The 131,901-nt window shown below is 32.0% G+C and overlaps 1 protein-coding gene and 1 long non-coding RNA gene across 5 annotated transcripts; one reads left to right on the top strand and one right to left on the bottom strand.

The window, feature by feature from the left end:
• Positions 1-14,220: 14,220 nt before the first annotated feature.
• LOC143079114 (uncharacterized) lies at positions 14,221-28,295 on the bottom strand. Of its 3 annotated transcripts, none has more exons than XR_012979337.1 (4): positions 28,167-28,295; positions 19,784-20,071; positions 17,158-17,184; positions 14,221-14,803 (listed from the first exon to the last, which is right to left on the bottom strand). It is a non-coding gene; the product is annotated as an uncharacterized LOC143079114 (long non-coding RNA). The 3 variants fall into 3 exon arrangements; XR_012979336.1 differs by lacking the exon at positions 28,167-28,295 and adding an exon at positions 23,502-23,596; XR_012979338.1 differs by lacking the exon at positions 28,167-28,295 and adding an exon at positions 21,309-21,464.
• A 9,871-nt stretch (positions 28,296-38,166) lies between these two features.
• On the top strand, positions 38,167-120,595 carry LOC143079113 (uncharacterized). Of its 2 annotated transcripts, XM_076254299.1 has the most exons (12): positions 38,167-38,282; positions 43,696-44,158; positions 46,426-46,482; positions 60,210-60,265; positions 73,165-74,370; positions 90,223-90,271; positions 92,637-92,681; positions 112,048-112,192; positions 112,629-112,770; positions 114,325-114,393; positions 116,548-116,642; positions 117,684-120,595. In XM_076254299.1, the coding sequence occupies exons 5-12, from the start codon at positions 73,241-73,243 to the stop codon at positions 117,722-117,724; spliced, it is 1,716 nt and encodes a 571-aa protein (XP_076110414.1). In that variant the 5' UTR covers positions 38,167-38,282; positions 43,696-44,158; positions 46,426-46,482; positions 60,210-60,265; positions 73,165-73,240; the 3' UTR covers positions 117,725-120,595. The 2 variants fall into 2 exon arrangements, with proteins under 2 accessions (XP_076110414.1, XP_076110415.1); XM_076254300.1 differs by lacking the exons at positions 38,167-38,282; positions 43,696-44,158; positions 46,426-46,482; positions 60,210-60,265 and adding an exon at positions 72,206-72,297.
• The last annotated feature ends 11,306 nt before the right edge of the window (positions 120,596-131,901 follow it).

Raw genomic sequence — 131,901 nt, 5'->3', positions numbered from 1 at the left:
ACGTTTCGGTGTTATGTCGTTGTTCTCCTCTTATATTTAATGCGTTTCCCTCGGTTTTAGTTTGTTACCCCGATTTTGTTTTTTGTCCCTGGATTTATGAGTTTTGAACAGCGGTATACTACTGTTGCCTTTATTGTGCACCAGTTTCGTAAGAGTATAACGTAGACATCAGGAAGTAATCTAATGATCATAAGAGAAACTCATTCTTGCATAGTTAATATATTTAATAATAGTACGGAAGGACATGTATTTGTTTTGGTGAAACACGTGTGTTGGTTTACATCTTCACGTGTTTTTATAATACCTGTAATGTTTACAATGTATTCCATTGGACGATATTTGTCGCATTACTGTGATCGAGCCAGCATGACTGGTCTTTGTGTCTCAGTAATGAATGAGAATAAGCCGTAGTGTGCTTAAAATGAACTTTGAAACGAACTGTTTGATTTAAATTTATTATACATTGGTTAATAAAAAAAGTATGCTACCCTCACAAGGAGAGCTCATTTCTGATACATGTGTTGAGTTTAATTGTATAAATAGTTTAAGTTCGTTTATTTCTGGCGAATTAGAACATAACTAGAAAATTAGAAAAATCGGATATGGTTGAGAATATAGCAAAGTGGTCTCGACCAATGAAATTGTAGAATTTGGTGTCTCTTAATTGTAAAGAATGAATGTAAATCATGTTCTTAGTAAGGGATTATCCTAATATGAAGACCCACTTGCAATTCAAAACGAAGAGTTTTATATAAACGAGTTACAACAGCCCTGAAGCACATTTACCAGATTGAAGGGATATATCACAGTGATTGGATTTGACTAAAAAAAAAAAAGTTTACTGATGCAGTAAAATTTGTGCCCATAATGTTATGAAAATAAATAGTTCAAGTAGTGTACCTAAAAAATTAACAATAGAGAATAATTATTTCCGATATTCCGATTAAAAAAAGCAGAAATTAGATTTAAGTTTAAGACTTTTAAAGGCATTTTATTAGAAAATTAAAAAAAGTATTGGCTGAGTAGTAAAATTTGTTGTAACTGAAATTAATTCGTTGATTGAAACTGTAATTAAAAAAGGATAATTCCTCGTTCAAATATTATAAGATTTACATTCATACTCACGGTCAAGAAATATATACTTTGTACTGCTGTGTCACCCTACATCTTGTCTAAAACACATTATTTTTAATATCCCCCCCCCCCCAAAAAAAAAAATTCCTAACATCACTTAAACTAGCCCATAAATGAAATACTACAGGATGAAGTCATGCATCAATTATAAACAATTAATTTACACCGACAATAATACAAATTATTGAATACAATCAGTCGGCCACAGACCACAATTAATTCCTCTATCAGTTCTTTATAACGTTTTGCATCATTTAAAAAAATTGCACCATGCACTTTTGTCAAATTTTGTGTGTGTGTAATGTATAGTCCTTATGCTGAGCCGGACTCAACTAGTTTAACCAGGTGACTGTATCGCAATCTCGGCAAATATATAAAGAACACAACTTGTTTTGAAATCGTAATTATAGTATTCCACCAGAAAGGTTTACATAGTAGTCAGTAGATTGGTAAACTGAAAGAAATAAAAATACAATATTTTACAATGTGTACGAATTAAATATGAACTTTAAATATAAGATTATTAATCAAGTCAAACGAAAGTAGAATGTACAGTTCTTTTCTCGGAAATAAATAACTTACAGTTCGTATGTATTTATAAATCACTTATCTAAAAATAACGGAGTTAAACAGAGTAATTTATCACAGTTAATGACATTGAATTAGGAACAGAATACTCCCCGTCTGATGTCTAACTGACTAATATATCACACACTTGAATATCTGATTATATAAATCCAAAGTATCACTACAATAATAATTATACACAGTCATTTTCGATGAGAAGAATCATGTCCACGATCGGTCGTCTGTAGACGGAATTTTTTCCATTTACGACTATTCGTACTTCTGCTTTCCGGACATGTTTGTCGGAACCTTTGAACGATTTTATAATAACTTCTATGGGCCATTGAGTGCGGCAAAGGTTTTTGTCCTTTAGGAGAATGACGTCTCCGTTGATAAGATCACGGCGATCTTCGGTCCATTTTCGTCGTGGTTGTAGTAACGGCAGGTACTCTTTCCTCCAACGGGACCAGAAAACACTGGCCAGAGCCTGTACACGTCTTCATTCGGCTAGACATAGATCCCGTTTGTCGAATTCTCCAAGCTGATCTGAAGTGAAGATGTAATCGGTCTTTTGTGTCAATAACATAGCTGGTGTTAAGATAAGCGGGTTCTCAGGATCTGTTGATAATGGTACCAGAGGTCTTGAATTAATTATTGCTGAAACTTTGTATTTAACATGTCATGCGTTAGACTCCTTCAAGCGGCGTTGATAAGCATAGAATCAAGTATTCTCCTTGCGATACCTATCATTCTTTCCCAGGCTCTACCCATGTGGGACGAATGTGGCGGATTGAAGATCCAAGTTGTACCAGAATTATAAAGAAAGTTCTTGAAGGGTCCATCTTCGACGTTGATTGAGTCAATCTTAAAAGATCATCGATTGCGCCAATAAAGTTTGTTCCACGGTCGGATCGGAAAATCTTAACTTGACCTGTTATAGCGGCGAATCTTCTGACGGCGTTTATGAAGGCTGAAGAGCTCATTTCCTCGATTAGTTCGATGTGAACAGCTCTAGTCACTAAGCATGTGAAAAGAATAACTTCCGCACAATTAGAGGCAAACTTGTGAAGGCGTAAGTTTCCATATTTTGCTAATCCTTGCTGTGTGTCCTTCATGAGCTAAACAGCTTCCTCTTTAGTAGGACATGACGTAAGACCGTCGTCGACGTAGACGTCTCTTGTAACAAAGCTAGTCACGTGACTACCGAACTCTTGTTCTGATACCTGAGCTGCTTTTCTGAGTCCAAGCGTAGCAACGGCAGGGGACGGACTATTTCCAAAAACATGAACTCTCATGCGGAATTCGACAAGGTTCTCTTGTAGGTCGTTGTTTTTATGCCATAAAAATCTCAGATAATTTCGGTGGTCTTTTCTCACTACAAAGCAGTGAAACATGTGTTGAACGTCTGCAGTTACTGCGACCATTTCTTTCCGGAAACGCAGCAGTACTCCCAAGAGATCATTGGTCAAGTCTGGACCTGTTAGCAGGACGCTGTTGAGTGAAACTCCATTACGGAAGAATCAAACACACCTCTTATCTGATCGGGTTTCTTCGGATGATAAACACCAAACAATGGCAAATACCAGCACTCCTCATGTTCGTGCAATGGTGGAGCGAGCTCTGCATGATTATTGTCTAGGATCTTACTCATAAATGTAAGAAAGTGTTCCCGTTTAACTGGGTTTCTATTCAGACTGGTGTCTAACATATTAGCACGATGAAGAGCTTGTTGTCTGTTGCTTGGCAATGACTGTCTTGGTACTCGGAACGGCAACGGTGCTACCTAACTTCCTTCCGAGTCTCTCACAAATTCGTTGTCCATCTGCTAAATAAACATTTTGTCCTCATATGACTGTCCAGGCTTATCATCGTCCCTTGTTTTTTCAAAGAGTGGCGATTATAAATCTTTCTTAATGGGGTCTGTGTAGTGTTCCCGAATGTCAAATTTGCTTGTACATGGTTGAAACGTTGAAGGTTGTCCTGTAGGTAAAATGTTAGTTATTTTGACATTTAACTCAAGAGGCACATGCTGCTTGTTAATGCAAGTTTTTCCTATCACTACCCAACCCAGTTTCAATTGTTGTGCATATGGAGTTCTGGTTGGTCCTATGGGTTGGTCAAGGACATGGTGTGCCTCTATAAGGTCTCTGCCAATTAAGAGAATAATTTGGCAATTTTCCTCTATTGGTGGAATGCTACCCCTAAGTTCTTTTAAATGAGGGTAATGCATTGTTACTTCAGGAGTAGGTATTTCGTCCCTATTATTGGGAACATGATCACATTCAATCAGTACAGGAAGGTCAAACTTGTCATTACCATTGATTGATTCGATGACGAAACCTCTTCCTCTTTTCCCGGAATTGACTACTTTGCCGGAGCATGTTGATAGAGTATAGTTCTGTGGCTTATCTTTGACGTCGAAAAGATTAAAGAATTCGGGCGATGCTAGTGACCGGTTGCTTTGGTCATCAATGATGGCGTACATGCGAATAACTTTGTACTGGTTATCTTTGTGATAAACATTCACAGGAAGTATATTAGCACACGATTTCCCGCTATATGTATCTTTGCAGATCTCAGTACAGATAGAGTTAACTGGGGTTAACTTAGTTTCAGCCGATTCTGTAGGCTCCCCGCCGTAGGCTTGCTTAGGTGAGCTAGACTGAGAACTTGCAGGTTGCTGTGGTCTAGTGATGTGAAGTGCGGTAGTATGTTGTTACTCCCACATTATTTACAACTTATGCGTGCATTGCATTCCCTGCTCCTGTGTGTGGTAGAATCGCAACACTTGTAACAGACATTGTTTTCTTTCAAAAGACCTTTATGTTCCTCTATTGAGTTGGTTCGAAACGCTCGACATTTATTTAAGGAGTGCTTTGTATTGTGCAGAATACAAAGACCTTGTTTGCTGGCGTCTCCAGATTGCTGCTCAACCGCTGTTTTATGAGCACCAACTTTAGTCTTGGGGTAAGACGTAGCCCTTGGCGCAGCACCTTTTGTATTTGGTGTGGCTTTTGACCCAAAGACGAACCCAGGATCATTCTTCGTTTTGCTTATTTCCCTGATGAATGCAGAGAATTCTGTGAAAGGTGGAAAGGCAACTTCATATTTTGACTTGTATCTTGTAGCCCTCGTTATCCACATTTCTTGGAGTCCGTACGGTAATTTTTCAACAATAGGATTTATCCAGGACGAAGAGTCAAAATATGCTAGCAAACATCCCAGCTTGGGATTTTCCTTGTGATATTCTATTTCTGATAGAATGACTGATAGTTAATAGAGACGTGCGTTGTCCCTATTCGTCAAGGTTGGGAATTTGGCAAGTTCACTCATGAGAGATGCTTCCAACATTTCTGGAGCACCATACCGCTCGTCAAGCCTCTCCCATAATCTTTGTATACCTAGGGTAGGATTGTTGGCGTTCGACACTCTTATGCTAATGGCATGTTTAGCAGACTCTGGACCGAGCCACTTGATCAGTAAATCGATCTGTTCTCAGTCAGAGACTTCATCAGTTACGTTTTTAAAGCTTGCTTTCCAAGTATGGAAGGATTCTGCCCGATCGTTAAATCTTGTTAATCGGGAGAAAAGCAGGTCCTTACGCAAGAGGAATCTAGTTATCTCCGATGTAAGGTTGATTTGATGCTGGGATCTCTTCTATTACGCCTTGTTTTTGGTGTGAAACAGAGATCTCTTCTATAACGTCTTGTTTTGTGTGTAAGACAGGGATCACTTCTTTAACACCCTGTTTTTGGTGTTCAGCAGGGATCTCATCTGAAAGGCCTAGTTTTTGTGTGCCGGTTACTAATCCCAGATCTGTGATTAAGGTAACTTCCGGTGACTTAGTATCGGAAGGCAAGACAGCAGATGTCTGTGACAGTAAGTTCAGTGCCACGGATGGCACGAACGCTGGTGCTTCATGACTCAGCTCAATCTTAACAGGAATTTGTTTTTTCTTTTGAGGTCCTGTTACTTCCTTTACAGCAGTTGATACAGGAAGTTTATTGACGAAATCTTGCACACGCTGGAGCGGGTCTTCCTTTTCGTCAGGGAGATCGCTAAACGCTTGGCTGTCATCGTATTCCAGGATACGAGCCTCGGTTTCTGCGGCTGCAGCCTCTTTGCGTGCTTCTAGAAGGTTTAACTTGACCTTCAGCTCGGATTTTTCTCGGCTTACACGTGCAGACTTGATTTGTGATTTTCTGCGTATGGCCTCTTGTTCTGCCTCATGTTCCATTTTAGCCTTTGAACGTGCGGCTTCTTGTTCCATTTCAGATTGTCTGAACAGGGCTGGTTCCTCTAACATTTCTTCTTGTTGTAGGATAAGTGAATGTTGTTTAACAAAGCCTATTTTTGATTTAGCGGCCTCTGCTTTGGCACGCTTCCTCCGTGCTAGGCTTGACATATCCGATACGTTAGAGCTACCACTGTGTGAGGTTTTCTTACCCTTTGAGCCTGAGGTCTTTGTTTTAGTTGATTTAGCCTTACTGAGGGCAAGGCGATGCTCGTGAAGAGATTCCATGGCCAGTTCCACTTTGGACAGACGAAGATCCAATGTGAGGTTACATGCGTCTATCTCTTTTTGACTGTCCAACGTTCTGGTCCTTTTTAGGAAGTCCAGATATTCGTCTGCGTGCCTACGATAATTTGTACAGGCTTTTACAAGATTGTCCTGAAAGACTTGCTGAAGTTCATTGGGAGGTGTGGTGATTTCCAATAACTGGGTTGTTATATCTGACCAAAGGGCCTCTAGTTCCTCACAAAACTTGTTACGTTTTTCTGTGTAAACTCCTTTACCTTTTTCTGTGAGGTCACGCACTCGCCTAGTCTCGACATTTTCATCTGAAAGTGTTGTATTAGACGGATTTTGTAGTAGTTCTAGATCTGGGACATTTCCCTCTGGGGGCTGAACCTCTTCTTGCTGTTCCGCGTGACTGGGATCCATGATGGGAATCGGCAATGTTTGTTCAACGTTGTTGGTTTGCTGCCTAGGACGCACAAGCTGTGTTGCGTAGTGTCGATGCAACAGCTACGAACGATGCTCCGTTGTATTTCCTGACCAGGAGATGTGTAGACAAGTTGTTGTCAATTTACTATGCTGAGCCGGATTCAACTAGTTTAACCAGGTGACTGTATCGCAATCTCGGCAAATATATAAAGAACACAACTTTTTTTGAAATTGTAATTATAGTATTCCACCAGAAAGGTTTACATAGTAGTCAGTAGATTGGTAAACTGAAAGAAATAAAAATACAATATTTTACAATGTGTACGAATTAAATATGAACTTTAAATATAAGATTATTAATCAAGTCAAACGAAAGTAGAATTTACAGTTCTTTTCTCGGAAATAAATAACTTACAGTTCGTATGTATTTATAAATCACTTATCCAAAAATAACGGAGTTAAACAGATTAATTTATCACAGTTTATGATAGAATCAAACGTACTTGACAGTGGTATGTCTCGATTTCCTCAGAAAGTTAAAATGTCGTCCATTTTCCATGTGTTGAAATATTGAAGCGGACGGTGTCACAGAAATTAAAGGTAGTCGATAAAAACGGTGATTTAAGAAATCGGTCCAGTTCAATTTGTTCCGGATAAATATGAAAACAAATAATAAACATTGAATGTGGAACAGAATAGTCCTAGTCCAAATATATATCCCAAATTCAAAAAGATTGAACCCAACACTTTTACGAATTTAGCCAATACACATCCATACCCCTATTGACAAGTCAAGAGATGTTCCGAAAACTGTAAATATTACCTTTTTGCACTTGGCCTAATCACTCATTCCATATCAAATACAACATCCAAAAATTTCTATCACTTCTCTTCTTTCATTTGCACCCCAAAAAATCTAAGAAATAAGTGAGGAAGGGAAAGACAAAAAATAAGGAAAAATACACTCTTATTAAAAGGAACTATATTCGTGGACAACGAAAAGCGGGGTCATTAATTGTGGTCTTGGGTCAGTCAAGAGATCATTTGCGCCTTGAGCACTTTGCAATATTCTAATTTTGTAAGAGAATGATAATCCCTTACTTCATGATTAGAAATCGCTATCGCTCGTTCTTAACCATGAAGAAAAGGGATTATCATTCTCTTACATATACTTAGACTTTTTAATTTTGATAATTTAAATACCATGGTTAAATAAATCTAATAATCCACTGGTATCAAGGTAAATGAATTCCTCATTGTTACCAGGATTACAATCTATATTTATATTTTAAAACCTATTTCTAAGACATGTCTCGAGTACAAAGGCACGATAACAACAGAGTAGTGAATGCGATTAGTTATTTATATTATTATAAAAGATGCTTAAATTAACTGCGTCAATATTTGTAAGTTCAATAGGAAGTTTCGAGATTTGAACATCGGTAAACATTAACCTTAATTTCACAAGTAAAAACGTGTTTCTTGGCAACATCCAAGAGTTTAACAATATTTCTTAGATCACAAATTTCCAAACACGATACAAAAAAGTAGTTAAAATCCTTTATTATGATAGTCGACTGCAATTTAGTTAGGTACACTCAGTTCTATTTCAGACTTTTTCAGTATCGTTGTAAATGCTATTGGATAAAATGTGCGAATGTTTTATCTAATTTTCTTCATGTGTTTAATATTTTGAAACATTACCAATCATTTCCTATGCTTGGTGTAGTGTTTAAGCTGACCATTATATATGTGTACTTACCTTTAGATAAGAACGTATCACAATAGTATCATTTCACAAAGACAAATCGACAGATCTTCATTTATGCCGATAACTAGAAAAAGGAAAACCCTGAAGTGCAACCAAAACAAACGTCAACATACATAGAAACCAGCTATTTGATTAAAAATGGTAAATTAATCCTGATAGTTTTTATGTTTCACGTATACTAGTAGTAGAAAATTCAGTTTACTTACATTTTAAATTATCAAGTGCGTTATTAAAAAGATATTTAGTCTATTTGAAGAATACACAGATCATAATTTTACTACAGATGCGTAAATGATAAGACATGCATGTAAAATTGAGAATGGAAATGGGGAATGTGTCAAAGAGACAACAACCCGCCCAAATAAAAAACAACAGCAGAGGGTCACCAACAGGTCTTCAATGTAGCGAGAAATTCCCGCACCCGGAGGCGTCCTTCAGCTGGCCCCTAAACAAATATATACTAGTCCAGTGATAATGAACGCCATACTAATTTCCAAATTGTACACAAGAAACTAAAATTAAAATAATACAAGACTAACAAAGGCCAGAGGCTCCTGACTTGGGACAGGCGCAAAAATGCGGCGGGGTTAAACATGTTTGTGAGATCTCAACCCTCCCCCTATACCTCTAACCAATGTAGTAAAGTAAACGTTAGGGGTTTAGTATCATACCATCATAACATATATGAGAAGAACATAACCCGTGTCATGCCAACAACTGTTTTTTGGATTAAATGTGTTTAGTTCCGATGCAAAGACCTTATCAATGACTCAATGTTAACGCCAAAATATGCAATCTTTAATGACTTGACAACAGTATCGTAATTATATCCCTTCTTAATAAGTCTATTCAAAGGTTTTGTAAGTTTCTGAGGTGAATACTGACACCTTTGTGCTTTATAAAGAATATTACCATAAAAAATTGGATGTGAAATACCTGAACGTATTAAAAGTCTGCATGTTGAGCTATATTTACGAATAATGTCTTTATACCGATGATAAAATTTAGTAAATGTTTTGACTAGTTTGTGATATCGAAAACCCTGGTGTAATAATTTTTCAGTAATACATAAATTTCTCTCGTTAAAATCTAAAACATTGTTACATACACGAGCGAATCGTACAAGTTGAGATATATAAACACCGTGTAAATTATGTGCCAATTTTGTTCAATAGGAAATGGTATACACATCGATGAAGCACATGCAGATAGACAAACAAAATCAAGTACAAGTAATTTACCTCACTAGTTAATTGACAAGCAGATGTGAGACACGGTTGTCTAAGATAACAACAATAATATAATAATGGTAAATTTTATCAGCTTGGTAACCCCAAGCCTATCACCCCTTTGTACATGATATATGACATAATAAAAAATGTAACTCCATACAATAAAACAATAAGTATTACAACTAGATTTGTAATTGCTAGCAATAACGGATGGCACCCTTCCCCTCATTGCCAGGTGAGCGGCAGCCATTTTGAAAATTCTAAAGTCAAAAGAGTGCATCTACAGTTGTGTAGTAACATTTTCGCAAAGTTTCATTAAGTTTGAAGCATTTTGAAATTTTTGATATTTTTGCTGTTTCCATGGTTACGGTGGCCATTTTGAAAATTCCAACTTCAAAATGCCATTCTGCACATGTCAGTTACCATCCCTGTGAAGTTTCATCCAGTTTGAAGCACTTTGATTTTTTTTGAAATTTTGAACATTTTTGCTGCAACCATGGTTACAGTAGATAATTCCAAAATTCTAAAAGCAGACATCTCATTGCCACATGTCATGTTATATATCAATACAGTTTCATTTACCTTGGTGCAATACTCTCTGAGGAAATGCAGATTGTATGCATTTTTCCATAGGCTCAATGCAAAACTTGCCCCCAGTTTCCATGACAACGGCGGCCATTTTTAATTATCCAAATATTGTCTTGGCATCTTGGCATACTGAATAACATTTTTATAAAGTTTCATCCAGTTGGATGATATAATGAAAGAGTTAGAATTTTTTTATATTTTAGCTGTTTCCATGGTAACGGCAGCCATTTTGAAAATTCCAAAGTCAAACTGCAAATCAGCACATGCCAGTGAACATTCCTGTGGAGTTTCTTCCAGTTTGGAACACCTTGATTTTTTTCGCATTTTTGCTGTTTCCATGGAAACGGCGGCCATTTTTTACCATTCCATAGCAAGGTGCACAACTTCACATGGGGGTCTTCATTATAGTAGAGTTCCATCAGCATTGGTCCATTGGATTCCAAGAACTCGCGCGGACAAAATTTGTGCAAGAAAAATAATAAGAAAAAAAAGAAACGTAGAATAACAGTATGTCACCCCAACTCCGTTGAGGGTGCCATAAATACTCAACTACAAAAAATATTCAAAAATAAGCAAAGCAAAATTGCAAAAAAGTTTAAGAAAAAAACGTGCTTGCGTGTTTACGAAGCTGATCACAACGCCATGTGGTCACTATCTCTTCGAGATTGTGCATAAGTGAGCGTCTCAAGGCTAGCTGACCATAGCATATTAATACACATGGCTAAAATTACGATTCTCCTAAATTACACGATAAACACATAATAAAAAAATTAAAATCTTAAAACATGTCATTTGATTTTATTGGTTTAATACGAATTCAAAACAAGATAGGATTTTTTTTTCTTTTAGTCAATGCTAAAACTATTACAGTATCAATGTCGCTATGATGGCACTATACAAACTTTTGATTGTCTAAATAATGGTTTACAAAGTCTGTATAGTTATTGCTGAAAGCAAATTGTATGAGTGAGACAGAAAATAAAAAGACGAAATACTTTTTGAATGTGGTTTGTCCGATTAAAAAAAAACTCAAAGCTAAGGATTTATAAATATTAGTCCTGACAAGCTATTATAACCAATTTAAATCACTGATAGGTGATTATATGTAAGATAATATTTCAAATCATCCAGACATTTTAGACACTGTTGAAAGGATTAAAGTTAATGTACTCCTGCATCTGTACAGCACGACGTTTCATTACAAATAAATATGCATAAAAAGCCAATGACATATATTTAATCAAGAATATAACAGGTCTTATCCGTTTAATGTGTTCTAGCTACTAATTTTGCCATTTGCTAGGGCCTTTTCGTTTAGAACTTTCCTCGAAAGTACGTAGTTTTTGTTATTTTACTTTTTAGCAATATTACTTTGAATTGACCTAATCTTGTCTGGTCATATTATAATTACTATATGCTGTGACCAAACATTATTTTAATCACTCTATAACTTGAATGCCAACACTTTAACACTCATGTATTTTGTTTTAGTTTAAACAATATTTATTCAGATAAATCAACATTAATCATATTATACAATGAAATAATATTAAGGATTCAGAAACAAGCAATTTGCTTTTACAAATATGTCTCCCTTTACAGACATAATACACTTATTGAACAATACATAAATATAAATACTGGCATGCTCTGTAATAAATATATGAAAATGAAAAAGGTGAAAAAGGAAGAAAAAAAAATTCATGAGTAAAATAAAATAAAAATAATAATAAATAAACGTGAATAATTGTAATTTATACAGTGTGAAATGCTTGGGTTCCTATTGAGTGATGAGGCATTAACATCAAGGGTTAAAACGTTTACTTTTAATAATATATTTTTGCACCAAACTGAATAAAATACTATTTTGCTCATCTGAGAGTACCGTTGATCCAAAAAGCAAAGTTTTTGTGTTTACTTGGACAGGAAGAACTGAAATAGAATCTAATAGTTCATGCCTTAAATTAATGTATATAAGACAAGATAACAGAAAGTGAGTATTTGTTTCTACATCACCACAACGACAATTTGGAGAGTATTTTGTTTTGATGTGTCTTTTGTAAGTCTGGTTCGATATTATGTAATGTTTTATAGTTTGTGGTTTGAATTCTATTATCAGTTTCAATATGTATGTAAAAGTTAACATAATTAATCAGCAAGTTAATGTATATGAATTTTAGTAGGAATGGCATCGAGTACTCGAGTACTTGCTCGGAAGTCTGAGTACTCGAATACCAATTGAGTACTCGTATACTCGTTTGGCTTTTATAAATCTTGAGATATATCTCCTTACATTTACCCACACTCTAGTTCTCCTTAAAGTAGTCTACGTAATACTAATAAAAATAGTATCTAGTATACGTTGATCCTGAAACGTCTATGTGTTATAACTTAGTTTCTGACTCAGGTTTATTGATAAAAGTAAAACGTGTTTAGCAGTACTAGCATAGTCCGTTCCTTCCGGTTTTTTTTTTGTGTCAGGGCATATTGTAACAAACTTGCAGAAACCTTATAATTATTTAATTTTTAATACAATCTCGTTTCGTATAAGTGATTTTAAGTCCAATATTGTGTTGACAAATTATGAGACAAGTCATTAAATAAAAAATACTAACTCCACACGAACAGATAATATAGATTGTCTGTCATGTCGGACTTTAATAATCAAAATACCACATCCCAAAAAATGAAATTAAAACATTTCACTGATCGTTTAAGATTTATCCGAGTACTTCAGTACTCGAGTATTAAATTTCCGATCTTTCAACATCCCTAAATTTTAGTTTGAATCAAATATTCGAACAGGATCTATTTGTTTTTGAATAGTTTCATCTAGAAGAAAAAACCGACATGAATAGTAAATACAAATATTTACACCATTACTTATATAATTCCATATTTTTATTCTTGAAATGGTTAGTGTTGCTTAGTCTTTGGTTTTCTATGTTGTGTTTTGTGTGCTATTATTTGTCTGTTTGTCTTTTTCATTTTTAGTCATGCCGTTGTCAGTTTATCTTCGATTTCTGATTTTGAATGTCACTTTGGTTTCTTTCGCCCTTCTTTTAGAAAATACATAAAGCAACATCATTACAAACCTAAACATATTTTTATAGTCTATTTTTAGAAATTTATCTGTGCCGTCACGTTTTGTGACGTTGATACATAAGTATTACGCCATTTTTTAGACCTGTATCTGAAAGTCGAATAGGAAATTGTTTATAGGGTAAAATATAGTTTCTTTGGTAACTTTTGAGTGTTATGGATATTTTATTTATTATCATAGTAACGTACATACTAATAGAAAATACTCGTCTTAGACTTAATTACAAAAGAATAGTTAGATTGAGAAATTGAAATAATTATGTGTGAAATCACACGTCACTCAATATTAGTTTTGTTGGCCGGAGTGATGCGTTTTGAATTATAAGGTGTCTTCGTCGAGGACCGCGTTCAGCTGTCTGTTTGGTTGTACATATAATTGAATAAAATGTTTTTGTTTTTATATGGTGTTACCTACAGTTTTGTCTTTTGGCAAGCTGACGAATCAAGAAGTTAGATGACATTGCACGATAATTTGATCAACCTTAAAGGACAGGATTTGTTTTCTCGATCAGAATCGGCTGAGTACAAGTTTAAGTAATGATTTGATTTCAGAAAATATCATAAAAAAAATTGATGTAAATATGGATATAACACTAAATTATGTGTGTCTGTAATAAGGAGAAAGTCAGGTACTTAAATTTAAAAAATGAACCTATTCAAAAGTAATTCTAACCAATCTATCACTCATTAGTACCATAAATCTGAATAGGTTTCATATTTAGATTTTGACATTGGTATTGCATGTATGTATTCTGGGCTGATGAGCACGAGACAACATTAGAAAAACACAAGAATTACCATGTGATCAAATGTTGACGGAACACATGCGTCTGATGAGGCGAATTGCCAGGGAAAGTCAATGAAGGCAAGTGAATTTGTATATATATATATATTTATGTATGTGCTCGCTATTTCAAAACAATGGTAAAAATACGATAACAGATCTCAGATGACATTATTTTCTCCAGAATAGTTATGTTGTAAACAACTTAGCTCTACATCCAGTGTGCTCTTATGCATTACATTGTGTATAGTAGTCCCTCATTTTGGTTTCTGAAACGGATAGATATTATCCTGTATTCGGTTATCTCCTCTAGAGTTTTCTATGCCCATAACTTAACATGATCTGGATGTAAGATGATAACAATCGCTGAGGATATGGGTAAAATGTATATCAATCAATATGTTAAAACAATAATGAAATAGCTAGTTATCATTATAGGGACACACAACGCAAGAACTGCATATACACTCCGTTCTCATGAGGAAAAGATGGTGGTTTCTTCAATTCTTTTCGTTTATATGCTGACGTATCATCATCTGTACCTGTGTTTTAAGCCATATATTAAGCAGGTTATTTTGAAATGCTTCGCTTAAATTATTACCCTCCTACAATTAGTGCTCCTATAACTAATACAGTTGCCGTTACACTGATGCCAGCAATTTCTCCTGTTTTTAAACCTGTTAAATATAAAATATCATACAATGTTATTAGCTATTTACACTATGAAGTTACTTGATCTTTGTAATTCTTGCATTAAGGGATACGATATACATGTAAGATTTGCTCTTGGATTTCTTTTGAATGTCATTCAAAGATATATTTCCCCAAACTAAATAGAGACAAAGAACTTAAGGACTAATAAATTCGACAAAGCACTACAAAATTACGCAATGAACTAATAATGCAAATAAGGCAATTTATAACTGTATTCCAGTACTTTTGAACTTGACTAGAAAACTAGGTAAAAAAACAAAATTAACATCCCTGTAAATATTGTGAAAAACTTAAAACGTATACATGTATTTAGGTGTACATTTTTTTTATGTCACACATTCACGATTTTTACTGCCGTCCTTGACAGGACCATTCCCGATTAAAATTTGTCAAAAGTCTGTTCAAGATCCTTTGAATCGTGGATGGAAATCCAAGCTTTAATTAAAATTTGTAAAACAAATAATTTAATCACGACAACAATCAAATATTGTTCAGGAAGCGTCGATATTCAACCGTTTCCAAGCGAATTTATCCCGATAATCCCATTCTCAATCCGCTTCTTATCCAATTTGTATCTTTCGCCAGGTAAAATTCGACCGAGTCTGTCACGACTGCGTCCCGATTCTACCGAATGTAAGCCGACAGAGATCAGACAGTGACCAGACATTGAACCGACGCTGACGGAAGTTATCCGTTCGAAAACTGTCTGCATAATCGGGATGATCGTGTAGTGTCGGAACGTAATCATATCACGATCCGCTCTGTCGCATTGCAAACGGCGTTGTCTGGTCTCAGTCGTATTGTATTCTGTAATTGTCAGGATTCTGACGTGGGTATCATTGACGAATTTCGTATAAATAACGGGATTGTTCCGGAACGGTTTCGGCAAAAACGGTTCGCAATCGACAAGATCTGGATGCAATCTGGACTCAATCGGCATAAAAGCAGCAATGAAAAATTTCTCCAGATCATTCCCGTTCCACAGGACACCGTCCAGAATACACAGAACACTGTTAGGATTTTGATCCGATACAGCAGAATCTGTCACGACATAGGCACGATTGTAATCCGACTAGACAAAATCGGCTGAGTTTCCCCGAATGTTACGGGACGCACCTAACTGTCGGGGTGCTACGCCGAATTATTCGGACCCTTCCCGACCCGTAGGAATCTGTTACGAACTTAAACGACTGCGTTCAGACAATGATAGGACATTCCAGATAATTGAGGATAGTAATCCGACTTTTTCACTTTTCGTGTCGTATCGCTGTCTGGTCTCAAACGGGAGCAATAATCGGCAATGTGTGAACCCCGCATTACGCATTTATTTGTGCAGTGACATATATGTGAATGTCGTCAGTCTCATTCAAACGTCATAATGAGTACGATGAAACATTTAATAAAGTGAAAGGAATGAAATAAATGATCGGATTACAAATTAAATACTTGAACTATAAATATTAGTACAACGATGACATTAGTATCTGCATTTGAGAGGTTGAACAGATGAAGGGCTATATCATTAAATAGGGCCAAATAGAAATAACTAAATTTTAAAAGGGAATAAAATTTTGTGCGGAAATACCAGATAAATAGTTGATAGTTTTCATGCAATATGATGCATCCTCAGAGAGGACAAGACTGATGGATAAAGCTGGATGTCTCAGAAGCTTGCATTATAATCGGTTAGGCCTTACATATGATTTAGATATTTGTCTTCGTTTCAACAACACGTTTTTGTTTTTGATGCTTAGCAAATTTTAATGCATAAAAAGTATTCACAAAAATACCGAACGAGGTAAATTGAAAAAGGTGGAAGTCCATAAAACTAGACAAAATCAAACGCTCGGTTTTTACCAAATGATTTAAGAGAACAAAGAAATTACAACTTTCTTATTCTGGAATATGGCAGCAGTTATCAAATAGTGTATTTCTATCTGTATTTGCGTTTGTTGTTGTTGCACTTCAGTGTTTGTGTTGTTTTGTCGTTTACAAATCATACATCGTTGTATATATTCTTGAAATGGATTTGCAGTTGTCTAGGTAATTTTTTTCTCCGTGTAAAACTCAAGTCTTTTTCTGATAAATAACACCTGTTCATATAAAAACAGAAGATGTGGTATGATTGCAATAAGTCCACTCTTCACAAGAGACCAACTGACATAGAAATTAACAATTATAGGTCAGAGTACGGCATCCAACAATGAGAAAAGAACATACCGCATAGTCAGCTTTCAAAGGCCTCGAAATGACAATGTAAACCAATTCAAAAGAGGCTTCAGTCTATTACACTCGTTTGATTTTTAACTTTTCTTACCTGACTGGCAAGATGAAACTGATGAATCTGAAGCAGAAAGTACAAATATATTAACATTATGTTTAAATACAAAAAGGGGACTAATTCAATGAAAGCCCAATCATAAATTAATATGAATAAAGTTATTTTAATAGATGAACGAATGTCACTTATATTTGCTTTCTTAGTACTTATACCACGGGAATATAATATATGTTCGTCTAGTATCTTGATTTCCATTTTTTCCGACGCTGTACTGTTTCTTTGGAGTACAATCAATTTGCAGTACAATCAATATAATAATGTAAAATATAAAATGTGAAAATGACATTGCAGATTTTTCCGATGGTCTAATTTCTATTGAACATACAATTCAGAAGTTGTGCATATCATGTTGTGGATTTTTGCATTTTGCAAGAACGAAAACACTTCAAATAACAACAGTCACGGATTAAGTTACCACAAATTAATTAAAACCGTATCCTTATTTTTACGATGATGTTGTTCACCGATTGTTTATCCCTAATGGGCCTCTAATTGAGGAATAAAAAATTAAGCGTAAACCGAAAAATCCCTGTGTAGTGGTATTGGACATGTTTCTTTTTTAACAAGTGACTGAGCGTAACAATTTGTGTAGATTAAGCAAGTTAAGGACTTTGGAATAAACGTGTAAAAACTGAATTCTAAGTATTAGAATTTCAAAAAACTTAGAAAAAAGGAGGGCTTTTTTTTACCACAAGGAGCCGTATCAAGCAGGGATGCGGACGATTACTGGCAAATGTAATCGATTAATTTTAATCGATTACATGCAGGATTTTTGTGCAATCAATTAATAATCGATTACTTAGATATTTCTATGTAATCGATTGCAATCGATTTTTTTATCAAAAGTAATTACATTACTTTTCGATTACTGTCAATTACATGCTTCAAATTTTCAACCAATAAATAAAGTAAGTTAAACACAATTGTGTTGCTCAATGTTTGTATAGTGGAAAGGAGTAGGTCCGGTAAGGCCCCTTTTTGGCCCAAAAATATAACAGTTTTACAAAATTTAAACTTTTAGTTATTTATTGGACAGATGAATGCTTCTGCTACATAAATATGGGCTGTTTTTGACAATACAATGCACTTATATCGGGTTGTGGCACCATTAAGTCATGCTAAATTACTGAAATCTTCAAAATTCTATCATTTTAGTTAAATTTTAGACGGTTTCCGTGTAAAACGAAAGTGGCCGCATTCGTGTTCATCCTTAATATTGAAATGTAACTGAAATTTGAGGCCAAAATGAGTCCTTACCGGACCTACTCCTTTAGAACTTTACCAAAAACAGTATTTAAAAAAAACATTGTTGCAAATTATAAGTTGACATTTGTTCCTTTATGGAATCTCTTACTGAGAATCAAAGATATTAAAAAAACCATCTTGAATCAACATGCATGAGAGATGACATCGCATTGCATCAATCACTTGTTTATATTTAAGTTTGTTATTTTTTAATTTGCTTTGGTGCTGACTAAAGTTAAATTATTTGTTTTTAATCATCAAATATAGGTATATTTTAGCATTGTTAAGTACAATGTTGGAAGTTTTTTTCTGAAAAAAATATAAAAAAGTAGAATAATTAATTTGTTCATCTAATTTTAAAGATCAACATTTATAATTATATGCATAATTTAATCCTTTTGTTTGGACAGCAATTCTTATTACAGGTTATAAAACTGTCAATGGAGTACAATTTTAACCTGGGGTAAAATAATGTAAATCTGCCTCTTAATTAGACATACAGTAATGGAAATAAAAACAAAGTCTGTTTCTATTTGATTAGAAGACCTTGATCATCTGATTAGTAAAGACAAGAAGTTTGTTAAGATTTTGTTCAGTCTGTAATCAAATTATAAACAATATATATTTATAGTGTCAAAGAGGGATACATGTATCTATTTCTGAAAAGAATTTCAATGCATAGCCATTGGTTCATTGCTAATAGGATTTTATGTACTTTCTCAATATTTATATACATGTATATCTGATATACTATATCATAACATTATAAGAAATCAACTGTTTATCTTTTCATAGCTTTAATTTCAATTCTTATTGAACATAATGCTTTAAAGAATTTTAATAAAAATAAGCTTACTACTTTAATGTTGTCAGAACTTAACGTAAGACAATTTAAAAAAAAATCTATTTACTTATTTCAAATCTATCTTCATTTTTTAATATAAAAGGACTTGAATTGTTGAAAAGCACATAAATCCATTTGTTTAAAAAGTTAGAGTAAATTGTGGTAGAGGATCTGGTTGATCATAATGCTGCTTGAGACAATAGATAAAAATAAGGCAGTTGATAAAGCCATATCAATACATTCTATTTAATCTGTACAACAAAGTAATGAATATATACATATTTCAATTCAAAATAGGTTATATTTTACTAAAAAGTAATCGAAATGTAATCGAACAGTAATCAATGATTACATCATAATTTTTGCTGTAATCGAAAATGTCTTCGATTACAGATTACAGTCGATAACTGTAAAAAAAAAATGTAATCAATTACAATCGATTACGATTACAGATTACGATTACCCCATCCCTGGTATCAAGAAAGGGTTTTCGGGGTATGATAATTTACTTACGTATTTTAACTGTATAAGAAATGTTCGTAGAATCATAAAAACACGTCCACGTCATGTGATCGTCTTTCTTTAGCGAAGGGTCTATTATCACAAAGATACCAGAAGTATTTCCAGAAAACTTGAAATTGTTTTAAGTCTTTAGATCACAAAAACCGCCTTTGTGACAGGAGATACGTTCCATATTCGAATTACTCCATGTTGCTGGGCCTTCAAAGGAGCTGATTTGACATGCCAATAAAAAATGCGAATTTAAATTGAGCGAGCCAGATCCTTTGATAGAAATTGCACCTGAAAATAAAGTCTTAAAAATATTTTGACAATGTTTATATACAGATATAAAAATATCCTTTTCGCTTATCTTAAAACATAAATAAACAGTGTATTACTAAAGTTCAAAAGAAAACTATGCACTCAAACAAAATTAACTAGAAGACATTTCTAAAGTACGTTTCAGTCAAAATGCATGCTCCATATTTTATCGCTAAAACACGATTTGAAGAATATTCAGTGCAAACATTTGAAAAAATCCAAGTCCGTTTATATGTATGTTGGCGTTTATTTTTGTTGCACTTAAGTGTCACTGCTGATTTCCTCTAACAGCTGATGAGTTTCCCTCGGTTTTATTTATAAGTAACACGGATTTGTTATCGTTTACTCAATTTAGGAGTATTGAACAGCGATACACAACTGTTGCCTTTATTTAGGAATTAAATACTTCTTTTTGTACATTAATTAGGATGTTAAAGCGTTGACCGAAGAACTTTTTGTATGAAGCGCTTCATTCAGAAAATGCGCATGGTTAACGGTATGACAACCCTGTAAAATAACTAAATGGAAACATTTAATACTTATAGTTACATTTATTTGCCAGGATCATGAAAACACGATTTCTTTCAATTTTTTTTTTACTTTACCTGTGCACTTTATTGTAGAAGCTCGTATCGTCATTAATGCTATACTTTTTTTTAAATGGAAGGCTAATTTCAGAATGACGCGAGAATGCTGTAAGCCAATAAAAAAACGTGTTATGCTGAAACGTTTATGTAATGTAATTATCTAGCTAAACGTATACTTATTGATCTGTTCTTTTCTAATGTAAAAAAATGATTGATTAGACATTGTGTTATAGCTAGTTAAACTTCCGTCTTATATGATAGTCGCAGTCAATTCCATTATTATTACTATTGCATTTTCATCCAAAAATACCTGTACCAAGTTAGGAATATGACAGTTATTTTCCTTTTGTTCTATTGATGATTGATTCCAACATATGTCATGTTTTATTGGCTTCCCTCTTTTAGAATTTACCTTGAAGTTCGGTGTATTTGTTAATATTTGTTGGATTTATTGTTAATTGTAAGCAAATAACAATCACTCAACAAAGCAACATAAGTATTATATTCGTTTGATTTGGTTGAGATTTTGATATTGCCATTTGCTTAGTGACTTTCGTTTTTGAATTTTCCTTGGAGTTCACATTTTTTGTGATTTTACTCTTTATGCGTACATTTAAAAGAAAACACACCGTTGATCGATTTCTGTGTTAAAAAAATAAATACGCAAAATCTAAAATAATCCATGGCCATTGTTATGTCTTATTATCTCTTTTATGCAAAGCCCATTTGACTACTAAAATGTCAAAATATTAAACACTGTGGAATGCGTCTAAGAGTTATCTTCTATGTGTTAAAGCCTGAAAAATATGCATATCGTTATCAAAGGTACCAGGATTATAATTTAATACGCCAGACGCGCGTTTCGTCTACATAAGACTCATCAGTGACGCTCAGATCAAAAACAGTTAAAATGCCAAACAAATACAAAGTTGAAGAGCATTGAGGACCCAAAAATTCCTAAAAGTTGTGCCAAATACGGCTAAGGTAATCTACCCCTGGGCGTAAGAAAATCCTTAGTTTTTCGAAAAATTAAAAGTTTTGTAAACAGAAAATTTATAGAAATGACCATATAATTGATATTCATGTCAACACCGTAGTGCTGACTACTGGGCTGGTGATACCCTCGGGGACGAAACGTCCACCAGCAGTGGCATCGACCCAGTGGTGTAAATCGTTATCAAAGGTACCAGGATTATAATTTAATACGCCAGACGCGCGTTTCGTCTACATAAGACTCATCAGTGACATATAATATCATTTAACAGAAATGAATTTAATATACGTATTAACAGTAACTGAGCTCAGCATTGTAAGTTATGTTAAGAAAGATATTTTATACTTTGTCTACAGAAAAAAAGAAAAAGACAGAGTTTCAATCTCTCTGTCATTTCATGCTGAAAGAACTCAGCATAGTTCGTAGAAAAGAATGTTTCAAGAAAGTTCCAATCACGTTTCACAAATTCAATTTCTTTATCGGAAAATTGATAAAACAAAGAGGTAAAGTATTCAAAATTATCTGAACTTTGTAAGATTTGTAAATGAGATAAAGTCCACCAATAATTAAATATGCTATTAAGCGCTTTACATTGCTTTTTTATTTGCAATTGTTACACACTTCATCATCCCCAGTTTTTGGTGTGGTTCGTGTTGCTTAGTCATTACTTTTCTATATTGTGTCTTGTGTACTATTATTTGTCTCTTTGTATTTTTATTTTTAGCCATGGCGTTGTCAGTTTATTTTTGATCTATGAGTTTGACTGTCCCTCTGGTATCTTTCGTCCCTCTTTCAGTATTGTAAAATTAATAGTTTAAGTATATTTCCCAATTTTATGATAAACGGGACACAAAGGTCCTCAAAGAGGGAAGAAAGATACCAGAGGGACAGTCAAACTCATAAATAGAAAATAAACAAAGCCATAGCTAAAAATGAAAAGGACAAACAGACAAACAATAGTACACATGACATAACATAGAAAACTAAAGAACAAACAACACGAACCCCACCAAAAACTAGGGGTGATCTCATGTGCTCCGGAAGGGTAAGCAGATCCTGCTCCTCATGTGGCACCCGTCGTGTTGCTTATGAGATAACAAATCCGGTAAATAGTCTAATTAGGTAGGTCACATTTATGAAAGGGAAGGGGATTGTAGTTACGACGTAAGGTACATATCCGATATCATTTGTGAAACGGTCATTCCATAACGGTCAACCAACTCGTGATGGCGTCCGTAAAATTTACGAAGAGATGATTTCAACTTCACCATTTGGAACTCTTGATTTAATAGCTTCCTTGTGAGCAACAACCCTCTATCAAGAAAATCATGATAAGAAATGCAAGTACGGGAATATCGTATCAATTGGGAGATATTTACACCGTATGCAGGTGCTGCTGGAATGTTGCTACTTAGAAATGGAAAGTTCACAATTGGAAAGCTGAAATCTTCTCTTTTGTCGTAAAGTTTGTTTTCAATCGACCCTCATTGTCCTCAACTGTATCTACAATGAACAGGCACATCTCTATTTTCCAAAAGAACTTTGGTTTGGTAAATTCTATCACAAAACGTGTCATCGGGCAAAAGCAATATCTTACCTTCAAAATAAAAGATCTGTAAGACTGTGCGAATACTAAATTATGAAGATCCAAAGGAAAAAAGTATGCCCAACATAATGAAGATTTTTACAAATGAAAAACTAATTTGAAAATAGAAAACAATGATTCAATTGTTACGTGTTGAGTGTTGGTTCATATATTTTACGAACTGCCTGTTAAAAATCAACTTGAAATTTCGTGAATCTATCTTATGGTAATTTGTTAACTTACAAGTATTTCCCTTGGACGTCAGATGGGTTGAAATAAAATTTCTAATCAAGTTTTCAAATCTTAAAGTGGAATGAAGAAACGAAAGCTGATTCTCTAGAACAGGAAGTAATATATTATTTAAGTTTAGTATACGATATTACCTAATCAATAAATAATTAAACTCATTCCTTGTTACCTGTACAATTCATATCAGCATGGTTAAATGCATATGTGTGACATTCAATTCTAATTTGACATATTTAAATCTTTAATCAAATAATTATCTTCGTATACCATCATCGTATAAAATACAATTGACAATGGAAATTGGGAATGTGACAAAGAGACAACAACCCGACCAAAGAGCAATTAACAGCCGAATAAAATTAAAAATCATACATGAATAACAAAAGCCAGAGGCTCCTGATTTGGGACAGGCGCAAAAATGTGGCTGGGAAAAACATGTTTCAATACACAAAGGTGAAAAGTAAACAAAAGTTAATTCCATTGCCATAAAAAAAAAACACTTAAAGGAATAACATGCAAAAAATATAGGAAGATTATATTGAAGAATCCTTTTTTCCAATCTGTTTTACAATATTTAAAGTTTACAGGAATAAGGATTTCTACTATACCGTATTTATGTATTGGATGAAATCATTTGCGGATCCGTACCGACAGCATTCAAATCTAGTTTCGACTACTACTACTATTTACTATCATTAGGTATAACACCAAAAAAGGAAATCTGCAACATTTTTACGTTACAATGAATATTGAACTCAAACATAAGGAGTACGATTTACAGAAATTTTGTTACCTTTCGTCAAGAAACAATTCGTTTGCCAAAAAGTTACATCTTTACAATCGTATTGTGTAAACTATCTTAAATTCATGGAACAGGTCAATACGGTGCAATCCTGATAACTCAAAGCATCGAATTCAGTTACATACAAATCATTGTCAATACACATCACTCTGAATACTAAGGTGTTGATAATGCAAAGCAAACATCGAGTCAACGCTTTACTTTTTCATCTTTAAGATTAACTAGATTAACACATTTTGTTCAAATGGTGCAATGAAAATGTATCGAAAAAATACTGCAATAAAACGTGATGAAGGTTCAATACCAGTAAAACAAAGGTTCTTATATTTAACAGAGAAGAAATATTGATAACCAAAAAGGATTTCATGCTAACTGATGTGTTAAAAAAAATGATATTTGGGTATAGACGTATATTTTTATGAACCCGGCTGCATTACGTATAAAAGCAATGCTTTTTTTTTTAAAGTTGTCAAAAGATTTTGTATCCTTACATCTTTTGAGCTTAACAAATTAGCATTTGTTTTTACCATACCATAAAAACTACCAATGCGTTTTAACATGATAATTGCAATGATTATAAATACTATGATGTAATTCGAAAAATATGATACTATCTGCTAACTGTCCCTTATTTTATGAGGCTTTTCTGGAATCTAAGAAACTATTGAGTCAAAGAAACTGTCGTGGTATGTGTCGTCACAGGAATTTATATCATTGACCAACAATTTCCTAATTTTGGCAGGGGTAAACAAACAGATAACTAATAATTGTTACTTTGGAAGATTGAGAATAACTAGCTCGCGAAACCATTTAGAAGGTAAATTATGCAGATATATCACTTTTATTAACTGTATTGATTTAGTTGCGAAATATATATTGGTATTATTAAAATGCTTTAAGAAAAACAGGGCCCAGATTAGGAGGAGGGTTGGGATCCCGCTTACATGTTTAACCTTGTCACATACTGTATGTATGTGTCTGTCCCAAGTCAGGAGCCTGTAATTCAGTGGTTGTCTTTTGTTTATGTGTTACATATTTGTTTTTCGTTCATTTTTTGTACATAAATTAGTCCGTTAGATTTCTCGTTTGATTTTTGTTTTACATTTTCATTTCGGGGCCTTTTATAGCTGACTATGCGGTATGGGTTTTGCTCATTGGTGAAGGCCGTACGGTGTCTAAAGTTATTCATGTCTGTATTATTTGGTCTCTTGTGGAGAATTGTCTCATTGGCAATCATAACATATCTTCTTCTTCTTCTTTTTTTTCTTTTTTCTTTTTTTATATCTAACAGCATTTTCCGTATCTGATCACCAATTTGTTTTCGAAAGTGGAATATATTATTACATTTCTCGACACAATGTAGCATGTCATCGATGTTGCAGTAATGAAGTCGAGGATGAAACAAATTAACTTTTCGATTGTGATAGTCTATCAAAAACAACGAATATATATAACAACTGAATTGTATAATAGCATTTAAAAATTTAAAACCGAACGAAAACACGATATGATTCATGAATAATGACAATGAGATATTATCAAAATCATACATACTCATTAAGAAATAAGAATAGTTTAAGTTGGATTGGAACAAACATATTTCTCGAAAACTTCCTTTTTATGATCCGTGACTAGACCATAGATGATTTAAAATTATCCTCATGTTTTTATTACTTGATTTACGACAATCATTTTCGTATTTGTCCTGTATGGACTGGTATCCCGACAAGACACATGCAGATACATATACAATGTACATATACTTTGTTTATCCTGAAAATTACTTTCTAGAAATCGGCAGAGTTCAAAAGCGGACAGCGAAGAGAACCCCAAAATGAACTGGTTATGAAACAGAAATACTCATATTACCGCTTGCTCAACGTGGAAGTGGGGTAACAGGAGACTTTATTTGTACAAGTACAAATAAAGCAAAAATTTATTTGTATGTCTGTTATTTGTACCATAGTTGGCTAATTGCAGGATAAATATGATATATGTTCTCCCGACGTTTTGCATTTACGTCGATCTGCATTTCTTTGCGTCGATTTTTTTCTTTCATTTGCGCTGATTGTGTACAGGGAGATTACAGGTGACTGTTATTTATTATTTATCCTTTGTGTACATGTAATGAATTGTAAATTAAAAGCTTATGTCCCCAGCTCACCATGGCATTTTATGAGATGTAATTTTGACATAAGTAACGCCTGAATTTTCTTAATGACACCTATAAATTATATATTACGGTGGTGCGAATATATAACTGTTTAATGTAATGAGAATGAAACAATTATGTACCGTAATTTGTCCTCTTACAATTTTCAACCGGTATACCTGCTCAGAAATAAGGTGAAAACGTGATGGTGAGCATTTATAAGTACTTTAAGAATGCATCAGAAGGACCGTCAGACCTATTGTCAAACGAGAAGCAGTCCTCGATTTCATCTTAAGGGCATACGATACAGTTTTGATCCCGTATTTACATTTTGATAAAAATTTCCATATAGACTATTTTTTACCTGATTAAATCAAATATGTTATAAAAAATATACCTTCATGCTCAATTTTTTTTTTTAGATAAATGAGGTCCAAATTTCATATAGTTGCTCAAAATTAGGATTTGAGGACGTATCTTTCCTTTCGACAGAGATACATAACTTTTTTGTTTTTTTAAGATAAACACAAGCTGTTTTTGGTTAAATTATTTGTCAATTATGTTTTATATAAATGTCCTTTAAATTTGTGCAATTTATTTTTCAAAATAACTCATATTTATCAAATGTTCACGAATGTAGAAAAAAAAATGTCATTTTTTTATGTATATTTATCAAATTTAAAAAAATTGCACTAATTACGTTTTCATGAAAATTGGGGCACATAACCTTCTAATCTTTTCCCGATAAGTCATAGTTTATAGACGTCGCGAAATTAACAATTTACGTTAGCACGTCATTACCTCCCCTGTAACTGTATCGTATGCCCTGAAGGAAGGAATGGTAGCCCGACAAATTGAGATAGCCATTTACCAGTTTCACTTGATTTGTCTCTTTATACTCAGCCAAACGATTTTGCTTTACCAGTTCTGTGACAGACGAAACTGACAATAATCTATTTGCAGGGGACAACAGTTATAATGTGATAACTGACAACTTATAACATATGTACAAAGGAAAAGGTTTATATTGATAAATAAAAGATAACTTTCACCTGTAATTTACCTGTGCACAATCGGCGCAAACGAAAGAATCACATCGGCGCAAATGAAAGATCGAACAATTGGCTCAAAAGTCATACGCCCATGATTTACAATAGCTTAAACCAATTGCAATTATACAAGTCTTCTAAAGAAAAGAAACAAGGCATTTTTTTTGTGTTGATTAACTATCATCTACGCATATTTCTTTGCACACAACTGTTTCCTTTTGGTTTGTCGTGCAGAAAATTCATTTTCGGCCTTTTTAATGCAAGGTTTTTCACTGATTTTAATCCAGTTTAAAAGGCCAGGATACTTATTTTAACCCTGTTTTCCTGGGAAATCAAATGGTTTGCCCTTATGTAACGGAATGCAAAACTTTACTTCAGAAAACTCAAAACTATACCAGCTCAGTTCATGCTCCTATGATAATAGTACTATAATAATCGCATTTTTTATGGATTTATGACTTTTGAAAAGCGGTATAAGTAAGATAACAAAAATACCGAACTCCTAGGAAAATTCATAACGGAAAGTCTGTTATCAAATGGCAAAATCAACAGCTGAAACACATCAAACGATACAACTGTTGCCTTTGTCTATTCATTTTATTTTAAAATTTGTAGATTTAGAGCCTTATTAGTGACATTTTAACAATAGTACTTACGCATATTGGTATTAACTTGTAATATCTTGTAAATCATTAAATTTATAGAATTCCTGTGCGTTGAAATATATATTTACTACTACCAATGTCTGGAAATCATTAAATATACACGAAAAAACACAATATTTGTTATACTAAGATGCATCTGATACGATACAACTTTAATATGGGTTCACGATATCAAAAACATATACATTTGAAATAATATATTCTTTGGCCAATTTATGTTCCAATAAATATTTATGATATATCATATACCGGTGTCTTAAATCTATGCCTTCAAAGTACAATGGGTGTTGTTATGACACTTAACCATTATAAACAGGTACATACTAGTATACAATCAGAATATTTAATCATTAAAAAATACTCTTCAGAGTAAGACATAACAGTACTGTAACAATACTTGCAAATTTATGTGAATATATTGAATACGAAATTTAAAGAAATAGAAATGTTAACACTTGCAAACTTTAATTGTTCCAAATATGAAAAATATGAAAAACTTGTATCTAATTTGACAATATCAAAAAAATTGTACAAACAAATATGTGCTTTAAAAAGTGTTACATATAAAAGTAACACAACAATTATTCAAAAAGGGGGACTTCATAAAAAACTGACAAAATCAAGTGAAAAACAACTGTTATATTCCTTATTTGGTGCATTTTTTTCAGAAGAAAATGAGTGTATGAATCTAGTTTTATCCCCCACATACATAATTAAGTCATTGTAAGATATAGATACTTACAATTTGTTGAGGATGTTTAATTCGTGGCATAATGATATCAATATTTATAACATGTATCATATGTCCCCGGTTGTATGATGTCTATGCAGATAAGATAGAATGACACAATAGCTGGTATATATTTCTATATGAATGATAAGTTATTTATTAAATAACAAGTATCCTTAATGTTTATTGCGTCATCTTTTTCATCTTACAGTTGATGTTTTTTCCTCGGTTTTAGTTTGTAACCCGGATTTGTTTCTCTCAAAGCGACAAACTAATGTTGCCTTTATTTATTATTATTTTATAAAGTTAATTCCTAAGGCAAAAAGTAAAGTCACAAAAATATAGAGGAAAATTTAAAACGTAAAGTCTTTTTTTTTTAAACGACAAAATAAAAATATCAAATACATCAAACGAATGGTAAGGTACAGGCATCTCCTTGAAAATTGTTTGAACCTGGTTTTATGTCAGCTATTTCTCTCACGTGTATGACAGTTGCACATAATTCCATTATATTGACAATAGTGTGTGTACAAAACAAACAGACACAATAAGTAAATATGTCAAAAATTGGGGTACAGTAATGATAAGAAAAAAGAAAAAAAAACTCAAGGAAAATGGTTGATTACACCTGGTTTTATAGCTAGTCACCATTGTGTTCTTCATATTATATTTATTATTTTATAATGTCAATTACTATTGCAAAGAGATCTGCAACATATAGAAGTACCTTTATTTTCTATGCATGTAACAAAATAGTTTTAGTACACTTAAACGCTAATTACAGGTTTCAACTGTTTTAATGAGTATCTGATTATTTAATGTTTTATAACATTTAATCTGTAATATCTTATTCAACCTATGCAAACATATTTCCTAGAATTTTAGACCTCAACTTCAAACTGATGACATAGCTCGAATAAACCCATATATATTTGTTCATCTGCTTCTCTCACGGAGAGGATTGCTGTTATTGCCTATCGCAATCAATAGTATATCCTAGAGCACCGTGTCTTGGTTTCTCCAGCAGATGAACAAATTTTCCACCTTTATAGATAATAATTTAAGTTTGTTCAAACTTGCATGAAATTATTGTGTTGTCTTCTATTTTTTTATTTGTTATCATCAATTTTATTTTAGGAATTATTTGTGCACTGCTAGGCATAGAAATAATAATGGAAATAAGGAATGAAGGGAGAAAAATAAATACTCAAGAGTACTTTTAATGAATTTTTGTTATTAATGCTATTTTCATTTGTTTATCATAATATATGTCACTTTCTATACTTTATACATGTTATAATGTCTCATGTTTGTTGCTTTTAACTATCATAATTGTAATTGTAAATTCCCCCTGTGGGACCCTGATTTGAAAAATGAAATATTTAATTTGATTTGATTTGATTTGATTTGATTTGTATATTTAGTCAAAATAAGTATAACAAAAAACTTAGAAAGTCAAACGTTAGACTTTATTAACAAACGAAACGAATGAAAAACAACTGTCATTTTTAGTGCACCTGGCCAAAGGGCCAAGTGAGCTTTTCTCATCACTTGACGTTCGGCGTCCGTCGTTCGTGGCTAAATATTTTTGAAACCAAAGCATTTAGAGCAAATCTGATAGGGTTAAAATTGTTTATCAAGCCAAGATCTATCTGCTCTGAAATTTTCAGTAGAATCATTCAATCAGAAAACCCGTTGTTGGGAAAGCAATAATGTAAGATCTACTAATTAGTCAAACTTGAACAAAACGGACAATTGATCCCTTAAGGAGTTCTTGCCATTTCTAGTCACTTTTTAACAATTTTTCATAAATTGTAATCTTTTAAAAAAAATTTCTTCTCTGAAACTACTGGAACCAAATTTGTCTTCAAGCATCATTAGGGTATCTAGTTTTAAAAATGTGTCCGATGACCGCGACCGCGAACCAAGATGGATGACATGGCTAAAAATAGTATAAGGCTAAAATGCAGTTTTTGGCTCATATATCTGAAACCAAAAGCATTAAGAGCTTATCTGACATGGGATAAAATTCTTCATTAGGTCAATATGTATCTGCCCTGAAATTTTTAGACCAATCAAGCAACCCGTTGTTGGGTTGCAACCCCTGAATTGGTAATTTTAAGAAAATTTTGCAGCTTTTGGTTATGATCTTCAATGTTATTATATATAGAGATGAACTGTTAACAGCAATAATGTACAGCAAAGTAAGACCTACAAATAAGTCAACATGACCAAAATGGTCAATTGACCCCTTAATGAGTTATTGCCCTTTATAGTAAATTTTTAACAATTTTCATAAATTTTGTAAGTTTTTGTCAATTTTTACATTTTTATTTCCTCTGTAACTACTGGTCGAAGTTCATTGTAGATAGAGATAATTGTAGCAGCAAGAATGTTCAGTAAAGTAAGATCTAAATACACATCACCTTCACCAAAACAAAATTTTGTCATCCATCTGTGTCCTTAGTTTAATATGCACATAAACCAAGGTAAGCGACACAGGCTCTTCAGAGCCTCTAGTTTTGACTTAGTAAAACATGTTCGTAATAAATGGGAGTTAACCTGGTTTGTAGGTAGCTAGTTTAAAATATCCCACTTGTATGACAATTGTTATAATTGACAAAATTGGGTCAGCAAAAAAAACACCTCATACAGTATACATGTCATTGAAAGGTAGACATTTTTCGAAAAGGGTTGACCGTACAGTGACACAATACCAAGATTTCTGTTAAGTTTTTGGGATAATTTATATTTTTCAATGAGCAATACGTAACTATATTTCGATGGTCATAATAATAGTATTGCTAAGTGCAAATGTCTGTATGATAGGGTTCATTTGTTCTTGACCTCGTTTTTAGAGTGTTTGTCTCAGATCGATAAAGATGCAAGACGAAATTAAGAAGTAATGTGTCCGGTAGTCGTCTGTAAAATAGTTATTTTATAATGGTCAACCAATTTGTAATTTACGAGGAATTATTTCAACTTCACCACTTGGTACCTTTTGTTTAATAGTTTCCATGTGAGCAGCAACCCTCTATTAAGGAAATCATGTAATGATATACAAGCCGTGGAATATCGTATCAGCCGGGAGATACGGCATATATCCCATATGCAGGCGTAGCTTGATGGTTGCTTCATAGAAATTGAAAGTTTTATTTGTATGCTGTAATCTTCTCTTTTGTCATAAGGTTTAATTTTCAACCAAAAGCATTAAGAGCTTATCTGACATGGGATAAAATTCTTCATTAGGTCAATATGTATCTGCCCTGAAATTTTTAGACCAATCAAGCAACCCGTTGTTGGGTTGCAACCCCTGAATTGGTAATTTTAAGAAAATTTTGCAGCTTTTGGTTATGATCTTCAATGTTATTATATATAGAGATGAACTGTTAACAGCAATAATGTACAGCAAAGTAAGACTTACAAATAAGTCAACATGACCAAAATGGTCAATTGACCCCTTAATGAGTTATTGCCCTTTATAGTAAATTTTTAACAATTTTCATAAATTTTGTAAGTTTTTGTCAATTTTTACATTTTTATTTCCTCTGTAACTACTGGTCGAAGTTCATTGTAGATAGAGATAATTGTAGTAGCAAGAATGTTCAGTAAAGTAAGATCTAAATACACATCACCTTCACAAAAACAAAATTTTGTCATGAATCCATCTGTGTCCTTAGTTTAATATGCACATAAACCAAGGTAAGCGACACAGGCTCTTCAGAGCCTCTAGTTTTGACTTAGTAAAACATGTTCGTAATAAATGGGAGTTAACCTGGTTTGTAGGTAGCTAGTTTAAAATATCCCACTTGTATGACAATTGTTATAATTGACAAAATTGGGTCAGCAAAAAAACACCTCATACAGTATACAGGTCATTGAAAGGTAGACATTTTTCGAAAAGGGTTGACCGTACAGTGACACAATACCAAGATTTCTGTTAAGTTTTTGGGATAATTTATATTTTTAAATGAGCAATACGTAACTATATTTTGATGGTCATAATAATAGTATTGCTATTAGTGCAAATGTCTGTATGATAGGGTTCATTTGTTCTTGACCTCGTTTTTAGAGTGTTTGTCTCAGATCGATAAAGATGCAAGACGAAATTAAGAAGTAATGTGTCCGGTAGTCGTCTGTAAAATAGTTATTTTATAATGGTCAACCAATTTGTAATTTACGAGGAATTATTTCAACTTCACCACTTGGTACCTTTTGTTTAATAGTTTCCATGTGAGCAGCAACCCTCTATTAAGGAAATCATGTAATGATATACCAGCCGTGGAATATCGTATCAACCGGGAGATACGGCATATATCCCATATGCAGGCGTAGCTTGATGGTTGCTTCATAGAAATGGAAAGTTTTATTTTTATGCTGTAATCTTCTCTTTTGTCATAAGGTTTAATTTTCAACCAGCACTCATTGTAAACTTCTTGATTTAAGTCAAGATATGAGACAGACTTAAATGTATCTGTTGTGTCGTTCATCTCAAGTTCCGTAGGAGAGTCACCAAACTGAAAATCATTAAGTGAGAGAACATCACCTATATAGCAGAAAGTGAAGATAAAGGATAATTTGCTAATTATTTTCTTTCATCCTAAGAAGCTCATGTATGAAGTCAGTCTCATATCACGGAATAAAGGAACAAGTCCGCAAGATGTTGAGCGCAGATGGTTTCCATGGGAATGCTGGATGTATATTGAAAATCACGTCCTTCAATAAACTCATCATAGATATCAGGATTAAATTTTGTATTTTCGCTAGACGTGGGTTTCGTCTTTTAAAAAAAACTCGTAAGTGACGCTCGAATCCAGAAAAGTTTAAAAGGCCAAATAAAGTACAAAATTGACGAGCATTGGAACCAGAATTCGTTAAAGTTTTGCCAAATACAGCTAAGGTAATCTAATCCTGAGGTAGAAAAGCATTATTATTTCAAACTTTCAATAATTTTGTAAACAGATAATTCACAAATATGACCATATCAATGATAATTCATGTCAGCACAGAAGTGCTGACTAATGGGCTGGTGATACCCACCAGCAGTGGCATCGACCCAGTGGTTGTAAATAAGAAATTATCATAGATACCAGGATTTAATTTTGAATTAACGCCAGACGCGCGTTTCGTCTACAAAAGACTCGTCAGTGACGCTCAAATCCATAAAGTTAAAACAGCCACATGAAGTACAAAGTTTAAGAGCATTGAGGACGAACATTCCTAAAAGTTTTGCCAAATACAGCTAAGGTTATCTTTTCCTGGGGTAGAAAAGCCAACGTAACAAATATATTATCAATCAAGAAATCAGACATCTTAATAAAATTAGTTTCAGAGATTTTTTAATTAAAACAGAGTGATTTATGACAAAGTACGATTTGCCCAACCCTACAACAAGATATGTTTATCCATTTTACTGATCCTTGTTTATGAAACAATGCAGAACCAACTATAATAGATCTTTGAATTTTTTAGTATCCAAAGTTGACTCATGCCACCTCTAGTATAGTTAGTATAGTTAGTACATAGATATAGGAAGATGTGGTGCGAGTGCCAATGAGACAACTCTCCATCCAAATAACAATTTATAAAAGTAAACCATTATAGGTCAATGTACGGCCTTCAACACGAAGCCTTGGCTCACACCGAACAAAAAGCTAGTGTTAAGCCATTCACACGGGGAAACCTACGGTCTAATCTATAAAAAAAAACGAGAAACGAGAAACACGTATAAATTACATAAACAAACGACAACTACTGTACATCAGATTCCTGACTTAGGACAGGTGCAAACATTTGGTCAAACACGGTCTACGCGGTCTTCAACACGGAGCCTAGGCTCACACCGAACAGCAAGCTATAAAGGGCCCCAAAAATTATTAGTTTAAAACCATTAAAAAAAGCCAAGTATTAAAGCTAATAAGATAAGATATATTTTATTTCCAATTAAGGGCCCACAAGGGGCATATAGAGATTACAAGTATAAGGGAAAAGAACATTGATTAGCATATATACATAGAATATACATAAACAATCACGATACAATTAGACTGTAAATAATAAAACCCTTGGTTTATAATATATAATATATTTATATGAGTAATTAATACATCTAACTCGACATCTAACTCATATTGACTTGAATAAATTTTCCAACAGCATTAAGCACCTGATTGTCTTCACAGCTTAATGAATAAATAAATTTTTGCTGAATGTTAAGTAAAGTATTGTTAGGTATTTTATGGCAAACAAAGTCAAAATGATCATCTCTATCAGACTTAAATTTTTCACATGAAGTAAAAAAAAATGGATTTCATCTTCAACACAGCCAGAGGAGCATTTTTTGCAAATTCCTTCATTTCGTGGACTATTAGAAAAACGACCAAATTCAATTTGCAGCTTATTAGCAGATATACGTAATTTACAAATAGCTTTTCTAAAATCAAAGTTCTTAACCAAAGAGAGATAATTCTCATAGCCAAAATTTTGTTTAAATTATAAATAATTGAACAATTTTCCATCAGCAGCATTTGTTTGGCTAACGTATATACCAATTGTCAATATATTGAGTGTGAATTAATTTGTTAGATATATTAAAAAAAAAAATATTTTCCATAATTTTTTACGTCTTGTTTAATATCAATATAATCTAACAATTTCTTAACAAATGAAGACAGTTTTGTCAGATTTGTGAAACTCTTGGCTGCATATATAAGCATCTTTCAGCAGACTGAATTCAGACTGAAGATTTTCAAATCTATACCAGTATTTAACAATTGCCTTTACAATACCATAATGTATTAATGGGGAAACGGCCCGGTTCTGATAATACAGCAAAATTTACACTTCTTTTGTGTACACCCAGTATAAACTTTGAGGACTTGAGATGAAGCTTCTCACACTGAAGATTTTTATAAATATTTTCAAGATTAAATAAGGAGGATTGTAATTTATTATATGAAAAATTATAACCTCCCCATACCTCTGAATTATATAACAGAATGGGTTTAAGGGTATGATCAAAAATATGTACACAGGATTTTATTCCCGGAGACAAATTTATAAAATTCTTTCTAAGTTTATAATAGGCCTTAAGAGCCTTATTATATGGTTCAGTTTTAGCTAGATGAAAACTTCCAGATGCAGTAAAGTGAACACCTATAAGTATTTTTAATGTGACACACAATCAATCAAGTTATTCTGAAGCAGGAAATCAGCCTGAATTTTTCTTCCAGCCTTATCAAAAATAATCACTTTAGTTTTTCTATTATTAACTTTAAGGCACCAGTTAGCACAATATTTTTCTAGCTGACATATCTGAAATTAGAGAAATTAGATAAAACAAATGCGTGGAAAATGGTAAATTTATTTAATGTAGTTAAGTAGCAGTCAATGCACTTAAAAACATTCAGATTTTTACGACATGTCTTTGTCTCTGTTTTGGAAAATTACAGTGGTCTTAACAAAAAAAAAGTCGGTATATAGTCTCCCGCCAAAATAAAAAGAAGAGTTATCTTCCTTGTACTACAGATTCTCTGACTGCAGCCTGCAGGTAGAAATTACAGATTAACTAGGTAACATACATGTACTGCATTGTCCGCGGACTTAAATTAATGACTTTGAATTTTTATGAGTTCGAATCTAGGTGAGTTATTCTCGTGACAGCAGTTGCAATAGGCTTCACCTTGGATCCTTTATACTGAAAAGTGTATAATTTGCAATATAGAGTTATCTCCCATGGCGCTGTTAACTTTAAGTAAACCATAGATGTAATCTAGGAGTAAACTAAGCCTGTAAAGCAGGAACATTATATATATATATATATATATATATATATATATATATTGACATGTTCGATAAACTGTTCCCATGGCTAAGTGACTGCATTCATTTGAGTGTAATTCAAACCAATTTGATTTTTTTTTAGGTTAAATATAAATTGTTGATTTTTTTAGGGGTAAATTAAAAATTTTAAATATCCAACTACATATAAAAATTCTGTGGCTCATTTCACAAAAAAAACTTGTAAGTCGTACACTCATCTCAGTATAATTTACGATCAATTTTACACAACATATTTTGTGAAAAGAGTTGCAGATCCACAGTGACATAATGAAGGAGATATGTCTAACAGTATTTTATGGTCCATTTTCTTTGAAATAAAAATGACAAATTCCTCTCTGATATTATTTCTAACCATTACTGTCAATTTTTTTTAAGCATATTGACTTGTCTATCATGTGTTTGTATGTGTCATATATATATATGTCTCGATCTTTTAGACTTGTAAGTAGTCTTTCAAATTCTTCAAACGTTAAAATTTGAAATTTGATTGAAGTTTTGGCAAAATACATAGAGACATTGAAAAATTCAGCAGCCGAAGGCATAAGGAAATGCAACAAGTTTGATTATCCAAACATCTGTGTCATTCTAAAATTGTTTGCAAAACAGCACTCAGATGCCAAAATGAGCAAATCTAAGATTATATTTAGTTAGCTCATGTTCCCAAAAATCTTTTAACATGCAAGAACCTGGTAGACAAAAAATGACTAAATTGCATATCACTGATGCAGGTGCAATATGTTTACACTCATACCTTGATATGATGTTTTACACTTTTGCTTGCAGATATCAAAGAAAACTGATGATGATAGATGACAGTTCAAAGTCCAGTGGCAAATTTGATACGTTTTCAGAATGAAAATATGGTAATGTGATATGAACAGAAAAACCTGCTGTTTACAAGACTGACATTATGAGTTATATGTTTAAAGAGCTAGGTCATATTAAGCTAAATTTCTCCAGGAAGACATGTAGAACTACCAGGACACATTATTGACTGACTCTAATTATATGTAAACTGCTGTTTTTGCTCTTAGTCCCTTAGCATATGTATGCTGAATGGAGAAGCAGAAATTACCATTTTTCAAGTCTTTGGTTTAACACTGAGGACTTAGAACTGTAGACCTCCAGCACTTTAGGCAATCATTCTACCACAAAACCATCAAAGCATTTCAAGATAATGAAATTGGAACTACTTTTGTATACCATGTGTTAATTTACCATGTGTTTTGTTGCAACCTTAAATGACCTTAATATATAACTAAATAATAATGAAATGTTTTGAAAGTTTGTTTTGGTAAGACCCCCACCCCCAGTGAAAGTTTTCTTGATCTGCCTCTATATATGATTCTAAATAATATATCAAGTTGATGACAATTACATCATTGATTGACAGAAATGTGTTAAATTTTTATGACAGTTTCACACATAAGTGTTTATTAAAAATCAATTTCTTGTTTTAGGTAATATGAATGTGGCTACAAAGGTGCTGTTCAGGAAAAAAGATAAACTCGGGCTAAATAATGGTAGCCAAGATGGTAATATGACTGTACTGTTAATTCAGAAATCATTGGGTGCATTTATTATAATTACGATTTATGAAGAAGTGACAAAAATACAAAATAAATTATTGTGATGTTGAGAAAATCTACTTACAGAAATATGTATCAGGGGCGGATCCAGCCATTTGAAAAAGGGGGGGGTGTCCCAACCCAGGATAAAGGGGGGTTACAACTATATGTACCCATTCAAATGCATTGATCGGCCAAAAAAAAAGGGGGGGGGGGTTCCAACCCCCGGAACCCCCCCTCTGGATCTGCCACTGTGTATAAGATACCAGAATGCGAGTTCTTATTATTGCAATACTCACCTAGTCACATTATTCCCATTAATAAAAACCTCACAATAATTTCTGAATTTACAGTATATAATTATATAACATTTTTTGTGTTGCCTTTGATTCGGTATTTAGAATTTCGTTTTAAAGTCATCTATTTCATATTTTTCTTTAATGACCAATGAGTTTTACACAATATTAAGAGATGAAGTACAGGAAAAAGAATTTTAACCAAAAGCATATGACAATTATGAAAATACTTCTCAAGTACAAGTCATTATACTTCATTTGTATAAATTACATAATATATATGAATAGCTGCACACTTTAAACTGTTATACCATTTTTTTTTATTAACTGTCAAAATTTAAGGATTATGTTTGTTTTTGTTGTTGTGGAAATTTTATAAAAAAAAAATCCACAGCCTTTCCCTGTGTACTGTTAAATTTGACAATTATGTACTTAAAAGAACAGGGATTACTGCATGCAGACTGAGTGTTAGCAATGAATTCGCTAAAAGAAGTCTTCAAATTGAGATAAACAAGTTAAAATATGGACCTGTTTTAAGGTGCCCTTGCCTTGAATGAGTCAGTAGGAGATTTTTGATTCAGCCATCCAACTTGTTATCACTTTTGGTAAGGGGCACTGTTGAATTTAGACATCAGTGGTGAAATTTTGACAGTGGTCAGATTTTGATATCAGTGGTCAGATTTTGACATCAGTGGTCAGATTTTGACATCAGTGTAGATTTTGACATCAGTGGTAAGATTTTTATACGACCGCAAAAATTTTAATTTTTCGTCGTACATTGCTATCACGTTGGCGTCGTCGTCGTCGTCCGAATACTTTTAGTTTTCGCACTCTAACTTTAGTAAAAGTGAATAGAAATCTATGAAATTTTGACACAAGGTTTATGACCACAAAAGGAAGGTTGGGATTGATTTTGGGAGTTTTGGTCCCAACATGTTAGGAATTAGGGGCCAAAAAGGGCCCAAATAAGCATTTTCTTGGTTTTCGCACTATAACTTTAGTTTAAGTGAATAGAAATCTATGAAATTTTGACACAAGGTTTATGACCACAAAAGGAAGGTTGGGATTGATTTTGGGAGTTTTGGTTCCAACAGTTTAGGAATTAGGGGCCAAAAAAGGGCCCAAATAAGCATTATTCTTGGTTTTCACACAATAACTTTAGTATAAGTAAATAGAAATCAGTGAAATTTAAACACAAGGTTTATGACCACAAAAGGAAGGTTGGGATTGATTTTGGGAGTTGAGGTCCCAATAGTTTAGGAATTAGGGGCCAAAAAGGGGCCCAAATAAGCATTATTCTTGGTTTTCGCACCATAACTTAAGTATAAGTAAATAGAAATCTATGAAATTTAAACACAAGGTTTATGACCATAAAAGGAAGGTTGGGTTTGATTTTGGGAGTTTTGGTCCCAACAGTTTAGGAATAAGGGGCCCAAAGGGTCCAAAATTGAACTTTGTTTGATTTCATCAAAAATTGAATCCTTGGGGTTCTTTTTATATGTTGAATCTAAAAATGTACTTAGATTTTTGATTATTGGCCCAGTTTTCAAGTTGGTCCAAATCGGGGTCCAAAATTTAACTTTGTTTGATTTCATCAAAAATTAAATAATTGGGGTTCTTTGATATGCCTTATCTAACTGTGTATGTAGATTCTTAATTTTTGGTCCCGTTTTCAAATTGGTCTACATTAAAGTCCAAAGGGTCCAAAATTAAACTAAATTTGATTTTTTGATATGCTGAATCTAAACATGTACTTAGAGTTTTGTTTATGGGCCCAGTTTTCAAGTTGGTTCAAATCAGGATTCAAAATTATTATATTAAGTATTGTGCAATAGCAAGAAATATTCAATTGCACAGTATTCAGCAATAGCAAGAAATCTTCAATTCCACAGTATTGTGCAATAGCAAGAAATTTTCAATTGCTCAGTATTGCGCAATAGCAAGAAATCTTCAATTGCACAGTATTGTGCAATAGCAAATATTTTCAATTGCACAGTATTGCGCAATAGCCAGAAATATCTAATTGCACAATATTGTGCATTAGCAAGAAATTTTCAAATGATTGGAGTTATCTTTCTTTGTCCAGAATAGTAGTTGAGTCAACTTAAATCATTGTTTTATACATACAATGTATATTCACTTTTACTACCAACTGATAAATTAAAACAATCTTTACCATTCAGTGATAACAAGCATAAATAAAAAGATAATTTCTTGAAACATATTTTTAAGAGGATTAATATTCAACAGCATTGTGAAAGGCAAAACAAAAATGTTAAGTGCATTAGACCACATTCATTCTGTGTCAGAAACCTATGCTGTGTCAACTTTTTAATCACAATCCAAATTTAGAGCTGAATCCAGCTTGAATGTTGTGTCCATACTTGCCCCAACCGTTCAGGGTTCAACCTCTGCGGTCTTATAAAGCTGCGCCCTGCGGAGCATCTGGTTACACTAGTGGTAAGATTTTACACCAGTGGTCAGATTTTGACTTCAGTGGTCAGATTTTTGCATCTGTGGTCAGAATTTTGACATCAGTGGTAAGATTTTGACAGTGGTCAGATTTTGACATCAGTGGTCCGATTTTGACACCAGTGGTCTGATTTTTACACCAATGGTCAGATTTTGATATCAGTGGTCAGATTTTGACATCAGTGGTCAGATTTTGACATCAGTGTAGATTTTGACATCAGTGGTCAGATTTTTACACTAGTGGTAAGATTTTACACTAGTGGTAAGATTTTACACCAGTGGTCAGATTTTGACATCAGTGGTCAAATTTTTGCATCTGTGGTCAGAATTTTGACATCAGAGGTCTGATTTTGACATTATGACCATCTTTGATAGAGTTTATCTGTGCAGTATAGCTAACTCATGTAAATACAGCTAAAAGACAACATCAATACATTGATTAATCATGGCATGATACCTTATGCTTTGATTTGATTTCTAGGACAGAGACATTAATTACACTTCTTGATTGGTTATTTGGCTCATAACTTACTCCAGTCTAACTGATAAAGGCTTTTCCACTAGCATTTGTTCTGACATCAAAACGCTTAAATTGTATAAATTGCATTACTCCAAACTTGACTACTTTATGAAGTAAATGGCGGATATCAATATTTGTAGAAATGTTGAAGTCCCAGTATGCCTAATTTTTGCAAATTAAAAAAAAATATCATACTTTCTCCTATATCTGATGTCAATTTGCCATATTGATGATTACCTGATCAAATAACATTTAGAAACCAGAGAAGATATAGACATTTTATTGAAAGCCTTTGATCTAATGGTTATTACAGAATTTATACTATAATTGAAGTATCTTTCTTGAATATACAACATACACATATATATATGAGTACATAGATATAAGAAGATGTCGAAATGAGTGCCAATGAGACAACTCTCCATCTAAGTCACAATTTGTTAAAGTATACCATTATAGTTCAAAGTACGGTCTTCAACATAGAGCCTAGTCTCACACTGAACAGCAAGCTATAAACGGCCCCAAAAATGAAAAGTGTAAAATCATTCAAACGACAACCCCTGAACTTCAGGTTCCTCACTTAGGACAGGTGCAAACAACTGTAGCAGGTTTAATTGTTTTAATAGGTGCCAACCTTCACCCTTACCTGAAGCATTAGTATAGAATCACAACAAAGAAAGACATGTATATAAACTATAAATCTGACAAACATCAGACCATGGAAGTATTATATTAATATAATACTTCCATGATCAGACACAGCATACAATGTTATATATATAGTTTTATCCAAGTCTGGAACGTTATCAGTGGTTAATGTCTTTTGCTAAATCTTAATGTTATTGTCAATTAGGGAATTGTTATTGATGGCATGTAATTGTTCTAGACCCAGGAACATTTAGAACTTGACAAATTCAGTATAGAATTTGTTTATTGTAGAAAGCTAAATTTATCGATAGTAGTATTTTGTTGTTTTTGTGTCATTACGGTTACTGCCTCAGTAGCATATATACACCTACATTCTTACTTATTAATATCCAGAATAAAATTTAGAATAAAAATTGGGAATGTGCCAAATATAAAACAACCTGATTAAAAAGCAGAAAACAACCAAATCCTGCAGCGGGAGGTGTGCCTAATAGATGCCCCAAAACAAAAATATGTACTAGTTTAGGGATAATTGATGTCATACTAAACTCCAAAATAACAGAAGAAACTCAAATAAAAAGACCATGAAAGGCCAGAGGCTCCTGACTCAGGACAGACACAAAAAATGCAGCGGGGTTAACGTGTTTCTTGAGATTTCAACCCTCCCCCTGAGGTATGAATTTAATATCCCTCCAATAAAACTTAATTTTCTGTGCACCTATTGATGTGAATGTTTTGTGAATCTTTAAGCATAAGGACATGCATTATGACAAACGATATCTAAAAAAAGTGTTTAATCTCATAGAAGACCTGTAAGAAGTCTGGTTTTCATTGTTCATTGTGTGCAAACATGATACAATAGGTGCAACATGAGAACTGTGATGTTGAAGGTCATATACAAAAACATCTTTGAATATTTGGAAAATCGATCAATTATATTTGAAAATAATGAGCAACACTTTATAAAATTTATACAATAAAATCAACCAATTTTGAAACTGATTAAAAATGTGAAATTAAAGAGTTGGTCAGTACAAAATGATTGTCAAGTTCTATAAAGCTGATGATGTGAAAGTTTGTCAATACAAAATTATTTTAAAGTTTGATAAAGCTGATGTGAAATTAGTTTCTAACTTATTAAGTGCACCTACAGAGTTTAGTCAATCACATATAAACGTTTAATTTGTTATCCCACTAAAGAGGAATAATTGTTATCGGAATAATTGTCATTGGAAAATCAGTAATGCAGAAATCAATGAACTACCCTGAAAAAATGTTTTTTTACTGTTCAAATTGCATGAATTCATTAATGTACTCGTCATTTATAATCAGATACATTAATAATTCATCTATCAGACACCAAGCAGAAATTGATTAATTGAAAAAAATACTGTGATAAACTGAATTCTTTGAATGGAGCCAGTTATGTTTTGTATCTTTGTAGGATTATTGATTCGGTACAAGCTCAACGGTATATTGGACAAACTATAACAAACTGACGAAGCAGATAGCCTTTATTTCGTGCCATTGGCCTATGAAAGAGAGGAGTTCTAAAGCACAAAGATAGTTTTGATTATTTGGCATGGGCTGGTCAATATAGTATTGATCTTTTGTCTAACATTACAGGTTTGGACTTGCCGGCAATACTTCTAATGATTTTTGGAATATCTATTTGAACTTATCTATTTCGGAAGGAATATGATAGCTATATGAGCTCTTTTAGGAAATTGGACAGTAACTGGATCTAATATGCGGGGGAGAGTGTAGCCTGACGATTTAATTGTTCGTCATTGTTATTTGATATTATTATGTGGAAAGTTTGAAGAAGCAATTGAGAGAAGATTGCTGGGATTACAAAGACCAAGCTTGTGTATTAGAATTGAAGGATCTAGTAGTTTTACTTACTGGTAAGCATTATTACACTTTATTCTCATTGATTTGAAGTTTTTATAGATGATGTTGTAACTTTCAAAACAATCAAAATTATTGTAAATGTGTTTAATTCTTATATACTAGACTTTTTCTATATCTTTGAATTTATTACTGCGTTACTAATTACCAGTAATTTCTTAGATATATGATATACTAAAAGGAAAAAAAATTGAATATTATACTAAATTGTTGCTAAAAAAATCCATGAACAACATAAAACAAGTCCATGGGAAAATCCTACAACTTTTGGAGGAGGCTTTAGGGGTGTTAAACCCATTGAAAAAGGGGGTGCTTAATCAGTCTTTTTTTCCTCATCTCCCCTTCATTGGTTGGGGTTAACATTCAAGGCAATTTTCTATGGCTTATTTTACCAGAAAAGGGAAGAAATTCTCAAAAAATCCAAAGAAAATATCATCATTCGCAGGAATTTGTTTATGCTTCATTAGATTTTTGTCAAAAATTATAAGGGTTTAATTTAAAGGCTAGAAAATTGTGTTCATTAATGTATGAGTTATCTCCCCTAATAGGTTGAATTTACAATGCATTCTGTATAAAAATGGAATAAAAATAAGTTTTGAAATATCCTGATTGATAAGCATCCTTGATTCAGTTTAAGAATTTATTTCTACTACAAATTTTGAAAAAGTTTCAATAGAATTTTCTAATACTTGTTTATCAAGTTGTGGTCATTTTTTTTTTTATCATATTTAAATATTAATCTGGTATTATAAATGACAATGAAGTTTCAAGAATGATTTCAATAATGTTTTCAGACAGACAAATTAATTGTGCAAGCAATATTTATTGTACCATTACCACGGGATGTATTCCAATGTTAGCATAGGGAGAAATATTACCGTTAAAACTATATATATAATCAACTTTCAACCTCACTCAATTAATTAGAAATATTCCATAGAAGTCGAGGGACTTTTCATGACATTAAAAATAAATATTCAGATAAATTATGATTTATTTGGCCTGAGCACATTTTCACATTTAATGAAATTAAGTGTCTCTGTATAGTAGAAAATGGTATATATAATTGTAAACAGTTTATGGTTTTCTTTTCATAAATTTTTGTATTGTACCATTACTGTGAGAGGTATTATTTCTGTTCATCATTTAATCATTTTGTTCAGAGAGAGCTAACAAGTTTTTGTATTCCATTATTATTTTTTCTTACTGAACTTATTTCTTGCTTAAAAAAAAGATTTTTTTTAAATGATAATCTCAAGAATTTCAGGATTTTCTTATTGAAATTATAGATATTTTTTGTGAAAATTTTGCTTCTAAAGGAAATCTTTGTTGACTCAATTGCTTAGTATAGTTGCAGCTTGGAATGGTGAAATATAAATACTGTATACTCCTGGCAGATGGTTATTTTACCTGAATGTAAAATCGTGTCTATAATTATCTTTATTTAATTTGTGAAATTAAAAAAATCTTTAGATTTAATTCTTGCAAGGTGGTACAGATTTCCAGTGTGAACAAATCAATATTTCAACAATCATTAAAGTTAAACCGACTTTAAGTAACTGACATAGCTGTTTTCAGATAGAATAAGTCAACAATTTTCTTTGTCCCGTTGAAGAATTTGTGTTGACAGCAGATCTTTGATAGACTTTAATGTATAACTTGTTTATATTTGGGACTAATTTATAATTATAGCTTAATATACTATAATTGTTGTATGAACTTAACTGTGTTGATTTCTTTACAATATCAGAAATTGTACTCACTACAAAACAGGGGGAATGGTTTTTATTAACCTTAATAAAATTTAATCATTTAGCCCATGAAACTATCTATTACACCATTAACTCTAAAGACCATTATTTTGGGCCTAATATTAGAAAAATTTGCTGAAAATATGAAGCTTTGAAATGTTTTATATGAATACTGTGACAGTGACCTACTACATGTATGTTTAAAAGATATGAAAATAAATTGTTGCAAAAAGGACTATAAATTCTGCAACAAAAAGTGTCCACACTTTGCAAAGAAAAATATAAAATTCAGATGACTGATACCCTATACCAGTAGTTAACTGTTTTTTCATGATTGTGTTGTTGTATTGCTGTTTCATTGATTTACAAAAGCATATGATATCTGTCAAATCAACTTATTAAACTTTATTGATTTATTGTGTTTTCTGGAATACAAATATTATCTTTTCCCCTTGTTTTGATGTTTCCTGAATATTTTTAAACATTCAGTTTTCTTATATTATACATTCCAGATATTCCAATAAAGGAAAAAACATCAGATACATCCTGTTTTAGAATCAGTGTGAAAGGTTAGTCATTTGTACTTTTAGGAAAATAAAAAAAAAGTTCAATTGAAATTCTTAGAAGCTAGTTTTGCTTTTACAAAAAAATCTTAAACACAATACAAGATTTAAGATTGTACCCACATAATAAGACATTGCTATGCTTCATATTAATCCAGCTGACCATGACCTTTTGACTGGTCTCCCTTTTTAGCTCACCTGGCCGATAGGGCCAAGTGACCTTTTCTCATAACTTGGCGTCTGTCGTCGTTAACTTTTACAAAAATCTTCTCCTCTGAAACTACTTGGCCAAATTTAACCATACTTGGCCACAATCATCATTGGGGTATCTAGTTTAAAAAAAAATGTGTCTGGTGACCCGGTTAACCAATCAAGATGGTCGCCATGGCTAAAAATAGAACATAGATTTTGGCTTATAACTCTGAAACTAAAGCATTTAGAGCAAATCTGACACTCACTCAGTAAAATTGTTTATCAGGTCCAGATCTATCTTTCCTGAAATTTTCAGTTGAATCCGACAACCGGTTGCTTGGTTGCTGCCCCTGAATTGGTAATTTTAGGGAAATTTTGTCGTTTTTGGTTATTATCTTGAATATTATTATAAATAGAGATAAACTGTTATCAGCAATAATGTTCAGCAAAGTAAGATCTACAAAAAAGTCAACATGATCAAAATGGTCAATTGACCCTTTAACAAGTTATTGCCCTTTATAGTCAATTTTTGTCAATTTTTCGTAAATTTTTGTAATCTTTTACAAAAATCTCTCTGAAACTACTGAGACAAATTTAACCAAACTTGTCCACAATCATCATTAGGGTATTAAATTTAAAAAATGTGTCTGATGACCTGGCTTGCTCACCAAGATGGCAAACATGGCTAAAAATACTAGCTTAAATCTAAAACAACAAAGCATTTAGAGCAAATCTGACAGGAAAAATTTGTTTGTTTGGTCAAGGTTTATCTGCCCTGAAATTTTCAGACCAATCAGGGATCCTTTTGTTGGGTTGCTGCCACTGAATTGGTAATTTTAAGAAAAAATTTGCAGCTTTTGGTTATTATCTTGAATATTATTATAGATAGAGGTAAACTGTAAACAGCAATAATGTACAGCAAAGTAAAACCTACAAATAAGTCAACATAATCAAAATGGTCAATTGACCTCTTAAGGAGTTATTGCCCTTTATAGTCAATTTTTAATAATTTTCATAAATTTTGTAAATTTTGTAAATTTTTACAAAAGATTTTAACTACTGGCATGACTGGGATATATTCAAAGGTTCATTAGATAGAAATAATTGTAAGCAGCAAGAATGTTCAGTAAGGTAAGATCTACAAATGCATGACCATCATCAAAACACAATTTTGTCATGAATCCATCTGTGTCCTTTGTTTATAATATGGGCATAGACCAAGGTGAGCGCCACAGGCTCTTTAGAGCCTCTAAGATGCAAGTTTAAAGTACACTGTCATTAAATGAACTGCTCTGATTGTATAAAAAAAGAAGAAATTATATAATTCAACTTTTCTGTGCTAAGTAACTGTTTTAAATGTCAGAAGTCATTATCATGTAAGAAAATGACAAAATAACTATTAACCGTGGAAGCCATTGATTTTTACAGCAATCTTAAAGAACTTTTGATTTAATGTCAAAGTATAAAAGAATTAAAATGTACGTTATATAAGAAGGTCAAATAATTTTGTTATATATATAAGCATTGAGGTGAGAAGTAGATTTTTATCAACAATAATATTTGATGTGAGTACCCGTAGATTCAAAAGATATTAAGAAATTTTTTTAAATTTAATCATGGTCAGTTTTTGATAATATTTGAAATAAATTGTAAGAACAGACTGATGAGCTTAAAGTCATTCAAATGTCAATTTAAAATAGTCAATATTTAAGAAGGAATCTAGTGATCTATTCAAAAAAAATCTGGGCTTATTGCTTGGTAAGAAAAAATATTTGTTGTTTTCAAGCAATAACATAAAAAAAATGATCTCTTAAAATGTGTTAGAGCTTCTGAGAAAAATTGATATTTCAAAATAATAGACTTTTTAAATAGAGATTAGGTATCTTATTTCATTATCTTAATTCAACCAGAAACCAGTTCCAGAAACTTTCCATAATGATGATTTTTTTATGCCTTTAATGTAATTTCAAAAGGAGTCCTTTGTTTATATAAAAACTGCATTTTTGCTTTCATGTATAGGTTTCATTTTATGGTGAATTTAAAGATAAATCAATAAAAGAGATTGAAATGAAAATAAATAGTCACTATAATGATAGAACTAAATGTTTTTGGAAATAAAATGTTTTGTTTGTGTTTGTTAGGTTTCTAAAAAGAGATTTACCCTGACTGTACTATTGAGTGAATCTGATTTGTTAGCCATCGTAATACTTGACAAAAGATGAGGTTTTACACATGGGTAGTTAATTACTATGATTGTAGTCTCTGATTTCAATTTACCAAGACTACTGAAGTTTGTTATCAATACAGCAAGAATATGAAATATGAAATAGATTTCTTATTGATTTAATAACTTCTAATACAAATGTATGCAGAAAATCAAAACACTGCTCCCAATGGTATATTGCTATCTATATAACTCATTTCAATTGGAGCTTTTAATCAACTATTGGTAAAAATATAATCGGCCTACACATTGGATGTTTTATTGCCAATATTTTGAGTTTGTTTGTCTATTTTGGGTATTTATATATTTCTGTACATGGCTATTTTTGCTTCTGTATTTATGCCTAGAGGAGGAAATTGCTATTTTTGCTTCTGTATTTATGCCTAGAGGAGGAAATTGCTATTTTTGCTTCTGTATTTATGCCTAGAGGAGGAAATTGGAATTAAATAGCTTGTATTTTTGTTGTGTTTTCTGTATTAGTTAGGTCTTAAACCAAATGTAGTTAAAATATCTAGATTTCCATCCAGAATGTCAAGAATATATGAGTGTACTTGATGAACACTAGTGTACAGTTTTTGCTTAAACAATTTCCTTTCCATGATATGGGCTTTACTGTCATGATTTAACATTTATTAGAAGTATATTTATGGTAAAATATTCATAATGCTTAAAAATGAGTTATACAATAATTAGAAAAATATTATAGAGTTTATTTCTTGTTCAGAAACATATATATGCATTCAGGAATTATATTTTATTGGTCGATTTGCAGTGTTTGCTAGAAATGTGACAAATTCTGTCATAGTCACATTATGTCACTTCGCCAAATTAAAGCTAAAACTAAAAATTTCTGAAAGCATTTATTCTGCAATTTTGAAAAATGTGAGTTTCTACAAATGATAAAGGAGTATGTTCGATAAGGTCCTAAAATGGCCCCCTTTTTTAACGTAAATTTCAAATTCGGATTTATTGACCAATATCACGATAAATTATAGCTAATACATTGACTAGATAAGATATAAGCCATTTTGTTGAAAATTTTACGTTTCTGCGTTTCATTATGACGTCACAAGTTGTACTCATATTGATTTTTCACAAAAAAATCAATGAAAATGGATAAATTTCTATAGATTATTTGACAGGAAACATAGAGCGCATACGTCGACAACAAAGATCTTTTAGAATAATGTTTGTGAAGACATTTCACATGTCTCATTTGAATATTAAGCTTGTCGACGCCTGCGCTCTATGTTTCCTGGTCCTTTATTTGGTTGAAATCCAGCTGATTTTGTCAAATTTCACCAAAATCCCTTATGTTGACCTTTTTGGGATGTAAAAATCAATGTGTTAGAATAAAACTTTGACAAAAACAGTTCTGTTCAACTTTCGCTCATGTCTTTACGGCAACTTAAAACATTTATTGTCTTGTAACTATGGACTTTATAATTGGGGCCAAATATGGCCCTTACCGAACTTACTCCTTTGGCCAAAGTTTGATTTGATGACAATATTATTTGAACAATATGTCCATCCTCCTTATACCTACCATTGCTAAGATCTTATTGCTAAATAATAATTCAATCTTGATAATTTTGTTTAAGTCTCACCTTATGCTTACATTAGTACACAATACAATTATATAAGATATGGTTTTATACTACCATTTATAGGACCTATTATTGTATACCAATATTGTCTGTCAGTCCATCATCAACATTTGAGTCATGAAGTCTAAAAAAAAACATACAAATTTGCATGAACATGATGAAACTTTAGTGAATTCTTTATATCTTTTGACATTAGTTTTCTTTGGATTTTTGAAATTTTAGATTTATCTTTTCAGATCGAGTTATTGGATTTTATTCCTAAAAAAAGTAGGATTTTCCAGTTTTCAGACAATAACTCAAATATGCTTTGTGGAGTTCTCATGAAACTTTATTTAGTAGTCAATCTGTTGAGATTTAGGAGAACTGATAACAACTAAAACATCTTGTATTTAAAATAATATATATTAAAATAAAAATGGTTAAATAAACAGCATAATTATTTATCTATTATTCACAATATAAAACTTCTCCATTTCACAATAAAATTACAGGTTGTGGCACATTATAATCTAATAATATCTTGATACAAAAATAAAAAATAAAAATTCCGACAGTAATTCTATTAAAATTTTCATCAATTTTTATCAGAGATTCAGTAAACAGAATTTTTATAAGATCTTAATAAACCTGACAATGTAAAATAACATGAAATTCATCTTCAACAGTATTAAATTAAACAATTAAAACAACTTCTCTTTTCCGGGAGAGATCCGTTTGCGCCAAAAAAGCGTCCTTTTGCGCCACAACTTTTTTCCCCATTTCTACGTTTGAGCCACCTGTTTTAAAATTACATGGTATCATTTGCGCCAAAATTAAAACATACTATTACGCCAATTAGAAGAAAATGACTTCCCTCCTCCTTTATTTGGACTTGGAACCGGCAGTTACATGGCAAATGTTTTACTTTTCTGAAACATACTTTCTTCCTACTGCTGCTGCATAGGTACTGCCCAATGTTATGTATGTAGTAGTTTGTAACTTCACTTTATTGTCCAAAAAGACAAACATTGAAGAATGAAATGCATAAAACAGTTCATTATAATTCCTGTCGAATGCTTCTGCTCCATTACTGGTACGTCTTGCGTTAGATAGAGTTTCAGCCCATATGGATGGTGGAAACAAAGCACTATGTCATCAACATATCTGGCAAAAACATTATCAGCAAAAGCTTCTATTTTCTTCTCTTTTTGGCATATCTTGTATTAAATATTCAGCAAAGTAATAAGTTTTCTTCACTCTCTATACATGGACTGTCTAATGCATTTCAAGTCATTTCTATCCAGTTGCTCATCCTCATAGTGAAATATCAACAAACATATGATACTTTTTAAGCCAAGAATAAGAGTAAATATTATTCATTAATATTTATGATAGATATGTGTACAGGTAAATTGGCGCAAATGAGTTCCGAATATTGGGACAATTGATACATTTGGAAAACAAAATTTGGCGCAAATTTTGCCCTTGAAAAACAGTAGTTGGCGCAAAAGGACTGCTGCCTCTTTTCCAAGACAAATTTTCATACTTCCCAATTAACTGTGATAAAGGATTAATACAATTTTATTTCAATTAATAATTACTTGATTGTTATTATAACAGTTAATTTGGTTATTTTAAGTTAATTTAAGCTAGATTTCCCATGAATATATAAACAAATTTAGCACCTTTTAGTCAATGCTGTGAAATGTTTTTGGGGATTAAGTAAAACTTATTTATTAATGTAATTTGGTTAGTTTAAAATCAATGAATATTTGATTATATTTCAATGATAGGCAGGTCCTGCAGGATGTACAAGACAATCCAGTGCATCTCTTATATACATGAATGTTTTAAATGTAAGACATAATGAATTTGAAAATACATGTATATTTAAAAAGAGATTGTGTCTTAGATTCTCTATTCCCTAAATCTTTATGAACGGAAAATATTTGTGGGCAGCCCGCAAAATAAAAAAAAATTCCATGGAAATTTTAAAATGCAAGAGGATTGTCCTGGTGAGTGGCAATTATTTTATGCATAATCAGGACAAGTAAAAATTGGAAATTGATATGACAGGCACTCACTCTGGTCCTGCAGGATGTACAATACAATTCAGTGTATCTCTTATAACATGTATAAAGAGTGTTTTGTAATAGATGTGCCTTGATATGCCTAGGTTAATTCCCCTTAATTTGGACAGATTAATTATTTAGTATTTAAATGTTTATTTTAAGTTAAATTTGATTTAAATATATGAAGATAAAAGTAAAGAATGTTAATTTAACTGTTTTAGTATTTAACTTTTGATGTTTTTATAATGTTTTAAGAATATTCATTTATTCAACTTTTCTTCAGTACCTTTCATGTTAAAGTTCTCTTGATTAATGACAAGTTTAGGATATCATTTGATATTCAGTCGGAGTCGGCCTTGCACAGGCCTCCAAATTGCCGGAACTAATATTAGTACTAATCGAGTCTAGAGTTAGCCACCACTTCGGTGCAGTTCGCCAGAGTTAGTCACCCCTTTTTGGTGCAATTTTACTACTTTAAAACACAACGCGAAGCAAATTTACTTTATTTTACTTAAAAGACTAACTCTGGGAACACTCTATTTTTCATTTTACATTTGAAATTACTTTATTTTTGAACTCCATTTAAGAAAGTTTTCTGACTACTGTTTATTTCCGACTTTGTTTAAATTCATGCAATTATTGTACATTTGTAAATAAAATATAGTTTTCATTTGATTTATTGTCTGTTGTTCAGCCATAATCTGATATCAGGTATGCCGATGGTCGAATAGGGGCGAAGTACTGGCCACTACACGTCCCGGGAGGTGTCGTCACCGACCCCCTCCGTTACAAATGGTGCCGTGACCAGGATACCTGATCCCTCAGTCTTGGTTTGAATATTTTTATTACATTTATTTTTGATTTTGTTCAATTTTTGATTTTAAAAATGATAAAGTTCGAACAGAAACCTTGTACTTTTGACGGTGTTAGTGCCGATGTACAAGATTATTTTATTCAATTTGAAGCAGTTAGTCTGTGGAATAACTGGAATTTTTCTGAAATGGCTCTTCAGTTAGTAATAAACTTAAGAGAAGAAGCACAAACTATTTTACGTCTTCTTACTCCAACTCAGTTGCAAAGCTATGATTTTTTGAAAAGTTTACTTTTGCAACGCTTTAATCCTAAAGAAAGGATAGCATTTTATAAATTTCAACTGAATAGTTGTTTAATTTTGTCAGATGAATCTGTGTTCGATTTTGGACATAGACTCAAACTTTTATGTCATCGTGCATATCCAGATAATTTTCAAAGTATGCAAACTTATTTTATGGATCTTTTTATTGGAAAGTTAGAGAAGGAAATGGGAAAGTTTGTCCATTTTAAGCATCCTGAAACTTTTGATGATGCTATATTTTTGGCTACAGAGTTTGAATGTTTTAATTTGACAATTGGACCTGTTGAATGTGAAATTGAGGAAAGTGAAGAAAGTTTAGATTTTAGTTGTTTGAAGTCTGGTTTTGATCAAATTGTCAAAGTTCTTAAAAAGCTGGTTTATAAGAAGATTAAACTTAGAAAATGTTTTAATTGTTCGGTAGTTGGACATATCAGAGCTAATTGTCCCAATAAGGTTTGTAAAAGTGTCAATTCTGTTCATGTTGTTGAACCAGAAAAACCAGTTTCTACTGCAGTTCATAAGAAAGTGAAAAAATCATGCAAAGTTGTCAAAAGAGTTCAAAGTTTATTTTCATCTGATTTGCAAAGCTGTTTACCTGATTATTTGATTTCTAGCACGGATGAGTTTTCTTGTTTGAAGGATAAGCCAGTTAAAGTTTTCATATAGTATGTTTTATGAGTTTTAGTTTATATATTTAGTATTTTACTTATTTTGTCAGTTTATATTGTTTAAGTAGGTATTTTTTCAAAGTTTTCATTGGATTTGTTGTTTTTCTTGGTCACGTTAATGAGCCAGTTTTGCTATCTAAACCAACCTCAAAAAACGTTGTTTGATTTGATTGTGTTTTTCTTTTGATGTTGGTTTGTTTAGATTGTGGCTAAGTTTCTTGTTCGAATAGATTTATTTATGAGTTTGCTCATTTATTTGGATTTTTAACCTTTCTGAACAAGTTTTATTGTTTTAAATTTGTTTAGTTTGGTTATGGTGTTCCTTTTGTGACTTTTATAAGTCATGGCAGAAATCTATTGAGTGGCAGAAAGTTTATGTGTGAAGACAACCACCTGATAAAGTAAGCAGTTCTTGTTATCAAGAACACCTTTCTTACTTTTTGTACAACGTTTGAACTTTGATCATCTTGAACCCGGAATCACATGTTATACGTGATTCCGTGAGATCTACAATGGTGGACTAAACCTGGTACAACGATGGACTTTTTAGAACCCGAAAACACACGTTTAAAGTGTTTTCGTGAGAACAACAATTGGTGGACTATACCTGGTACAACTTGGACCATGCAGATTATCCGTATTTAACATTCCGTTTCCGTTTGAAGAACTTTGTTTTATTGAATGCTGTATAACTGTGTCCGTTTACATTTATATTCTATGGACCATACTTTATAATTTGTGTTTACCGACTATTCCTGGACGATTATGCTGTGTGGAACTTTTCCTATGGTTGGACCATGTGTAATATGACATTTTTGTGACATTTATTGACATTTTATTTGCATTGATTTATGTTATTGTTTATTGTTTTCAACACATCTATTTTAAATAATTATTTTCCCAAATATTAATGTCTTTAATATTTGTCCTAAGGGGGGAGGATTGTAATAGATGTGCCTTGATATGCCTAGGTTAATTCCCCTTAATTTGGACAGATTAATTATTTAGTATTTAAATGTTTATTTTAAGTTAAATTTGATTTAAATATATGAAGATAAAAGTAAAGAATGTTAATTTAACTGTTTTAGTATTTAACTTTTGATGTTTTTATAATGTTTTAAGAATATTCATTTATTCAACTTTTCTTCAGTACCTTTCATGTTAAAGTTCTCTTGATTAATGACAAGTTTAGGATATCATTTGATATTCAGTCGGAGTCGGCCTTGCACAGGCCTCCAAATACTCGCCGGAACTAATATTAGTACTAATCGAGTCTAGAGTTAGCCACCACTTCGGTGCAGTTCGCCAGAGTTAGTCACCCCTTTTTGGTGCAATTTTACTACTTTAAAACACAACGCGAAGCAAATTTACTTTATTTTACTTAAAAGACTAACTCTGGGAACACTCTATTTTTCATTTTACATTTGAAATTACTTTATTTTTGAACTCCATTTAAGAAAGTTTTCTGACTACTGTTTATTTCCGACTTTGTTTAAATTCATGCAATTATTGTACATTTGTAAATAAAATATAGTTTTCATTTGATTTATTGTCTGTTGTTCAGCCATAATCTGATATCAGGTATGCCGATGGTCGAATAGGGGCGAAGTACTGGCCACTACACGTCCCGGGAGGTGTCGTCACCGACCCCCTCCGTTACAAATGGTGCCGTGACCAGGATACCTGATCCCTCAGTCTTGGTTTGAATATTTTTATTACATTTATTTTTGATTTTGTTCAATTTTTGATTTTAAAAATGATAAAGTTCGAACAGAAACCTTGTACTTTTGACGGTGTTAGTGCCGATGTACAAGATTATTTTATTCAATTTGAAGCAGTTAGTCTGTGGAATAACTGGAATTTTTCTGAAATGGCTCTTCAGTTAGTAATAAACTTAAGAGAAGAAGCACAAACTATTTTACGTCTTCTTACTCCAACTCAGTTGCAAAGCTATGATTTTTTGAAAAGTTTACTTTTGCAACGCTTTAATCCTAAAGAAAGGATAGCATTTTATAAATTTCAACTGAATAGTTGTTTAATTTTGTCAGATGAATCTGTGTTCGATTTTGGACATAGACTCAAACTTTTATGTCATCGTGCATATCCAGATAATTTTCAAAGTATGCAAACTTATTTTATGGATCTTTTTATTGGAAAGTTAGAGAAGGAAATGGGAAAGTTTGTCCATTTTAAGCATCCTGAAACTTTTGATGATGCTATATTTTTGGCTACAGAGTTTGAATGTTTTAATTTGACAATTGGACCTGTTGAATGTGAAATTGAGGAAAGTGAAGAAAGTTTAGATTTTAGTTGTTTGAAGTCTGGTTTTGATCAAATTGTCAAAGTTCTTAAAAAGCTGGTTTATAAGAAGATTAAACTTAGAAAATGTTTTAATTGTTCGGTAGTTGGACATATCAGAGCTAATTGTCCCAATAAGGTTTGTAAAAGTGTCAATTCTGTTCATGTTGTTGAACCAGAAAAACCAGTTTCTACTGCAGTTCATAAGAAAGTGAAAAAATCATGCAAAGTTGTCAAAAGAGTTCAAAGTTTATTTTCATCTGATTTGCAAAGCTGTTTACCTGATTATTTTATTTCTAGCACGGATGAGTTTTCTTGTTTGAAGGATAAGCCAGTTAAAGTTTTCATATAGTATGTTTTATGAGTTTTAGTTTATATATTTAGTATTTTACTTATTTTGTCAGTTTATATTGTTTAAGTAGGTATTTTTTCAAAGTTTTCATTGGATTTGTTGTTTTTCTTGGTCACGTTAATGAGCCAGTTTTGCTATCTAAACCAACCTCAAAAAACGTTGTTTGATTTGATTGTGTTTTTCTTTTGATGTTGGTTTGTTTAGATTGTGGCTAAGTTTCTTGTTCGAATAGATTTATTTATGAGTTTGCTCATTTATTTGGATTTTTAACCTTTCTGAACAAGTTTTATTGTTTTAAATTTGTTTAGTTTGGTTATGGTGTTCCTTTTGTGACTTTTATAAGTCATGGCAGAAATCTATTGAGTGGCAGAAAGTTTATGTGTGAAGACAACCACCTGATAAAGTAAGCAGTTCTTGTTATCAAGAACACCTTTCTTACTTTTTGTACAACGTTTGAACTTTGATCATCTTGAACCCGGAATCACATGTTATACGTGATTCCGTGAGATCTACAATGGTGGACTAAACCTGGTACAACGATGGACTTTTTAGAACCCGAAAACACACGTTTAAAGTGTTTTCGTGAGAACAACAATTGGTGGACTATACCTGGTACAACTTGGACCATGCAGATTATCCGTATTTAACATTCCGTTTCCGTTTGAAGAACTTTGTTTTATTGAATGCTGTATAACTGTGTCCGTTTACATTTATATTCTATGGACCATACTTTATAATTTGTGTTTACCGACTATTCCTGGACGATTATGCTGTGTGGAACTTTTCCTATGGTTGGACCATGTGTAATATGACATTTTTGTGACATTTATTGACATTTTATTTGCATTGATTTATGTTATTGTTTATTGTTTTCAACACATCTATTTTAAATAATTATTTTCCCAAATATTAATGTCTTTAATATTTGTCCTAAGGGGGGAGGATTGTAATAGATGTGCCTTGATATGCCTAGGTTAATTCCCCTTAATTTGGACAGATTAATTATTTAGTATTTAAATGTTTATTTTAAGTTAAATTTGATTTAAATATATGAAGATAAAAGTAAAGAATGTTAATTTAACTGTTTTAGTATTTAACTTTTGATGTTTTTATAATGTTTTAAGAATATTCATTTATTCAACTTTTCTTCAGTACCTTTCATGTTAAAGTTCTCTTGATTAATGACAAGTTTAGGATATCATTTGATATTCAGTCGGAGTCAGCCTTGCACAGGCCTCCAAATACTCGCCGGAACTAATATTAGTACTAATCGAGTCTAGAGTTAGCCACCACTTCGGTGCAGTTCGCCAGAGTTAGTCACCCCTTTTTGGTGCAATTTTACTACTTTAAAACACAACGCGAAGCAAATTTACTTTATTTTACTTAAAAGACTAACTCTGGGAACACACTATTTTTCATTTTACATTTGAAATTACTTTATTTTTGAACTCCATTTAAGAAAGTTTTCTGACTACTGTTTATTTCCGACTTTGTTTAAATTCATGCAATTATTGTACATTTGTAAATAAAATATAGTTTTCATTTGATTTATTGTCTGTTGTTCAGCCATAATCTGATATCAGGTATGCCGATGGTCGAATAGGGGCGAAGTACTGGCCACTACACGTCCCGGGAGGTGTCGTCACCGACCCCCTCCGTTACAGTTTTTAATGAAAGACTTGTAATATATATATGTGTGCTTCAATTTCATTTTAACTCTTTCTAGAGCCAGATCAATATCTGCCATGGGGGAAATTTCCCAGCTTAAATGGAAGAGTTGGCAGTCATTATGTTTATACACAAAAAAATCCATTTCTTTCAGAAGATTCTTGTTGACCTTGAATTTCAGTTTGTGTGATATGTTTTTTATTATTAAATTGACTCCAACATAATTTATATGAAATAAAGGTGCAGACGTACACATCAATTAAACCTTGAACATTAAATATCTATAATACTAAAATTACGAGGTCCAATTTGTTAGCCGTCATCACGTAAAAACGACGAATCACAGAATTCAACTTTATATATAACTAATATAGTACAAAGGTGTAGATTAAAAATTACACCACTCCAGGCCCTTTTGTTTTCCACGTAATTAATATTGCCAATAATTAAGAAGTTCCGGGTCGAGTCCGCTACCGATACCAATAGTATATTCACCTGTTACCTATTACCTTATCTGTACGTTCCGCATCTGACAGGCGCACCACCAAACGTTGTTTTCAGGATTAATATGCTATATACACGGGTCATAACCACAGGGTTGTCACTTGACACTACTAAATTGTCAAATTGTTACCTATTGTAGTATTTTAATTAGTAAGACTTTCTAAGATAACAAATACGAATACTAAAAATCTGGACTAAAAATAAGGCGTATAGGTACAGTTTTCAATTTGTTAGTGGGCATGACGTAAAACAGCGAAGCAAAGAATTCAACTGTATTTGTAACTTATATAGGACAATGCTGTTGATTAAAAAATACTCCATTCCAGGACCTTTTGTTTTCCAAATAATTAATATTATTGTTTCAGTTCGACGGGTTCAAACAGAAAGACTTGAAAGCAGAGAAAAACTGTGTATCTTATAATCGGCATGACTTTATCAGATGACAATACTAATACTAAAATAAGGCTTGCGCATAGTTATATACTTTAATTCAGTCACGTACCCGTGATATCACGGGTGTGTTCTAGTAGGTACTATAATGTTAACTTGAAAAATTAAATCTCCAATTTAGCTGACAGCACAGATATATTAAACTATATAGGCCTTGAACTTTGTCCTTAAAATGAGTTTAAAAGTTGAAATAAACATAAATATGATTTATTATAATAACTGAAAAATCTATAATCCACATATTGTTTATAAAATGAAAGAGCTAATTGAAAACCTATCCCTATACAATTGTGTTAACGAGATGTCCATTAATGCATTGACCACTACCTACAGGCTAGTAATAGAGATTACAATGTAAATTTTTCAATAAAAACAGTTTTTATGGTAGTATATATTTTGTCATGGTTGAGTGATTTTTTATGATACCTGTATTTGACTATAAGGCATATTATTTGTTAACTGCATAGTAAGCTTAATACTTTATATGTACTATTGATTTTTAACGGTATTTATTTGTAAACAACTGTGTCAGTGTAAGGATATACTAGCATGAGTCTTATCAGTATTCTCACCGAATTATGCATATTTGTCGTCTTATCTTTCAGCAGATATAACCTCAGATTGTCAAAGAAGACTTGACAGTGCTTATTGATTCCTTAAGGTATGTAATAATTTAACTTTGGTTTAGTTTGTTGTACATAATTCTCACGATATGAAAAGGCTAAATTAGTTCAGTTCTTATGTAAATATTTTTGTTAAAACTTGTTCCATATATAGAATTACTGGGTCCATAAATGGAATATGAAAGTAGAAAATATTAAGTACTGATTTAATAGTTATATTTATAGTCCATGTGGGTTAAGATTGATCTGTTATTTAATGATTTTGGTCATGTCAAGAATTAAGGCCAGGTAAGCAGTAAAGTATAATTAAAAAGTTCTTATTTTTCTAATCTTTTTTATTAATTTACTTTTTTAGTAAAGGAAAATCATATTTTAAAAGTGCTTAAATCAAAGTTTTGGAACTAACCCTCTAATGAGGTATTAATATAAAGCCCCTCAAAAGAAGAACAGGGCCTATTTTATTAGGGGTCAAAATCAAGGTTTTTAAAAAACCCAAAAGAACTACTACAGGGAGATAATATGGGTTAATAAAAATATGTCTATGAGACAGCATTCAAAGTTCCAATGAAAAAAAAACCAAAAGCATCTGACTTTACATGAACTATGTAGGAAAATTATCCAAGTATTGAAGACACACATGCCTTTCCATAATAGTGTATGAACAGAAGTGATATTTGTAGGGGTAAATTCAGTAAAAAATCTCCCATTGACTTTAATGCTAATCTATGTATGGAATTAAATTTATACCTGATTTACCTTTAGAAATTGGAAACTTTCATATAACATTCATGAAAGTACAAATGTAGCCCTATCTTTTGCACTAATAAAAACATAGGGTCATGCGGCATTTTTGGGCATCCACATGGCCTTGTTTACAAACAATGAAGATTCGCACTGAATTCCTATACTGACCCCCATTACTTTTCAACCCTGTAGTAAAAAAAATTAGTACATTCAGCATTTATTTTTTAGCTCACCTGGCCTGAAGGGCCAAGTGAGCTTTTCCCATCACTTGGCGTCCGGCGTCCGGCGTCGTCGTCCGGCGTCCGTCGTCGTCGTCCGTCGTCGTTAGCTTTTACAGAAATCTTCTCCTCTGAAACTATTGGGCCAAATTTAACCAAACTTGGCCACAATCATAATTAGGGTATCTAGTTTTAAAAATGTGTGGCGTGACCCGGTCAACCAACCAAGATGGCTGCCACGGCTAAAAATAGAACATAGGGGTAAAATGCAGTTTTTGGCTTATAACTCAAAAACCAAAGCATATAGAGCAAATCTGACGTGTGGTATAATTGTTGATCAGGTTAAGATCTATCTGCCCTGAAATTTTCAGACGAATCGGACAACCCTTTGTTGGGTTGCTGCCCCTGAATTGGTAATTTTAAGGAAATTTTGCTTTTTTTTGTTATTATCTTGAATATAATTATAGATAGAGATAAACTGTAAACAGCAATTATGTTCAGCAAAGTAAGATTAACAAATAAGTCAACACGACCGGAATGGTCAGTTGACCCCTTTAGGAGTTATTGCCCTTTATAGTCAATTTTTAACCATTTTTCGTAAATCTTAGTTATCTTTTACAAAAATCTTCTCCTCTGAAACTACTGGGCCAAATTTAACCAAACTTGGCCACAATCATAATTAGGGTATCTAGTTTAAAAAATGTGTGGCATGACCCGGTCAACCAACCAAGATGGCCGCCACGGCTTAAAATAGAACATAGGGGTAAAATGCAGTTTTGGCTTATAACTCAAAAACCAAAGCATTTAGAGCAAATCTGACATGAGGTATAATTGTTGATCAGGTCAAGATCTATCGGCCCTGAAATTTTCAGACGAATCGGACAACCCTTTGTTGGGTTGCTGCCCCTAAATTGGTAATTTTAAGGAAATTTTGCTGTTTTTGGTTATTATCTTGAATATTATTATAGATAGAGATAAACTGTAAACAGCAATTATGTTCAGCAAAGTAAGATTAACAAATAAGTCAACATTACCGGAATAATCAGTTGATCCCTTTAGGAGTTATTGTCCTTTATAGTCAATTTTTAACAATTTTCATAAAATTTGTAAATTTTTATTAACATTTTCCACTGAAACTACTGGGCCAAGTTCATTATAGATAGAGATAAATTTAAGCAGCAAGACTGTTTAGTAAGATAAGATTTACAAACACATTACCATCACCAAAACACAATTTTGTCATGAATCCATCTGCTTCCTTTGTTTAATATTCACATAGACCAAGGTGAGCGACACAGGCTCTTTAGAGCCTCTAGTTATTTTTTGTCAACTCTAGTTTTGATCCATCTGCCAAAAAATATTTATTAAAAACATTATCTACCAATCAGAAGAGCATATGACTTCAGTGTTATACAGAAAGCTCTCCCCTAAATGGGCGGTCCCTGATGACGTATATTTATTTACTGAATTTACCCCTATAAGGGACTTTTTTACTTCTTTTCCCACTTTTTTTGTAATAAACATGTAAGGTATCCAATTTTCAAGTTCCAGTTTCAATACAACATTCATAAATGCTGAGTTTGTAAAGATAGAGCAAAATTTATACTACAGCCCATACTGCGGCAAATGTATATTTGGTATATAAAGTTGCACATTGACTGTTTTTAAAAGAATGGTGTAAAATACTATGTTTAATAAATATGAATTGTTTTCTGTGTTTGCTTTGACCAGTATTGCAAGTACACCTATAAACTAAAGACTTGGTGTACTCTTAGTTAAATTTTTCCTTATATGGAAGTTTTTGATTAAATACCCTGAAAAGAGCACAAAAGGACTTTTTAAAGGCTTTTTTAAGCAGTTTGATACCAAATAAAACAACAATTATGTTTCATTATACTAAATCTGTGTTTTAATTACTTGTAAAGTTCACAAAATGTCATTGACAATCACTCTGCAGAAATTCCTGTTACCCCAACATCAGGATGGATTCTTCGCCAAAACTAGACAGCCAAAACTGAAGTAGAAAAAAGTGCCAAATATGAATAAATAAGTCTAAATATAACCAAACTTTGCATTTGGAAGATTAAAGTTACAATTAAGAATATTTAAAAGCAATTATTTAACAAAAAAATCCAATCACAAACATTTCAACACTAGTTTCCTAGATGAAGGACATGTAATCATGAAAAGTTGTCTAGTATAGTTTTTAAATAAAGAATCGCAATGCGTTATGTGAAAATAAATAAATATCTTCATGCGGTCAGATTATTTGAGTGTTAAAATACTAGAAAAGTGCTTATTTACCACTTGTTCTACAACTTAACATGGGGAACACAGCTAAAAAAAATCACTATGTCAAAGGGAGGTAATCCATTTTTTCATATGATTTTATATATAATATGAGGAGAAATATGTGCAAAATGTGATGTAAATGGGGAGGATATTTGTGCCTTTCATTGATATCATAACTCTAAAGTGTCATTTCTATTGTTTCTTTCAATCTGCACACAAAAACTGATTTTTAACATATACCCCATGCTTCCTCTCACAGTACACTCAGTGCATCCTGAATAGCCGCAGCTAAGATAGAAATTTGTGTAAAAAACAACTTCAAATGGTTCCAAAATCCTTCCATTACATTAAAATTTACAGGAAATGAGTTTGTGGATTATTGTGTGGCCTTGAACAAGTACAGTGAAAGAGTGCATATTTTCCCATAGGGGTAAATTCAGTAAAAAATCTCCAATTGACTTTAATGCTAATCTATGTATGGAATTAAATTTATACCTGATTTACCTTTAGAAATTGGAAACTTTCATATAACATTCATGAAAGTACAAATGTAGCCCTATCTTTTGCACTAATAAAAACATAGGGTCATGCGGCATTTTTGGGCATCCACATGGCCTTGTTTACAAACAATGAAGATTCGCACTGAATTCCTATACTGACCCCCATTACTTTTCAACCCTGTAGTAAAAAAAATTAGTACATTCAGCATTTATTTTTTATTTTTTGTCAACTCTAGTTTTGATCCATCTGCCAAAAAATATTTATTAAAAACATTATCTACCAATCAGAAGAGCATATGACTTCAGTGTTATACAGAAAGCTCTCCCCTAAATGGGCGGTCCCTGATGACGTATATTTATTTACTGAATTTACCCCTGTATGTACATGCCATGCTATTGTTTGAGGATTAGGGAGAATTTAAGCCTAAACTAGTGCCCTTTCTAATCCCCAATTATAATGTTACAAAATTAAGAGAAAGCCAATTATACAAATATGATATTATTATTTTATATAATCTTAACTTAGTACTATTATATAAGATAATGTCTAAAGATTAGAAAGTTGCATTTACTAAGCACCAGCTGGTATTACATTAGATAAATACAATAACACTTAGGTATGATGAATGTTAAAAATAAAAATTGAAAGTTAAATAATTCAACTTTAAATATCCTGCAGTCTCTTTGTTTGGTCCCTACAGTTGCTTTTCTTCTCCCCCCTCCAAGTGGCCCTGAAAATTTAAATGTGATCGAAAAGAATAATAGTATCCTGTAATTGAAAGGCTGCCTTATCTGGTAAGACCTGAACATCCATTTAGCATACCGATAAAAACTGGATACTTATAGATGTCAGCCTTATTTCTATTTTATATAATTATTGATACAAATGTATCGGAAGTAAGGTCAGAAGTTGAGAGTGATAAAAACCAGTAATACATACTTTCTAGCAAGACCGCAAATTGTTTTATTGTGACAGTGTCACCTTACATTACCATGGTGGTATCAAATTAACGCTACATCTGATTGTATAATGTATAGAATTGTCAACGCATTGTAACTGATGCCAGACATTAAAGTCTTTACCCTTATTCTGTCATGTATCATGTTTTATTCAATTTGTTGGAAATGAAATTTATTTTGTTTAACTTAATTATCTTTCTTGAACATTTTTAAAACTGCAAAGATTGAAATGAAATTATTTGTTTTATTTGTTAACACTTGTGACTGATTTGAGTGTAAAATTTTTAACTTAGAACTTTTTTTTTAATATGTTGGTGATAATTTAGCCGTTTAAAGAATTGGTAAAAATTAATGTCATCATTTTATTTATTTTAAATTGGTTTTTATTAATGCGGCACTCATCTTAAAACATTTGTCTGAAAACCCTTATATATATTATATTTGTAGTCAAGTTCATGAACTGTAAAAGAATATAAAATTTCCATCTTTGTAGCTCTCAGAGTTGTGGACAAATCTTAAACTTTTTATTCTGACACAATAGATGTTGAAAGATTTTTTTAAATCAAGTCACTCTCTGCAACATATTTCTCACAAAAGACCTGATACAGTCATGAACATAATAATGATCGTAATATTTTTTGTCAGAAGAATCTCTGACTCCCTATACAATACAAATAATGGAATAAGACTAAGGAACTACAAGAATTTAATCTTGTTAATAGAACATTAATGAGAATTTGGTGTCATATCATCAAATATACAAATACTTTTATAGGAAGTAATTCCTCAGAAGTAAAAGTGTATTGATCTACAGTAAGGAACAAATGAGGTTAAAGCACACCCCTGAGTAAGATCTAATGGAGATTATTATATATTGATCAGATATATTGAAAGTTTTGTTTCACTGTAGAGATTGTCAAAGAACTCCCAAGTCACCGATTCTACTGTTTTCTTAAGTCAGATATATTGAAGGTTTTGTTTCACTGTAGAGATTGTCAAAGAACTCCCAAGTCACCGATTCTACTGTTTTCTTAAGTCAGATATATTGAAGGTTTTGTTTCACTGTAGAGATTGTCAAAGAACACCCAAGTCTCAGATTGTACTGTTTTCTCAGGTCAGATATATTGAAGGTTTTGTTTCACTGTAGAGATTGTCAAAGAACACCCAAGTCTCAGATTCTACGGTTTTCTTAAGTCAGATATATTGACGGTTTTGTTTCACTGTAGAGATTGTCAAAGAACTCCCAAGTCACCGATTCTACTGTTTTCTTAAGTCAGATATATTGAAGGTTTTGTTTCACTGTAGAGATTGTCAAAGAACACCCAAGTCTCAGATTCTACTGTTTTCTTAAGTCAGATATATTGAAGGATTTGTTTCACTGTAGAGATTGTCAAAAAACTCCCAAGTCTCAGATTCTACTGTTTTCTTAAGTCAGATATATTGAAGGATTTGTTTCACTGTAGAGATTGTCAAAAAACTCCAAGTCTCAGATTCTACTGTTTTCTTCAGTCTTGTCCAGAACTTTAATTAATCAGAAGTAGACTGTTATGTTTTGTATCGAATCCAATTTGCCGTTTTGTTGTTATGACTGACATCTGATTTTTTGATTTTTGAAAAGATATGCAGTAGATTATCGTTGATGGATTTTTCTGGATTCTCTGTTCAACTTTCAAGTTGCTGAAACAAATATAGTAATACATTGGCTTACAATTTTGTCAATATTTACTGACTTTCATAAAGTTTGATAAATGTGCAGATTGCAAATCTCAAGCATTTTTCACATTCAAAATATATTATAAGAAATAAAAAATTCACAGAATTATAAGTTCTTGTTACAAAGAAACTTGTTACACACATAAGGAAGTTGGTATTAGTGTTTGCAAATTTTTTGTTGACAATTTCATGCCAAAAATAGATGTACAAACAACAAGAAAACCGGCGTTTTGCATTTGCGCCGATTTTTTCTTTCATTTGCGCCGATTATTTTTTTCATTTGCGCCGATTTTTTTACAGGTAAATTACAGGTGAATAGATATAACAAGATGTGGTATGAGTGCAAATGAGAGAACTCTCCATCCAAGTCATGTAATTTCTATTTTATCATTTAGACCTCTTTCATTATCCATTTGCATAAATGTAATGAATTGTCAATCATAACATAGATATAGGAAGATGTGGTGTGAGTGCCAATGAGACAACTCTCCATCTAAATAACAATTTATAAAAGTAAACTATTATAGGTCAATGTACGGCCTTCAACACGGAGCCTTGGCTCACACTGAACAACAAGCTATGAAGGGCCCCAAAATTACTAGTGTAAAACCATTCAAACGGGAAAACTGTTGTCCCCTGCTCACTACGGGGAGATGGAAGAAGGCCTAGAAGATACACCTCAAGACTTTTTCCTTGACAGTACCCGTATAGTTCTTTAACCTCTGTCTTTAGGACCTGTGCCACATGTTTATGCTCGATCAGTGTTTTGACACTAGAATCCGTAGTGACTGGCTTTCAAGGCCGTAGCTAGGCATCTTATTGTAGTGAGGCAAAACAATTGAGCCGAGCGAAGCGAGGCGAAATTTTTTTTGGGGGGGGTATGTTATGAATGGTGCAAAATCCTGCATTCTAGGCATTTTTAGAGAGTTTGATAATGTTTTGAATTTGGACACTTTTTATATAATTTTTTCATTTTTTTAGACTTTTACCAAGGATTTGTATAGTTTACTATACAAATCCTTGCTTTTACTAACACCAAAATTTTTAACAACTTTATTTAAATTTATATGCAAGATATTCATCCAAATATCACTGATTTGAGTCTGCTGCCAGAACATAGAACAAACATCGATTCAGTAGAGTTTTCCAAAGTTTTCTATGGCCGGTTCAGTCAAATCGTTTCAGAATCATAATTTGGTCTGCTGATATCCTTATCGCGATGAACATGGAGCATGGCAAGACCGCACAATCTCGCGCCACTCATGCATGCTCTTTTCCAAGTTTTCAGTTGTTTCAGGGCAGTCTGTGTTTCTAAAGGTAGCACATCATCATCAACACAATGATCAATGTCTTCTTCCAATTCCTTCTCCATCAGCAATCTAGTAGCAGCATCGGTAGTAACAGTTTTGTTTGCAAAAGGGAAATAAGCTTTCCTGTAAGCACCATCATACAGTCGCGGTTACAAAATATTAAACTCGCTTTTATGCTGACAAAGAGTAGACAAACTAGGGATAGAATGAGATAAGATACATGTATATGATTCTATCTATAGAGTAAGTATATATGGGTACAGGAGAATTGGAATGGATTTTTTGACGTTTGTACATGTAGTTCCGTAATTTCAAATTATTTCTGGAAATAGTTGGTGGTATTTTAGTTCCAGAATCTATAAATTTAGGGGTTAGGGTTTGGGGGTGTCCGATTCCGAAACCCCGAATATAAAGAAACGAAATTCCGTAGTCCCGAATAAGTAAAGACAAAATCCTGTGTTAAAGGTTCTACCATTCCTCAATAATATCAAATTGGAATATGGGATATTCTTTCAATTTTTAAGGTTAAAGAAACATGGATAAAAACAAATCCATGCATTCATGTTTCATAATTTATTTATATTTCATTAATCTGTAAAGAGAAAATTTAAAGTTCGTGAAATGAATACGCAGACAGGACTGCCCCCTTGCGATGCCCAGTACTTGATTTATCAAAAGTTGGTGAAACGGAGAAATGAATACGCAGACAGGACTGCCACCTTCCGAAGACCAGTACTGTATTTGTCAGTCTACTTATCGTTTTTTGATTGTTCTAATGAAGTTATATGCTATACTCAGACTCTGTTGAAAAAAATAGTTTACTAGAATTGTTCCTTCTTTACCTTCAGTGTCGCTTTTCCTTTTTCTGCAACAGCCTGTTTTTAACTCAAGATCCATGATGATTATCGTTACTATAGGTTAATGTAATAGAGAAACATCACCCGTTGAGATGCTTAGTTATATCCAGGAAGAATAGTTTAAAACTAATGATGACAAGTTATAGAAATTAAGGTTGAGACAGAACAACAAATGACTATTATATTTATATATATGTATAAAAAAAAATTAATCAGTGTCGAAATTTTAGTGAGGCAATTGCCTCACTTGCCTCAATGGTAGCTACGGCCTTGGCTTTACACGATTTATGGTACATTTGTAAGGTATGTTGTTATGTTTCAGGACACTAACCTTCCGATATGTATGGCCCTCGATAACTAAAGAATTGACTCCTCGGCTCGTTTCAGTGTGTAATATGTCCATCATGTTACAACGAAGTTCCAGAACAAAATGAATCCAAAGTATTTAAACATAAATGAACAACAATTATAACCAGATTTTATCAATGGTAAAGTACAGTATATGTACAAGTATTAACTTACCTGTAAATCTAATTAGGAGCAAATATAAAATCGGCGCAAATGAAAAAATGAAATCGGCGCAAATGAAAGATTGAAAATTTTCAAAATCGGCGCAAATGTCATACGCCCAAGAAAAGGTACTGAAATTGGTCATTATAACTTAATTGGTACATTGTATAGGCACATAATCTTGTGGGATGAAACAAGTTGCACTTTCTAGATATTATATTATATATGGTCTTGTTTTTTTTCTACTTAAGATGATCATAACTAATATATGTATTGGTCATTAAAATAGCAAAAGTGACATTTTATTGCACATTTTGTTTACATCCTTCATAAAGCTTTCAGATTATAGCTAATACAAAGTGCACTTTTAGGAAGAAATATCTTTTACTATTTCATTATAGAGACACTTAGCTTCAGGCTAACTGCTTTATTGAAATAAATTAAATTAGCATTTGCAAAGTTTTAGTCGTGTCTGTCTGGAAAATATATGTAAAATATCATTCTGTTCGCTGTTGTGTGTATTATTGAACCTTTTGTGGTCTGAGAAACATGTATAGTCAGATAAAGACGTATGACTGGTCTGGGAATACATTGCTACAAGATTTCAGATGTTCGGTAGGCAATAGATACTATAGTGTTGTTTAAGAACTTGGCACTTTGACAGCCAGGGCAAAAAGACATTATGATGGAGAAAATATTGAAATTTCAAAATTCAACAGAATAAAGATGAGTTCTTTTGATTAATTTCCATTCATATAGAATTTATATTGAGCTTACTCTGCAAAATACTGTTTAAAGAATTTTCTTGTAGCAGTCAGATAATTTAATGTGATTACAAGTTTGAATTCTTCATACAGCTATAAAAAGTAGCATGTGTCCATACTCTAAACTCTCTTGGAAATCCACATTTAGAATTTATAGTTGGCAATGGTTTGCTTTAAGTCCAGTGGCAAATATTTCATTCTGGTTTAGAATTTTTTTTTTTTAAAGGAATAACACAGGAAGATGACTCACTGGGATGAAGGTTTAATAATTTGGATCCCCAGTGAAACAGAATTTTGCTGGCATTGCATTATTTTGTAGAAAGATTACATTATTAAAATCATCACCTTGCATTCAACAGTGAAACTTTGAATTCAAGGTGTGACTCAATTGGCACTTGTCATTGGGAGAACATTTAAAGATACAGATACAATTTAGATTTTTTTTGGTCCAGCATATGTACATGTGAATATTCATGCTGTTCATGCTATTTCTGCAACTATATACTTAATCATGGATTTCTGCTCCCTTAAGTTAAATTAGAAATATGATTAAAATGTGTTTTGCATGACACTATATATATAAGGGTCTTAAGGGAATGCCATTTTAAATAATTGATTCGATGACTTTTAACTGCAATCTAACATGAACTGTGTTTGCAGTTGTTTTCTATTTCTTCTATCATGTCTGTTGGTAAATTTATTTAATAATTTAATGTATGATTTTGTCAGGTTTTAGGGAATTTTACCTTTTTCTACCCCTGCTCATCGGTTGTTTTCTGTCAGATATTGATTAATATAGTTATCTCATTGTAAATCATACCACATCAATTTATTTATATCTTTTTACCATTTGTCTTGATTGCAGTCAGTAAATAAATGACCATGAGATACAGAAATAAGTTTTTGCTATGGGTTTTAGAGTTACGTGAAACTTGAAAATTTAGGGAAACATAGTTTTGATATTATGATCTCTAATTAGAGTGTCAGTATTAATATAGGTATACAAATCAGAAAGTATGGCAGACAAGCAGACAATGACAGGATTATAGTTTCCTGGCTAGGGACTGGCTTCTAAAAAATGTGATGGGGGTAATATAAAAAAGAAGATGTGGTATGATTGCCAATGAGACAACTATCCACAAAACACCAAAATGACACAGACATTAACAACTATAGGTCACCGTACGACCTTCAACAATGAGCAAAGCCCATATCGCATAGTCAGCTATAAAAGGCCCCGATAAGACAATGTAAAACAATTCAAACGAGAAAACTAACGGCCTTATTGATGTAAAAAAAATTGAACAAAAAACAAATATGTAACACATAAACAAACGACAACCACTGAATTACATGTTTGTAAGGTTTCAATCCTCACCCTAACATGAGACGAGGATGAAATAACTCAATATAAGAACTATAACTGTATACAGTAAAGAATAAACTTCACTAAATCATTCATAAATTTTTATGCCCCACCTACGATAGTAGAGGGGCATTATGTTTTCTGGTCTGTGGCTCCGTTCGTCCATGCGTCCGTCTGTTCGTCCGTTCAGGTTAAAGTTTTTGGTCAAGGTAGTTTTTGATGAAGCTGAAGTCCAATCAACTTGAAACTTAGTAGACTTGTTGCTTATGATATGATCTTTCTAATTGAAAGCCAAATTAGACTTTTGACCCCAATTTCACGGTCCACTGAACATAGAAAATGAAAGTGGGAGTTTCAGGTTAAAGTTTTTGGTCAAGGTAGTTTTTGATGAAGCTGAAGTCCAATCAACTTGAAACTTAGTAAACTTGTTGCTTATGATATAATCTTTTTAATTTTGAAGCCAAATTAGACTTTTGACCCCAATTTCACGGTCCACTAAACATAGAAAATGAAAGTGGGAGTTTCAGGTTAAAGTTTTTGGTCAAGGTAGTTTTTGATGAAATTGAAGTCCAATCAAATTGAAACTTAGTACATATGATCTCTATAGTATAATCTTTCTAATTTTAATACCAACTTAGATTATTACCCAATTTCACGGTCCATGGAACACGGAAAGGGATAGTGCGAGTTTGGCATCCATGTACTTTGAACACATTCTTGTTATTATATATTTTCAAGGTCACAATATCACTTTGTTAATAAATCACAGTAAGGATCAAGGGCATTAAATCTTTGCCAACCATGGTTCCTACTCTTGGCTATGACAAGTTTTAAAGGTCAGTGATTAAAAGTCAAGGTCACAATAATATCACTTTGTTAATAAATCATTGTAAGGATCAAGGGCGTTAAATCTTCGCCAACCATGGTTCTTAAAGCTTTAAAGGTCAGTGATTAAAAGTGAAGGTCACAATATCAAATATGAAATAATTAAGATTTGCACCTTAAATATCTTTGCCAATTAATAACTAAGGTATTGCTATAACAAATTCCTTATTTTATTACAATTTCAATTAGAACAAGGAGACAATGGCACCATTTCATTTTGAAAAATCACGAATTAATATCACATACATGGGAATTGCTCTGATACTAGTTTGGAGATGCAATCAAGTTGATATTTCTTAAATGTCTGCACTGCTTCTCATGGCTGGATGATTTGATCTTTGAGTCAGTAGAAGAATACAATTAAGGCTTCCTTGTTATTCTCTGAAAACCATATCTTTATAAAAAGTCGAAGATTCATTTTCCAAAATAAAGCAGATTATTGAGTCATAAGACTTATTTGAATTCACTCATTCATAGTTCCTTTTCTTTAGATGATATAGAATGATGTCAGACTCGACTAATCATCTTACAAACTATCGACTTACAACTGAAAAAAGTCTGTACACATTCACATGAGCCTTAAATGAAGATTTTATAGTAACAATCATTAAGTAAAATAGATCAATGGAACCATTACCAGAGTTGTGAAATCTATATTTTATCCAAATATTTGTCTTCCATTGTATTTGTGTTACCTCATTGATTTTGTTAGTGCGATCCTTCTTTAAGTTGGCAGTGCAATAAACAGTAATAATTAGTTATCAATTTAATTGATTTACTTCTTTGTTCCGTCTATTAATTCTATCATGCATTTTCAGGAGTGTTAGCACCATCATTTTAGACAAAGGCTGTGTGTTTAACTAAGAAAGCTGAAGGAATGCAAAGGATTTGAAAATGGATTTTGTTCGGAGAAGATTATCCAAAGGAGGGAGCGATGATGAATCATCATTATCATCTAGTTTGTCCGAGGGCACAAGTAGATTTTTCAGTTCAATGGTTGCAAAGAAAAATGGATTGATGAACAATTTGTCGAATAAGTTTGACACTGTGATGAAAACTAGTAGTAGTAGTGATAGTTTTAGCAGTGAGGAAGGGATTCCTAAACTGACCAATAGATTTTCTAGTGCTGATGCTTATAATTATGGTACAAATGTATTATATGACTCAGATCAGGAGCATGAACAGGCAAATACAAAGCATAGTCCCACTGGACATTCCAACAGTGGTAAAAAAGAAATTATTCAACCTCGACCTTTAAATATGAGTTTTGAGGAACCTTTGTATTCTCCTACGTTAAAGAATGATCCTCAATTTAAATACAATAAAACAAATTCAGTTGATGTGAAAACTTCATCAAACCATGTGGTACAGCCTAATACCACAAACCATGAAATCAAAGCTGATATTCATGTTCCACAGTCACAGTGCATTGGAATTAAAAAAGTTAATAATGCAGACGTTGATCCAATACGAAAACAAAATGGTACCGTGAATGGTACATCTGACAGTGAAAAAACAAACGAACAAAATGAAAGCAAAAACTTTAAACCCCCGAAGTTAAAACGAAGGTCAAGTACTGTTGATGAAATGTTGTTTGATGATTATAAACCCCCTGCAGAAGAAGAAGAAGAAGAAGAAAAGTCAGAAATGGTTGATGAATCTCGAGATACTGTTGGAGAAGACTTGATACCGCATACAAGGAAGACAATAGCTGTCATGGCTGACCTTATATCATTTGACGATGATACAGAACCCGATGAAAATGAAAATCTCTCACCCAAAAAGAGGTCACCCTTACAAAGTGTGAGTAGCACTAACAGTTCTGACATTAATTATTTTCCTGGAAGTGTTGATTCTTCGGAACCAGAATATGGTGATTATCAAAATGAAATGCAACGATCTGAATCAATGGGGTCAGAAATCTCTTGGACATCATCATACAGTGTTGACAGCCAGCCTGATGAGATTACCCTGGAGTGTATGGAGTTTATGAAGCACTTTGTTGACATGATCTTTGACTCTAGGTTTGTATATATATATTTGATGTCTGCTTTTCAGTATTCAAAATTACAAGATTTGGTAAAGTTTTAGCATACAATTGAAAGATTCAAGATTTTTTTACTGTGCTAATCCAGTTACCTTTGTGTTATCACAATAGCATTGGCAAAAACAGTTTACCAAATTGCAGTTTGAATTCTTCTGCCACAAACTGGTCAACTGGTAAAATGTTTTAACAGATTGCTCAAGTGAAAGGTTGTTAGTATGAAGTTAGTGCTGTGAAATTAAAATTAATACTTACCATCCAGCTCCAGTTAGATGATGTCTTTTTCATAAATTTCAAACAAAATAATGACTTATTATAATATAAATTTAAGGTCCTATAAGATCAGGTCACCAGGGCAGGTATAAAAAAATCTTTCAGTCTTTATAAAAATTCACAGTATATTAAATAATAGCTCCATGTTGAGGTGTTATATTATGACCAACATATATTTCTATATATATACTGGTAAGTAAACCACTAAATGACATCTAAGATAGGGAAAAAGAGCTAAACAATTGTCTTGGTAATTCAAAGTACTAAAAGCAAAATGAAAAAAATATCCTATCCACTCATTTAAAAGAAAAAGAAAAAAATAAATTTGAGAAGTACTAGGTTTTTAGCCCTAAGCAGTAAGCTATTAATTTTCAGTATAAGAAAGAGATTATTTGTTGCATGTAACCGTGTTGTGAGAGTTAAAAATAATTATCAGATGCTAAATAAACACCACTCAACTCTTAAAATGGATAATTCAGCATGCATAGCTACTTTTACTTATTGTCAAGAATATCAGAATTGAAATGGATCATTTCCAAATATACATTGTAAGGAGGTTATTTTGAGTTTTAAGTGGTCATCAATTTGGCACGAATTGCAGCTTACAGTTTTCATTGAATGATCTATAAGCAATATAAAAATATCTACAAATTGCAGCTTACAGTTTTCATTTGAAAGCTATTTCCTGACAACAATGCTTTGAATGAAATTATTTTCTTAGGACCAATTGATGTTTCTATAAATAAATCAAAATGTCACTTTTAGCTGAATCCATGTACTTTTAACAATTAATCGTTTTATTTATAAATATATCTTAAATTTAGCAATAAGAAATCTTGTAAAGACATGATAGATATTAATTTGAGTAAAATGATTTCCAAGCTTATGACGTCAAATCATGCATATAATTAAAAACTTTAATCTGAAACATACTGAATATCTTTAGAAATAAAACACAAACTATATAACTTGCAGGTTAAGAAAATATTAAAATTCTTCATGTTCTTTGCAACATTGCATTTGATTTATACAAATTCAAATTGCTTGTAAAATGACAAATGGCATCCAGGAGTTGTCTGAACATAAAGATTTGAAGCCCTCATCAAGATCTTGACTACAATTAGTTTGAGAATGTCTCATAGGGTGAGAGACACATTTTTTAAGGAGTCAGAAGGTCAAAAGTCACAGCAGCTAAGTCTATGCGCAAAATATTTGATTCAGTGTTTTTGAATTAATAAGCAATTTTCAATGTTAACGTTTGATAGGAACTCACTTACATAAGACAAACATATCTTCGACAAAGTAACATTACTGTTTGTTCATCTTATTTCGTTGATCATTTCTAGGCCCTGTATACAATATTATTGTCTAGTTACCTTGAAATAACAAGCAATGTTGCTGTCCATCAGACTGCCTTTTTATGCCCCACCTACGATAGTAGAGGGGCATTATGTTTTCTGTTCTGTGGGTCTGTTCGTTCGTTCATTCGTTCGTCCGTCTGTCCCCTTCAGGTTAAAGTTTTTGGTCAAGGTAGTTTTTGATGAAGTTGAAGTCCAATCAACTTGAAACTTAGAACACGTGTTTCCTATGATATGATCTTTCTAATTTTAATGCCAAATTAAGAATTTTTACCCCAATTTCACGGTCCACCAAACACAGAAAATGATAGTGCGAGTGGGGCATCCCTGTACTTGGGAAACATTCCTGTTTTAAAAGGGACAAGCAAGACATATCTCTGTGTCAACGGTTTATTTCGAATATGAATTTTCAAGAAATCTTTTTAAAAAAAATTTCTAGACCAGAAGTTAAAGACAATTTAATATATTCATGATTTGAAAGCAAAAAAAAAAATAAAATTAAGAAAAGAACAAGAAAAATAATCAGGAAAACCAATAGTAAGGATATAAAAAGGTCAAACGAAAACAAAGTGAAACTACATGATAAAACTATCCATCATAAGTCATACAAACTTAAAAGGAATTATCATAATCAATGAAAGATTGATTTTTTTAACAAAAAATCTAGGTTTCTAAAAAGTCTTAACATAAAATTGAATGCCAGATGCTTTAACAGTTAGTACTCATGTAACCACAAGTCCTACGGCCATGGCTTGTGAAATTGCTTTCAGGTTAAATTCTTCTCTACAAGCCAACAGAATCCAACTAAAATTTTTAAAAAAATTACCTTCAGGCTTTTGGACTCGAAAGTTAGTCGTGACATCATTTTATTTCTATAAAATACTAAATATTCTGACAAGGATATTGAATGCCATGCTTTGACATCACTTTACTTCTTTTTTCTTAGTCCAGTTCTTTACCTTTTTGTACCAGATAATTTACTTTTCTTCAATTTCATGGTTCTTTCATGATAACAGACCATCACATATCCAATATATATATATGGCTGTCTTTGAAGTCTATAAACAAGCATCTGTTGTTGACAATGCAGGATGACGTTTTTCCTGTTTATAAATTGTTTTCTCTATCCTGATTAATCGTTCATAGGATATTAATTTTGTTTTCTATCATGACAGGAAGATATAACCAATTAAGATATTTTTTTATAAAAGGTTAACAAACTGTAAGACAAACAAATGGATCATGAAGATTGTTTACATTGTTCCTGTGTTGGGAAAATAATATCTTGTGTAAACAGATGCTTTGTTTTGATTGCTGAAGTCTCTATGAAGACTGTATTAACCAGGAAGCAATTTCCTGTAATGATGGTTTTAGCTCTGCCTGTAGTCTAAGCTGTCTGTATGTTATACATGTAATCTATTGAGGGTTCTTGGTAATGTGGTCTGCTCTGTAGTTTAAGCTGTCTGTATGTTACAATTTATTGAGGGGTCTTGGTAATCTGGTCTGCTCTGTATAGTCTAAGCTGTCTGTATGTTATAATCTATTGAGGGTTCTTGGTAATCTGGTCTGCTCTGTAGTCTAAGCTGTCTTTATGTTATAATCTATTGAGGGTTCTTGGTAATCTGGTCTGCTCTTTAGTCTAAGCTGTCTGTATGTTATAATCTATTGAAGGTTCTTGGTAATCTGGTCTGCTCTGTAGTCTAAGCTGTCTGTATGTTATAATCTATTGAGGGTTCTTGGTAATTTGGTCTGCTCTGTAGTCTAAGTTGTCTGTATGTTATAATCTATTAAGGGTTCTTGGTAATCTGGTCTGCTCTGTAGTCTAAGCTGTCTGTATGTTATAATCTATTGAGGGTTCGTGGTAATTTGGTCTGCTCTGTAGTCTAAGCTGTCTGTATGTTTTAATCTATTGAGGGTTCTTGGTAATCTGGTCTGCTCTGTAGTCTTAAGTTGTCTGTATGTTATAATCTATTGAGGGTTCTTGGTAATCTGGTCTGCTCTGTAGTCTAAGCTGTCTGTATGTTATAATCTATTGAGGGTTCTTGGTAATCTGTTCTGCTCTGTAGTCTAAGCTGTCTGTATGTTTTAATCTATTGAGGGTTCTTGGTAATCTGTTCTGCTCTGTAGTTGTAGCTATCTTTATGGAAGAATTTATTGAACGTTCTTGAACATCTGGTCTGCTTATAGTCATAGCTGTCTTTTATGTTACTTATATAATAGTTTTTGAAAAACTGGTCATTATCGTGATATATGGACTGCCCACAGGACAGTGGTATTGACTAGGATGTGTTTTTACTTTTTGCTTTTGTCTTTGAATGTCGGAATGAATAATAGATGTATGAATGACTCTTACAACCTATAAATTCCAGGATTGAATATTTATTTTATTTTTTTTGATGCCCTATCCATAAAGGGTATTTTTTTTATAATCATTTTGCAAGAAGGTAAGTGAGGTCAAATAGCAGTTATTTTCCGTATGGACTATGGTGTACTCAAGAAGATTAAAGAAATTTTTTTCTTTTTGAGGTCAAAGATATCAAAGGTCAAGGACACAATTGCAAAGGATCTACTTAGTACTTAAGTGCCAGTCTGCCTAAGAATCAGGCAGTGGTGAAAACATGACCAAAAAAAACCCACCCAATTTGACATTGATTTCAGTTCATAATATGTAGTTATACACAAAAATAACATTCATTTTCTTTTTCTGTTCTGGTAATAGAAGATACAATTTGGTTGAAATGCACTAGAAATTATTGAATAAGGGGAGATAACTCTGTAATTTGCTATCATTCTAACCAATTTTCTAACCGAATCATTTGATATTACCAGACACAAACAAACAAAAGACTAATAATTTTTAACTGAGGATGATGGTTAGTATTAAATAACATGATTAGCTCAGTGGGTTTTTTCTGATCATGTTTTGATTTTTACCTAAATTGCCTGCTTCTTACAAAGACTAGCACTTAAATAGTGAAACATAACCTGTAGGTTTCTTAAAAACTGGAACTAACTTTTGATTTTATAATGAACTAAAACTGAATAAAAGTTTTAAGACATGTAAGAGTAAGGATTTAGAAACTATAAAAGTGTCAATATGAAAATGAAAGATTTGGTGATTATTATGTCATGGTCATAGCTCAGTGCAAAACTCATATATAAATGCATGGTTTTGACATCTTTATCTTTGATATTTTATCTGATGACATGAATTTCATGATTTTGAAAAAGGCTTCATTTTTTTACATAAATAAGGCCGTTAGTTTTCTCGTTTGAATTGTTTTACATTGTCTTATCGGGGCCTTTTATAGCTCACTATGCGGTATGGGCTTTGCTCATTGTTGAAGGCCGTACGGTGACCTAAAGTTGTTAATGTCTGTGTCATTTTGGTCTTTTGTGGATAGTTGTCTCATTGGCAATCATACCACATCTTCTTTTTTATATTAGATATTTGAAAAGATTACCAAAATCAGAATTTCGATTGTTTTGAGTTCTGAGCATTATACTGGAGAAGTATTTGTAATCCTTAATCGATTTCAGATCAGCTGTTTCTAAGTCAGATTGAAATATTTTACATCTTCCTTAATCACATGGTAGAAAGTTAGGGAGCAACAATTTTTAAGGGGGTTAGGATGAAATTGGAAAAAAAGGCGTGACAGGACTAATTGGAGTTTAAAAAAAGGAAGGATGAGCAACTTGGCAAAAATTGGCAGAATAAACTATTAAAAAAACAGCAGTACCAAATAGAGTGAAAAAAATAAAAATGCAGAACAGAGATGACAACTAAAAAAAATGCAGGACAACATTTTTCATCCTTAAGCCCCCAATAAAAATCAAAAGGTAGCTCCCTTAGTTCATTTGTCAGAGATATAATTTTAAATGCATGCTTAAACAAGGATTCCTAAAATAAGGATACAATTTACGACAAACGTCATAAGTTCAAATGAAATGGACCTGCATTCAGACTTGCATTAAAGCTATAATGATTTATTGTTCTTTTTCACAAAAGGAATAACAAATACAGACAGTTGTCAGTGCAAAATCATTTGAATTATTTTTAAGTGAAAATTTGTTAATGTTTTATAATGAATCTTTCTGACGTACATACATATTGATTTGTTTGAAGATTGTTTAAGTATACCTATCATATGATAAGAATGATGTATTTTATCGTAACCCACACAAATTCGTTAAGTATACAATATTATTGGTTTAGAAATGATATTTAAAAGTAGAAATAAGGATCGCTGGCTATAACAACTGGCCAAATTTATCATCTTTTTTAGATTTTCGTCATCTATAATTTTCTTTTCTTTTGTAAGCTGTTAATGGCTTTTATTTGTAAATGTCAATGTTATCATTAATAATGGTACTGATTATGTATTGTCTAAGGGATTGACCAGTTATTGTGGTGATTTGGAAGTGATTTTACAGATTTTAGCTTAAAATTGTTATTACTGATATTTTCCTTTGAAAGATGTCAGGATTTTATTTAAGTTTTGGGATACTCAGATAATCCCTCTGCAATTTTTCATTCTTATAAAGATTTGTTAAGTCTTGTACTTTTATCTCATGAGTGAAATTTATGATTTTACTTATTTTAAGTAAATTTTCAACATCACTTGCCTTAGACATGTTTTTAAAATAAATACTAAAATGTCTTTAAATAGTGAAAGATTAATTGATGTTATTATACCTTACCTAATTTCAAACAATTCTTTTGGGTAAAACATTATCACATGACATGGAATAATTCAGTTTATTTTCATTTAGTTGCAAGGAATGATGAATTACCCTAAAAATTTACACCAGCGGTAATTACCCTTTATTCACTGGCAAATAACCTTCTGAGTTGCTTGACTTGTACACGAGTTATCTCCCATAAAAATGATTTCACAGACGTAAATAAACAAAATGGCAACCTTGACGTTACATGACAGGAAGAGATGAGAAAAGAAGGCTTTGGACATGTGTCTAGTGCTGATGATATCTTATAAACAGCCCTTTTCAGAGCCATTAATATTTTTCAAAAAGATTCTACCTTTGTTGTACAATTTTTAAGAGTAAGAAAGGCACAATTTTTTTTTCCAATGTCAACTTGTGCTTGTTACTAACGTCTAAAGTTCATTTTGTCTAAAGTAAGGTATCCCATTACTTTTTCAATTATTCAAAGGGCCCTTCCACTGTCAGTTTAGTATAATAAAACAATTATGGCCCCTTAGAAGTGATGAAAATTGTCAACCCTTAGTGAAATAACCTTCTCGATCGTGGTGACCCTTTTGGATATTCACCTTTTCCACGGGCCATAATTGTATCTATACTATTAAACGAGAAGACCTCGTTTTGTGTGTCGCTTCTCTTACTTCCACAATAAATTAATCATCATGCCTCTGTATTCCTTAGGTAACATGCATAGTCGCATTTGTCATCCATTCTTATGATTATTCAGATTGAGTTATTTTTGGAGAAAAACGACAAAATAGGTGTCCGGATATTGTTTCCGTTATCAGACTGACTTTTAGTCATAGATAAGACTTCCGGTTTTGAACATGTACAAGAACAACCAATCATATAACAGATTATAAAAAAGAAAAATATATAAGCCAATCAGAGCGTTCTCCATATCATGGTTTTTAGATCACAAGAACCACAACTATTATACCTCCTTAGAGACAATTATGTTTTTCACGTTAATAAACCTGTAAACTACGAGTATACTTCTATAATATATAGGGACAGGGCGGATCCAGCAATTTTACAAAAAGGGGGTTCCAGCTATATGTCCCCATTCAAATGCATTGATCGGCCAAAAAAGGGGGGTTCCAACCCCCGGAACCCCCCCCCACTGGTTCTGCCAATGAGGAACTCTCTGTATTCTGTCTATTTTTGTCTGAAATAGTTACTATCTAAGGGGTCATACCAGTTACATATATATTGAAATAAGTAAAACATGTGGAAACAAGAATGTGTCCATAGTATACGGATGTCACATCGGCACTATCATTTACTATGTTTAGTGGACTGTGAAATGGGGTAACATCTCTAATTTGGCATTACAATTAGAAAGATCATTTCATAGGAAACAAATTTACTAAGTTTAGAGTTGGTTGAACTTCAACTTCATCTCAAACTACCTCGACAAAAACTTTTACCTGAAGCGGGACATAATGACGGACGAACGAACTAGCGGACGAACAGACTAGAAAACATAATTCCCATAAATGGGACATAAAAATTTATTGTTGAAAGTGAAAACTTTAACCTGAAGCCGGACAGAAGGATGGACAAACGAACGCACGGACGAATAGACTAGAAAAAATAATTCCCATAATTGGGTCATACAAATTTATTGTTGAAAGTGAAAGTAGTCATTGTTGTTCGGTGTGAGCCAATGCTCCGTGTTGAAGGCCGTACACTGACCTATAATGGTTTACTTTTATAAATTGTTATTTGGATGGAGAGTTATCTCATTAGCACTCACACCACATCTTCCTATATCTATTTGGCCAAAATGAAAGTAGGGTAGAGATTAGAGGGAGACAGGACTTATTCGGGACATCGGGATCGGCTTTTTTAAGCTCTAGATTTCGGAATTGATCTTTACCATGTTTACGGGATGCGGGAATTTTTTTTTTTTTAATTTCGGGATATGAATTTTGTTAAAATATGCACCTCCGGATTTCATGTTTTAAGCCCGGCACTTCGTGATCAGGGCCCCTCAGACCACCCCTCAAATGAGCCTTAAGTCATTTATACGAAATTCAAATCCTACTTTTGGTATGTTAATAGGGCTCTCATAAGGAAAAGCACTGATGGATTGTCCTAGAAGCACATTTTATTAGAATATTTTATGTCTATAAGCAGTTTCATTTATTTCATGTTTGAAGCGGTTCAAATTTTTAATTTTATTTGTTTTATACAAAAAAAATACATTGTATTTGTAGCAAAGGGGAAGAATAATTGTGGTATAAGGCCAGAAACACGAAAAAGAATTGAATTTAACCGAAAGGAAACACATAACGGACTTTGGAAAAAAGGGAGAGGGCTTTTGATACCTTTTATGAAAATCTCCAGTCATAATATCTTTAACAAAGATTCATCCTACAACAGTTTACAAGCTGTATATGCCCGCTATTACGCGGGTGTGTTCTAGTAATAATAAAACTGTGTTTTCTTTGCATTACAGAAATGTGCTTATATATACTGTAAATTTAGAAGTTAATAATATTTATAATTGCAAGGTTTTTATTAATGCAAATAGTGTGACTGCATGGGTATGAATCACATTAATGCCAATTGACATTTTGATATCTGATACATAAATCTCTATGCAGCTTTATCCAAAATTGCTATAATTAATCTTGCATTTTTGTCCATTCCTTTAATAATTGCAATAATAAATGCTAGGAACAATTTCTGAATTCACAGTATTTTTAAGGTTAAAAACATGTTGAAATTACTGGTTCTTTACTTATATAAAGACTTGTAGAAATATTAGATGTCACAATAAGTGCTTGACATGAGATGCATTGAAGATCATAAATATAACATATCGAGAGAACCATATAATGCAAGTTAATTTTGTTTCTTTGACAGCCATGTCTTATTCATTAGCCATATCATTATGGGTATCAATTTATGTCCGTGGATCATACAGGATTAATCAGTTTGATTGAGTCAAAAACTTGTATCCGTCTACAGGGCACTTTCAAAAAAACATTTCCCTGATTAAATGAATAAATTGTAAAATTGGTTTTATATGTTGTCTAAAGTTATAAGGAGATCAAACTGGAAATCTATAAATGGTTACAAACTGTAATAAAAATATATGTTTATGGCTTTACCAATCATTGGTGGAGAATTCTAATTTTTCGTACTTTCTTTCATTACATTGACTAACCCATCTCATTCATAAATAGAAGCAATTCTATGATATCATATTGAGTTTATTCAGTATAAAGCTGTCATAACAGATTTATTACCCATGATTCATCTAGGGTTATGATAGGAATTGGAACAGGGGTCAAAGAAAGGATGGGGACAAATGCCAGATTGTTGCTCCGTCTCAGACAATTAAGTGATAAATCTTAAAATACTGTAAACTTGCATTGTACTTTTGAGTTCTATAATTTTAGCAATCTTTAATTAATTGTGATAAGTTCCAGAATTGCAAAAACTCTTTCAATACATTAAAGTGGCCATAGGCAAGTTAGACCTACAATATGGACTTGACATTTCCAATAACTTGATTAAAATATAACAGTTCTGTGATCTAAACTCCTACAGATTTTCTTGACTCCTTGGTCAATTAATTTTGTCGGAATGCTGTAATCTTTGGTTAAGCTGCCACATTTAATTTCATCTTTGTAACAATTTAATGGACCTTTTAATACAGATTATTAAAATATTCCAATTTCATTATTATCTCAGCTACGCCTGATGAGGTCGATATCTGTAATAGTGTACAACTACAAACATTCTTCAAATCCAGCTGCTTCCAGATAATAAGTGCTTGATGACTAGAAAAAAATTTGACGTTTTTCCTCTTCATTAAGCTTCAATTAAGGAAGAAGCATATATGTAGACTTTACAGCTTCATTTGGATCTATTAGGAAGAGAAGTTTGGAGTGTTTTATCAGGCTCCATTAAGTCTTAATTAATTCATTCTTTTTAAGTGGAAAAAAAGGTTCTTTGTTACTAACCAATTAAAAATGTCACGTTTTAATTAGTTATAAAGAGTTTCAAGAGTTCCAAGTGGTAGAGTTGAAATCATCCCTTTGTAAATTTACGGATGCCATCACGAGTTGGAATATCTGTTTGACAGATGGAAATGGATATGTGTTCCAATGGTTTTAACTACAATCCTGAACCCTCTTCCACGAATGTTGCCTATCAAATTAGACATATCACTGTGTTTGTACTTTAACATGAGCGACATGATGAGTGTCACATGTGCATGGAGCAGGATCTGCTTAGTCTTCCTGGGCACGAGATCACATCCTGGTTTTCAACTTTTAGTGGGTTCATGTGGAGCAGTCTTTAGTTAAATTCTAGTTTGTGTATTCTGTACTGTTGTTTGTTTGTTGGTCTTTTCAATTTTTGGCAATAAAGTTTTTATTTTCTTCTTATGAGTTTGAAATGTCCTTTTGTTATCCTTCAACTGTCTTGTATTATCAATGATATTTTCAATAAGGTTTAAAAGTGCTTTACACTTTAAGAACATGTTTTACTTTTCAAATTGGTTGTTCTAAAAAAAAATGAGATAAATGTCTTGATGATTGAAAGTGATTTAGAATTTCTTTAATTTCTTATGTGCATGAAAGTAATTTCTGTTTCTAAATTAATGCAATTCAAATTTTTAACTCATTTTAAAAGTATCATGTTACAGATTTCTTTCAACATTTTCAATACATCCTTATAATTGAAATAATTTTTTAGGGTTTTTTGAGAGCAAGATTTCTACAACCAAGTCAATCATTCAATATTTTTAAAAGGAATTTTGGCATTTTTGAGAATGTTAGATTTAGATTATGATATTGAAATAATTGAAGAGTAAAATGTTTGAAAGATTGCATAATATTTGAAGTTACTTTTCAATATTTGTCGTCATTGGAGATTCGAGAAAAAGCAATTAATTATAAGAACATAGAAGCCTAAATAATGTATTGAATCAGTGACATTTACATCTGTTGAAAAACGAAAAACTGTTGAATTATATTATGTACACTGTGCTGGGCTTTATAGTTATAGAAGAATATTATAATTAATCAAAATATTTTGAAATGAGGCTGAAGAAAGAAGAGGAATGAATATCTTTATATAACAGTCACCATTTCAGTTGCGAACCTCCATTGCCAAGGCATATGCTTATATGTATCAGAGTATATATAAACTTTATATCAAAAAGAAGATGTGGTTTGATTGCCAATGAGAAAAAACTCTACAAGAGACCAATGTTTTACTGTGCATGATGGGCTCAACTCAAGATTTGCAGTGGCGGATCCAGAAATTTTCATAAGTGGGGGCCCACTGACTGACCTAAGAGGGGGCCCGCTCCAGTCACGCTACAGTGATTCCCTATATAAGCAACCAAATTTTTTCCCAAAAAGGGGGGGCCCGGGCCCCCTGGGCACCCCCCTAAATCCACCTCTGATTTGTACATTTTGGCAAGTCCATTGTTATCTGTCCTATTGTTTGTTGGGCTTGAATCAGATTCTTATCAAATAATTGCCACATTCATACAACACCTTGCTATTTTTTCCAACAAGGTAGTAGAGTCCCAATCACTCAGGGGTGGATCCAGCCTTTTTTAAAAGGTGGGGTTCAGATAAGATGTCAGATGACTACTAAGACAACTCTGCCAGTGAGGCAGCTGTCTGTTGTTTGGTGAAGATACAATTAATTGATCATCAGTGTTTCCTTATGGTATTACTTTTTGTATATTGAGAAAAGAAGTATGATTATAAGATGTTTATTGGAGAAATTATAGATAATAAGTCATAATAATGATATAGGTGACTGTTCCATCTTTATAAATATCTTGTATTATATTCAATCACTGCATGAGTCTTGTTCTCTTTGGAATTCATAGGATTCAGTCATTTGTTTTCAAGTCATTGATTTGTATATATTCATAATAGGCAACTTAATTACTGTTGGCTCTAAATCTCTCAATGTGATATGTTTTTGTCTCTAAAATTGCAGAATTTAAGAATTTTTTGTGCCATTGTATCAATTTACATTTCTTTTCATTTGTCTTTCAATACATTTTTAACAAGAACAATAATAAAATAAAATAAGGCTAAAACTTCTGAATTTATTGATTGACTCCTGCCACTTCCTGTTAATTTTAATTATCAGTTTTAGAGTAGAATTAAGTATCTTGCTGGTAAAGCTTGACTCCATAATTGGTGATAAATTTTTAAAACTTTATTTTGAGATATTTTAGAGTTATTGATTGAGTGAAATGTCAGTTACTCTAGAAAATAAAGTAAATAAATGTTTACAGTCTGTTATCATGTGAATCCCTGGAGAGATCGCTCTGAATCTTAACACTTAATACATACTTAGTATAGTATTTTATAATCCTTCTTTACGGTAATCAATAATTTAAGTCTAAGATTCTAAGAGCTTGTTTAAAGTGAATAAAAAGAATATAAGTGATGATTATTACCAGAACTTGAATGTTTAAGGCACCATAGTTGCTGAGTGGTTTAAGAATTTATCTTCAGTGACAAATAATCTGTCAACTTGTGATTGTGATTTTGAATGACGTTCATATAGAGTTATATTCAACCCAACTCCTATCCAAATTGACACATCGGTTTACCTACTCAAGGTTTGAATTTCTCTCAGTGTATTTAATTCAGCTTCCTTATAATCAATATAAACTGGTCTCTATATCATATAGCGAAGGTTGTAAAAATTGGGATCAGAAAACAAACAAATAAACTAAAGATTAATGATTCAAAGTTACCAACGTTTATACTAAACTTGTATAGTTTCGCTAAACATTTCTACCAGAAGCTTAATAGCTAACGTAACGATACGAAATTGCAGCGGAAATCTTACAAGATTTCCTAGGGACTAAACAATTTGTATTTTTACGATTTGATACTATGCACATCTTTCAACATAGGTAAAAATATTTAGATATGCACAAAACGTTTATAATATTTATCAACAGATGAAGCGTTTACTGAAAAAGCAAAATGTACTGAAACGTCACCATGCCACATCATCAAATCGTCACCTTTTTAAAATGAGCAAATACAATATGTTACAAGTATCCTTTTCTTAAAAAACGAAGAATAAGCATGGACTAATATCCAATTGTTCAAAATGTTTGAAAAAAATAAACAAAAGCTCTGTTATTAGACTTTTGAAGATGCAAATTTAAGCATGGATGCAATTTGGGTACTCCTTATTTCAGAATCATTAATGGTTTGGAGGTCAGTTTAGATCAATTTTTCTGTGATTCCATATGGATTCAAAACTAAATTGGTGAAACTATATAATAAATAATGATACATCTACAAAATAAACATATAATGAAAACTTTTGTCTGAAGTATAAATAAACGTAGGTTAAAAAACTGTCAAAATAGGTGCAATTTGGGTACCCTGACAATAAATATCAAGGATGAAATTGCCTTCTGTTGATCATCATTTGTTTTTCTTACTTTTTTCCCTCCCCAAACTCATATGTTTTATTCCTTGTTGATTCAGTTTTTTATTTTCTTTATCTTTGTGTATAAAGTGATTTTACAGATAATAAGGGTTTGTGTTTTTTTGGCTTGAGAAAGGACAAGGTTCACTTATGGCACAAAATGGCCTTAAATATCAACTTTGTCATAAAACACCAAAAAAGTCTCAATTTGGTTCGTAAATGGGTCTACTTCGAAAGTTTAAATGCTATTATATCAGTTCTTTTCATAAAAGTACATAAAATTCTCCAAAGTAAGCCTATTTGGGACATTTTGTCAAAATATGATGATTTTGTGCATTTTTCAGACCTAAAAGCTTCAGAAATACCTTGGCCCCCACCTACGATCCAAAATGTGTTGTACCAAAAGATTCCAATTTTGATATAGATTTCATCAATATAAAAACATTTTGGATAGTAGATGGCAACCAAGGTTAATTATGCCAAAAACAATTAAAATTATGGGAAAAAAGTACCAACATTGACCTTTAAATACTAATAATGTTTATTTAAGCGGTCATAGCTCCATAAATTGTAATGGAAAGTGCCAGAAAAACTATTTTTGTCTTAATAGTATTATCACATGTATTTCTATGTGAAATTTGTAATTTTTTGGCCCGATTTAAAAAAAATAAAAAAATCAGGGGCAATTTTAACCCTTCGTGAACCTTCTATATTTTGGAATTCCAATACTTAGACAATAAAGATAATTTCATGAGAATTTTACTTGTTCTTTTACTTTTTGTTGTGCCTTCATATGCTGTAGACATTTTCAGTATACAGTTCTTTTAATTGGATATTCTTAATTGTGTTTGCATTTCCTATAGGATGTGTGGGGATACATTAGGATACCCTCCTAAGGTCACAAAATCACATTTAAAAATTGCCTTTTAAGCAACTATACAATTCTATAACCAATCATATCCAGGTTTTGAACATCAGTGAAGGACTTGAATTTACAGGTCCTTTTGAATGAGATTTCATGTTTTAAAGTCCTTTGCACGACCCCAAAAGTCACTGGTCAGAATTGACCATGTTGGAGTGACATGCATAGGTTAAGCAATTGTAAATGCCATAACAAATCTTGAACTTTTTGACAGTAGAGGGATATTTTGTGTCAACTCAACTTGATTCAAAATGTGTCTTAAATCAGATGGTTTTCTATCAGATAAAAAGGATTTATCAGGCCTTTTCTATGGTTTATCCTATTCTCTAACTTTATATTAGAGAATAATGATCTAAAATAGAACCATTAAATCCTCTTATATACATTCTTCTGTAAATGAAAAGATCTTCAAAGGATTGATTTTGTTAGCAAATATGTTCTTTCATATTGTTGAAGGATATCACCTATCACTTCTAAAAGCATAGGAGTTATTAAGCTAAGATTACAAAGAACTATAACATATTGGAAGAAATGAAGCCAGATTTTGTGACTACATCCTTATTTGTCTTTTCATCCTTTGCATAGATATTTTATTTAAACAATAGTAGTTCAAAGGTCATTTTAAATGTTTGAATTTGATTAATTGACTCCCTAAATTGAGGAATAGTGGTAAAGTAAATAATTTTCATACTTTAAATGTAAATTCATTATAAAAATAATGATGAGTATCTATTAAACCAGTCTTTTATCACACAATTTTGATTTTTCATAAACACCAGAAAAAATAAATAAATGACTGCTATTAGTTATAAAAGATAACCAACAAACTGGAATTCAGGTGTTAACTTGAAATTCTAATAAGAAAATAAGTCTTGAATTTATTTTAGAAAAAAAAGGAAGATGATGTCTTCAACATGAAAACTTTTGGTTAAATTCACTGACTTGTGTAGACCAAGATTGATTAGTTTTCCATATTTAATAAGGAATATACTTGTCAATAGTTGAAGACCACTTATTGATTTTCTTTATTTGTATTGTTTGGTTGCTGTCTGTATTAATTTAGTATATACCCTGTATCTCTTTTTATTCATTACGTTATTTTTATTTACAGTAAAGAAATAACACAGACAGAAAAGGCCAAGTTTGGAGAATTATGTCAGGTAATTATTGTGTAATACACATCTGTACATCAATAGTTTTGCAGCCCATAAAACATTATGAAAAATACAGAAGAATTAAAGGGCCACTAGCTACGAGATATATAAAAAATCTAAAGTTTGATTTTTTTTTTTGTTCAATCAATAATGAAAGTGAAATAGTGAAATAACAATTCGCTTTTTGCAGCCAAAAAGCTTCAATTTTGTCAAGTTACACTAAGAAACATTGATAATTAGTTATTCACTTGCAAGTGAATGAGTCGACCTCTTTAAATCCGTATTCATGTGAACTTCAATTTAACCCCTTGCTAGAGATTGACAACGCATGCACTGTATGTGTACTGGTTATTTAAAGAAAAAGAATGACAACAATGAAAGTGAAACTACGGTAAATCATTTGATTACTAACTCGATGCACATAAAATCATTCTTATACGGTTAAAAACAATGAGAAACATCTATTTTTAATCTATGAATTAAAATCAAACAAACCTATAAAACTCAAATTGCACGTGTTGGTTTAATCTATTCATATCTTTATTTATGTTTACATCGCTTATATGGTCATCTGAGGTCAAAATCGATAGTTAATTAGATGGCGTCTGGACTAAAATACACACGAAACGAACCTATATATTATCTACCCATGCTCTGTAAACTGTTTATTTTAGACTTTTGATAGTTTGGATTAATGTTTTACATTGTTATAAATCAAATATGAGAATTTGAGTCAAATCGGTGATCATGAATTTGACAGCTAGTGCCCCTTTAAAACAGTATTTTTATAATAATCTAAATAATTTAATAATATTACCTGTAACATGTAATAACAAATAAATTGTAAAACAAAAAGTATGAACAAAGGGGGGGGGGGGGGGGGGGTACGCAAAGATACTAGAGGGACATTAAAATTTATAGATTGAAAATGAACTAACAATGCCATGGCTAAAAAAGAAAAGGACAAACAGACTTATAATAGTACACAAGACACAACTTAGAAAACTAAAAACTCAGCAACACCAACCCTACCAAAAACTGGTCGTAATATCAGGTGCTCAGGAAGGGTAAACAGATCATGCTTACATCATGTATCATAGTGCAGTTGTACCTTCATTGATAAATCTTGTTTGGAATGTTCAAGGTATAAAATGTACTGGTCATCATAGAAAATACAGGATTCATGTCAAAGGTACACATTCCTCCACGATACTAAGGATGTCAATATGAAAATAAGAAGATATGGTATGATTGCCAATGAGACAACTTATATAATCCACCAGAGACCAAATAACATAGAAGTTTACAACTAGAGGTCACTGTATGGCCTTCGATAATAAGCAAAAATCATACAGTGTAACCTGCTTTAAAAGCCAATGAATTGACAAATGTAAAACAATTCACAGAGAAAACTAACAGCCTAATTTATGGCCTTTGGAATTAAGTACTGTAAATTCAGAAATTATTGTGATGATTTTATTATTGCAAAAAATGTGACAGGGTTATAATCGCAATAATTAGAACTCACATTTTGAATTTTTTTATATATGAATAAAACTGGCTTTTTTTCAATATTGCAAAAAATAAAATCGCATTTTAGTCTAAAATGACAAAATTGCATTGCAATAATAAATGCACTCAATAATTTCTGAATTTACAGTATGTTATGGTATAATATCTGCACATTGATATAACAGTTTGACATAGAAAGTACTAGACTGGGCTATCGCATAATAGTTATCAAAGGTACCAGGCTTATAATATCATACACCAGACACGCTTTTTGTCTACATAAGACAGTCATCAGTGATGCTCAGATCAAAATAATTGGAAAGCCAAACAAGTATAAAGTTAAAGAGCATTGAGGAATGAGGACCCAAAATTCCAAAAAGTGGTGCCATTGAATACAGCTAAGGTAATCTATGTCTGGGATAAAAAAATCCTTAGTATTTCGAAATAATTCATACTTTTGCAAACAGTTAATTTATAAAAATGACCAAATAATTGATATTCATGTCAATACCAAAGTGCTGACTAAAGCTACTGTGCTGGTGATACCCTTGGGGACGAAACATCCACCATACATGGCATTAAAATTTCTAATTTCCAACTCTGGTCAATGTACAATTGCTTCACCACACAAAATAAATCAATATAATCAGCCTACATCAAATTTACACTTCATTATTGTTTATGCCTCCAGCATCACTGTATGAAGAAGCATTTAAATTATTGTTGAAATCCACATCTGGTACGATAAAATTGTTACCGTAAATGGTATGATTTATACAAAAATAAATTTATTATTTAAAAGGATATTCTTATTTATAACAAAATAATAGTGTTAAATGTATAAATGCATATATTTCAGTATTCTCCAGGAAGATTGTGGTTTGCAAGATATGTCAATTCACAGGTAATTTACATAATATGGCATTTTGAACTTAATTTAAAGAAGTTTGGTACAAAATTTAACTTGATATTTCCCAAATAATTTATGTGTCTTTCCAATTACTCCAAACATTATGATTAGACTTATTTATTTAATTTCTTATTTTGTACTTAAAATTTTAAGACACATCAAAATTTATGGAATATAATTCATTACAGTTTAGTTGCCAGAAATTGAACTCACGATATTTAAATTGAACTCACAATTCAAGAAGAGTTATCTCCCATTAAAAAAATCCAAATGTGGTGTTACAAAAATACAAAGAACAAGTGAGATGTGAAATATAAGGGAGAAAGGACAAACAAAACAATATGATCAACTAAAATCACTGGAATGCAGGGAATTTTACGTTTTCAAGGAATATAGTTAAAGGTAGTTATATATCTGAGAAAAAATGTTCCATTAGTAGTAATATCTTTTGTTACAGTATTTTAAAACAATTTTTGGAATTGACTCATAAAAACTTCAACTCCATTGTTAAAGGCAATTACTTATAAACATGTTCTTGGATTAATTTGCACTTCTCATAAGTGCAAATTGGAACCACACTTTTTTTTGTCGTAGAATCATCAAATTTGGCAATAATGTACCTTTGGGGATAAATAACACAATACAAAAAAAAAATTAGTGTGGCTCGCCCGGTTCGGCAACTGGAGTGAAAATAGAGACAAAATCCTGTAGGATATTTTTTTCTCCCATAGGATTTTTAAAAATCCTACAGGATTTTGAGAAATCCTATAGGATAAAGTCATAATCCCATAGGATATTTTTTATATCCTACAGGATATTTAAATCCTAAGGGATTTATAATCCCTTAGGAGAATAAAAATATCCTATAGGATATAGTTTCGCCCTTAGGATTAAAAAAATCCCTTAGGAAAAATAAAAGCATTTCCTATAGAATATTTTTTATCCTACAGGATATTAGTCTAATAAAATAATCCCATGGGATTAAAAATATCCGATAGGATTAATAAATATCCTAAGGGATTTCATAACAGAAAAAATATCCTGTGGGATAAAAAAGAATCCTAAGGGTAATAAATAAATCCTAAGGGTAATAAATAAATCCTAAGGGAGATTAAAAATCCTAAGGGAGATTAAAAATCCTAAGGGAGATTAAAAATCCTATGGGAGATCAAAGCAACTCATAAGAGAGAAAAAAATCCTATGGGAGAAAGAAATATCCTATAGGAGAAATAAATATCCTATAGGAGAAACAAATATCCTATGGGAGAATGAAATATCTTAGAGAAAAATCTATTTGTGAACTCAACCAAAGAACAGAGAATAGTTTTATATGTTTTTGTAGTAGGTAAGGATATTATTTTATTGGAGCAGACCAAATATTCCCAGATATTATTGTTTAAGAATTGTTAATTTTTCTACCAATGACACAAATTACCGATAAGTGTACTTCAAACATGGAGCTTGCATTGAGTTACTGCTACTGGTCCGTTTGTTATTTTATGTTTATTATTGCCATTTGCGTAGTTTCTTCTGTTACCTATTTCTACATTTGACTCTGGCTTCTTTTAAATCGAGTTTTCTCTTGTTTAATGCATTGTGGTTGTTTATTCCTCATTTGCTAAAGGAATAGGGGCCGGTTGAGATATCGAAAGTCATGAGTATACATCCATCGCCTGTCTCAAAGCAGAAACCTTTATCCTTTGGTAATCTCATGTGCTTTTTTTCAATTTAAGTTCAAAAGTGCATTTTAGTGTTTAGTGTAGCAACCATTTCTCTGAACTATTATTCATTATTGTTTAGTGACCAAAAGAGGCCCGCCTCTATGTGCGGAATTTTCTTTCTGCATAGAGGACTCATCATTTTGAACTCATCAGGGTTCCTGTACTCAACCGACTTGTTGGGTACTGAGACATGACTGTGACACCATCTGAACAAAAACTGTGAATAAAATCAGAAGCAATTTTAAAACAACACATGGTGTTGGGGCTAAGAATACCACCAGCTTTTCATTGAAAGTAATGACAAGACAGAAACATGCGTCCAACGGGTATATCCAATACACTACAATTACTTAAACAACTTTGAAAATCGTACATAAGTGTTTTTTTATTTTTTTATTTAGTATAGCTTGCTTTCCGTGAAGATATTTTTATTGTGGAGATGCCTGGATAGATTTGCCAGTAACCATACTTCTTCTATTGTGTCCTCAATATGCATGTAGTATTTGCAACTGAACATTTACATTAACTTTCACCAATAAATTCTTCAACAAAATTTGATAATAACTGAAATTTTATGGAACTAAACACTAGATGTAACTAAAGACAGTATTGTTCACCTAGGTCAATGTGCATCTCTGACAACAGACACATCAACACGTTAGGCTAGAATATCACGGTACGTCTAAACACTGCTAAGGACTCCTTAGTGCACTAAGGACTATACAATGCCACTAAGGACTAGAAGGAGTGCTTTTGTGTGTATTATTTTTACATATTATGTTAGAGATTGATATTTCATGCATAAATTTCAAATTTTATAGAAAAATAATCATAAATAAACAAGATATTCAACATTATTTAGGCACGTGCCCGTTTTTCTTTGATATGCCGAAATTCAATGAACCGTTTGATACGTGCCAAATGACAAAACAATTCATTAAACAATCATAATCTTTTTATTTTAGGTAATAAACAATTGTATCTAAAAAAATGTATGCTTAATATTAATAATTAAATGTGTTGTTCTTGTGAAAAATGATTACAGAACAAATAATTTTGTTTTTGTTTTACTTCTTTCCCGACAAAGTTATTTGCCACAGGTGCACGACTTTGATGTGCGCCTACTAAATGACTAATAAGTTAGAGTGTGGTCAGCTTGTTATGTAAGAGATATGAAGACAAAATAAATATATATATTGATAAGTGTTTTGTTTTTATTTTAATTTCGACAAAGATGCGTGTATATATACAAATGGTTTCACTAAAACAATACGATGGAATTGAGAGAGAGAAAATTATGTGTCGTTCTTGGGGTTTATCCAAACCACTAGTTTTCAACCATCTTGATATTTGTTTACAAAGGCTTCATACGGTACTTATTTGTTTGTATATTTCGACATTTTATTATTCTTCTAAAAGTAAAAGAAGTTAAAAAAATCATTTCCCGATTTTAAGTCAGATTAAGTTTCATTTTCAAATATATAAAAGAGACAAATGTTTTAAAAATGTTCCACACTTTTTAGTACAGTATTCACGAATTTTTTTTCAGTATGTGTAAATTTAGAGCTAAAGATATAATTCTGACAGAGAAAGAGAATGCTTCGTATGAATGCCTTGCAAATATGCCTTTACCACATGATGTGTAAATAATTATTTTTTGTAATGCAATATAATCAGAATATTTAAACCTAAATATATCACGCGAAAAAAGAAAAAGCCGACAGAAATATTTTCAACTATAATTTCTTTAAATCTACTTTTCTGAAAGAAGAACAAGTATCACAGGCACTTGTCTCAGAAAAGGTATATAGGAATTTTTTTTCTGAGACAAATGCCTGTGGCAAGTATGTTAGAAGGAAATCCGATTTGTATTGTTTTTAACAAATTGTCTGCTTAACATATCGTACGAAATAATTTATGAAATAATGACTATGTGCTATGCGCTTTACTCACTGTTGAAGGTCCGAAATATATTACTCAAACGGGTCATATATGAACTTAGTGTGTTGCATGTAGTAAAAATGCATTATCTTATTGGTTTCGTTTTGTCCAGTTATACATTTCTTAAAATGTCTTCATATATGAAAATAAATTTTGAACAGTGCACCATAAGAAACAAACTAAAGTGTTCCAGCTCCAAACCAGTCTATTGTTCAAACGCATGTCCGTCGTCGCCTGTCACCACATTAAAGCACGCTTGCAAGAAAAAATAAACAGAATAGAGATACGGGTACAAAACACATTATAGATAATGTGTCCGACCACCTGAAAAATAAAATTGGTTCAAGAGACAAAGAACGCTACGAAATATTAGATTAATTTTTCGGTACTACCGGGCTTATCACAGCCCAATAACAAGATGAATTTAATGAAAACGCAACAAGCATCTGCCGGTTATCCAAACTTCAACACGTACTTTAAAAAAAAATATATATATGTGAATTAAATATCTATAAAAATTTGTATTTCAGTCACTTATTAATAGGAACATCAAATAAAAATCCGACATTAGATATATTTCTCTGGTGACAAATTTATTATTTACAAGAAATATACACTTGAGAAAATACTTCTTCATTCAGATTTTTTTGTTAATAAAATTTCAACAACAATTCAATTATTAGTATCCAACTTTACCAAAAGGATTCCCGTGTAATCAATTAATATGTAATTTGACACGTGTCAAACGGTTCATGGATTTTCGGCATATCAAAGAAATACAGGCACGTGTCTAAATAATGTTGAATATCTCCTTAATTTATTATTATTTTTCTATAAAATTTGAAATTTATGCATTAAATTTCAATTTCTACCGTAATATGAAAAGAAATTGCATGTAACAGCTCTCCATCTAGTTCTTAGTGGCATGTTATCAGTCGTTAGTGCACTAAGGACTCCTTACCAGTGTTTAGACACACCCAGAATATCATTCGTAACTAAAACTTTAAAAAAAATCATTATTGCTGATAATTTCAGAGATTAAAAGGACAAATCATTTTGCTTTTGTTTTATTTCTCTTCCTATAAATATTTCCGTGTGCATGGCTTTGATGGGCGCCAACTCTTAAATTAGAATATGGTGAGCTTGTTAAAATGTTTATACATGTATTAAACAGTTTTATCAAGAAAATGTAATAGAAATGTCGACAATAACAAACTGAGATATTCTATGCTGAAAATAGATATAAATATAATTAGTGGTATGAGTGCTAATATTACAGTTGATTTGGCAATGGAGAAAAATGTTCGTATCCATCAAAAATTTTAAAACTTTACACACTCTGTGTTCTCTTTGATTTTTATTTTTTTATAAAACCTATCTCCATTTCCAAGTTGTGGTCCCTTACGCGGAATTTTGTTGAAATTTGAAGACTATTAAAAATTTATTAGGTCAAAGAATAGTCTTCAACATTTCAGGCTTTTTATAGCCAAGGCTGCGTTTAGTTTAAACATATTCTATTTAAAAATTGAATAGGTCAAAGAACAGCCTTCAACACGGATCCTTGGAAATTAGAAAATTTGCAATTAGAGGCCGCAAGAATAGTAACAGGTCTACTAATATTTACAAAACCTGAAACTTTATATTCTGAGGTTGCCTGGGAATCTCTTTTTGAAAGAATAAGGATGTAGTCGTAATTGCGTGTCGATATCTTGTCAATCGTACTGTTGTTTTATTCGACTAACTAACTTTATACGGAAAATTTTTGCATTTTTACCAATTACCATGGTCTGTTGTTTTTAAACTGTTAATATTGGAATTAAGTAAAGAGTCAAAGTTGAAATCATGAATAAGTGTTCCGTGAAAATTGTTTTCCAAAATATAATTTGTTCATAATTCTTTAAAGTAATAAACTTTTTTCAAATAAATTCTGATCTTCCCTCATCTGATCACCAGCATGGCTTAAGGTATTACTTCCAAAGGTATTGTAAGGGGTGTGAGGTGACACTTCCAGGTATTCAAGCGATTTCCTGTCGGACTTGCAAGTTCATGCATCGTTTCACTTCTGCAGGTAATATTCAGTGTACACGGCCGATAACTTATAACTTTCCATTTTGAACTATCAGATGTATAATATACAACTCTGTCTTACTTGTCATAACTAAACTCATACGCTTGTTTATAAATAACATTTCTGGTGTAAAATAAAAATATAAATAATACCCAAAAAATAAGATTTGATGAAATTACAATCTATTTAAATATTTTTTCCAAGGTTGACTTTGGGAAAATGTAATATATACTCGATGTCAATAGTGAAGGACAGATTGGAACATACCAGAAATATTGATTTAAAAAAATGTACGCACTTGTCGATGATTCGTCTATACGACTGGGTAGAAAGTTACGGAACTATAGCGCAATTTAAAATATATACATGTATACATTAAACATAAGAAAAAAACATATATTTTGAATAAATTGGGGTAAAAGTTTTGTAAATAGACTAGTCCACGTATGCCAACAGTATGTAATCATCGAATGTCGATAGACTATTGTATACCAAAAGAAGAAGACGAAGAAGAAGAAGAGAACCAATTTGATTTAGATACAGGTCGATGTTTAACTTGCTTTGGTTCATCGAAGTTGTGGACATAGTAAAATCACAGATTTATATTGACGTTACGCACGGTATTGGTGCCACTTAGCGTTACACGACGTTCCTAATAAAACAACGATTTTGACGTTGTTCCAAAAAATGTACGCACTTGTCGACGATTCGTTTATACGACTGGGTAGAAAGTTACGGAACAAGACTGAAAAATACGGAACAAGACGGAACAAGACTGAAAGTTATGGAACAAGACGGAACAAGACTGAAAAAGTTTCAAACGTTGACCTTATATTTTACTCATGTGAAAATGCCGCTTAAAGTACAGAGAATTTCGATGTTGCTTCTTTATATGTTTTTATTTTTTTCAAGCGGGTGCAAATGCAAAATTCCATTTAATTAAAATAATTTTTAATATTTGAAAAGAATTGTCTGCAACAGTAACACAAAATAACAATTTGATGTCTTGTAAAATGATTTAAATATATAAAAAAGATGTGGTATGATTGCCAATGAGACCACATTTCACAAGAGACCAAATTGTCACAAAAATAAACAACTATAGGTCACTGTACGGCCTTCAACAATGAGCAAAGTCCATACCGCATAGTCTGTTTTACAAGGCCCCGAAATGACAATGTAAAACAATTCAGTCGAGAAAACTAACTGCCTCATTCATGTTACAAAATGAACGAAAAACTAAGTCTGTTTTGTATATTTTTTTACTTTTTTTTTTTATCTTCGAAATGTTTTAAAACTTTCAAATGTGAGGCTCTTATTTTATCAACACTTTAATTCTTGGACTATTATACTAACGTTAATATAATAGTCCCAGAATTTTATTTTTTATTTTTCTTAAACAGTGACTTATATATTGTAGGCAAATAATTAAGAAAATTCAGGTTATCAAGGAATTTTCACATTTTGTACATTAATCAGGCCGTTAGTTTTCTCGTTTGAATTGTTTTTGCATTTATCATTTCGGGTCTTTTATAAATGACTACAAGGTTAGGGTTTTGCTCATTGTTGATTGCATATAGAAATAAGATTGTTATGTATGCCACTGGACGAACACTAATTGTGAATATTTTGATGGGAAACTATTGAGTATCAAAGTTCCAAATTAATTTCGGGATTTATTTTCTTTCTCGATATTCAATAACAGAAAAAAAAAATTGCTTGTCCGCTAAATAGGGATTTTCTTGTTAAACATCGTTAAAAAGATGTGTGTCTAAGGTGAACGCCACAAGAACCCTGTAATACTAGTACGAGAGTATAGCATGTAACCATTCCTTCTTAATGATATGGTTGTTTTGGAAATCTTTTCTTACAACTCATGTCGGCGCTAACATGTCCTTAAGTAGTTATTTTTTTTTTCCAAAAGTCCAATTTCACGTTTCCGCATTTTCGTGCATAACTTTTCCGAAATAAGTAGCGGCGTTTTTACGTTTCCGCAAATTGGTATTACTTTTCCAGAAAAAGAAATTACTATTCCGGAAAAAATTTAATTAAGGTATACCTGTTGATTGAAATAATAAAAGATAAATATTTATTAAGTTAAAGGTCATCATAACAAAGTCTACAGTAGTACATATACATTCACCGTTTACTAGTTTTGTATTTTGGTCAAGAAAGAAGTCCATCTTTTCCTTTTCATATTTCTGAACGTTTTTTTTTTTTAAAGTTAGAGTTATCATCTTTATGCAAAATTGAATGATTTCGTATACTAGTAGTATTACGTTTTCTGTGTCTCTTAGATTTTTTAAGAATACATTTTCGCATGCTTAAACATGATAAAGAAAGCACGTCAACTGTTGGACTCGTGAAAATATTTTTCAACTTTTTAAAGCTTCATCTGTGTGATCGAAATTGTCGAAAGATTTTTATGACAATTTTAATAAAAAGTGATGCAAGTACAAGGGACCAGACGATATGATATAATTGGCACTAGGGAATGAATTATAGAAGTAAACTATTTCAAAATAAATAATTCAATATTTTATATTAATAACATCTTTAAGAATTACAAAATTTAATGTTTTATCGACACATGCCACGTTCAATATTGATTGCAATCTGTGTAATCGATTGAAATTCATGATCATTCAACCATGGACCACTAATCACGCACGTGTGTACAAACAGTTTGACTATGAATATGTTTTTTTCGGCGACTGTTTTTTCGTCATGTGTTTGGTATTTCAATTGGTTTATAAAACAAATTATGGATATCAATAGGTCAATCGGGAAAAAAAATATTCCATTTATCATAAAAAGCTTCACAAGTTCCAAGAAATGGTTTGACACGAAATAAAGATATGTATCTGCTTTTAAGCTATTCTATAAAATATATATATTATAACGTTACTTAAAACTGCGAAAAAAACTGAACCATTTGTCGATAAAAAACGGACGAACGAAATTGTAAAAAATATATATTATCTTTAAAAATTTTTAGTATATTTATTCTAGTTTATAAATCAAAGGTTGATCACCAGCAGTATGTGTGCCTTACTAGTTTATAATGTCGTGGACTGTGATGTATGATGCCACCTTCGAGACGTATTTGCTAACGGTTCATTAAAAAAGAGGGTCAGGATGGGGTCGATGAATAGTGAATAATGGGTTAAAAGTGCCGAATAAAGGAAAATAAATAATGACTACAGAAACATAGAGAAAAAGATAAGGAATAGAGAATGACGAAGTGCTTATATATATAAAGAACACAGAAAAAGACTGAACAATTATAGAATTAAGGACCCCCGTACAGGTCCTCATACAATTGACACATCTTATTTTCACACCTAGCAGTTTCTTGGTATATACACATAGTGGTCAGCGTACATCTGCAATGTTCAATTAGGTGTGAAATTTTAATCTGGTAATTGAGATTAAATATAAAAGATGAATATAATGATTATTTCATTATAGTGTCGCACATTGGTCTTACAGTTAAAACAAAGATCGATAGCCAGCCTTCATAAAATTACGAGACACTAAATTTACAATAAAATTAATTAAAATATATACAATTATGAATTAGTTACAACAAGGATTTGTATAGTTACACACACATCTTTATCAATGAAATCCAGGATTTGTTTAGTAAATCTTTGATGAAATTAAAATAATATCCACATTTGATATAAGCAGAGACATTATATGTCTCTGATATAAGTAACAAAATAAACGAATAAAATCTTTATTAAAATGCTAATATTCTGATGATAGATATTATAATAAAATTGTCAATTGAAATTATCTTTGCAAAAGAAAATAAAGGTATATAAACTTGGGATTTTATTTGAAACACATCACAGTAACCTTTATGTAAGAAACAAATATGCACAAAGAAAGACAAAAATAATACTGAAGATATATTGTTTGTAAATCATAATTTCATAAAAACTTTTTTCTTCTAATAAAAAAACTATTTATTGTACGAGCTAAAACTTTTGTTTGTATTTACAGTTCATATGAGCAATACATCTTTTTTCTGTGTTCATTCTGTCAAAGTTAATATGTTCACGTGATGTTTTAAAAAGTTCATATCGGAAGTCTGTATATAAAAGACAGACCATTAAAACATGTATTTCGTTTTCCACACAGTTCGAACTACAAAATTTACAAAGTCTATCATTAAATGGTATCTGCGGTATGGAATATCGTTCCGTCTTAACGGCTAGCAAAGTTATGATTTCGCAGAAAAAAATATGAAGATGTTAAATAAAATTATTTAAACCTTTCTCACAGACTTTACCCAACGTGTACACTTTGATTACATTTTTGTGACTTTCGTCCTACTTATAAAAACATGTGCGACTTTTCCCTCAGCATACATGTAAATCATGGGATTCGTAGAAATACTACAAAGGACCTCCTTAGTGCACTAAGAACAAAATTGTACACTAATGACCTGATGGAAAGATACTATCACAACGGATATGGCATCTAGAAAAAGACTTTGTAAAAAATCATAAAATCAAATTTTATAATTATGTCATTTTTAATTAGAAAGTTATCTAAATTAATATTTTCTCGACACGTGCTTCAATCGGTTGATTGCCACCTTTAGTGTAATCAGTAGAAATTCATGTTCGCTCAACCCTGTCCCGTTTATAATCCGCTTGTATATACCGATTTTAACATGTATATGGTATTTCAAATTGTTCTCTTGGTTTTTTTTCGTTTGTTTGTTTCTGCCGTGTTTATTTTGTCTGGTAATTTTTTTTTACTTCTAAGGTAGTAGCGTCTTCTCAAATATTTTCAGTTTTTGGAAATGTTTATCCTTTTTTTTTTTTATTTTAAAAATACAAATAATTGTAAGGGAGTTACCATTTGATTTTTATGGGGGGGCTAGGATGAAAAATTTTGTCCTGCATTTTTTTTAGCTGTAATCTCTGTCCTGCCTTTTTATTTTTCACTCTGTTCGGTCCTGCCTTTTTTTTTTAGTTTATCCAGACTTTTTTTTACCTAAATTGTCGTCCTGATTTTTTTTTTTGCAAGTGTCTCATCCTGCCTTTTTTTTTTACTCAAAACTCCTGTCCTGCCTAATTTTTTCAAATTTCATCCTAGCCCTACCATAAAAATCAAATGGTAGCTCCCTAAACACTTCACGGAAAGGTGAGGTTTAATACTTGGTTGCTAAACGTCCAGTGGACTATACTTCACTTTTTTTCTGATGTCAGAAACCATGCCTCACCGCAAGGTTTTTAAAAGGATAGAACATAGGCAAATGCAAAAAGATTCTAATGACTATCTTTGCTGCCTAGGTCTCTATATAATGATTTATGTTTTATGGGATACTAAACTCCTGTTCTACAAAAACAAATATATTCAGTTTAAGTGAGGTTTTAGTCTGATCTAAGTTCTGATGTGATTTACTGAGAATGTTTCACTTATTTATAAGAGGCAGTACCAAACATGTTTATCTTTAACATGTGGTCAGGTTAAATACATATAGGGTTAAACACTTTCCTCGACATGTTTAGGAGAGGAACATATTTAGGGTACGAATTTGTTTACAAATGCATTACAAGTATAGATATGTGTAATTTGATGTTCAGGCCCCGTCTAAACACATTTTTAGACTGTAAATATGACTTATTTATTTCTTACAGCTACTTCAATTTCAACGTTTGTGGATAGGTGTTTCATTGACAGCCATACCACATCTCCTTTTGCTTATTTTTGTTGTATATATTTTTTTTCATTTTCCTTGTCTTTTAAAAAATATTCCATTATAAATTTTATTTGATGCCGAAAATAAGAATACGAAGAGTTATTTGTTAAATGCTATAACTAAGCGAAGTAAAACAACCATTACTAATTGTGTATAAGAGCATCATATATATTTATAAAAAAAAATCAAATACAAGCAGACATACCATTTGTGACACCAATTTCATTTATTTCCAAATCTTAAAATCTTATATTTCCACAGTTGTGCAGTTCTTTAGCGTCTCTTAATAATGACAGAACGGGCTTTAGAGTCATATGATTAAGTTAACTAAATTATTTAGTTCTCCCATGCACATTGTGAATTATATTTCTTACATCACTGCTTATTACATTATACAATAAAATGGTATTCATCTTCAATTGTTGAATAAAGATGAATTGTTAAAAAAAAAGCATTGACATCAGTTTTAAAGTTATCGTTCATAGAAGACAGTTATGATTTATATTCTCTTAAACGTAATATAGTATTTACCCCTTGGAGTTTTTCTATATTACTTCTGTAATCGAATTTGAAGAACCCCACGGACGCCACATACTCTCATATGTCTCTCAAGGTATAATAATAGTCTGTAAACTCTAGTGTTGTAAATAAGGAAATGAAATCGCAAAAGCTTTGTTTCTCACTTTGTATCTCAAAATTGGCTTCTTTAAATAAACAAAGAAGCTTGCATAGCAATTTCCTAAGAAACAAAATAAAACAAAGGCAAAGTAAACACAAAAATTTTGAATTGTGGTTCCATTTTACAGGCTTTCCCTGAATCGTTTATTCCTTCTATAGTTCCTGAGTGGAATAAACCTGATACAAAACATTGCAGTGTCAACTCTATATCTAAATTTGAGAAAGAATTGAAAACAAAAACCAATATCTTTTGGTAGGAAATTAAATATTAATTTTTAACGCAATTGCGATGCTCCGCTTTATTCTAAAACTATGAAATTTTTCCAGCTTATATTACAAATGACCTGTTTTGCAAATGTGTGTCAGATATTGTGGATCGGTACGTCTAAATAACAACACAGGACTTCCTGTACGAATAGGGACATAAAAAGTATACACAAGGCAAGTTATAGATATAGGAAGATGTGGTGTGAGTGTGAGATATAGGAAGATGTGGTATAGATATGCATTCGGCACTTTATTTATTTCAAAAAATATTCGTGTATTGAAAAATTTGTGTAAATTAATTAGAAATATCAATATAGACGTATGTTCTCCAGGTTGATCCCCAATCTCTCATTCTTGTTGCTCGTTTTGTGCAAACTTGTCATGCGCAAAATCTGTATGTTATTATATGTAAAAATATCGTTCCTTGTACCATTAAACTTGGTTTTATAAGAAATAAAGAATCATGGGCTTGATAGAAAATTTAATTTTTGATCTTATACTTTTTGTTTTGATAAAATCAATTCAATATTTGAGAAGCTATTTACAAAAAACGTTAAATACACTTTTCGTTTTGTTTCAACTTTATAATGAAACTCGTCCTCAATTTCACCTAATTTTACATAAAGTATATATAATAAATAAAATGTTCTCTTTAACTATTTTGCCATCTACCAATTTCAATAGACATTTTTTAATTGTGTTCAAAGTTCTAAATCTACAAAAGAATAACTATTTTTGTAACATTGAATACCAAAGAAAGCTTCGCATGTTAAACTGTTTTTTGGCATAATTGTTTTTATTCCCCCTTTTCTGAAACTCCTGATAGAATAGAACATCACAAAACAGCTTACACATGCACATTTGTTTAAAAAAATATTTTTCGCCATTAAAACTCATTCTTGTCCCGTATGACATTTCCTGAACGAGTGAAAATCTGAAATAATTATTTTATTAAGCTTATATCTTTATTGCGGTAGCCTATTATTGAAAAAGGGTATAATTTTAAATTTCATGAAGTAAGATTCATACCACCAGAGACATTCAATATACTAGTAAACAAAAGAAACGACACAAGGCAATACATTAATCATATAAAATAAAATTAGATACAAAAGCTTTGCTCATTGTGGGAAGCCGTAAGGTGAACTACATGTATAGTTGTTAATTTCTATGTCATTCGTCTCTTTGGCAATCATATCACATCTTCTTTTTTATATAAATTTGCGTTCATCAGCTTCATGTGGACCTTGGTGGAAAGCAATAGTTTGAAGTTGTCTCATTCACAATCGAACCCCATCTACTTTTTATTCTGTCCAAAACCGGGAATGATAGCTGCAATAGGCAGCGATTAAAAAACAACAGCTAAATCATCGTAGTGGCCATCTTAGTCTGTTAACTAATTTTCACGTTAGTAGGAATAGGGTGGGGGGGGGGGGGCTTTACTTTTTCAGCAAGGTTAAGTCGAAAGTCGAGCTGATGAAGTCAAGAGTGGACAATATTTCTGTGCTCAAGTCTACCCTTTGGGTTCGAAAAAAGGGATTAAGAGTAAATATTGATGAGACAACAACCCAACAACACAGACAATCAAGATATTGAAAGTTTTTTTTACAGTCTTTTGGGTTTTTTTTTTATTATAGAGAGATCCCTATACACCTTATCAAGCCAAACAAAAACGTTCCATGTATAAATAAAGTAAGGAGCTAATTTCATATTACCTGCTATTTAAAATATCACAAAAGGCACATACATATTTTGTGAAAAGTTTAACCATACCATTTTTATAATATCAATTCGTGGAAATCAAACCAAGTACATGAAATAAAAATCAGTACAAGGAAAATACTTCTCTATTTATTAACGATTTAGTAGATATATAATGAACGTTGAATATGCCTTATATCCAGACCTGTCCAGAGACAAATTCAAGTTCCAAATGTTATACTGAATATGAACCCTGTTCTAGACTGATAGTGTCGAGAAAGATTTTTAACGTGCTAGTTCACAAGGTAACACTCCGCATTTGGACATCATTTAGCCACTCGAGCATACCAGTCTTTTTTTACAGATATATCATGTAATGGAGGAGAGGTGTAATTAAATCATTAATTCCACTTGCATAGCGGAGGAACAGCAATTTTAAATGTTGACGTATTTGGATTGACCAGGCCGGGATTTGAACCCACGATTTCCCGCACTAAGTGCAAAAACATAATCAAGAGAAATCTGAAATATAGTATCATACCAAAAAAACTAAAGTGCTATAAATAATCCAATCTAAAAGAACTCTCCCTTTTATTTAAGCCATCAAAATACATTTAACCAGTTGATATTATTAAAAACTGTACTTGAAAAACGATGGTCGATTTAAGCATAGATTTCATGCACGGAAGACTTCTGCACATTTGGTACTCTTGCACAATTAATTGAGGCAGCTCTGTTTTTTATTCAATATATCCTCATTTTGCATTACCATTCCAAGTTCCATGTCCATTCTCTCAGTCGACCTTTTATATTTGCTATGAAAAGCCTACCTATTGTGTTCTCGTTATGAACATACATGTAATATTTGCCACAGGACGTAAAACAAACAACATTTATTAAACAGACTCATTAATAATTAATATCATGAAAACCATATACGAAGGCAAGATTTGCACAATCCTATAAAGTAATATTTCCATGTATCCGTTTCGATAATTATTGAAACTATAACGACCCTTTTCAGGGTTGCGTTCAATATCGAGCAGCTACGTAGTGCGACGTAAATTTATGACTATTGAACGAGAAGCTAGCTTAGCTGCTATTAATATCTATGTAGCAGCTAGGCTAGCCACCCGTTCAAAAGTCATAAATCTACATAGCCCTTTATAGCCGATAAGATATTGAACACAACCCAAGGTCGTGTTCAATATCGTAGCGGTTACGTAGATGGGTCGAGTTCAATATCGTAGCAGCTACGAAGTGCTACGTAGATTTTGACTATTGAATGTGTAGCTATAGACTAGTTGTTTCATAAATATTGATAGCAGCTACGTAGCCGCTACGTAGCTGCTACGATATTGAACCCAACCCTGGGACGCGTTCAATATCGTAGCAGCTACGTAGTGCTACGTAGATATTGACTATTGAACGTGTAGCTATAGACTAGTTATTACTTAGATTTTGATAGCAGCTACACAGTCGCTACGTAGCTGCTACGATATTGAACTGATCCCTGGTATCAATATCTATGTAGCAGCTAGGCTAAATACAAAGGTTGAGTTCAATATCGTAGTAGCTACGTAGTGATCAATATCTATGTAGCAACAATTGTTAACGTTTGTAAGATACCAACAAAACTGACGAATCCATCTTAGATGACAAAATTTAATCCTATGGGAGAAAAAATAATCCTATAGGATAAAGTTAATCCTAAGGGAAAACAAAATATCTTACAGGACAAAATTAATCCTAAGGGAGAGAAAAAAATCCGGTAGGAGAAAAAAATATCCCATGGGAGAAAAAACATCCCACAGGACAAAATAAATCCCTTAGGAGAAAAAAATATCCTAAGGGACATTAGTTTCTGTCAAAAAGTCTTTCATGATAATCCTATAGGATAAAAAAAATCCTATCGGATTTAACACTTTTTTTGAAATCCTACAGGATTTTAAATCCCATAGGATATTAATTTAATCCCATAGGAGATAAATTTTCCTATAGGATAAATAAATCCGATAGGATTTATATATCCCATAGGATATTTAAAATATCCTACGGGATTATGACTTTATCCTATAGGATTTCTCAAAATCCTGTAGGATTTTTAAAAATCCTATGGGAGAAAAAAATATCCTACAGGATTTTGTCACTGTTTTCGCTCCAGTTGCCGAACCGGGCGAGCCATATCAAATTTATTTTTGTATTGTGTTATTTATCCCCAGAGGTACATTATTGCCAAATTTGATGATTCTACGACAAAAAAAAGTGTGGTTCCAATTTGCACTTATGAGAAGTGCAAATTAATCCAAGAACATGTTTATAAAACTGTACTTTTCTATATAAATTGAATAGTTTATGTTTTATATGCCTCTAATTTGAAAGTCAATTAAAACACAGTCTCTGTATATATATGTCATATGTCTTCTGGAAAAGCCAAGTTATTCATCAGTTTCACTCCTTTATTTCATAGAATTTGGATTAAGCTTGATGGAGCAATATTTTACATGCAGATAAGCAGCATTTGATTGATGATACAAATAATGGAAAATATGGATAATATAGAAATGTATAGATGGAAAAACTTGATCAATGTTACAGAAACATTAGTTGATCATCGGCACAAACCAAATACATTTTTCGTAGATCCAATCTAATGGAGCTTGAATTATAAATAGCTTGCTGCAGGGCTTACAAATTGTATTGTGAGAAATGATATCATTAACATTTAGAATTCTCACTCTGTCAAAAGACAACTTGTATTGCCGAGGGATTAGAAATTATTTGGAATTTTCGGATTCATTTCTCAAGTCGCTGAGTGTTTGACATTTGCCATAGTTTGTGAAGTACATACTGGTAAATCCATTAGTCGACCGAGATCTATATTATTAAGACGACATAATGTTTTGACAGTAGTACAAGACACCAGATTCACAATTTTGGGAAAATGCAAACTTATTGAAGCCATCCAGTATAAAAATAAGGCAAGGTGGTACAATTGCCAATAAGTATGAAGAGACCAGAGACCAATGGATGAGATAAACTCATCATAGATACCAGGATTAAATTTTTATTTACGCAAGACGCATGTTTCGTCTACAAAAGAGTAATCAGTGAATGTATACAACTATGGCATTGTATGGCCTTCAACAATGGTTATAACCCATACACACTGTAAAATAAGACCCTGACAGTAACATAATGTAAAACAAATCAAAAGAGAAAAACATGCCTGATTTATGCTAAAAACAAACAAACAAATACTTATATAGTCTGAGGAAGGTTTAAACATGAATATGGCAGTGTAAAAGAACTCTGTTTTCAGAAAACTTGTTTTGCTGTACTGTGACTGTTAGAAAAATCATGAATTTTCACTACACCAAAAAAAAGTTCTATGTATGTCGGCTTGTAAGGATTACTGTAACAACATTATGTGCAATTACTTAAGAAATCAGATAGTAATTTAGCAAAATTGTCTTAAATCTATTGGTCTTTCATGACCTAGCTTCATTGTAAGTTATGAATGTAGAGAAGGGATAGATGAAGTAGAAAGGAAAATTTGATTCCCATAGGAAATTTTGTAATGTTGTTCTGAGAGCACTCTTCTGAATTGCCATTTAAAAGTTACAGAAAGTGAAATTTTTAGGAATGTAAGAGTCAGGATTATCCAAATCTTATAGTAATATTACATTTGGCTGTTTAATAGTAATTTGGCTAAAAGAAAACAAAATGGTCTGATAGAATAGTCAGTTTTAAAAGTATAAGAGAGAAAACTATTTAATATAGATTCTACCACTTAACTATATGCATAGGCTTTAGATAGATGAATTTTATTTTCAAATTTAACATAAAAGGTGGGATTTATAAAAAAAAATGATTATTGAGAGTGGATAAAATTAAAACTAACAAAGTATTATGAAAATATCTGCTGCTCCTTTCATGACTTTTGAAAACCTTCAATGTATGGATTTGTGACTGCAGTCTTTGATGGGAAATCACAAGTGATAATTTAATCAACTTTTGCTTCATGTTGTATACATTCCTGGGTCTGAACCAGTTTAAATGCATGGCGAATTAGGGAAAGCAAAAATTGAATTAGCCTATGACATGGCTGAACACTTTAGATTCATGCTGTGCTTTAATAGGTTTCTCTTTTACACTATGTGCTGCATTTATAACTCCTGATTGCTTATCTGAGATAAAGTTTGAAATATAACCATGCTAAATGACCATAAATGGCTAAATTATACTGGACTTGATGACCGTTTTTCCCAGCATGGAGATAATATTGCTATAAAATGTGGTAATTAGGTATAGATTGTGTTATATGACATGTAACTAAGCTAGGTAAACATACACTATAGACCAACCAAAAGATAGATAGGAGTATTTCTATGACAACCTCAGATCAAAATGAGCATGCTCTTTCATTAAGCCAGCTTTTCATTACTTTAAGGAGGGATGCATTTGGATATTCTAGGAGATAAATAGAATAGAAATCAATTTTGAGTCATTTTGAATAAAAAAAAAATAAGAAATTAGACTGCATTTTACTGATAAAACATGAAAGTCATTAACCATTTAAAAACAAAATGAATGTTTCATTAGAGGGAAGGATAATAAACAGCAAAAATCCAGAAACTTTTTTGCTGATGTTTTATTAAATGGTCAGGATAGGTTTCAAAAAATATCAAAAGTTATTAAAAATTGCATTTCAAATTTTGGTAGATATAGCATTATTTGTGCGCAGCTTTTCAGAAATTGTAATAATGGTCCTCATTATTGTGGTACATGTAGCAGAAATTGTAATAATGGTCATCATTATTGTGGTACATGTAGCAGAAATTGTAATAATGGTCCTCATTATTGTGGTACATGTAGCAGAAATTGTAATAATGGTCCTCATTATTGTGGTACATGTAGCAGAAATTGTAATAATGGTCCTCATTATTGTGGTACATGTAGCAGAAATTGTAATAATGGTCCTCATTATTGTGGTACATGTAGCAGAAATTGTAATAATGGTCCTCATTATTGTGGTACATGTAGCAGAAATTGTAATAATGGTCCTCATTATTGTGGTACATGTAGCAGAAACAAAGATTTTTCATATTATAAAGTATCTCACATTGCATTTAGTGTAAAGTTTGGGAGGTTTCGAGAAAGAATAGTCACAAAGATGGTTGCAGACCAACTATTCATCCATAATAATTTTATCAAGTATTTCATAGTTGTATTTTTATAATATTATGTATTTCGTTTCAGAGAGTACACAGTAAGATGGTCACAGAACAGATATTCTTCCGCCTTGTGCAATATTTTGCAGTGGTGCTATTTGAATGTAACGAGGCTGAAGATTTCTCCCCTGCTAAATCATTAATGAATATGTGTTTTACATTTTATTGTCAAAGTAAGTATCACAAAATAGTTAAAATAATGAGTAACTGTTTATAAATAATACATTGTATATTAAATTGGTCCAGTAAAATTTCAATATTTTCAAAGGATTCTGATACACATGTATTCTTTCAAATTATCTTATTTTGGGGAAAAAAAGAAAGAAAAAAGAAAGAAAGAAAGATAGTGGAATCATATATGCAGTAACATTGTAACCAAAGGTCATTTCCTGTTAATTTTATTATTTCCAGTTACAGTACAATTGATATAATGAACATTTATAAATGGTTTTCTTGTGTAACAATGTTGGGTTAGAATTACTGTCACTGACAAGTACCCCATATGTCTCTGTTTATTTTCTAAAAAATGTTTTTTTCTCACTTTTTATTTAAATATATTTGAAAGAGTTATAAACTTACTATTAATATCCATTTATATTTTTCCATTAGTACCTTGTGGTAAGAGTATTGAGAAGAATTTCTTGTATAGTTTCCTATGTGACCAGCCTATCTGGCAGTCGTTGCGGTTCTGGAATGCTGCTTACTTTGATGCTGTTCAGTGTGAGAGAGCAAGGCGACCAATGACAACAAGGTACAATGATATGTATGGTGAAACCTGCAAAAACTGCTTCCTATTATAAACTGAATAATTAAGTGGAAAAAATGGAATATTCTCCAGTAATTTTTTGGATGAAAAATTCAACACTTTATATCTAAAATGAACAGTATCTTTCAAAAAGGTCTAGTTTAATCAAAATTGTTTATACTTTTCAATTATGGTGAAATTTGTATATAGAACTTGTGGAAGATGATACGGGGAGCATATTATACATGTTCTGGACCATATGAGTATTTGGACCATACGCGTATGGTCATGACCATATGGGTATATACTCATATGGTCCGACCATACGCGTATGGTCCGACCGTACGCGTATGGTCGGGGTAATTAACATTCTGTTACAGTTTACTTTTAATACTTCTTAACTCTTCATATGGTATGACCGTTCATTAAAAAGACGCTATCATATAGGTAATTTTATAATTATTTTATAATAAAAAGATTAGCTAAAGAAAAAATAGAAGTTTCACAAAGTTAATTTTACTTAATTGTCAAAACTATGATAAACACATTTTATACCTTTGGTCATTACTGATGGTCATTACCGATTTGTTATTACGAGTGAATGGCACTATGAATATGTCGACTTAGAAATTAAATTTTAAAAATTTCTTTATCAACTGTTACACAAGAAGTCACTGGAAAGTAACATAGTTTATTTAAAATGTCTTGTGAATATGGTGTATTGCAGTCATTTTTAGGAAATTTGAGATCTAGAACTTTTTAAAAACACCATAGAAATCAAAATGGCCAAAGACCTCGGTTTCACTGTACGCAGCTGCAAAAAGGCTAGCTTTTCACTCGCAAACAAAAGGTGTACATGAAAAGGATCGTGCACAACCAAGACTTGCGAATGCAAAAAAGCCATGATACCGTGTGGAAGTACATGTCACCCAAGCCTACATGTAAGAACGTATCTAGAGATGAAAACTAACTATGGTATCAATATTTGATTTTTACGTAGTTTTTGAATTAACAAATTGTTATGTTACCATCATAGTGTTTTTAGATAAAGTTTTTGTATTATTGAAACGTTTATAATGTAATTTGAAATAAATACCTATATGGTCCAAATACTCATATGGTCCGGCCCGTTAAAAACCAAACGAGTATTATACTCATATGGTCCGACCATACGCGTACAGTCGGACCATACGCGTATGGTCAGACCATATGAGTATACCCATATGGTCATGACCATACGCGTATGGTCCAAATACTCATATGGTCCGGAACATACACACAACTGTACGTTATACATTGCTAAATATGGTAATTTGTTTTGAATGGGTTTGATGCTCTGAAAATGTACATGCAAGCACAGACCACATAAGATAGATTTTAAATGCAGCAATTGAAGTTGGTTTCTGTCAGTTTCACTAAAATGGAGATAACAATATTGTATTTTAAGCTCTAACAGCATCTCCAGTAAACTTAATTTGCAACCAACAAAGTACCAATTGATGTCATTGGAGCTTAAAATACAAAACAGTAAACTCCTAAATACTGTGTTTCTAATTATAGGAATGATGCAAGAGATGACCAAAAGGATGACAGACTATTTCAAGAAAATATAACATTTGGACAGTTAGGGTATGTTATGTAAATTGTTAATTCATTCTTTAAATGTTTTTATTTAAAAAAATGTAGTTTGAATAAAATTATGCAGTTACAAATACTGCAGTACAAGTGTAAATAGTATCCTTGCAGTTCCTTAGTATTTGTTTGATCAAACAGAACAATCAAAACAATTTTCATCATATTTTTCTCAGAAACCATGGATAAGATTTTTTTAAATTTGGTATTGAGCTTCATGTGAGCATGCTATAATATGCACATTCCTTGCTCATTAGCATCCTACCACCACATCAATACCAGGTCAAGAAAGTGTCATTTGAATGAGGAAGCACTGTAATTAGAATACTCCATGGTTCTATAATCCGTTTGATATTTTAAGTCTCTTTCATCATTGTCCGATGTAGCTTAATTTTGGTTTTTATGATATTCTCCATCAAACCACCTACTCAACACTTAATTGATGTAGGCATGGTTTTTTTTCGTGGCAATCTGCATTTTCCAAAAAAAAACTTGATATTTTATCATTTATTTACAAAGACCAATCACGCAAAAGTCCATTAAACATGAGTTTGAGAAAAAAATAAAATACGATTTGAACGTGAGTGAGAAAATCGTTTTGAATAGAATACAGCAATTAATCATTTTTATAGGAAATCATTATTTCTGTGTATTCATATCTGTCAGAACCAGGGGAAATACTTATTTTTACAGTCAATTTATTGTCTGAATTGATAATTAAAGTCTGTGCAATGTCAAAGTCAGATGCTCAAATGCTGTATTTTCATCTGTATTTGGATGATATATAAAGAGAAAAAATATAATTGTACTTGTAATAAATATTAACAACATAAACAGTCCATGTGATGAATAATTTTCCTATAACTAATCAATCCAAATGTTAATTTTATTAAATCTTTTTTGTATTAAAATCAATGTTTACTTCCGTGAAATGTTGAATTCAGGTGATAATTTTACTTCATTATATAGCTTCATGGAGTTCAACCAGTTTATTTTCCACACATGACATCCCTTGAAATGTAATTTTTGAATTCTTCGGCAATTTATGTAGCTAATTATCTTTATTTATTAACAACTTATGATTTGGCTTTCATGACACTTTGCTGTTGAGAATTAAATTATGGGATAAAAGTTGTTTTTATTTTGTTCTCTGATTTTTTTAAAAAAGATGACAATATAACAACAACCAATAAATGATGCTGACTCAAACAGAACACAATTGTTTGCAGCACTTGAACACTTTCTTATGCCATCTTGTTATTGTCCGTAAATTATTCTATAAACGGTTTCTGCCACGTACTGTACATGTAGGATACAGGGTACACTTTACACCTAATTACTTCTGAGGCAATGATTTTCAAATATTTAAAGCCCTGAGCAATTACAAACTTGTAAATATATATATTTTGTAAACAAAGTTCAAACTATATAGTCATGTTTAGGATGAAGTCCATTTCATTGAACTAGTACACATTTTTGTTAAGGGGCCAGTTGGAGCACATATCCTGGTGTGGGATTTTCTCGCTGTATTGAAGACCCATTGTGGCCTTCTGCTGTGTTTTGCTCTTTGGTCATACTGTTGTCTTTTTGATACATTCCCCATTTCCATTCTCAATTTTATGTAAGAACAAAGCCATCGCATGTGAAGATTGATTTAGGTCATCACTGAATGTGAAAATAAGGCTGAATATTACTACCTGTCAAACAGAGGATATTTGTTATTAAAAGAAAGCAGTGTTTAATATTGTATTTCTGTGGATAAACACATTTAATTAGAATGGCTTTGTCTCTTCGTTAAATCAACAGTTATTTGTGATAGTCTGGAAATAATTTGTTCAACATAGCCTCCAGAAGGTAGTCTTGATTATTTCCTGAGATCACAGCTGGAAATGGAATTGATTTAAAGATGACTATGTATGTTATTACATATATACAGTTCAAAAAGAACGCAAGTCTTGTGATCAGGAAGTTCTTCAACTTAAAATAAAAATATAACAGGTACTCTTAGTAGTCATAATCAACAAGGTTGGGATCTCAAAAATATTGCTTAACCTACATGAGCCAGTCCTTTTAAACATAGATTTGAAGGTTCACACTAGGCTTCTGCATTTTTTTCATTGCACAAAATGCACAGTAATAATTTTATTTCAGGACCTTTTCATCCAACATGCGATCATTTGGACTAGGGAAAGATTTATGCTTAGAATTCCTGAGAAAACAGTCTACTATAGGAAATTTAAAACCAGGTTAGTATCACTAGAGGCTAATATGGGAAAATCAAATGTGTTTAGCTTAAAGAATTTCACAGAAATAGGCATGTGAGTGTTGATCTAGGCATAATCAAAATATCTTTGTTCACAGTGTTACTGAACAAATTTAGTTATTGAATGATATTTTTACTTAATTCCTATCTTAGATAATTTTGGCATGCAGTCGAAACCTTATTTTTTGTTTTTAAGATTTTCTTTTACACCAAGAACCATCTTGAAATTTTGTTCGGTTAAATTCATCTACTCTATAGATCAGACAAGTCTAACACTACTTTGACAAATTGCACTTAGTACATTTGTATATTTTGAAGTTCACTATTTACTCCCATGAATCAATTTAGAGGTGGGGTTACATAATGTGTCAAGGAGACTCCACTTCGAAATATACCAGTACAAGAGTTGAATTTCTGAATTGGTCCATTAAATCTATTGAAGTATTAAGAATCGGCATTAACTCATTTATAAAAGGAACATTCATTTGAAATTGTTGACTTTTCCTAAAATCAACTATCCAATACCTATGTGGTATCAGTCATTGGTGAGAATCAGGAGCAATATTAGTTACATGCTTTTTTTCATGCCCTGTGCTGCTAAAAAAGGAGGACATTTTTTTCCTCTGTCCAAATGTTCCTAAATTGAAACAAACACAATGCTAATTCTCACCAAACACAGATCAATTTCGAATTTGGATAGCATCACTTTCACCCTCCTTGAGTTATGTCCCTTTATAATTTAGTTTGTCTAACCAAATACTTTGGACCTAATACAGAATGCTGATTACCATCATTCACAGATCAAGTTCAGTTAAGGTGGCGTAACTTAGATTGTTCTCAAGTTATGTCACTTTATTTAAGTAAAAAATTGTTGTATTTGCCTTTTTGTTATATTTACAAGCAAGGACATATGTGTATATGTGTCCCAAGGACACATTCTTTTAAACTTTTTATAAATTTTTGATTTCTGTCATAGAATCATACTTACAGTACAGTGTTGATTTTAATTTCATTTTTATTTCAGAGCAAATAAGAATGTTGAAAGACAATATAGAGAAATCATGACAAAAGATCTGAAATTTATGAGGAAAATACAAAATTATGTGGTGATACAAGTTACTCTATTTGGTGATACAAGTTACTCTATTTGGTGATACAAGTTACTCTATTTGGTGATAAAAGTTACTCTATTTGGTGATACAAGTTACTCTAACATTCCTTGAGTTTGATTGGTCAGCCAAATGTTTGCCAAGTGTACTTCCACTATATATATCTATGTTGTCATAGCACTATGGATCTTTCAAATGCTCTGTGTGCAGGAGGTTTTAGGACTTATTAGTCATACTCATATTCAGAAAAATGACATTTATACTGTTATTATTACATACATGTATGTTTCATTATGGTACATTATTTTGATTGGTTAATAGCAATCTTGCATCATTCTGAAATTAACCATCAATTCAAAATGAAGTGTAAAATTCATGATGACAGGAGCTTCCATATTAAATTGCACAGGTAAAAAAAGAAAAAATCATGTTGTTATAAGCCTAGCGAAAAACTAAATTATAACCACTGATTGCTTCTTTAAGAATGTACTTACATGACTTAGGTGAAATTTAAAAAATCAAGAATTTCGAAATTATACTATAAGTCAAAAGAGCTTTAATCAAGGAACAAAATAAGCTAATTATCTGCTCTATGGTCGGGTTGTTGTCTCTTTGACACATTCCCAATTTCCATTCTCAATTTTAATATTATGATAGGTTATTGAGCTCCTCTTCGAGATATTTTAGTTTTAAAAAATGGTGGGAAAAGGCTGACTCAGACTTTTACCTTAAATTTGCATTAATATTATTTGGATCTCAGATTAAAAGAAAATAAATTTAGAATCTGCTTAAATTTTGGTAAATGATCTTTAATGAGCTATAGAAGTCTTAAATGAAAAGAAAAATGGGTGTTATTGGGCAAAATATTTTACCCTGTATTGTAGGGGAAAAACAGGGAGTCAGAACATCTGACACAAATTTAAAAACCTTACCTAAGTTCATCCTTCAGAAATTTTATATGCATGGCCATAAAAGTGTTGAAGATGTGCACATTTTTAGTATGAGGCTCTTCAGCACTTCATATGAAAGTACTTTGTCAAAGCTTTTACACCCCAATAAATTTACAAAAGACATTCAATTATTAAATAACATATTGAACTCAAACTATTTACCACATTTTTTGTATTGCACTTTAAGGTTGTTTTTTGTTCCATACTTAGTAGACAAATTATTACTAATGCTAGAACTAGAGACATTATATATGTATCTTAGTCTGAGTCACAATGGATTTCACTTAATCAAACCTGACATGAAATTGAACATAATATAATAAGTCCTTCAAAACTGTCTTATAATCATTAGTGAATATAAACATACTAAAATACTTATGTCAACAGAGTAAAGATATTAAAACCCAGACCTAGCATTAATGTACAACAATCAATCCTCTAGATATTTGAGAGGACAAATGGAAATTCAGTTTAACCTGCAGATACACATTATACCTAAATATGAAAGGACAAATCTTATAACACCTCTGTCTGTAGGCATACATCTAACTTTGTTGGTTAGTTTTTCAACTGAAAACATTCACTGTGCAAATATTTGCTAAATGTAAGTATTCTTGGACTAAAACATTTATATATAGGTCTCAGTAATACTTTAATGTCGAGAATGGAAACGGCATGTGTTAAAGAGAACAATCCGACCAAAGTGCAGTCTTAGGCCACCAATGGGTCTTGGACACTGCAAGAAAATCCTGCATCTAGATGGTTACATATAATTTTCACATGAAAAAAATGCTATTGTTAAATAATACTAACAAGGAATACAGAGTATCACTTGCCTAAAATTACTATCATATTCTCACATGAAATGCTCAAGTTGCTATGGAATTAAATTGCAAATGAATGATAATTGTCAAGGTGTTTCATGCAATTATGATATACTGATGATTATCATTAACTATTGTCTGTAAAACTGAAATCCAGATGATATTATTAACTATTGTCTGTAAAACTGAAATCCAGATGATATCATTAACTAATAATTTGTCTTGAACTGAAATCCTGGTGATGATATCATTAACTATTGTCTGTTGAACTGAAATCCAGGTGATGATATCATTAACTATTGTCTGTTGAACTGAAATCCAGGTGATGATATCATTATTAACTATTGTCTGTTTAACTGAAATCCTATTGTTGATATGGAAATGATAACATGTTTATATAGTTATATAGTTGTAATAGTGCAATAATAATTTGTTTATGTGCAATATAGAATTTGCTGAAATTCACTTCATAGTTTTCATTAATTCATTCTTTCATTGAAGAACATGATACAGTCAATAGTAAGAAGTGTTTGTCGGCACACTTGTTGGCACACTCAATTAATTCACTTTTATTTGCATTTTTATGTAACCATAACTCTTAAACTTTCTGGAGGGCCGAGATGCATATTTTTCTCTTTATATTCATAACATTTGTTTACCAGTTCCTTGTCATAGGAATGTATATAAAGTGTCTTGATTAAGTGTGCCACCATTGTATGGCCATAGACTGTATAAATGTATGAACTTTTATTGATGTACATTATGTTTTTATACATATCTTGTAAAATTCAATATATAATAGTTTTGTTTTTTCATGCAGATGTTTATGAAATTAAAGATGGTGTATAACTTATGCCATATAAAGTTACATACATTGATTTGGATCAAGCATCACTGATGTGTCATTTGTAAATGAAATACTGTATGAAAAATTTAAATCCTGGTTACTATGAAGATTTATATACTGACTGCCACGGTTTGTTTTCTTATCATTATATTTTTTTTCCAAAAAAAAAGTATCTTTCTTCATTTGCAGTGGGTGAAGGGAGATAACTCTAATTGTTAGAACAAATCCAGATGAACTCTATAGGGGTAAATTCAGTAAAAAATCTCCCATTGACTTTAATGCTAATCTATGTGTGGAAATAAATTTATACCTGATTTACCTTTAGAAATTAAAAACTTTCATATATCATTCATGAAATTACAAATGTAGCCCTATCTTTTGCAACAATAAAATCATAGGGTCATGCGGCATTTTTGGGCATTCACATGGCCTTGTTTACAAACAATGTAGATTCGCACTGAATTTCTATACTGACCCCCATTACTTTTCAACCCTGTATGGAAAAAAAATAGTACATTCAGCATTTATTTTTTTATTTTTTTTCAACTCTAGTTTTGATCCATCTACCATAAAATATTTATTACAAACATTATCTACCAATCAGAAGAGCACATGACTTCACTTTTAGACAGAAAGCTCTCCCCCAAATGGGCGGTCCCTGATGACGTATATTTATTTACTGAATTTACCCCTGTATATTAATGTAACAGCAACTTCTATTTTAAAAACTACTTTTTCAAGATCAAAAAATATTTTCTTAAAATAATTTGTGTAGGTTGCATTTAATAAGCATTATAAAAATTATAAAGATTAGTTTGTCTGTCATAAAAGGAAATCATGGAAATATAGGAATAAAACCTTGTCCCATATTTTTTAAGTGTCGGAACAGATAATGCTTTGATAAAGTCCTGAAACTTTAAATTTGGGTTTATTATATTGCACTTTCTAGTATTTGAATGTAAATACAATGGAACTATCTCTTAATAAAACTTGTCTCTAGATATATTGATTTATTTAGAGTTGCAGTTTAATATGACAGTAGGCTATTAACAATGTTGAGTCCCTTTGTAATTCCATTATGTTATTTTTATACGCCCGTCAAAATTTTGATCGGGACGTATTATGGTATACAAATGTCTGGTGTTCGTCTGTCCGTCCGTCTGTCCGGCGTAAACATGTCGCACCGTAACTTGAGAACGACTTATCCAAATTTCATTAAACTTAATAATGTTGTTTCTTATGATGGTCAAATGATCTGTATACTTTTTGGTGAAAATAAGATTTAAACTTTTTGAGTTACGGCACTTTGTAACTAAAACAGGGGTGGTTTTTTTTTTTCACATGTCGCACCGTATCTCAAAAACGTTTTTTGATTATTGTTTAAAACTTTACACACTTCTTAGTTATATTAATCTTAATATCTGTATACTTTTTGGTGATAATTCAAAATTTCATTTTTGAGTTTTTGAGTATTTTGTAAAAAAGGGGGAGAGTTTTTTCACATGTCGCACCGTATCTCAAAAACGATTTATGATTATTGCTTAAAACTTTACACACTTCTTTGTTATATTAATCTAAAGATCTGTATACTTTTTGGTGATGATTCAAAATTTCATTTGTGAGTTATTGAGTATTTTGTAAAAAAGGGGGAGGGGTTTTTACATGTCGTGCCGTATCTCAAAAACGATTTATGATTATTGCTTAAAACTTTACACACTTCTTTGTTATATTAATCTAAAGATCTGTATACTTTTTTGGTGATGATTCAAAATTTCATTTTTGAGTTATTGAGTATTTTGTAAAAAAGGGGGAGGGGTTTTTTACATGTCGTGCCGTATCTCAAAAACGATTTATGATTATTGCTTAAAACTTTACACACTTCTTTGTTATATTAATCTAAAGATCTGTATACTTTTTGGTGATGACTCAAAATTTTATTTTTGAGTTATTGAGTATTTTGTAAAAAAAGGGAGGTTTTTTTTTTACATGTCGCGCCGTATCTCAAAAACAATTGATGATTATTGCTTGGAACTGTACACACTTCTTTGTTATATTAATCTAAAGATCTTTATACTTTTTGGTTTGATTCAAAACTTTATTTTAGTGATATTTGTAAAAAGAAAACAGGGTGGGGGGGGGGGGGTTCACATGTCCTGCCGTGTCTCAATAGCAATAAATGGTAATTGCTTAAAACTTCCTCAGAAACTATTTATGATTATTGCATAAAACTTCCACACAAGACGTCGGGCGTATCATGCGCTCATGGCGCAGCTGTTTATTAATAATATCTAATCATTAATGATAAAATCATTTATATTAGGATGAATTTGTATTAACTTTTTGTTTAATGTGATATTTGCAAAACAGTTTTGATATCGTGTGTAATTTATAAGTTTGTTGAGTTTCAACAGGGATACTAATGCTACTGTGATGCTAACTAAGGTCCAGGTAATAGTAACCATATCTTCACAATGTGCAAAAGGGATATGGCACTTTATCAAGACTACTACTCGACCAGTCTTTAATCTTGAATATTCATATATGCAGAACGTTTTCACATGTATACAAAACTATTTTCAAATTATCCTTTTATAATAAAAAAAACCAACATGAATATCAACTCTGTGACAATTTAACCATGCAGGGTTTTTTGATGACAAAAAAAAATATTCTTGTTTGGAAGATCTAAAACTTGTGAAAGGCTTTGTATAGAATGAAAGTAAACTTTATGATTATACAATGATCAGTCTTTCTCCTAATATTTCTGTCTTGAGTAGCATTTTGAAAATTGAAAAAAAATATGTTCAGACTAATTTGATTACTAAACAGGTTATTCAGTGAAAATTTTCTAAATAAAACAAACTTATCTGCAAAAGACCTATACATATATATATATATTATTCGTAGTTAAAAATACTCTTTGATGAATGTAAAACGCATGTAAAAGTAATACACAAGCAGTTATCTACCTTTGTTTAATTGTTAGCAAGAAGATGATTTTGAGTGTTTGAAGTATGTATTTTATACCACACATATGTATGTGTGCATTTTTTTTGTTAAAACTTTCTGTACTAGTCATGAAATCATTTTCCCGTAGGAAATAAAACATGTATTGATATTGTTAACAATAAAACAAGTTTTGAAAATAGATATTTTTTGTTCATCATTTTACAGGGATTACTTTCATGCGACAGTGTGGGCTTAAATATATATTACATTAATTTGTAGGATCCTTTACTATAGATAATTTAGCTGATCTGTAACAATAACATCTTCATGCCTTATATATCATGTACTGTAGTACGCCGCTAGATTAAAACTGACGTGGAAAGGTAACACATGCCCACCGAAAGCTCTATTTTTGAGAGCCCAGGTGGTCGTGTGGTCTAGCGGGACGGCTGCAGTGCAGGCGATTTGGTGTCACGATATCACAGTAGCATGGGTTCGAATCCCGGCGAGGGAAGAACCAAAAATTTGCGAAAGCAAATTTACAGATCTAGCATTGTTGGGTTGATGTTTAGACGAGTTATATATGTCAAGTCCGTATCTTAGATGCTGTAAGCAATATATCATCTATAATCAGATATTTGGTGTATGAAATTATTGCACGGAGTACATGTCTGACTGGCAGGTTTCATCTAGCCATCAACTATCATACTTCCACATGCATGGACAAACTTAGAATTTCAAGTATAATCTTAAATAATGAAGAAATTGAGGTGATGTTGTTTAAAGATCTAGTTTAAGTGCTATCCTTGTAAACTTGACACAAATAGTATAAGCCAATGTTGAAATTACGTGATGATAATATGTTAACAAGTCAACTATGCAAATCTATCAAAATCTGAACCATGAATGAAAACTGACGTAAGAAATACCAATGCTAATGCAACTGCATTTCTTATACTATTGGTATCATATGTTGTTCCCTTTAAAACTCTCCTTAACACGCACACTTCAACATGTAATTAAATTATGCAAATAAACATTGCAAATGCATTAATTTTCAATGTGTGGTTCATCTTAACACATACTCACAAACTATTTAAAAGTTTTCAATATCATCTGACCATAATTTAAGGGGTGGGGCCCAATAAATTCAACAGAAATGAGTTGTGTTAATGCGAATACAGTTGCATCCCAAATATCATTGCCTACCACTTGTGGTTCCACTTAGTATGACCTAATCACGAACACATATGTTGCTGCCGCCCCCTTAGCGGAAACAACATGTACAATTACTATTTAGACTTCATTGAAACTCTAAAAGGTTGTAACTCAATGTTTTAGTAAGATCATTGAAAACTTTCTTTCTCTAAATATGTTTACACGGTTTTCTATTTTTATTTCAGTTTAGTTTGGCCCAGATTTTTGGAGTTTTATATGGCGGTCGTTTCTTTAGAAAACTCATTTTATTCTACAGTATTTTCAGTTGTTTTTATTTCATTGGTTATTCATAATTCCCCCCCCCCCCCCCGAATTCACTGGGTCCATACCTCTTCTGGTGGGCTGTTAGTCCCTGGGAGTATCACCAGCTCAGCTTCGATTATTGCATATTATAATGGTATGTATTCTATGGCAGAATTATGTTTGTTTCGTTTTTTAAGGCACTCTTGTTTAAAAGCATTCTAAATATTCATTTCTTCTTTAAGGGACGACATCAAAAGATCAATGTAGGATAAAAAAAATGGGGGGGGGGGGGGTAAAATTCCTGCAGATTTTGTTTATTCAAAAAAGATTTTACATATATCCATATTGGTCAATCAATTTTCCCCAAATTAAGTTGGAGGGGGGGGGGGAGAAAAAACTTTGTGAATTAAGTTTTTTATCCTACATTGAACTTTTGATGTCGTCCATAAAATTGTTCAAGTTCAGTTTTTTCAAGTGTTTGTGCCATAGGATTGGTGTTCACTTTCGCATGCAAAAAATCATGGACATTCCTTGTATTCTTATCATAATCTCGACAAAGCCATCGGGACCTTTGTTGACAAAACAAAGTTTAAGAAGGGAGCTTTTCTCCTTTTCATCGTTTCCAATACGAACTGGTTTGATAGGTCAGTGACTGACGATGTCTAAGAAGATGGCTATAATTTTTGAAGTATTTGTTTCTGAGCTAAAGAATACCCACGCGAACTAACAAACCTACAGGGTAGGTATGAATGCATGTATGTATTGTTAAATGTCTCCGTTATCCCATGGAAGTAATATTGGATATCTAAATATTACTTCCATGGTTATCCGAAGAAGCCCGTGGAATCCGTGTAACTGGCTATCGGGATTAATAGAAATATAGCACTAACGCATTAACAATATTTACAAGGATAATTACCACTTCTACACAAAGGGAGTGCTCGGACATCGGGAAGTCTGTTATTATGGTGACGATATACGAACTCATTGTAGAGAACCACCAGGACACTCGGCAGGAACAGACCGTGGCAAACCGGGAAGATATAAGAAGATTGTTATACAGGTCAAAGCAACTTTGACTAACCGATGCCCCCAAAGTATCGGGCCATTATCCATTCTAGTTTAGCTCCTGTCTGGATACCAGAGAATAATGTGAAAATAACCCTTGAATAGTTCTGAAATTTCCTGCGTTCCGAGTCAGAACCGAACCCGGGATCTTCAGCACTGTAGCTATCGTGTTTCATTACTCTTGGTGAAATTTTATTCAAATATATGAACAGCAAATAATTCACCAGACAGTACCTGGTGTCACAAATAGACAGTTATATGTAGTCATTTATTACAATATCAACAGTAATTCAACAAAAAAGTCTACATAAGTAGCATATCAACTAGTTCAGCTTAATATTGACATAATATAACTGCATGGTTATCTGTTACTAAGTACTTAAATATGCCATCAGTCTTATATTAACCAATTCAATAGGTCATAAACCCACGCTAGGTACTAGGTATCGTCTTAGTGGTAGTAAAATATAAACGGTCATGTACCAATTTTAATGCATCAATTGGCATTTTTACAACCATTGTAGCTTCGTTGATGCTCGTGGTCAACTAAATTGAAAATTCCAAATCTTATACCCACATGAAAGAGCAGCAGCTGATCAAAATCAAAAGGGCCAAAAGTAAAGCAAAACACACACACGAAATCAGACCTTTATTTCTTATTTTTTTAACACTAAATTTTGATAAAACTTTATGCATATTATTCCAGTGGCATTATAATAAAATATTTTTAGGTTCAGTCACTGATACACTCTATACAGCTGTATCCTTTTCCAGCGATACAAGAGTAAGTTAATCGATCTTCAAAAACTAAAATCAAAGAGCTATTTCACCAGGAATATTATGTTCGAAATAAGGAGGTACAAAACTGTCCGGTAAACACTCACAAGGAGTATTTGATATTTTAAATGTACATAATGTAATAACGAAAAGGTTTTATCATCATTTTTTTTTAATATGAAAACTGTCATGTATGGAAACCTTATATGTTTCACACAATCTATTGAAACTATTTTCAAGTCCGGCTCCGGATGCGGGGTTTTCTCGTTGTGTTGCAGACCCATTGCATGGTGGCCTTCGATTTTTTTTTTCGATATTTTTTCTCTGTGGTCGGGTTGTTGTCTCGTTGACACATTCCCTATTTTCATTCTCTAATTTACATTAAAACATTTAAATGAATCCATTTTGTATACCTCCTCATATATCAAAGTTTCTTACTTTTAATACCGTGTTCATACATATTTTGCTCAGTGATAAAAAATTATTAAATATTCGAAAACATTCCTTTTGATGTATTAAGAAGTTATGTAAATAGCTGATTTGTGTTTGTTGAAACCAAAGACGATGAAGTTCAGATCGCATTTTTAGTCTACTAAAATGTCTGTAGTCTGTTCTGCGTATCTCAAAAAATAAATCGGAAACGTTAAACTGTGTATTTTTACCTCGTATACTATTTTCCTTCTTTACCGTTGAAAGTAATTGTCGAAAATAGAATTCTTTATCATCCGCTCCAAACAAAATATATTTTCTCATCAGAAAGTATGCTTTAATCTCCAACGTTTTAAAACAACAATTCAAGATACCGAATGATAAACTCAAATTGTTCGTTTCACTTGGATTTCTCAAACGGGAAATGTCCATCTGAGTTTTAAGTTTAGAACACTCGACTGCACTATTCAACACCGTACACAGTCGGCGAAATCTTAAAAAAGTTTCATTTTTCATCATAGACGAAAGAATAATGGGCGTATGTGTAGTTTTGAATGCACATTTTATAATTTGGTTTCGTATTAATCCAGCATATTTGGATCTGTACCTAAGGAGACAAGTCCAATCATAATCTCCGAGAGATTTGTAATTATCTATCATATTATATAGTAATACATATTCTGAGCTATTTTTGGGTCTTTTTATATGTAGTTTTAAATCTTTCATCCAACGGACTATTTCTGTTTGATTGTAAATATGCGCAAGATATATTGGTGTCACTTCAAATTTATCCTTACAGCGTAAACCATCTAACCCGTATATTCTTCTTACTGATTTCAAAAACGTAAAGAGCCCTTTAGCCGCCGCAATATGTATTAATCCTAGATCTTTGTTATTTGAGTCACACAGCAGGCTACTAATAAATTGTCTTTTATTTTTATTCATTTTCACCTTATTATTTAAGACAAATGTTGCGGCCTCATCAAAACTTATAAGATCACTGCTATCAATACGTACACCTGTTTTTTTGGTTGAAGATAAAAACTCCACGGTATGATAGTGTGCACCAAGTGTATAGTATGTTGGAATTATACCATTCTCTGTATATGGTGAATTGTAAATGCAAATTTCCAGAGATGTTTTGTTATCTTTAGATGGCTGCCAAAGATTCATTCTTTTGTGGATTAGATATCGTATTATATTCAAATGTGCCCCAATAAGAGATCTATGTAGTAAATTGTATCCTCGGTCATCGAAACATTCATCTAGAAACTTTGAAGAGTATCTGTTAAAGATAGGATCCAGAAAAGAAAGAGAATGAAATGTCCATTGAATGTTCCTATCGTTATGTACTATTTCATGAAGAGCACTTTTCTTTCCGTCACATCGCAGTGCATTCTTTGTGTTCAGTAGTAATTCGATAATATATGGTGAATTAGACTTGGATAACAAAAAAGGTATTTTAGTAGACATTTCTAGCACGTGTTGAATTTCCCGCTCTGCATATACTTTCATAATAAGAATCGGGTATATTCTTGATTTATTTATAGATATTGCAAGTAGTTCACCTACATTGACCCCATCATAGTTTTTCGTTTCAAATAAATGATGGAATACAGTTAGTATAAAGTATTCATGTGGGGAGAGTAAAACCGATATGTTTGCTTTACAATTAATAAAGAAAACATCAGACAAGCTGCATTTGTCAGGAATTTTTACTGCCTCAAAAGATTTTCGCCTTGGTAAAGCATCAAAAGCGGTTTCCAAAGGGGTTCGATTATTTCGATTTCGTTGATTTAATAACAAATCTAGTTTTCCCACAAACATTTTTAAAATACTCATTAGGGTAAATCCCCAGTATCCTGATCTCGACGCGTTATGAAGAAAATTATTTTTTTGTTTATCGTTATGCAGTAAATTATGATGAGAACGGATAAGGAGTAGATACAAGGAAGAGATGTAGTCATTTTTACTACCAACTTTGTCGATTCTTATCAAATCATCAGCGCTGATTGATGTATTGAAAGCGTACTGTAAAATAGAGTGTCCCTGATTATCTTGTACATCAGGTATTGATGCCAAGTTACTCTCATTTATCTTCTCGAAATATTGATGTAATATGAATGACTGGCAATTTGCTGCCGAATGGAAAGGAGTAGAACCATTTTTGGATCTGGACAATAAATTTAGATTGAGTCTTTTCTCGAATATAAAGAAATTTACAAATGTGTAACTTCCATGACAAAAAGCGTGATGGAGAGGAGTACAACCTTCCTTGTCTGTTGATTCCCAATTGATGTGACCTTTCTTAAAAACGTAGTCAATCAGATGTACATTATCATATATAGCTAGTAAATGTTCCACACCTGCATTATCTGGACATTTCCTGGAATCTATAATTTCTTTTTCGGAAGCTCTTAGTTTTGAATGATCATACGCAATTCCTTTACATTTATGAGATAAATCCGATATATCGTATAAAATTTTGAATATTTCGTTCTGGTTATATTTAACTGCCGTAAACAGAGGAGTTGACCCATCGTAAACGCTGCAATTGACTCTCCTGGCATTGTTTTTTATCAAGATTTTAACGATTTCAATATAACCATTTTTCACAGCTGCATTTAAAGGTGTATCACAAGTAATCAATCTTATACTCTCAAAATTTTCTAATATTGTTTGCTCTAAACCATATGTTAGGTCGACATCGAACCTAAATTCTACATTTCCATTTTCTAATTCCTCAATAGACTGTAAAATTGGTCTCCGAGAAATATTTACTTTACAAGATTGACAATTTTCGTCAACGTAATTAAGTAAAAGAACAACAACTTTCTTGTGTCCATTTTTAGATCCCAAGTATAACGAATGTGAATCTGCAAGAGAACTGTTAATGTTCAGGAAAAATCGTAATATATGAACGTGTCCATACTCAGCGGCTAAATGAAATGCATTCATCTGCATAGTGTTATGTTGATAAAGTAATGTCATATTTTTGTGTACTAGGTCTTTCGCTATTTTTATATATCCCCGTTGTGCTGCAATATGTAACATATTATAACCGCAAAATAGTACATACTGACAAACTGCTCTATCTCTTTCACTTGTGATAGGTAGATGTGAAGAATTAAGATGAGTAAACATAATATCAGATCCATGGTCGAGTAGAGCCATCAAAGACTTTTCGTTTCCGTATTGAGCAGCAATGAATGCAGCTTCAGAAAGAACATTTTTTATCCAGGTATTGTCGGCAGCGAATCTTTTTTTAGCTATGTGAAGTACATTTGGTATGACCAATCTGATTAATAATTTAAATGTTTCGTAATAATTTACATCTTTTGCTGCTAGATTTAAATACGCAGAATTAAATATAAATCCATTACTTTTCAAGTCTTTTACATATTTGAACAATATATTCTCATACTTTGGTTCTCGTGACATAGCTACATGATGTACAATATCCACTAAATTATCCATCATAGACACATTTAAACCATTCAATAAATATTTTGCAAAACGTTTATGGCCATTTTGCAAGTCTACATAAAAGTTCAAATGTTTTCTGGAAGAATCCATAAGAAAGTCACTGATGGATTTGTGCTGAAATGAAATTAAACCATTCGATATCTTGATGAAATGACGAAGTTCGTCACCTAAAATTCTTGATGCCTGCCTTTTGATTTCTATCGGATTGAGATCTGCAACCTGGAAAAGTTTATTTTCGTTTATTGGATTTTGCAAAGCACACAAAACTTCAAATATGCTGATAAATTTTTCGAAAAGTTCTCCTTTTTTGCCGAAAACTCGCTCGAAATTCAGCTCGTATATTTTTTCAAGAGTCTCGGGAATTGAGTCACAATCATAAATACTCAAAGCCTTACAATACTGTAGATAAAGTTTAACATGGAGAAAATTTCTGCCAGAAATTTCGGTAAGTTTAACTATTTCATCATTTGTCATCTTTTTAGCTTTTGCAAGATATGAACGAATGTCCCGGTCATTATCTAGTTTATAGACCTGTAGGTCAATATGCGCAAGTGCTTTGAATTTATAGAGCAATCTTTCTATATTTCTAGAAGTAATAAGGAACTGGAAATTATCTGGAAAGGATGGAATTTTCTTATACAATAAATCGACTAAATCAGTCCCTCCTGAAGTTTCGCATTCATCAATTGCATCAATAATGATAAGATGCTTACGATCAACATTACTTTGTTTCAACTTATTCAAAACAGAAAATTCTAAACAAGCTACTGGGTCCATGGAACATTTTCCATACAGAAAGTCTAAAGCCATATCGTCTGAGAGAATTGCATTTCCGATCTCTGGATTTGTTCTCACAATTGCAGATGCTAAATTACGAACGAATACTTCGGGTTTGGACGATAGAATCAAGTCATATCGACACATGTGATACACGAGTACCTGTTGTCTTAGTGTATACCAGATAGACTTTGGATCTGCACAAACTATATCTGACACGATAGTTGATTTCCCAAACCCCATGTTTGCTGACAGTAGTATTCCTTGTTTTTCTGTATCATTGTGTGCTTGTATCTTCTGAAGAATCCATGATCTCTCAATTATGCTTTCGCGGCTTTTTTCTTCGACATACGAATCAAAATCTAGAGCACTCATCCAGTATTCATCAAATCGTACACTTAGACAGCCTGTAATGTCAAAAATGAAAACGCTTTTTGAATTTTATGGGTTTGAAGCACTTTATCATAAAGGCTCAAATAATTGCATGAAAGTCAAGCATGAATAAAACCGATACAGTTGAAAACCCAAAAAGGACATAACAATAATAGCCCAGTTAATTTAAGGA

The sequence above is a fragment of the Mytilus galloprovincialis genome, chromosome 6 (genome assembly GCF_965363235.1).
Source record: "Mytilus galloprovincialis chromosome 6, xbMytGall1.hap1.1, whole genome shotgun sequence".
NCBI classification, from domain to species: domain Eukaryota; kingdom Metazoa; phylum Mollusca; class Bivalvia; order Mytilida; family Mytilidae; genus Mytilus; species Mytilus galloprovincialis.
The sequence above is the reverse complement of the archived record's forward strand: the minus strand, read 5'-3'. Positions and strand labels throughout refer to the sequence as shown.

Bases quoted from the DNA above. Each gene is read 5' to 3' on its own strand.
- LOC143079113 (XM_076254299.1), top strand. From the start codon at position 73,241: ATGGATTTTGTTCGGAGAAGATTATCCAAAGGAGGGAGCGATGATGAA. The intron at 74,371-90,222 runs GTTTGTATATAT...TTTTATTTACAG, and splicing joins GACATGATCTTTGACTCTAG to TAAAGAAATAACACAGACAG. The intron at 114,394-116,547 runs GTATGTTATGTA...ATTTTATTTCAG, and splicing joins ATAACATTTGGACAGTTAGG to GACCTTTTCATCCAACATGC.